Here is a 127,494-nt window from a genome sequence, read left to right on the forward strand (position 1 = left end):
CGTCTACGAAAATATGATGTTTTTAATGCTGGACGGCAAAGAAAGACTTGACCAGTAAAAGGAGACAATAGCGTCATTTTATACTATGTGCAAGCAGAAGAATTATTCGATATATGACACGATACTCCCTTGAAAACTGGACATGAAGGTCGCATACGGATGGAAAAGAAGCTGAAAACTATGTACAAAAATGTTACCAAAGAAATCATTACGTTATATCTTCGGTTAAGTCATTTCAGGCTAATCCTTAAGAGAGGTCTTGTTTCTAAACCTTTGATATTGAAAATAATTTAAATCAAAATGCCAAGTAGATCTTGTAGGCATGCAAAGTAGCTCTGACGGTGAGTACAACTTTATACTCAATCATCAAGATCATTTACCAAGTTTGTATTATTGCGCGCTCTCAAAACCAAAAGCGCAGAAACTGCTTACCAGCTACTTGATATCTTCCCCACCATAGGAGTTCCACGTCTGCTATAATCAGGTAATGCGAAAGAATTTTCGAACCAAGTTATAAATGAACTAAAGAGTATGTGGCCTGTACTGACACTTTTACACGGAAAACCGGGGCACAGCCAAAGCCAAGGTTTCGTCGAACATGCAAACCAAGACATTCAGAATATGAATGACATGAATGCGGACAAACAAATCAACACATTGGGTTCAGAGTCTCCGACTTATCCAATTCATGAAAAACCGTTCTTTTCAACAAGGAATTTGGCAATCACCATATGAGGCCATGTTTGGCTCCAAAGCAAAAGTGGACCTGAGTACCTCAAATCTGCCCAGAGAGGCTATAAATGCAGAGTGTGCCTCCGGAAATGACAAAACTGCTGCCATAGCTGTGGAATCATCTGAAAGTTCGATGGATTGCCTGTGTGTGAAAAAGAGTATAGTTCAGACCGTTCCTGTGAATCCTGCGGCAAAGTACCCATGCAGTTTGTGGAATAAACAATGAAGCAGACACGAAGGGTAGGGAGGAAAGATTACCTGGCTACATTATAATAAACAAAAAATTGAGAAAAAGAGCTCAACCACTCATGTTAGCTTGGAAGGCCAAGCTCCGAAGATGCTTAAATTTTTAGATGCAAAATTCGCACCATCAAAAGTTAGATATAATGTGCGTGTCCGTATACCAGATGTTGACAGAGGTCGAAATGATCCAAGAAGCGTTCTTGCAGTTGTCTTGAAAGTCGAGGACTGCATCTACAAGTTTGGAACAGAACATGGGGGTTCTCAAGAAACTGTTCGAGAAGTGAGTTTTCCATTGCACACGAGAAACTGCTCCCATTGTAATCTGTGGGTACAGAAGAAAAATCACTAGGAGCCATCGCGTCTACACAATCACTGACCGGAGGCCAATGCTCTACTCGATGCAGTTGCTATACTAAGTGCACAACAAATCACTGCAGATGCAGAAAGAATCATCTCTTGTGTAATTCGAAAAGACATACAAGTTCATTCTGTTGTAAAAAGTGATGGAAGTCGTAGGTAATTTACTATACTTTTTATAATCTTAACACTATCATAATTAAGATACAATAACACGCCGAACAAACATTCAGAATGTCAAACAACAAAATCGTAATTGATTTTCATCATTTGTAATAATAAAATGTAAAGCAAACTGCTCTTGACTTTTTTCTTCCGACTTTAGCCGATCGTCTCACGCCATTTCGCAAACTAGCCGGCCAAATCCTGAAATAAAAAAAGAGCGGACATTGGCCGGTAAGCTTGAAGCAACGTTGTCCATTTCCCGATTTGGCCTGACACTTCCCGCTTTGGCTGATTTCGGGCTTTGGCCGTAACATCTATAAGGCGAATTTAAAATGTTAACCTACGAAAAATACCTTAAAAATAAAAAATGATGCTTACTTGACAAATGATGTGTACGTAAATGAATCATTTCTATTCTTTTATAAAATAAGCCTGATCACATCTATTCTTTTATAAAATAAGCAAAATTCTATTCTTTTATAAAATAAGCAAAATTCTATTCTTTTATAAAATAAGCAAAATTCTATTCTTTTATAAAATAAGAAAAAGGAAAAAAGTTCTATCAGAGACGGCTTCGCCCATTACAAGGGATTTTACTTCGTTTTAACATCTGCTAATAGCAGACATTAACCTATTTTATTCGAAACTTACACATAAAAAGATGCCATTGTAACGCTGAAAGGAGATCATCCATTGCTGAAAATTAAATGACTTGTCTAACAGTTATCCGAGAACATGTGCATAGACTCGTAAAAACAGATGCTGCCTGACAGTTCATTGAAAAAGTACAATAAGGCTATTAACAATATCAATGACGAGATTTCCAGAAAGATTATACAGATGCTTCTTTCATAAGCTACAACTTTTTTATTTAGCTATTCACTTAAAGTACTGTCAGCCTCTTGAGTCAGTTTTGAATCTCTCTGCATATCGAGTTTTAGTTACTAATATCCTTTGGAAAGTACACATTCCATAGTTGCAATGCTCAGAAATTATAACAGTGCTGGTGACAAGCATTTCTATAAAATTTTTAACATATTTTTGTAGGTCTTCCCTTTACAAACTGTATAGTTATGAGAAAAGAATTACGAAATTAAAATTACTGGTTATTTTATCAGAAAAGTGTAACTGATTCGGACAGTGTAGCTAAATTGTTTATTATAAAATAATACATAGATTGGCATTCAATCTGGTGAAGACTTAATGAAAACTGTGACTCAATGACATGTTTATTTCAAAACTAGCATACTCTGCCCTAAGAATTAAAAGGAAATTGGTTTTCTTCTCCTTATCAAGTGTCTTAGTAATGTTACTGGAAAGCACGTCTGACTATTAATTGGAAGGCCCAGAGTTCGAGTCCCGGGGAAGATATTCCTCATTTTTCATGTTTCCTGCTTCAACAAAACTTAATGATTGTATCTATGAAACGTCTTGTATAAAAATTTTCTGTAAGTTTATTTCCCCTAACAGAACATATCTGTGAGAAATTATTTCCAGATTATGATTTTACTATAACTTCTGCTTTCCGTAATTTTCACCAAGGTGCAAATTTGATGACAGAGTATTTAAATCGAGGGTTGTGAATGTTTTAGAAGCTTTTAGCAGCAACGCTTGCAGTTTATGTTCTACAGTTATCCGATTACTCTGTAGGCAAATATTCCAGTATTAGCCTTTTCGCTAGTCGACGTTAAAACGCTCCATTAAAATATGAAGCCCGCTTAGGTAGACCACTTTGTGTAGTGTTCGACTAAGATACCTTTAATTTGAGATTTCAGTTTTGTTATTTTGTATACCCGTAAGTGTCGGAGCTTAATTGTAGGCACAATTTGTGATTTGTGTTCATTTACAGATTAATAAAACAGTCATTTACAACCTTCGCTCGACTTTGTCATAATATTCAGACAGAGCAAAATTTCGCTTGGTCAGAAGATGTGATGTGGTGTGGTGTGGTGGTGCATTTAATTATGGCAAAGCACACTAGGGCTATCTGCCCAAGGGGAGGGATGCCTTTGTGAGGACCTTCTAAGGGAAACTGACTCGTATACACGTTACACATGGGGAAAACCACGAAAATGCCCATGCAGCCAGCCCGTTCGCGGGATTCGAACCTCAGACAGAACTACCACTGTTCAGCGACTTTACCGCTCGGCCGCTGGTGGGCCTCGGTCAGAAGGACTAGCTTCATAAGGACTCTGATTTATTTGTATACAATTTTGAATCCTATTAACTATTCAAGATAAAAATACTATGCAGTTTGTATAAAAAGGGTTGCTTTCCTTTAGCAAAACACCAAAATGAAAAAAAGATGTGAAAATGTCTTATATAATAAAATTCGTAAACATTTTTAACACTGAAAATTTTAAAACTGTATTAAAAATTTTTCTTTTGATTGATAATGAAGTATATTTAGCAATACTTCGCAATTTGGCACTCAAACCTTTGTATAGCGACGCAGTTAATGGGGAAAACATTAATTTCATTTAATAATCGTAATTAAAAGTTGATTTTTTGTTGGATAATGTCCGTCGCACAAGTCGCGACAAAAACCTCGCGGAGAAAACGTTGCAGAGAAAACCAAGCGCAATGAAAGTGTCGTCGCACTAAACATCATGGAAGAAAAGAAAACATAAAGAAAATATCGCAGTTCTAAAACATCGTCTTCGAAAATTAACTGGTTAAAAATATTGCAGTTTTAAAACAACTCCGTAAAAAATATCATGATTAAAATTCAAGTAGCTGCAAATAAACCGTATGACGATGACATTACAGGTATGCTTTTTTTAGGCTTTAAATATTCCCACAATGATTTGGGAGAGCAAGAAGGAATGAGGAATATTTTTGCCTCTGTATTTCATATTTTTATACTGATTAATAATTTCCCGCTAAACTAGTAAGAAGGAAACTAAAGTATTCAAAAACTGAAAATGAGTAGAAAGTTAAAGCTACGTGTAGCAATTAAATGAATTTTAAAATTCTGGATATTAAATTAAAATTCAGGATATATTTACCGGTATTTCAAGTAAAATACTTCTGTTTTCAATTATCTTTGGAGACCTTTAGTTTTATTTTTGAAGAGATTATTGAATCCTGCGTTTGTTTTGTTTTCCTTACTATATGTTGTTTATGTTCTTTCAGAGACAATAAATGTTGTTTTCTCAGCGAATGCTATTACTGCTTAATGATCTGATCATTTTAATGATGACATTCTGCTGTACCATTTTCAACACATGAGTACAGCGGGTCACCATGAGAAGGCAAACTATGATTAATAACGTTATTTAATCGGGAAGAAAGAACTGGGACTATGATAATTTATTTACACTATTATTAGTAATAGAATTGCCTAAGGAATTTTAGGGTTCGTTCAAAATGCACAAAAAGAATGCATCGTTCAGCATTTCGAAGGCTCCCCATCCTACAAGAATTTGAACTAGATTGTATAGCTTTGGTATTTCCTGTTATGTACAAAGATTACTTGAGTTTCTTCGAAAATTTTCCTCTGTAGGCAGAAACTGTATCATAAGCCTTAGAGAAGATATTTGACCTAACAAGACGTATTTAATATCTTGATCGGAGCGGCATGGTAACTGCTTGGACCTGAAAGCAGTGGATCAGTGAAAGCATTTACAAATCACACAGCGGCTGAGAACGCCTGATAACTCAAATGTTCTAGAATTAGAAAAACAGAAACGACAACGCATATGGTATTACTATCATCTTTTTGATGACATGCGCAGTTTTACTTGCAGTCTGGTGTGAAACAAAATATCATTTAGAGATCGATTAAGTATCGTTTTGCGATAATCAAGCAGCCACTGATTACTGAGTGCTGAAACATTAGCAGAGCCAATATTTCAGCACTGACATCTAATATTTCAGCACTGACCGTTGCGTAAGTTTGTGGTGGAAAACTTTAGTTTTCGTATCCCGCATAGCTTACTAAGTGACACATGGACATCATATCTTGTGTTACAATCCGGAGAACTGTTTCTTGGAAGCAATCTTCGGTAATTGGATTGCAAGACGATCTGATGGCTCCCATATACTTTATGACATTTCGTAGCTGACTGTACAGTCTGTGCTCTTCAAATCTCTAACAAGCCACCATGACAGCCTTGACAACATACTGCGCGACTTTCTGAACAGTTTATTCAGGATTTAATTCCTTTCGACGATCATTCAGGTGTCTGTATCCATCATCAACAAAACATGTATAATACGGGCTGGGAGATTACAGCCTTCTAGAATGCTACTGAATCAGCTTCCCAACTGCAAACTTTAAGGCACATCTCCTGCAGGAGGAAATAACCAACTTAACTAAACAACCAACCCCTCCGTAATTAGCTAATATCTACCCATTATAAACTAATATCTGTCTCAAATATTAGCTTATATTGCTGTTAAGGAAGATTTACCTCTTAATGCAATACTTTTCTGTTAAACGTTTAAGTATAAATTTCCTTTCAATCATTACATAACGGATAAAACTGATGAGCATAGCTACATTTTCATGAATGCTTTGCAATGGAGTGCATTATGCGAGAATATAACTAATAACTCCTGATTTTGGTTATCAATGTTTTGTAAATGTGTTAGGATTCGTTGCATTTTCAATGTGTGATTTTATGATCTAAAGGGTGAAAGATTATGTTGGGATGATGCTATTTCGGATTCCAAAGAGGGTGCAGTTCTTTTTTCATGTTTTGTACTAATTTTGCCTAACAGGCTGTATAAGTACAGTTTATGTGTATTTCAAACACGCTTATGTATTTCACACAACGCTTATGTATTTTAAGCATATTAAATAATTTCGTTTTCTGTGTGAGTATTAAAAAACTGTTAATTATTTGTAGACCTTTTCTAAGAATTTATTATTTCCCAAAAACATTGAGGGAAGATTCTTCTGCACATACTTGAAAATTCAAGCACAAGTCACTTAAATCTATAGAACTTTGTAGATTTGATGATTAGTTCCTTGTGTTAATAAAGGAATAAACAAAATGATATTATATGTCCACATGCTACACAAGTCTTTGTCTTAAATATGCAGAATGAGAAGTATTCAGTGGTATATAAGCAAGTCTTAAACTATGGTAAATAATTATTTCAGAAAAATTCTGGGAATTATACCAAACATTCAAGACAGAAGCTGTATTTGTTTACTTTTAATGTGCCTAAATCAACTGTTTTCAAACAGCAAGTTATAAAATGTGTCTTATGAAAGAAATAAGCATTTAAACTCCACGTGCATCGTTCAAAATGCCTGTAGTGTGTCACATCTAAGAACACACTTTATAAATGTGATCTTGCGTCGCCATTCTCCTTCATATCCAAAATAAGTACTATGACTCAAAATGTGTTCTAGAATTAGAACTATAACTTCTGAATCTACTTGCAGGAAAATGCACAAACTTGGGCCCAGCAATTTTTATTAAATTTAATCATAGTGAATCTTAAACGGAAAAGAACAGCTCACATCTCTCAGAAAGAAATAAAAAAATCAAACCTAAATCTCTAAGTAATTTTAATCTAATTATTATCTCAAAAGGGATATATAAGTCTCAAAACACGATTTGATAATGTTTCACTTTAATTCCTCATTCCGCTTTTCATTTGTGTCCGTTGCCATTCAGGAAGAAGTAAAATATTATTCTCTGATATTTAATCTCTCTATTATTAATTAACAAATGAAACTATTTAAAAGTAGTAGACGCAGTTCTTAAGAATATTATTTTTTACTTTTTAATCTAACTGAAATAAAAATGAATATAATTCATGATGTAGCTAATTAAAAACATTAAATATTATAATAGAATTACATTACGTACTTTTTCACTTTTTAATTATAGAAGATATGTAATGCTCCATGTTAGTTTAGATGCATATTCATGTGCTATATTATAAAATCTTTCGCTATTCCATATGGACCTTCTCTATCGTAATATTTACTGATAAACCATATTAAACTTTACATGAGCCCTTTTGAGCGATTGTTAAAATCAGCCCTTACAATTTCTTTTCATGCCGAATTATATGTTGGGATTGTGATAAAATGTGAAAGCTATGAAAAAGTTACTTTCAAAAACGAGTTCGGATAGAGGTACGTGTCTTTTTGATTCTCTAAGTTATTAATTATTTGATAATTTCCGATTTTATTTTAAAAAGAAAAACACTGAAGAGAACTGTTTTAAGAGACTAATTCGAAAAATGAAACTACAGTCTGCTTCGTTAAAATTGAACTTGTGAACTCGTACATTACGTCATATGCATTAGAAGTTCATTAACCCTTTCGCCGTTCTCTCCTGTCCGCGAAAATTTCCCCCCAGCGGCCGTTTATTTTTCATAACGTGTAATGTTGTTTTCTCTGTACATCATAACTTTCCATACATGACTTTCGTAGTGGATCTATGAATATTAAGTAAAATTATAAGGAAATAAAGCATAAAGGAAAAATAATAATATCTCTGTTTATTTCTAACAGCAGGATAATTTGATAACTTCTGATCCAGGCGGTCCACTTGAACGCGTCTGAGAACGCTTGAGGCGCGTTACGACCGCCCTACGGAAGTTTCCCTTGAACGCGCTAGACGCGTTACGGACGACGAAGAGCTTAAAATAGGACTGTCTTCTCTTAACTTAAATTGAATGGAAGAGTGTGTAGAAAACTGGATATCTAAGTAAAAATTTAATTCAATAATGTAATCTATACATATAAAGAAGAATGTTTGCTTGTTTGTTTACTCGCGATACACTCAATCACTCTGCAAAAACATAACATATACAGGGTGTCCCTTAAATGTTGCAACAAACTTCTGGGAAAGGTAGGGCATATCATAAGAATTAAGAATTGCATAGGAACCCATGTCCGGAAATGTCAAGAGTAAGTGGTCGAAGATGGAAAAAGAAACAAGAGTGATTAATTTGAAACATTTATTGTACTTGAATACAAATGGTGTAAGATAGCTTGAATGTTACAACAGATGTTAGAAGTTTGCACCATCAGACGCCATACATGCCTGACAACGACGGACCATTTTATTGCCGGACATGTTCAAACACACCGGGAGTCTCTTTGATTGTAGCAGCCAGTCTTGCCATGAGATCCATTTCAGACACAACATGATAGCGATACACATCACTTTTGATAGCTTCTCATAAAAGAAATCAAGGCTCGATAAATCCGGTGAGCGAAGGGGGCCAGGGAACTGGTTCACCAAACCCAATCCATCGATGCGGCAATCATCTGTTCAAATCTCTACGAACATCCAGTCCAAAATGAGTCCATTTCTTAATGACCCCTAATCGCGTAAATTTTGATGCAGACGTGTAAACAAACTGTGGGGTGGTTAATGTCTGTCGAGAAGCATTCTCGATAAATGCATGCAGCGGTTCGTCCATTACCCTCAGCTATTCGGTACACTAAGTGCATGTTTGATAGCTCCCGGTTCGTATAGCTTTCCATGCTCTTCGTATGGTATCTACCTCTCAAATGAGGAGATTCTCACTTTCCACTAGCACATTCTTGTACAGCATCCCCTGGCGGTGTTCAATGACGTTCCTGGCCATGGGTTCCTGTGCAGTTCTTAATCTTATGATGTGCCCAACCCCTCCCAGAAGTTTGTCACAACATTTATGGGATATTCTCTGTGTGTTTCAAATTTAATCAGAATACTCGGCGATATAAAAAAAATTGTGCTGCCCCTCGGGAAAACGCAATCATATTAATTTGTCGCGAATTTAATAAAAAAAACTCCTAACCTATTTAAGAGACATGTGTTGCACTGCCCAAATTAAATTATTTCAAATTGTGTTACTATTCAACAAATATTTAATTTTTTTCGCAATAACACATACGTATCAACATGCGTGTCATTGCTTCACACGCATTTCCTTTGCTTTTGAAAGTGAATTTTTGATAGTCTTCACAAAGCGTTACTTTTGCTGTAAAATCAATTATGCCACTAAAGTGAAAACCGGTTGCTCGATTTTCACCTTAAGCCTTAAGCATAAAAACAGCCTGTTTAAGGGAGCAGAACAGTCTGAGAATTGCTGAGACAGCGGAACAGACAATAATTAGAGAGGGATTACAGCGCCATCGTTCTGTCTGTTGTTAGATACATTACTCTCAAGCTAGCTTAACTGGCATAGGGTACTTCCTTTAGTAAACAATAATGTAAAATGCATAATATACGGTGCTGTACAAAGCCATTAAAGCCTAACACATTTGTACAGGATCAAAATTTTTCCTCAATTTTCTAAATTATTCCTACGGCATCTCGGTGATAGTTTAATCTGACAGGGTTTCTTTCTTTTATCACTTTATAGTCAATATCTATGAAATCTTCAGCTTCGGAGGAATTTCTACTGATATATTGCACCAAGTTTTTAACAGGCACTCTAACTTTTTGTCGAATTCCTCACATTGTGTTCTGCTTTGATTTGAAGGCTTGGATTTCATTTAGTAGTTGTCCATCAGGAGAACAATACTTCTCCTTTTCATTCTCAACTCTCAATCCCATTAGTAAACTTTTTGAAACCCTAACGATATCAGGAAAGCCTTGTTCAGCTGATGACTCACAGGAAGTCACTCGTCGTTTTTTAAAAGTTTAAGGGTTCTCATGTTTCCTGCTGGTCACAATTTCCTGGTCTTTAACCTCCAAGAAATAGGCACATATAAACAGCATTTGTATTTGCAGTTATTCTACCTCCAATACGATATTCCAATGTTTTGGCCGAATTCAACTGTAAATATATCTAGTCTCATCATAGCTTAAAACACCTTCAAATAGTATGCACAAATCCTTGACTATTCTGAAATCAACCATTGTGAAATCATTACTCAATTTATTTGCCGTGGCCATTTCGCCGTCGGGACGTTTCGCCGTCAAGACATACTATTTTTCTTTACACGACTGTACTATATCTTGCCGTATTACATAAATATGATTTAAACTAATAACTCTGCTTAATTTAATAATTTAATTTGATAAGCATTTTGTATAAAATAATATATAAAATGTTTTTGTGTATAAAATATTTTTATGTGATTTCTCTGACCTAGCCGATTAAAATTTCAAGAAATTTTGACGAATCATGTAAATATTGTACCCGCATAATTTTAAAATCGATAATATAACTTCTTTTATATCAAAAGCTTAGCCCCAGTTCTCTTTATACTGCCATAATTTTCCAACTAACTATGCGTAATTTCTTTATATCTCGTACTTGTAAATAACTATATACACTCATTGCCATAAAAATTTGTGCACCAAGAAAGAGTTTTCAGAATGAAACGAAATTTTACATATGTAAGTACTACTTTGATATAAGTAAGTGATTAGAAAATCAAAGAAAAAAAGGATTATTTATCGCAGAAAACGTACACATGAACAGAAATTTTAGTACTCGGTTGGACCACCTCTAGTGCGAATGCACGATGCGATACGAGCGGGCATTGAGGCATACAAGTTCCGTATGGTGTCCTGAGACATCTCTTTCCACAGAGGCTGTAAACGCGCCTCTAGTTCGGCCAATTTTGTAGGATGTCCAAATTGCCGTCCCAAATGATCTCAGATATACTCGATTGTTGACACATCTGGGGATCGAGCAGGCTAGGTAAGGGTGTTAAGGTGTCGGAGGCAGTCTTGTGAGATCCGTGCTGTCTGTGTGGCCAAGCATTGTCTTGTTGAAAACAGGTTCCTGGAAACCCTGCCATGATTGGCAACACATGTGGCTCAAGGATGTCATGGATGTACCGCTGGCCTCTCATTGTGCCATGTATCAATATTAGGGTAACCGTGTATCGTAAGCAATGGCACCCCATACCATCACACCAATTGTGGAAACGGTGTGTCGCTGTAAAGCGAAGGCAGGATTGAAGCGTTCACCACGGGGCCTCCACGCATGAACACGATTGTAATCACTGGTCAAATTGAATCTAGATTCGTCGTTGAAGACGACCTAATTCCATTCCGTTAAAGTCCAATCCTGTCATGAGCGACACCATTCCAAACGGAAGCGTCTGTGGGTGTCATTGGACGCCACGCAATACCAGATGTCCTACAACCATGCGCCTTGTGATAGTTCAGAAAGACACAAGGGCACGTAATGAAGCTGCTGCTTGTGTCTGGATAGCGGCCAATGAGGCAGTTGGCTATACGCGAGCATGTCGTATGATGTGACGATCTTCTCGATTACTGGTCTATCGAGGATGTCCTGAGCCTGGTCGCCCTGAAAATGACGTCTCTTCTGTCCAAGGGTTCCAACACCTCTTCGCAGTAAAATCAGGCCTCTTCGCAGAGGCCTACCTGACGAGCTACTCGCCGAGCTCATCACCCAGCTTCCATCATCCCGATGATTCTTCCCCTCACGAACTCTGACAGCTGCTGATATTGGCTTCGACGGCGGCGTAACGGCATGTTTACCTCAGCATTTCCTTAGCATAAGATTAAGTATAGTCAAACAAGCTCCGCTTACCTATTTTATGCTCCAAGAACCCTTCGAATTTTCATTAGCAGTAAATTGTAAGATTTCAATAGTCAGCAGTATTAGTGGTAATAGCAAGGTTACTATATTAAAAGATTTACTCTTTTGTGACTTCACTGACTCCTAATCTGCTCAAAAGTAATTACTCCCTGCTACCTTTGTGTCTTCGTTTCGACAGCTGCTGGAAGTAGTAAGTGACTTCATCGTTGGGAAGAATCTACTTTTGTATTTCTAGCGACTTTGGGTAATACCATCAAGCGTTGAGAATATAGGAAATTAAGAAAAAAAACGTATATCGGAGTTCAAAAGAGAGCGAGTTGTTCAATGTGTTATCAAGATAGCAGGTCATTTCATGTATAGAAAGCTAAAGTATCCAAAATCACATCTGTGTACGAAATCTTCATCAAACAGAGTAATTGCCGAAATAGAAGGAAGTTATCTTAAAAGGATTTTAAAGTGTTAGAACTTATTATATATACGTATTTGAAACAAAAACTCAACTTCTCAGATCAAGGCAGAGCTCAATATATCACTAAAATGACCCTTTCTACAAAAGTTGTCTGTCGAAACTTCACAGAATCAATATACACAGTTAAGCAGCTGTGATAAAACCCCCTGGGAGCTTCTTTGCAAAAATATACGTATATTATTCGAGAAAGTAATGTATATCATCTTTAATATATGCCAAAAGTAAATGCATATTTTTAATTGAGCAACGTAATAAACGCTGATTTCAGTACTGTGGAAAGATGAAACCTTTACAGAATATAATGCCAAATATGTATCATTCACCAATTAGCCTAGTTTCATTACCCTTTCTCACTTCTGGGACCGTTTATGTGTGAAGAATTTCTTCAGAGACGTACATTTTATCCAGATAATATCATGCCCAAAGTAAGCAGTAAACTGGTTGTGGATGGGCCGCTATATCGTGGAAATCTTTTAGGAACAATGATAGTTCTTCTTCGTTATCATTGCTAAGCACTATTCATAAATAGTAATAGCTAAATCCATCTGTTGTTCAAACATTGTATCCAAAAAAGATTTTGTTTCTCAAGAAAACAAAGCAAAACTTAACTGCGCAAAACTGCGACAGAATGCTTTCAAAAATGTAAAATTCAGTTTGCTTTTTCTTCCACGTTCTGCGGGTGTCTAATACCGCTAAATACTTGCATTTCGAACTCCGTTCGATTCCAAGCTGAATAGTTTCATGGTTGGTTTTCGTGGTTTTTCGCATGTGTAACATGAATAAAAGCCAGTATTCTTTGGAAAGTCCTTCTCGAAGCGTCCCTTCCCTTAGGCAGAGCCCTTGTGTGCTTTACCGTATTCAAACAACCTACTTAATCTAACTTCATTCCACCATCCCTTGATCAATCACTATAACCATGCACTTCAACGTTGTGTACTATTCCTTGAGCTCAACTCCACTGAATTTGTTTAGGATATGTTAGTGGAGAGACATAATACACATTTTCTTCTCCATGAAGTGAAATGGAAGTTGTGTTACATAAAAAACAGCTAAAATGGCCTTTCTAATCATTGTACAAGTTTTGTATCAGTCATTTCCAGGAAGAATTGCTATAATATTTACCTGCAAAGCAGAAATTGTTTTCACAACATATTTCAATCCAGATGTCGATGTTTTAATTTATTGTCCAACCATGTAAACACCAAATCACAAACATTTTGATGATAGCACTCAAGAACTGTAACCTTCAATTTGAATTCTTAAGTAGATCCACATCCTAGATGTATCTATCCAAAGGTGTTTTAATAATATCCTACAGTATGACATCACATATATCAACATAACTTTATGCGATACACGCACGATCATTTTTAATTAAGTACTATTCTCATGCTTCAAATACTATGTATTTTGGAAAAATGGCTGAAGCCGAAATAAACTTCAGCATAGCTGGCGATAGTACGTGACTGCAAGTGAGACTGCCAGGAGCTCTAAAATACTTAAATGCTCGGCTTAAATACACAAGCAACAAACTGGCATTCTGGCGAGGACTGGAGAAAGAAGAAGTTATAGTTTAACTTCTATAGTAATAAAGTAACTATAGTAATAAAGTTTCAAATCATAATAATTAGTTAATTAACATAAAATCCTACAAAGTTAGAAACAAGATAAATATGTTATTAAGACTAATTTAAATTTAAAGAATGCATAGATAAAGATCAATGATTGATAAATATCTATATTTTTGTCGTTTTTAAATTCGGAAAAGATCTGTATGCCTGCATATACGACATCGCCATCTGGTATTACATCGAAACATAAGAAGGCGAAGACGTTTGCCGTGAGAACTATGATACTGCGCATCTATTTCTAACAACAGTAACATGTTTTCCCGTGCTCTAAGCAGGTTTCTTTTCTCATATAAATACACAGATGAATTTAGCAATTTTGAGAGATACTGCTCTTATTGTTTTCCAATTTGCATTAAAAATACTATACACAATAATAGTTTAAACATTTTATTTTGTTTACAGTTGAACAAGGATTTCAGACTTTACTGGTAATGGGTACTACATGCGAACATGTATCATTGTGCCACATTTCACAGCTAAAGTAAGTTACATCAATAAAATCTTTTCAGGAATTTGAATTTATTCACTTGATTTTTCTACCAAACTTCGCACTTGTTTGTTGGATTCATTCTTGTACCTTCTGAGCACTGAAAATCTTGGGCAAATTGCGGTAGATTAGACATGGGTCCTATCACTCTGAAACAAAAGATGCAATTTAAATGATGGCATGCAGAAGATAGTTTAAAACTTTTAAGATGTTTTCTAACCATGCATAAAATCTAGAACTATTAAGGTTTGAAACGCATACTCATATTTGAAACACAGACATATTAACCCCGTAAGCGGTGACTTGTTACGGAAATCTTTTAGGACAAGAAGTTTTGGGCAGCAGAGTAAAGCACGGAGCTTTCAGGGAATCTCCCTCAGATTAAAAGTATAATAATTTCTAACAAAAATTATACTATCAAAGTCGCTCAGTATGTTGCGAAGTTAAATATGTAATCAAGACATAATAATTAAATAAAAAAAATAGTGGCTAACTAACTAATTAATTTTTTGGTTTAATTAGTATCTTTTGATTTTAAATACATATGTAAGATATAACAAAATACGATGGCTGCGCTAAGAAACGACAATTCTAAATTGACAATTCCTGACTAAAACGACAATTCTAAATTGACCTCAAAATTAACAATTCTAAATTTGGTGTTGTTCCCCCAAATTCATCTATTCTCCCAAATCCGAGATCTTTCCATGTTACATAACAACCTAAAATTAACCAATAGCAGCTTAGATATAGTACTTGTGCATTTAGTCGGTATAAATACTGCTTTCCCAAACAACTACGTCATTCTTTTTCCTAACTTCTACCTTGCAAACAACTCTGCGCCGCTTATGTTGTCTTGTCTTACGTATTGTCTAATTTTATAACCACGTTAGTTGTTCTAAACAACTTTATTTATTAACTTAATTAAACTAAAGACAATTTAAGATGTGTACAAATCTTTTGACTGCTTACTTAATCTAAAAACGTTACAATAAATATGTACGAAGAATTTACTTTATACCTAAGTTTAATAAAGTCTAGGCCTTTTTTAAAAAGTAATTTTGCCGTTCTATAAACACATATTTAATAATGCGTTGTTTTTCATTTAGTTTAAAAAAATTATTATAAATTCTTTTATTTAGTTTTTATCATTTTTAATATCATTTATCATTGCTTGTGCGTTTTTCTTTTCGTATTCATGAAAAGTAAAGCAATTTAATTAAAGCAATTAAAGTGTTTTTCAAATATATATATTACACACATAAATTTCTCAGAAATAATTCTTGTTTTTATAAAAGCTTTTCATACTTACTTAAACTGGCCTGGAATACGTGGAAAAGTCAAACTAGAAATCTTCATAGATTCTGGTCTGGATTTCTCGCACAATATCTGGAACCATTTAATATAATCATTATACAAATATACATACCAATATATTTCTAGCAAAATTTTTGCCTCTACCAATATTTTGTTCTGTGTAATGACAGGGTATTGAAGCATGTACTATCTAAAGATTGTCATGCAAATTTAAAGTTGCAAAATACTTTATGTTTATTAACCAATTGCTATGATTTAAGCCTTTACTATTACTTCTTTCCGTATTACTAACTAAAATGCAAATTTTATGTTGTGTATATTTAAACTGAGGGTTTTCAGTGTTTAGATTAAAGTTTCCTGCTATCCAATGTTCTAAAACATGCACATAAATACTATCTGAGTAAGTTTAAGTGGGCTGTTTTATGTATACCCTTCGACTACGTTATCTGATTTGGGTTTACTCCGAAAGATATTAATGGATTAATATAAATTTGGAATTGGTTTTATTATCTATTTCATATTTTGTAAAGCATTTATGAGTTTTTGATTAAGAAACTCAACGATTTCAAAGCGAGCAATGGCAACACTGTACGAAAACAAAAAACATTTTTATCTCCAGCGCGCGAGGTTGTGTATCAGAAATTCTAAAGATATGCTCTTTTTAAATTATTTTGCGATATTTCTGTTGAATTGAATTTTATGGTTTAAGTGCGAAGAATTTTGATAGTTAATAAATAAAGGTAACACACAAAACGTTAAAAAAAGGCCCTTTGGGCGTAATGTAAAATCTGAGAGTTTTCACTTTTTTTTTTTTTTTTTTTTTTTTTTTTTTCCAGTTTTAATTGCATTATTTTTAAACGAATCAGTTTAGGAAAACATTTCTCCTAATGAAGTCCCAAAGCTTAAGAAGATTTTAGGTAAAATGTTTTCATTCTTCTAAAATGCGAAACTCTTAATTTATATAATTAAACCTATCTAAATTGACCACCCACTGTCCCAGTCGAATTAATCTTCTCCGTATGGTTTTTCTTTAAGAGGTGATAATAAATACAGATTTCTTTTACTTTATTATTTTTTATTTATTTATTTTTTATTTTATTTTAAGGAACAAACATTACTTAGATTCAAAATCGGTAGTCTGCGAAACATGATCGCTTAGAGAAGTTTCACTGTATTTTTAGCAGTAACGATAAAAAGGCTCGAAAACATAAAAATAATAGCTTGAACGTTAGAAAATAAATACATTACTACTACATGGTTACAGGCGAAAACATTGCGGCAAAAATATCGTGATCGAGAACGTCGCGGAGGAAGCAACGCTAGGCGAAAACGTTGTGGTACAAAACATCTGGGAGAAAAGCAAAAAACATCGCAATTCAAAAACATGGTTGTACAAAAACATCATTGTCGAAAATAAAGCGATTCATAAACTTCGGAGTTAGCTTTTATTGCTGCAAATGCATATTCGCATGATCTGTGCGCTCAAGAATTTTTTTTAATTGTTTTTATGATGTTAAATTAACTATTACATTCTTGGTGAGGAAATTTAAGCATTCAGAAACTAAATATGAGTAGAAAATTAATGCTATTTATAGCAGTTAACATAATTTGATAATTTTATAATTAACTTAAAAATTTTAAGAAAGGTAACCACATGCAGTTATTCATCTTGTTTTTTAATCTATTTTCGAGGGTATTTTTCATGAAAAATTAGCAACAAAACTTTATAAAAGAGATTAATTAATTAATAACCTTCACCTTCATTAGTTTATTATATGTGTTAACTGCTATACCTAGCATTATTTTTCTACTCATTTCCAGTTTTCGAATGCTTAAATTTCTTTCTTATTTTTTTTTTTAACAAAAATTTAGTATTTAACTCAGAAATATGAAATATAAAATTAAAAATACTTCTCATTCCCTCTGGCGCTCACAAATCATAATGCGAATTTTTAAAGCCTAATAACGTATGTCTGCGATGTTATCGTCATGCGATGATTAGTAGGTTCTTTATTTTTTACCACGATATTTTAGAAAACTGCGAAGATTTTGAACCATTTTATTTTCAAAGACCGATGTTTTGTAATACTTTATCCTTCAGATGTTTTTTCTTTGAGCTCTCTTTTCTCACGATGTTTTGCATGACGATATTTTTGACTTACGTTCTTTTCTCCGCGACGTTTTCGTCTGCAATGTACTTGCCGCGATGTTTTCGGGGAACAATACGTACGTAAAATGATTATAAACATTTTTTTTTTTTTTTTTTTTTTCTGTTGTTGTTTTCTGTTACGGTAATCCGTAACGGCCGCAATTTAGGCATGCAAGAATCTTTTAAAACGATTTGCTAACACCTATTAAGAAGTTATCGCTTAAAATATTTGTTTCTAATTAATTCCAAGAATTACATACTGTCGAAACGTCCTAACTACATAATGATTTGCAAAAAAACCGCATTTTACATTTATAAAACAAAATTGCATTTCTACGAATGTTTCTGAGAAATACTAAATGCTAAACTGATTTCCTGTTAAGTACCTTCCAATATCTGCACAAATTACATAAAAACTTACGTTTGCTGCACCGATCCAAAACAACTGGTTTTGTGTGAAATTTAGTCCTGGGAGCAATGGTTCTGTTCCGTTTACTCTTGTCCATGACTGATAGGCCTATGCAAGAAAAGCAGGGAAATTCAAATAAATATATCTTTAAAACTCAAAAGTAAAGGGGAAAAAATATTTTTATAGCATAAGATCGTCAAAGTATACTACCCAAACGAGACCATTTTATCAAAATAGCAAGAATATTTACAGCCCTCAAGTTAAGTTAAAGTTAATTCAAATATGTTTAGAAGATATTTTTGGTACATCTTTGTTATAGAGGCCTCCCAACAATGTTTGACGATTTTAGATTTGGGCCAAGATCTCCTATAAATTCAACAAGCTCGTAAATCACAAATGTAAAAATAAACAACACAATGTACAGGGTGAAACTGAGAGGCACCCTGTATATTGTGTAATTAGAGGGCAAAACTCCAGGTAATAGAAGGTTCAAAAGACCTTCCGCCAGCTGTAATGCAGGCTTCATACCTGCAAGATAGGGACTGATGCACATTTGCGAAGACACCAGGCATTTCCTGAATATCGCCAGCAACAACGGTGATTCTGGTGACTAGATTCCTATTGATTTCAATCGGGCACTCGTTAATTGGGCTTGTCATACGGCCCCATAAATGCAAAAACGAGAGATCCGGTGATCTTGGTGGCCAAGCTGTGGAACCATTTCTACCAATCCATCGTCCTGAAAATTTTGTGGCTCGCATAACCAGCAATCATCTAGGCAATCCACGGGAGGAAATGCCGTTGGGTATCCGTATCCAATTCATAATTTTTGATATTCGGCGTTAATAAAGGCCTTTACCAAAACAAATATCATTGAGAGGGTTTCTGAATAGTTCATACTTCAATAAAGGAAGGAGAAAAGTAGTGCATCGAAAGTGGCACCATCCTTTGGCCTCGATGAAAGTTCTGCTGAAAAACAAGATTTAGGGTTGGGTCTTCAGCTAGAGAGTCCCCATCTGGTGAGTGCGGGAAGAACTTGATTCTAAATTTAGCTTCTTAGGTTAATTTTCGTCTTCGGCAAATTTTAATGTAATTTTCACTGCTTCGATAGCTATGGCAAGTTTTTCTGTGCTCGATTTTGAGCATCTGATTTTTTTTTTTCTTTTTTTTTTTTTTTTTTTTCTTTTGCGAATTAAAACTTTAGGGTGTTGAAAAATTTGGAAAACGTCGGCAATTTCTTTTTCAGGGATCTTCTGCTGATTAAGGACCGTACTGAACACGGCGTTTTTTGGAAGTTCGTGGTTTTTTGCATTTATTTTAGTTTTTAAGGTAGGAAAATCTGCTTCGGTAGGTATGGGTTGAATCTTTTCTTAAGTTTTAAGAGCTGGAAATCTCTTTTTATATACCGTACATCCATGATAACTGTTGACATGATCACCTCGGCAAAAATAACAGATGGGTTTCTCTTCACGTTTTAATGTGCATTGCAGCAAATATCTTTTTAAAACAATCCGTTTGGGAACGTCCATAAGCTTGACACTTAAAGTATTGTATCGGTCTTCTGGTTTTGGGTGCGTATTTCTCGATGGTAACATTAAAGTTAACAATATTATTAACGTTATGAAAAGATTCTCCTGCTTTATTTCTTTCCAGCTCAGTGAAGTAGATTGGTAGTTTGATAAATTTTTCTTCTATTCATTTAATAAGTTACTTAACTTTAAGTACGGGAAAATTTCTATTTTTAAAATCTTCATAAATGGCTTGTTCAGGTATACTGCTAGGCATATCTTTAAGGATAACTTTTACTGTTGATTGAGAGTTAATTTGATAAGTATGGGATATGTTAGTAACTTTTTGGAGATAATTATTTATAATGCCACCTAGCGGCTCACCGTTTGAGTTCCGACCATGTATTCTATTATAATAAATACTGTTAATATATTACTGCCCAATTGTTGTTGTTGTTGTTAATATATTACTGTTACATAAAATATTGTTCGTTCCATCACTCTCTAAAGTTTTGCCCTCTTGTTCAGATTCACCCTGTATAATAATTATACTCACTAATCAATTGCAGCACAGGAACCGCAGAACTAATTTCCAACTCGGAAGCCCTTCTTCCGTTTTTTAACATTGCTCCTCCCAAATAGTTCCGCCGTTTCATGTTGTTCACAAAGTGTCATGTTGCGGCTATTTCGGCATACTCGTTTGTCAGGTGAAAGACCTCTTTCTCGAAAAGTGATACGGCATTCACCTCATTACTTAGTAAATTAAAAATTGTAAATGTCATAGTCACAAAAAACTAATGAATATACTTTAAAATAAACAATGCGAATTCGAGACAACACTTGATGAAGAATCAGAACACAATTTATTAGCCAGTATCTTATTATCAACTCGTTTCCATTGTTCCAAAAACACGTTTATAGTCGTCGAAAAACTGACAATCTGCAACACAGCCTTTAGGCTAGTAGGCTATAACGGCGAAGACAGTTTCACGACAAAATACTAAATACTGCTTCCGACTCGGTCGATCGCTTTCGGAGCTCAACACACTCAAGATACTCTTCACGATAAAATTCACGAGGCACTCAACGATAGACTCTTGCGGTGCAATTCATGATAAAACTGACTGTATAATGCTACTCCGCGTACAAGCATGATATATATAGCTTTTGACCTGCCTTCGAGAACATTCTGGGGTAAAGCGGTAAGAATTCGTTATATAATGTTCCCCCTTCGTCTATGGCATGTCGCTAAGTGGGTGATTACGCACCAAATCTGGCAGCCATGCCTTTTCTTGCCATTTTCTGGCAGTCCTAAAGCCACGTTGTGGGGAAGCCATCTTACCGCAGCTAAGCATTTCGCAACAACACGATTATGCGGCGAGGTATAAGGACACGCAGCCGGTCTAGTATGAGATCACGTGGAGAGATATAAAAACACGCAGCCAGATTTTGGCGAAATGTCTCAGTTGATTGCCGATTCATTCTCGGAAGTCGCTGTAATAAAGAAGTACCCATTTTTTTACATAATTTCAGACATATTTGCAATAAAAAAGGTTTCAGGAGATTTGAGCTACTTTTCCTACTCGCTGTCTTAGTATCCTCCAAGCTGGTAAATAACATTAAATATCTAAATGAGGTCTGCATTGCAGAAACCGCACATCAAAGAAAAAGTGTACCTTGACCTCCGGAGCCATTATTTGGAAATTTTCTATTTATTTGGATATTTTCTAGTGCAATGGCTGGTTAGTAGCAGAGATGCTTTATTCAATAATGGCATTTTCTTCTTCCATTGTTTCATCACAAGCTATAATTATTAATATTCGTTTAGTACAATTTCTAAGACATTTCAAAAGAAATTTAATTTAAACCTGAATAGAGAAACTATGAATTATTAATTTTATTATAAACTAGCCATACACCAGTTTTTCGGGTGAGGAACGGCAAAATATTTTCAGAAGGTAAATATTGAAAAAATTCACACCACTTAGAAATTGAAATAATCATAACGAAATCATAATGAAATTAATAATAAAGTTAACTGCACTAAAGTTTAGAATTCTTCTTGCATCGAGATGTCAATTCATGACACATTTTTTCCAGAATCTATTGAATTTACACATCCTTTCTTAAAATCTTCTTTTAATTCTTAAATAAAGGGCACAGGATTTGCCTAGCTAGAAGAAACTTCATTGGCAAAGGTCTTTAAACTGGTGATGAAAATGAACACCAGTAAAATTATATGGAAGATTTTAAATTCTGAGAACAATGAATTTAACATTTTAGCACGTTGGAATCATTACTTCCGCTAATTAAACAAGTGATGTTTAGAGTTATTTTGAACTTTCTTCAAGCCGGATAACATGAAGAAATTCATAGTGCCCTCGTTTGGATTTGAACTCTAGATTTTCCGACTAATCAGACCTGCTTTCCAGTTACACCCTGAAGTCACGCCATAAAGAGAGAGAAAAGCTTTTCAATGTCTTGCTGTGACTCTGCTTGCAATCGGAAAGGCACATCATTACTAAACGACGAATCTCCCCGCTACAGAGCTTGAAAATGTAACTTGATAAATTAAGAGTAATGAAAAATATCATGCTAATCAATACTTTCCGATTTGTTATTATTATTGTTACTCATTTAGCATTCCTGTTTTAAAAGTGGGAAAAGATTCGGTTTCATAGTGCGTAAAAGTTTCTGGCAAGAAAAAATTTTAAATTTTTCGATGTCAGAATTTTAAATTGTTGCTCGTATAACAGTTGGAAACAATCGAAATATGTTATTAGAAGTTTGGATTGAAAAAGCATTTGGTATATTTTTTTCTGTTTATCTGCTAGGGCAAAAGATGCAACTTAGCAAAGATTAGTTTGACCGTTAAACGAGAACTTGACTCGAGTCAAAGGTGCTCCAATCACATTACACTCTACATGATTTTAATCGCGCACATTTCGCAACCTAAAGCAACGAGAGACAAATTAATCTTACCCTCACATAAACACCACTTTGTTGAATAATTCGAAGTATCAAGATATTCAGAACTTATAACTCTAGTCAATTCCCTAGTAATATGTGAACTAGTAATATTCCTGCTCCTTTTACAATATTAACTAATAAACAGTTCAAACAAGCAACTGCAACACATTTTCACTTTGGCCTGGACAATAAAATACATCAGTAACGTTTCTGAACCATATGTGCGTTCACGAAAGGAAATATCTCAGTAATTCTTACTTATCTACATATATGTGTATTTTTCTGTCCAACTTCTAATCTCTACACAGCATGATATTTCTGATAGTCAGTAAAGTGCTTTCTAAAAGATATATTTCTTTATTTATATCCAACCTTTAGACGTTACCCCTCATAGAACTCTTTTAATCATAATTTGAGTACTGTTTGACATATTTCGTTACAGAGTATTTAATCATGAATATTTTGCATATTGTTATCTAGCAAGATAGAATCTTTTAAGACTGTTAGATGACATTTGCAATATGATAGCTGTTTACATATTTCAATGCATTTTATCCTTTATCACTAACATTATATTCATTATTCATTTTAATTTTTCTGACAGTGTACTTTCCCATAAAATCTTACTACAGTAAATGACCAGTGAGGCTGCAATATCTGCCAATAGATTTAAATTTTAGATAACTAATGTGAGGCCGATGAGAATCTAATAGTTAAATCACTGCAGTTGTTACACAGAAGAAGAGTAAATGTATCACAAAGAATGAACTACAACCAACAACTTCATTAACAAAAGAAAAATCATTTCAAGGCCTTCGAATAACATTTTTTCTTAGATTAACATGGGTATTTTAACGTATCTTAGCAAGGGCTTTTAAGATGTATGCAGGCATTATTTATAAAAGTATGCTTTGCTAAAATGTTACGCATATGTATGATATTTTAGTACTGAAGTAGTCTATATCATTCATATCATTAATATTATAGAATATGCAAGTGAATATACCAGTTAAGGGAGGAATAACACAAACTGTAAGTAAATTCTAGGGATAGAAAGCAACTGAAGTTATTTGATTCAACATTTCCAGAAGCTATAAGTTAAAGATAAATACAAAATGTTTTTCACAAATAAATGGCATACTTGAACGTACTTAAATTCTGCTAACCTCTGTCGTTATTTCATCGAATACTTAAAATAATTTTTCTTCCTTTCTTTCAAGAAATAACAGAAAATAATACTAATTGAAAAGTGTTATTTTGAAAGCTTATTCATTGCTATCAATATAGTAGTTACGCAGGAAACCTTTGGAAAGTTTGCTTCTGATAATGCAAATCAGGAAATTAACAGTTTTTAAAAAAACATCCCGTACTAATAAGTAGCTTTTTTTAGTTTTTCGTTCTTCTTAATTTGAATGTGATTAACTTCTCAACCAGTATAACCAAAAGCTAAATACCTGACGATGCACAACACTGGTCAATAATCCTGAGTTTAATTTCCTTTAAATAAACAAGGTGATGGCATGACGAAGTTTAACCAAACACTATTGTTAAACTTCTTTTCATCCTATCTTGAAATTATTATACTTATTGAAAAGTTAAATAACTGTCGTCTAAGATTTTAAGCTTCAAATATGTTTCTTACCAGATAAGCTGCTTTCAGACCTCCGTTATCAGCTATATTTTCACTTAACGCTGTTGTTTCAGCATCACTGTTTAGCTGCAAAAAATATTGTTTTCAATAAAAATATGCAAAAATATCTGTTTATTTATTTATTAAAAATAATATATAAGTTTTTATTTTATATGTATTAGGACAATCTCCGTAAATATATTTCTAATTCTATAAATATATATTTATATAAATAGTCATTGTAGATTCCTTGTGTAAGCAGCAAGCGTTTTGAGCATAATTTTGTAGATGAATGCTTTTTTTTGGGGGGGGGGGGGGTTGTTATCAGATATGTAGGTTCATATATGTATATACGATTTTACACATCTCAGAACATTTCTTTTATTTTTAAAAGCTGAAACGTTTTGTCAGCTTCCATTATAAAATTATAATTATCCATAAAATATCATGTAAATTTGCAAGTCTCTACAGAACAGACCACGATTCCGAAAATATAGCTCATTCCTTCATGCGTTCACAAATCTTTATGCGAATATTCATTTACAGTTTTTTAAAGCCTGAAAAACACACGTCTGCGATGTTATAGTCATGGGATGATATGTAGGTGCTTTGTGCTTTATATTTTTGCCACGATATTTTCTATGACGATGTTTAAAACTGTGACATTTTTGGCCTCTTTGTTTTTGACGAAGATGTTTTACACCATAATGTTTCTTAACTGCGATGCTTTCTCCTTACGTTTTCTTCTCCCACGATATTCTGTACAACTACTTTAGCTTTGCATTGTATTCTCTGTAATCTTTTCGCTTATAACCATCCTCGGGGAGGGGATTTTTATTGGCCAGTGTATCTCCAGTAAAATAGTTTTATACTACTTCATTTTTCCCCTTGCAGTTGCAATCTTTGGGCCCAAACTGCATTTGAGTGAATAGCTTCATATCTGCGCTTAGCACTTTTATAACAATAATAGTCTTTGTGGAATATCTTCGACCTCCCTATCCATATCTATTACATTTAGAGAATGAAAGATTAACCATATCTTACCAGATCACAGTTCTCAACAGTGTAGTTACAGTACTGTTCAATAAAACACTGGGCTTTCTGTTCGAAAATCTGATTTGATGCTGGTTCCCACCAGTCCACATTATTACCGTTCTTATCATACTTCCAACCTGTAATTTTATCATCAGCATTATTAAAAATGATACAGAAATGAACATGTTTTATACTACTATATTCGGTAACAGTCTGAAAGAGTGCCCTTTAAATTCTTCACCTTAATAATATTTACAAAATAAATGCAGTTATACTTTAAATATCCAGGAACACGTAACATGTTTTGTGTAATTCAAAAAGAAAATAATAGAAGTGAAAGTGAAGTGAAGAAATGGTCAAATAGAATATTTGGAACATATATACATTGTTCAGAAACCTCGATGTATTTTCTAAAAAATTATTTTTATACTTTTCAGATAATATATTTTTTAATTATAACCATCTGGAAATTTTAAATGCCTTTGAACTAGTTTTAAGCACCTTTCAGAACAGTAACATCTGGCCCTAGAAATCTTAACAGTTACACATCTAACTAAATATCCTTAGCAGTAATAAGCACTATAAACAATAAAAGCTGTTTCATTGCCTTTATCTTTTCCTTCATTGTTTTATCCCTTTCAAGGAAGGTTTTTTTTTTTTCTCTCTAAATGAAAAGTTTTATCAACGATTTTAAAAAACATTTATTTCATTTTGGTATAAAGATTTATTCAGCTACTACAAAGTTTCAAAATATCACAGCGACGTATAAATATTTTCATGAAAAATCGCATCTAAAATGTAGTTTACTTTAGTAATAGTAGACTTTTAAACGGAAAATGTTTAGTTAATAGTAGACCTTTAAACGGAAAATGTTTAGTTAATAGTAGACTTTTAAACGGACGCTAATATATTTCTTTGCGAAAATTTGTAGAGTCATTAGGATTTTTTAAAGCAGAAGATGTGAAAAATGAGCAATGCTTTCGCCGGGACTCGAACCTGGACCTCTCGAATACGCGCCGAGTGTGCTACCGTTGGAGAACGGAGGGAATACTCCTTTTAAAGGGCGACGGGGCATTAGAGGACCCAATCGGCACATCCTAGTGGTGAAGAATGATCATCCACCGCCTTTTAGTTCTGGCACCACCGTAGAGTCATTAGGTTTTCTTAAAACGGATGTGTGAAAAATGAGCAATACCCTCATTGGGACTTGATTCTGGACCTCTCGAATAGGCGCCGAATGTGCTACCGTTACACCACGAAGGCATGCAGAAAGGAGAGAGAAAATACTTTATAAGTTATTGCATGCTGCAGAATATAAGAGCCATATATTCACATTATGCATCTTCATCAGTACTAAAATATCTAGCTTTTAGAAATGGACTTTTAAATAAGTTCGTCTCATTTTTAACAATTTTTAACACTTTTTCAAATCAATCAAATGCTGATAAGCAAGTGTGTCTGTGTAGATAATATAATAGATCCCACCTGCATTAAATAATTTGTAGCGAATGATTGCATTTAGGCCGCTGTAGAAGTTTGACATAGAATGTCCAACAGTTATTGTCTATTCAAAGAAAGTGGGAGAAGTTTTCTTTATCCCCCATGAAATTAGTCAAAATCCGAAATCTTTTTCTGCCATTACACCATTAATGTCTTTACAAAAGGAACTCTCACACTTTATAGTGTTGAAAGGTATGCGGAAAAAATGAAGATTTTAAAGTTAATACTCAAAATGTTATCATTTTCACCAAAAATCAATAATTAAGTTTATCCACATTTTTTCTTGAAAACTTTCTTAGAGTTTTGACGCAAATCATGAGAAAAGTATCTGCTGTACTAAGCCGACTAGGTTGAACGTTTCCTCATCTAAGGAAATAATCTTTGTTCATGTCTTTGAGATTTTGATCGGCTTCATTTTGAACTTACCTTCTTGTGTATCAAATGATAATGATATCAAATGATCTTCATTTAAACAGGTTCACTTACCTTTTTATAATTTTGTAATGTTGGCGAATGTTTTAAGGATACCCTGTTGGCTATAAAGTAAGAAACTTTCAACGTCGACATATTTTTACTGTCGCTAAACGGTAAAATAGGCCCGGTGGCGCAGTGGCTAGTGCATCGCACAACAGCACCACAGGTCCGGGGTTCGATCCCCGGGCTGGGCAAACTAGACTTAGCCTTTCATCCCTTGATTTCCACCTCTTTGGTCGATAAAATGAGTACCAAGTTCGTTTGGGGACTAAACACTGGGGATTCTGCGACAAGCTGACCACTTCTTCAGGGCATATGCTTACGCACTCCGGGGCCCACTGTCAAGAAAGCAGATTTCGGGCACTGCAGGTCTTGGCCCACTAGGGCTGTTGCGCCGCTGAGTTTAGTAAACGGTAAAATATGCTTTTCTCTTTTGATGTGTTTTTATCCAATACTAAGTCATTTCTTAACTAATTTAGAAAACTTCCTTCATCGATATAAAACAAGAACTCTCATTCCTCTTTCTTTTTAAATTCTGTTATCTTTCAAGGCAGCTAACATCTCATACATAGCAACCAGAAATAGTCAACTTTGTCCTTACCGCCTACTAGTGGGTGATTTAAGATTTAATGGTGGGTGGCACATGCTTTTGTCCATCCGATGATGAAAGTACGTTCTCCCGCGTGCAGCTCTCTCTCTCTTTCTCTTCTGTTTCCATATCTTTATAAGGCTTTGCCAATTCTTTTAGGTGTTATTCTGCGACTATAGCGTGCATAATGGGATTATCATATCTTAACAAAATTCGCGGCTAGGAGAAATTTTCTCGAGAATAAAATCTCACCTTTTCCTTCCATTAAATGATTCCGAGACAGTTTCGTTTGACAGAAGAAAGAGTTTCGTTTGAACAGATGTCCTCGCTACCTAACTCGGGTCATAAATTTTCTCCCTCTCACAAATATAAGCAAAATGTAAATAAATGGATAAATTTGACTATGAATACTTTTACTAAGCCTCCACTCAAAAAATTACTTTGCATTGAAGCTAAATTAAGTTACTGCGAAATCCGTGGGCGATAAGCAAATTTTGCTACCTACAAAATGGGCGGTAGGTATAAAAAGCTTGACATAATGAAAGCATACATAATGAAAAAGCAAACCTCTTCTACATAATGAAAAAGTAAACTGTTTTTTATATTATTTTTGAGCTTCTGGAACTGAAATATAAACATTTTATATTCCTCTGTGCTCTTAAAAAACCTTAAATTAATTCAATGTAATTTACCCATTATTTTTCATCAAATGCCTTTAATTTTTAGAATGAAGCTATATTTAAAAATTACTTTTTGAAGTTTTTAATTGTTCAGAGATTGAATGAAATTTTAGTAATATATTTACTATTTCGACAGAGTTTAATATACTAACTTTCTTAATTTATCCGATTTAAGAGTAAAGAAAGGCAGACCTGACATAACTATGTTTTTTCTTAAACGCTTTATTTTGCTGAAAACGTCTAATGCCAGTCAGCAAGTTCTTTCAACATTCAAACATTTACTATGTCGTCGGAAATATTCTTCCAATCCATTTTCTTATTTCAATCTATCTGCGACAAATATTAATGCCACTAACATTGCCTGTGAGCTGATTGTTGTTGTCTGATACAAAAGCATGCACAAAATCTGAAGAAAATTAATTTTGAAGTAGACAAATTCAAAGAGCTTCTTACGAAAGAACGCATTTATCTCCTTTTATGGTTATATAAACACTATTTGACAGCAAACCAGAATGCACACTATTTAATTAGGATTGTTATAAAATGTATAATAACATATTTTTAAAAATTTGAGACAATGGAATTTTAATTGCTGTCTTTTACTTTTCAGAGTAACGTAAATAATAACTTACCAACATTATCGAATCCATGAGTAATTTCTCGCCCAATCTTGGAACCGATTCCTCCAAAATTCAGGTAGCTGAAATAAAAATATATCTTTTTCTGACTTTATTCATGGATTTATGAAATTTCATGAATTTTTCATATGAAATCATGTCAGTTTAGATAAGCGTAATTTAGTTAAACGAACACTAAATTATAAAACATATACCAAGATATTCAAATATGATCCGGAAGAGTGAAATGGTTCAAGAGAAGAAATAATCAAATATTTGCAAACATATTGTTACGAATTTGGTATTTAAAAAGCTAATATTAGTTCAATTATAAATTAATTGGTTTTATTTCTCGCGCAGTGCAGCGCGTGACGTATATTAAAAGAAGAAAGCTAAGCCAGAAAATTAAAAATACAAGAGCGCGTGCATTAAATAAATAAATATCTCTTTTTGATTTCGAGAAAGTACTGGAAAATTCTAGCGCGTGATTTTAAAATGTTATAAAAGGAGGAAAACATCTCAGTTTGTAGTAGTTGCTTAGTTTGTTGTTGTTTAGAAAACTACTGTTGTTGATTGTAGCGAATTCGCGGATTAGCGTTCTTTAGCTGTTTTGAATTACGTTCGATTGGATATTTGAGTAGTTAAAAGATAACTACTGTGAGATATTGTAATACTGCATGATAATTTGAGAAAATTTAAGCATTTTTGTTGTGATAATAATAAATTTTTGTTCATTTTTCATCGGACTTGTGCATTCATTTCGTAACGAACCCGTACGCACGCAACAATTTTTGGTGTCAGAAGTGGGATTTGAATGCCAATAACAAGAGCGATGGAAGAACAATTCAGGCAAATGATGACTGCATTTGCTGCTTTCCAAGAAAAGATGGAAGGAGCCGTCAACTCCGTTAAAGAAGAAATTAAAGGCGAGATGAAATTGGGCCAAGAATCCGTTAAGGAAGAAATGAAGGCCATTCAAACTGGTCAATTAACTTTTAAAGACGAAATAAAAGTTGTTAAGGAATCTGTTAAAGAAGAAATAAAATCTGTTCAAGTCAAGATTGAAGAAAGTCAATGCGAAATGAAAAGAGAAATTGCCTGCATAATAGAAACCAAATTCGATGCTATGGAAGGCAGAATAGATGTGGTTGAGAATAAAGTGGGACAAATTGAGGAAAATGTTTCTTCTGTTAAAGAAGAAATAGAAGAAAGAGTTTGTTCCGTTCAGAAATAAATCGAACAACAAATTGATGACCGGGTTTCTGCGGTTGCCAAAGAACTGGAAACTTTAAAGAAATTCGTAGCGACGGCTGGGAGTAAGACTGATGATTTAAATTCTTACCGATGCCTGCTCGTCCATCTCTGAAGCTATCCACATATGATGGGAAGACATCCTGGCAAGTGTATAAGACCCAGTTTTCTATCGTGGCGGATGCGAATGGATGGGATTCCCAAGCTAAGGCCTGTCATCTCGCCGCTTCTCTGAGAGCAGACGCAGCGGATATCCTGCAGACGCTTCCCGAAAACAAAAGGTTAGATTTCGAAGCTCTGTCCGGCGCCTTGGAGCTGCGCTTTGGCGAGAAATGTTTAAAAGACTACAGCAGGCTTCAATTAAAATCCCGTCAACAGAAGCCCACCGAATCACTTCAGGAGCTCGCCACGGATGTTGAAAGGCTGTCACATCACGCCTTTTCGGAGTGCCCGACAGAAACAAGGGAAATCCTGTCCCTGCAATATTTCATCGATGGGATCCGGGATCCCGAAATACAGAAGGCCCTACGAATGGCAGATGTAAAGGATGTAAAAAGCGCTCTGTTGTACGCCGTGAAATTGGAGGCAGCCCAGCAGGCAACTCTTAGAGATCGCTACCCAGTCAGAGCTGTGCGAGTCCACGACCCAGGGGACCAATTGATGGCTCGTTTAGATGATTTATCCAGACAAGTCGATGCTTTGATACGGAGTAGCAGTGAGAACAAAGTGGCTGTAAGATGTTGGAGATGTGGTTCTGAAGGTCACCTACGACGGCATTGCAGAACACCCCAGGGCACGGATAATAAAACGGATGAGTTGACAAGACCAGTGAATGCTGGAACGGAATAGTGGTAAAACAAAACCGACCCTAAAGTGCTGGAATTGCGGTGTTGAAGGCCACCTACGAAGGAACTGCAGAACTCCCCAGAGCACGGAAAATAAGGCATACGATTTAAACAGACAATTAAATGCCACGGGAAGGAAAAGGACTGACAAGAAACCAAAGTGCTGGAACTGTGGAGCTGAAGGCCACGTACGAAAGAATTGCAGAACACCCCAGGGTACGAAAATTGAGACAATTTCTGAGCAACGACGCAGGAAACAAATTAATGACCATATCAAGGAACGGAGGTTGCCAGATAATGAAAAACCCTGTTTTAAAGCGCTTAAGATCTCTATAATGAGTGGCAACAATAACGGACTGTCCATCAATGGGAATATCGATGGGGTTCCTTGCAATATGATCATTGACACAGGAGCTAATGTTACCATCATTAGGAAAGATTTAGCTGAACAGTTTAAAGATAAACTTATTTGGACGCCATCCTGTGTTACCCTTCAGACTGCGTCTGGTGACAAGATCGACATAACTGGGAGGTTAAACGTAAACATCACGTTTGGAAGTGCCGCCTACCATCACACGGGATATGTGGCGGATATTACAGATCCATGCATACTCGGATTGGACTTTTTAAGGAAATACAATTTTTCCTTAGATTTCAAAAACAATAAGCTGCTTTCAGCATCTGATGGCATGACTATCCATCCTCAAAAGGGATCCTCGCCTGGAAATGTCGACGCCTTGTCCGAAAGATCGAGCTCGGGAAGCTGCCGAAATCATACCAGGGTCGAAAAGAAACTCAAGACTACCAGCTATTCTCCATCCCAGAAGCTCTTCGGTCGAGACCTTCGTCTGCCTTGTGACCGCCTGTTTAGTCGCCCTACGGATGCGCCTTCATCGCCTGAGGAACACATCCAAGATGCCCAGGCCCGGTTTGAGGGGATGCACCGTTCTGCACGAAAGCGAGTCAACTTGGCGACGGAGAAAATGAAGACCAGATGCGACACAAGAGCTACTAGACAGAGATCCAACAAAGGAGACAAGGTGTGGTTGTGGAACCCAATTCAACGAAAAGGACTGAGTCCTAAATTACAGTCACCTTCGGATGGTCCATATACAGTGCTGAACACGAATGACGTCGTGGTTCGGATCCGTGAGTCTTCGAACTCTTACGACAGGTTAGCTTATTACTATGGCCATAGTACGTAATGTAAATAATTGTAAATAGTATCAGACCATGGTCCTTTTTTTGTTTTTAAATGTGTATTTGATTTGATTTGTATTTAGTATTTGATTTGCATTTAGTATTTGATTTGAATTTGATAGCATTTGATTTGTTTTATGTATTGCATTTATTGTTCATGTTGTTTATTATTGTAATGTAATGCTTATTAATACATTTATGCCACAGTTGTAAATTTAGCTTCCTGTCCAGGGATTGTACTGCCCGGGACGTGCAGTCCTTGGGAAGGGGGCAGTGTTACGAATTTGGTATTTAAAAAGCTAATATCAGTTCAATTATAAATTAATTGGTTTTATTTCTCGCGCAGTGCAGCGCGTGACGTATATTAAAAGAAGAAAGCTAAGCCAGAAAATTAAAAATACAAGAGCGCGTGCATTAAATAAATAAATATCTCTTTTTGATTTCGAGAAAGTACTGGAAAATTCTAGCGCGTGATTTTAAAATGTTATAAAAGGAGGAAAACATCTCAGTTTGTAGTAGTTGCTTAGTTTGTTGTTGTTTAGAAAACTACTGTTGTTGATTGTAGCGAATTCGCGGATTAGCGTTCTTTAGCTGTTTTGAATTACGTTCTATTGAATATTTGAGTAGTTAAAAGATAACTACTGTGAGATATTGTAATACTGCATGATAATTTGAGAAAATTTAAGCATTTTTGTTGTGATAATAATAAATTTTTGTTCATTTTTCATCGGACTTGTGCATCGGACCGTACGCACGCAACAATATCGTAATTCAAAATACACGCATTGTCTTACTCGCGTACAATATTTCCCGCGTTCTGTATATTGTTTTATCATCTCTAAGAAGGTGTTCAATTGCAGAACATCCACTCTCGACCTGCTTATTATGACAATGGGGAATCTCTGGATTGAATTTGTAATTTGCAGGATAATTCACATCCCACCTGCCTGTATGGGGCATACATTATTCTCCTTACTGTCTGCGAAGCCTAAACAAAATTTTAGAGCTTCAGCTCTTAAAACTTCAACGGTAATCCTTATTCCACAGATCGTAGCACGTCCTTCTCAGACATCGTACTTATGTATGTCCATGCAACTGTTTTCGGGAATTCATATCCGAAATGAGGTCCTTAAGTATGAAACTAGAAATTTCACTGATAGGAGAAAAAAGATCCGAAAGTTAAATTTCTGTAAAATACGTGTAATTTTATAGCTAATGGATGGGAAAGAAATGACAACAGAAATCTTCTAATCTCCTAAAACAAGACTGTGCCTTTTGATGTGTTGTGATGAGAATTTTTTAACTGCTTGGTTAATAGCGTTGGGCGAAAAGCCGCTGTCAATAGGAACTGCTTTTAAATAATTTAGTTCTTGATCAGCCAGTTTGGAGGAGTAAACTTGAAGTGCACGGAAAACAAAGGAATATAATGAAGCTAATTTCTGTTCAGTCGGATGACATGATTTGAAGTGTGGTGGAAGGTAAACCGATGAAGGTTTACGGTAAACATAGTACTGAGGTTGGATATGTTAGGTATGACCAAATGTCGAGGAACGGAAGAAAATGCGATGTCTCAAGTTCAAAAGTGAACTGAGAAGCAGGATCAATGGAATTCATTATTGAAAGGATTTTATTTAAATCATCTTTATTACCAACAAACATTTGGCGTTTTATTTTAACCTAAATTTTAAGTTCTCATTGGTCAAATGTCGAGCTTACTAAGGTCGATCCTTGTCGAAGTAGGGAAGCTGGAAAACTCCTGCGGGAAAACCTGTAAAAAGAATGATGTTGATCAAGAGTATACGCAGATAATGAAAATTATGTTGATTGAATTTAGAATTATTTCAATGTTTTTAGTGACTAATCTATGAGTAACTAAATAGATCAAGCAACTTGAAAACAGTTATCTCTGCATTTTCTAGACGAATATTTTTGTAATTACATAAAATACATATATAAAAGCAAACTCAATTCATTATCAAACAATGTATTCATAAATAATAAACTGTTAAACAACATTAACATATTTTTAAAATATGTTAAACCTAAGAGACGATTTTTAAGTATCGATGTTCATACATAGATTATAGTGACTAATATTTGCATTTATCAAAACGATTCCTGAAAATTAATATACCACTAAAAATGCGCCTTCGGCAAAGTATTATTTTCATTATTTAAAAATTATCACTGGTAGCCAGTAATGTTAAATTTTTTCCAACCGTTGTCTTCTCAAAGTAAAATTTACCGACTATTACAATTTTTAGTTAACTAAAGTACTAAGTTAATTTTTTATGCATCCGTGCACTTAAACAACAATGTATTTAATTTTTTGTATTTTTGTTTCATGCAAGTTGTTTGATTATGAAGTTTAAATTGCGATTATTTTGATTTGGTAAACCCAGGAGGGCGTTTTGCGTAACAGGAAGAATTTCAAGGTAATCCGGTTCTGATTATAAAACTCGAATTATCTGAAAAATTCCTATAGCTAATCCAGAAAAATTATTTGATATGCAAATTTTAATCGTCAAACAAACATTTTTCCCTGGAAAAGTCGAAATTTCTGAAGGTTGCTGAAACAGTAGTGATTTGAAAAATACACTTAATTTACGTCGCTTTTTTCGGCTAACCTTTTTAACGTTGCGTGCCATTAAATGAGAAAAAGTGTTTTCATACAGTTTTACATATTGATCCATACTATAATATCCTGATTGATGCAAGTAGTTTCAGTGCTTTATCGAAATACCGGCTTCAAAAGTTTCATCAAACTGCAGTCTACAGTGTAGTAATTGCTTGATAATTACCTATATGTAGAATGTCTCAGTACCTAGGTTATAAATTTGTAAAACCGAGTAGGGTGTCCCCAGACGAATTGGAATCATATAGCAATGCACATTTGGAGATGCTTTCCGAATGGGGTAGACAGCGTCAGTCCGAGCGTTCTCACAGGGAAAATTCATTTCACACACAGACGTAGAGGTAGCAGAATAAACGATCATACGAAAGCGAATGCGTTTGGTATAAAGTATACTGCTTACCGTACATTTGGTATACTGCGGAGTGTAATAGATAATCCACACAGTGATTGTACAAGAAATATTTTCTGATGAAACATAATCCCAACAGTAGGCGCTAGGCATAATTTAGTTCAAACAAATCTCTTCCAAAGAGCTGACTTGAACCGAGAACGATCAGCACGAGCTTTGGGCACCGAAGAGATTGTGCTAAGTTATGAACAATACATTTCAAGTTGAAGAAGGCGAACGAGCTGTAGCGCACGAAGTTGGGGTTCCCTGCTACGGTATCTAGAGCATTCTTACGGGAAACGAAATACATCTACAACAGTATGATAAAAGATAGCCTTTTTCCTGATTGCTTGTTTTTCATTAATTAGTCGTGCTTCGTAAGGGAAGGAATCTTCAGCTCACATGATACCTACATGTGGATGATGGCGAACCCTCATTTGATATGAAATCGTAAAGTAAACACAAAGTTGCCCACAGCCGTTTTCCAGTAAATCTTTGGGCCAGTATTATAGGGGATCACTTCTTCAGACTTTGTTGCCTTTTCATCTAGCCAGTAGCAATTACTTAATATATCTGGAGCTACAACACTTCACAGTTTTTGAATGACAACTAAATTTCTGTATCGAAGAAACCTTCACTGTAGTGTGATGGAGTACAGCCATTTCAGCCGCAGCCAATTAAACGTTACATTTCAATAACATCAGAAGTACATTAGATCGCAAGTAGTAATGCGGGGCATTGATCTGCTCTATCCCTAGAATTATCAAGACTTGATTACCTCTTCCGTGGCTTTATAAGAACATTAGTGTTTGTAACTAGTAACTATTCTACCTTGGACCAAACTACCAGTGTTCAACAATTTTACCGTTCAGTACCTGGTGGGCCTTATTCAGCTCGGTATACGTAACTGTTGGAAAATATATTATTGTTTTTATCATTTCTTCAATGTCCCTCATTTGTATGATACATTTAATCCAAAACTCAATTACTAATAATTACATGAACTGCACATTGTTTGCTACATAATCTTCCACCTTCTTCAGAAAAGAAAAGATAAATTACAAAAATTAAATTAAATTCTAATCGAATTTTTGAAACCTTCAATTTCATATTTTGCTTTTTAGCATCAATAAATTAATTTGTTAATAGTAAGTTTAAAAGCTTTATTTTAGCTATTGCAAAAGTACGAACGAACTTTGATTGAAAATATTTGAATAGCTAACCGTAGCTAATAAATTAAATATGTATCATTAGAACTAATGCATGAGTATATACTTCCAAATTAAGATTATCTAGATATCTAATCCCTTATTAATTTATACTCTCGTTCTGAAAAGTGATCATTTGAGGAGTGGGGATCTGGGGTATCTGTGAATTCTTCTAATACGGGAAAATCGCCAAATAGCCATGCATTTCAAAATATCGTTATAACTCACGTATTTTCACTTTCTTAACTGCAGTATTCTATCAAGTAGTTTTTTCTCATTGTTTAATTTGAGCAGCATAATCAAGCATATGTTCTTTCAAAAAATGTTCAGAATTCAAGGTTGGTAGTCTTTTATTAAAATCTTCAAATCCGCAAAATATTGCTCTAATATGCTCAATAAAATCCCATTTGAACCTTGAGATTACTCGTAATTTAACCTTTCATAAAATAAAGCTATCGGATGCGCCAATCCCTTTTGATTAAGAGAAACTAGCTTATGACCAGTTTAATGCTGATAATTGCTGACGAAATAAAAATTTAAAAGCAGTTTGTAATTAAAAGTTCTTATATTCTTCAAATATTTTAAAAGAAAGCAAAATTGCATTAAATAAATTTATGAATTTATTTTACTAAATTCTTTAATTTACAAATTTATTTTAATAAATTTATGACTTTATTTTAATAAATTCATTAATTTATAAATTTATTTATCTAAATTTATAAATTTATTTTTAAAATAAATGTATTTAAACTTATGAAATTATTTAGAAGAATAAATTTATGAATTTATTTTAAAGAAAATATATTGTAAATAATATTACTGATTGAAAATGAGAATTATTTCCATTTTTTATTACTTGTCACTTAAATTTATAAAAAAATAATATTTTCAAGAAACAATATTATCAGATATTGTTAATAGAATCTTAAATAATAAAACAAATTTCAATGTGGTCCCTGAATTTTCACATAATATATAACGGCTGTTTTTTTTTTTTTTTTTTTTTTTTTTTTCTCCCTGTAACATTAACTTTGGCAAAGAAAACTGCTTCTTGAATTAATTATTTCTATTATTCTTCTGCCATTAATATTAAATGTATTAATTTCTTAGAATTTCGCTTCTTATTAATGAAATTAATATAATAAAACCACTAAGGGAAATCAATTTACCTATGCTATTCTCCATTATGTTATACCAGGAATAAATATCAGCTGCACCTGAGTGACTCGTCCAACTGTAAATAAGCAAATGCCAAGAATTATACATTTCTTTTTTTTTATCTAATGTGCAGTAGATTTCCTACCGACATAGAAACATTATGATGATATATAGGTAAATTTAAATAAAATTTCTGTCTATTTAAACATTGGTTTCTCATAGGACAAAATATACTTGAAAAAGGAAAAAATGCTGGCGAGTAAAAGCTCTGAAGATGATTCAGGCAAGAAAAATAATACATAATATTTTGGCCAAGTTTATAAAAGATATTTAGAACCAAATCCACAAAGACCCGAAAGAAATGAAATTCAAACCAGTAAAATCCAAAATTTCTTATAAAATATAAATAATCAACTAATAGTCAGAAGCATAACAAATATGGGGAATACAAAAATTACAAAAAAAATATACAAAAAGCGGAATGCAATTAAAATCTGATTCAACGTTATCAAAAGAAGGTAAATCATATAAATGCACGCACACATACAGAGTTCGATTTGAGGTTCTTCTTCATTTAACTTTTAAGTATTTTATACAGTGTACTGATTAGGCAACGAAATTCTATTTTTTAAAAATCTGTTGAGAAACTGTAGAACTTGTGTGATCGAGAAGTATCAAGAATGACGCATTTGAAATACACACTTACAAGGAATTTCTTGATCTCCTGCAAAGTTTTTCAAAATCTGTCACGACTTTTATTAATATCTAGTAATATTAAGTATTTAATTCATTTTTATTGCTTGCAAATAAATTATTTTTTGTTAGTAAAGAATTTTTACTCTGGCGAAGTCTCTAAAATGGGAACTACAGTTGAAAAGAAGATAGACATTACCGCTTAGTAAACTCAATGCTTAATAAACTCAGCTTCAAATTGCGTTCAGATTTCCAGAAACCAAAACAAATACACACTAATCAACAGAAAATCCGTTGTTTAAAATTCAGCTGCTTAAAAAACTCAAATTTTCAAAAGGCTGATTCTTCAGTGTCAGAATATCCTACATAATACTCATCAAAGCTCTTGGTAACTCATCCATTTTCGTAATCCATCCAACATTAATGTCCCTTCCTGCAAAAGACAGCTTTTAACATTCTGTCTTTAAACCAAGTATTGTGAAAGCTCATTACAGAAATATGTTCAGAAAATGATGAACAGAATTAAATTTGAGGAAAATGCAATCTTTGCGAAAGAGATAAGTAAGTCGATATTTCTGCTTAAAGCTGTGTACATTATAGTCATTGAACGGGGTTAATCTTTTAAAATTGGTTAACAACTGTTTTCCAAAATATGGCTTTTACGTAGAAGACGCCGCAGAGAAATTGAAACATACAGTTAATTTCAGGCAGCAGTCGAAGTAAGTTATGGAGACTCATTTTTACAATAAGTATTAATTTCGTAAAACTGCTAATAGCTTTTTTGATCAACCCTCTTCAGTTCAAGTATTTTTTAGAAATTGCAAGGCTTTTCTAGATTCGACTGCTGATGGCGTGTCATATTTTATTTTTTGCATCACAACAATATTGAGACAAAAAGTTCTATTCACAACAATGTGTATTTATGTAATAAGATGACTTGGAGAAAGTTACAATAGATTCGTGATGGTTCGCTGCGATATAACCTGGACAGGCTTTGCTGTGTAGTTAGAAAGATGACACTCGAAGACAGACGTAGCCGAAATTCCACACATAATTTCATTCCTTGATAACTAATTCTTAGGCCCCATATTCTGTTTCTTTGCAAATCGTCATTGTGGATGCGCTATACACCCACTATTTTATACAGATAAAATTTTTAGAAGCATGGACAACAGCTAGCAGAGGTTAAGCGACACTTCAGCAAACAAAGTAGCGTCTTATGCGCAAGAGCACTGAAGTGCACAGTATTCACTATGAAAGTTCACCAAGTCAAGAAGTTTTTGCTTAGGTTAGAAAGGTTTTAGTTCTCAAAACTTTTTTTAAACGCGTACGCTAATTCAGAACGAGTTTACGTTCTGAATTAGCGTGCGCTTAAAGATAAGATAAGATAAGATGAGAAAGATAAGATGAAGAGAAGATAAGATGAAAGAAAAAATAAGATGAGATAAGAATTGCTGTACAGGAGTCAAGGAGTTAAGCTACTAGCCCCCATCTAATGATGAAGTAATAAAACTAAAACATAATTTCCTTAAAAGCTGAAGGTAAAGTTGGATTGGAATTAGGTTCGTTAACTAGAACAGAAAAATTTCTTGAATATGAAACGCCTCTAGAAAATCTAATTCACCAATGGAAGATGTTTTTTGAATAATTGTAGCTGCAAAAATTTTCACGGGACTAGTTTCGATCCTCAGCCGCCAAAGGGCAAATGAACGAGATCCACTGCGGCTGCTCCATTGCGCGAAATGCCTGTCGTTTTTCAAAATGTTCGTCAATCTCTCCTGCGACGTTACCAAGCATGTATTACTGCTGGTGGTCGTGAATACTGTATTGCTACAAAGAAGCACTTTGCATTGATTTTGTACATAAACACATTTTCCTCTCGTGTCGTTTTTTGGTTCTCGTGTCTTAACCCGTCACATTAGACCCTACATTCCTATAAAAAAATGCATGTTTTAGTACGCTCTACCACCCCTCCAAGTTTTTCCCATGATTTATGAAACACCCTGTATAACAACATTGTATTTAGGCATTTATCTAATTCTAAATTTTTCATTTTTATTTATTGTATCTATTTATGTATTTATATATTTATTTCTTGATATTTAATTTTTATTATGTAATTATCAAAATTCTAAAACTTTATTGTATTTTATATATATAAAAACACAGTTGGTAGATGATTCCATCAGTTGAGCATAAAAGCTGAATGTCTTAAAGGCGGTGCAGCTGCTCATCTGATGGTAAATAAATAAATAAATATTACGCAGGCTGTGTACCTGTTAGACTAACTAACTAATAGAATGGTTTAAACCTTCTTCTCTGTTAGAGTTAATTTACTAAGAGATAAAGATGGGGCGATAAACTGTTTGACTGTCTTCAGCAATCCATACATTAACATTTAAAACAGTTAGGATTCGTGCATATCCATTTCAACTAATCAACAACATTAATTTAGAAGTTAAACAAAAAAATTCAACGTTATATTTGCAAATTTTCACAGGACTAGTTTCGACCCTCAGCTGCCAAAGTGCGAATGAACAGGATAAGATATGGTGAAAAGATAAGATGAGATAAGATTGGCTGGACAGGAGTTAAGGAGTTAAGCTACTAGTCCCATCTATTGATGAAGTAATAAAACTAAAACATAATTTCCTTGAAAGCTGAAGGTAAAGTTGGATTGGAATTAGGGTCGTTAACTAGAACAGAAAAATTTGTTGAATGTTAAACGCCTCTAGAAAATCTAATTCACCAATGAAAGATGTTTTTTGAATAATTGTAGCTGAAAAAAATTGAAATTTTCACAAGACAAGTTTCGATCATCAGCCGCCAAAGTGCAAATGAACGAGATAAGATATGGTGAAAAGATAAGAATGGCTGGACAGGAGTTATGCTAGTGGCACCAATCATTGTTCAAGTAATAAAACTAAAACATAATTTCCTTAAAAACTGAAGGTAAAGTTGGATTGGAATTAGGGTCGTTAACTAGAACAGAAAAATTTCTTGAATGTGAAACGCCTCCAGAAAATCTAATTCACCAATGGAAGGTGTTTCTTGAATAATTGTAGCTGCAGAAAAATTGAAAGGGTAATTTTCGTACCAACAAAGGACTTCTGTGTTTCCTTTTTCGTAACATCTGTCTCGTGTTCTTTAATGCCAACTTTTAAGGCTCTCTTAGTTTGAACAATGTACATTAATGTGTGTTATTTCAACCTAATAGACAACATGTCGTTCAAATCGCAGATTTACTATTTAGCGATAACGCTTCTACTCAGAGTGCTCTAGTTGTTCGTGAAATTTTGGCAAACATTTCAAAAATTAAGGTTTCATTTTCACTATGTTCAGATAAGGAAAGAGATTTCCTTTAGGTCTGTAAGTTTTAAAAGCGAATATTACAGTTTTTCGAATCTCGTTATTCTGCAGAAATAGGATCTAGTAAAACGAAAATGACTATACCATTCTCCATGCAGGAAGCCCACTAGTAATGAACTAATATTTCAGTTACATAACTCAAAGGGAATGAAAGAAAGAATTAGAAAGAAGGAAGGGAAAAAATCCTTTACAATGATGAATGCATATGTATGAAGAACACGTTATGAAATTTCATATTTGTTTCTAAATTTCTGACAAAAGAAATGCAAGAAAATGCTGAGAGAATAAGAATTCCATGACAGCTTTCCAGTATAAAGAATTCCACGGCATCTTTCCAGTATAAAGAATTCCATCTTAAATCTCCAGAAGCAACAAAACAATATATTTTAAGATGTATGTCTTAAGCTCATTAAGCAGCACAAAATTATCAAACACAATTGGTTTGAACTCGCTCATAATATTAAAATTTTGATATTCCCAGCTAAATTTTCTGCCCCAAATAAACTAGAATACTCTTCCATAAACTACGTAGAATGAAATAGTGTCCAGCTAGTTAAAAGTGAGACGATAAACTATCTTCGTCCTTTTAATTTTCGAACATGTAAAATAAAATTCTAGGATATCCGTATTGCTTGTTACGGATGCATCATTTCACTGCCAGTTTTTTTGAAAGACGCTGTAACATTTGCATCTCATTCGCAGTACTCTAAATATACTTCCTTTAGGCAGATAATGCAGATTTTTTAAAGTCATCAACAATCGTAAGAATTATAGTTGACCTATCCATATCCCATGACAAATAATCCTATAAATATTAAACAGTGAAAATACTTAGTGCAACAATTAGCACAAAGAAACAAGAAATTATTGCTGACTGCAGTTTCTTTGGTACTCACTCTAACTATTTAGCAAAGAATTGCAGTTACTGTAAACACAGAAGTTAAAGTCCTTCACGTGGAGGTTGACATGCTCGGCGGAATGAACAGATGAGGCGTTCAAAACAGACTTTTCTGTCTTTCTTTTTCCAACAAGAAAACTGAAAACCACATCGCTTACGAGATTGCAATGCGAAAAAATGTTCGAAGCATTTAAGAATTCCAAATTGAGTTGAGAGCTAATACAAGTAATATACAGTATTTACTCGAGTATTTTCTCCTAATGTTGTGGCACAATGTTCTCGAAGTTTTTTAGATACTCACGTAATTTTTCCCCTTCCCCTAGGCGTTCAGAAAGAAAGATAGCCTAAATTTAAACGGAGTTTCTTCCGCGCAATTCCTTGTTTTCATCTTAATAGCTGATTTGCTAGTGGATTATGGGTGAACTTTCTTTGACTGACGATGCAAATTTAATGAAGAAATGGGTAATGTCTAATGCTCTTGGTGTTCTGTAAATCATTACACGTGGGAAGAGGAGCTTAACAGTGGCTAAGATCAGGGTGGACGATGGAGATGATTTATAAGCTGTAAAGACGACAGAGGCAGGCAGGTACAGGTACAGTTAGAAGCTAGACCATCACCTCCGTAGTACCACAGGTAACTGAGATATGCTGAACCTAGCTAACTGTAAAACAACCTAGCTAAATGAACAAACTTTCCACCCCAATTTTGAGGGAGAACACCCCGGGGGTGGTCCGAGGATCTCCCGCCCCTCTTTTTTTACCATTAACCCCTTGAGGGGACTTTCTGAGATCAATGATTTCTGGTATGAATAGTGTACACAAATCATACTGAGAAAAGACTGTCCTTGAAATGTTCAACAACTGATGCTTCGAAAAGTCTAAATGTATGAACAAATGTCCTTTCTAAGGCGGAAGGCATAATAAGCAAGTCTTTTGAGCTCCTGTCCATCAGCATTGCGTAGAAAAATGAAATTGTTGGAACATTAAATTAAAAAATTCAAATAAATATATATTAGTAATATATGGAGATGCATAAGCATTAGATATGACAAATATCCAGTCCGAGTCTTTGGATATGTATAAGAAAATCTCTGACTTTGGCTCTAAGGTGTCTGTTCTTTATTACGTATTTCTTAAATGGTATGAGATTGTTGTTCGGCTTGATCAGATGTTTGCCATCTGTTAGATTACAGTCAAAAATGTAATGATCAGGGTCACCCCTTTCGCCACATATGCAGAGATCCGTGGGGCACATGCCTCTGTCATGGAAGTAGGTGGAAAGAATGCAAGATGCAGAAAAGGAGAAATAGAACTATTTTGTACATTTTTGTGCACATACTATTATATGAGCACAAAAATGTATAACAAGTTACCTACTGGAGTGAAGGTTTCATTTAATTATATAATATTGAAATAGTTGCCGGTAATTTATTCATGAATACTTTTAATTTATTCATGAATGCTTTTCATTTACTATAGGCTCATTGTTACCGCTTCCTTGGGAAATTAAATTATTCGTATAATTTTCCCCTGCCAATTCTCGTCCATTAAAATTAGTAAAAAAAGGAAGGGGATAGTGAAGTAAAGAACGATGTATATATATGTATTTGTATAATTATGTATACCAATTTCTATCAAGTACATTATATATTTACTTGATAAGTACATTATATATTTACTTGATAAAGTAGGGTTCTTAATAAAAATTCACATTTCAAAAACCTTTGTAGGAAAAAACCTAGTTTAGTAGCAAAAAACCTAGTTTGAATACATACTTCTCAGCAGCTTTTTTTCAGTGCAGCAGGTTGATGTTTTCAAAATATGCGAGTAATGCCTACGCTTCTAAAAAACACTACTAAAACTATAGATGCATTTCACGCTTCAAAGAAGATAAAAAATCGTATTTTTAAATTTATCTGCCACCAAAATATTTTTTTCTAAAATTATTTTTTGAGAAAAATAACTGTAATCAACAGTTCTGTGGAAACTCATAATATTAAAGTGCTTAGAACCCTACTGTTTGCACACCGTTTACACAAAGTGATCTTAAAATTTGAACAGACATCTTAAGACGCTAAGCTAAATTGGTATTAAGGGGGAAGAAATGGTGGAACTATTAATTATTAAAGCATTCCTTACCCCGGTTTTGCGTTAGCTTTGTAAAGTCTTGAAGTCTCCTTGTTATGTGATCTTCTGTTCAACTCCATTGTGTTGTCATAATAACTCCCGTTGCTCATGTGTAACTGAAAAAATAAGGAAATTATTATATTAAACTAGCTATAAAAATCCTTAACTCTTCAATGATAAGGTTATTTGTGAGGTAATTTTCCTAAATTTTGGCAAAAGTTGCTAAGCAACTAGCTGAGACAGAATATTAAAGCATCATGTGTGCACTTTTAAGAGGTTCTAAACACAGAAAGATCAGCTTACTGAAGTACAAAAATGCGTTATTAAACATCAAAATGGGTCCGGGACTTTATAAACACCCTGTATTAAGACATTCGCCAAGTGAACCATTCTTGGCTGAACTGAAAAAAGTGCCAATATAAATGTTTGAATTTCTCCGCAAATTTCGCGCTAAATTTTACAGAATTTAATATTTAGGCATAATTTGAGCCGTAGAATCGAAATATGTGAAAACATTGGCAAGTTATTTCAGAAAAGGTCTGATTTCGTGTCAAAATCAAAATTAGAATAGTGCTATATGTAAATCTGATATATATCCTAAGTCGCGCTTTCGAGTCATGAAGAACGCAATTTGAATTTCGTCAATCGGCCCATTAGAACGGAAGATATAGAACTGTCTTCTTCTTTTTTTTTTTTTTTTTTTTTTTTTTTTTTTTTCTGCACAGTATGCATTGGACATCTAAGCTAAAGATGAAAGGAGCGTTAGTCCAGAAGGGCTAATCTCAAAGCAGCACTTTGTGGAGTCGCTATAAGCAAGAAATCTGTTTTTAAAATGTTCCCACCAAACATTATCGCCCTTTATTATATTTAAAGAAATTAAATAATGAAGAATAAACATGAATGTATGTATTTTTCTCGCATTGTCAAAAAACAGAGGTATCTAGAGCCATCAGATTGTAGAAACATTAGGCACTTTTTGGAAGCAGGAAAGATGAAAAATTAGCAACACCTTCGTCAGGAATCAAACCACAGACCTCTGCAATACGCGCCCAGCGTGCAGACCACCACATCACGAAAGCATGCCAAGAAAGCCGGAGAAATACCTTATAAAATTTTGAATAACGTAGTTCTCCACCCAGATATGAGCACCTGGAAGCCCGAATCTGGAATTTCAAAACAACACTGTAGCGATGCTTTATTTTGCAATGAATCATAAAAGTTTAAATTTTTACTAAAGTCCTTTATATTTTTTGAAAACATTCAAAAGATGAAAGAATATCCTTAAAACAATACACTTACAATACATTTAAATTTGTCAAAATATGAAATAATGCATTATGTAAAGAAAGCCTTTCCGAGCATATTCTGTTTATATTTCATGCTTACGTTAGTGTTTTATAAGGCAAAAGAGGATTGATATATCATAGATACACTGCATCTAAAAATGACTCAAGCGCTAAAGCTTATATAAGCTCTAAAGCGCCAAGAAGGTGGGAGCGCTAAAGCTCCCACCTTCTTGGCGTGACTTCGTGGTGTGGTGGTCTGCACACTGGGTCGGTATTCCAGAGGTCCGCGGTTCGATTCCCGACGAAGGCGTTGTTAATTTTTCATCTTTCCTGCTTCTAAAATACCTAATGTCTCTAGTGGCGCCCGAACTAAAAGGATGGTGGATAGTGATTTTTCCCCACCCAGAATTTGGCGATTAGGTCCCCTAAAAACCCCAGTCGCCCTTTAAAAGGGGGAATATATAAGGTATTTCTCCCACCTTCTTGGCGTACCTTCGTGTTGTGGTGGTCTGCACACTGGGCCGATATTCCAGAGGTCCGCGGTTCGATTCCCGGCTAAAGCGTTGTTAATTCTTCTTCTTTCCTGCTTCCAAAATACCTAATGTCTCTAGAAGCTTACAAAATATTTTAAAAAATAAGACAATAAGTTTTACCGTAACATACTTACGTCTGTATATAAAGCAGAGAGTAGAGTATCGTTCAAAAGTTCTTTTGGATATCCAATATATGCTGCCATGGCTGCTGCCTATAAAATATAAACAAATGAGGTTTTATATTTTATTTTTATAATAACAATACAGTATAACTAATTCTTAAATATGTTTTGGAAGGTATGTATTGAAAATATAGAAAAGTACTAAAGTCAAACTTTTCTTTAGTTGGCTGACATTACTTAAAGCAAATCATGCAGATGTCGTCTATCAAAGAAGGAATGCTTCGTGATTTGCTTGGTCTGTTTTGTTTACGGTAGAAAACATGAAAGTTATCTACCTAAGGAAGGGGAGGAACATTTATTGTGGTGTTATTTATTACGAAAATTTATTATTAAAATTCATTCTAAGTGGAATTTCCTCCTCTACTTAATTACACATAAGGAGACCATGAAAAGCTCCAAGCAGCCAGAATTTGTAACAGTTTAAAACTTCATTCATTCAGGTCATTCCCAAGAATTTGTAATAATTTGAAAACGTTTATCAAATTCCTCAGCTTTCCTATGTCCTTGATTCTATCAGATTGTTTTTCCGATTTTAGCCTTTACCTCGAATTTTAAGAGAAAAGAAAAAATATTGGTATTCTTCCAACTGGCGACTGACCGAATTTCGTTAATTACTTAATCAGTTTCATACTAGATGGCGCCACCTCTTTTCCAGACTTGTTTGTAAAAGCAATGTTTATGCTTATCGTTTGTTTCACATGCAATTTTTCAAATGAATTTGCGAAAAGTTTTTAAAATGCTGTCTTCGAATCTTTTTTATCAATTTACTCTCAGCTAAAAATTAATTTTTTTCACCTTTACATGAGAAAGAGCTGAAATAAGAAGCAAATGAAATAACTGTTATCTTAAGCGGTCACAGTGTTTAATTTATCTCTCTTAAATTCATTCTCTCTCGTTTTTGATACACTACTTACAATAAATTATTTGTAAATATATTTTAAAACAATTAAGTATAGCAGTACAAAATTGGCTGTATTTTGTCTTATCGCTTATCTATTTCATTCTGTTTCATTTCATGTGCGAAATTCTTGATATAGTCTATATCCATAACATTTAGGAGCTCACTTTGTTTATATTAATATCGAGTAATTCATTGAATATTTAAACCACCTAATCTAATTTTTTTTTAAAGTATTTCACCCTTTTATTCGCACACTGAAAGTTTTTTTATACGTAGCATAAAACACAACAAAAGAGATAAATATTTTGCAAATCGTAAACTATTATTAATATTAAATAATAACAAATCTGATCATGCAAATTTGAATAAAATGGCGGAAGAAACAAATGTGTAAAAGCAACAATTTTATTGGCGCAACCAAGCGATCCGTAAAGTAACTATATAGATAAGTAAGGTAGATCGCCTATTGGGAGAATACTGAAATATTGCTTATTTAATTTAAAATTAGCAATGCATTTATTTCAGCTTAAACAATAATAGCATAATATGTTTTGAAACCTTTTGAAATTTTTTTTAATCCTGAGCAGGTGGTTATCTGATGATTCTGATGCCTTCCATACTCACAGTGAGAAGAATTTGTAAAGAAATATATAAATCAGTGAGACACTTTTTTATAAGTCTATGGTGACCAATATGCAGCGAATTTTATAGTGGTTCACAGTCGATCGCAATTTCACTATAAACAAATGGAAATGTGCTGAGTCGAACAAATTACTCTTATTACACATTTAAGTAATATGACAGCTGCTTATGCATGACTTCCACCATCATAGATGATTGCGATCTCAACCATACATAACTCTTGTGAAATTAATTCGGTCAAGCATTAAGAGATCTGGCAATTTACCTGAACAAATGTTTGACTTATTAGTTGCTCATTTTAGCCCCCCCCCCGGAGGTCGACGCAAAGAACTCTGCGAAGTACTGGCTAGGATCTGTACTTAGGCAGTCTCGGCCACGGGGTCACATAACCGTTGAATTTGGCGGTTCCACATTCCTCAGCAGGAGATACTTGATTCATTTCTCTGCTCGACTAAAGCCGATCGGCGTCAGTCTAGGAACAACTGGTCTGTAGCTCGGTGTGGGACGGCACCGAGTTTGCTAGATAATGTCTTCCTGTGATAAGCAGCCCGCGTAGTACTGGCAGGTAGCATTTTAGAAGGTCGGTCATATCTCCAGTTCGATATCTTTCCCGGCCATTGGCCAAACCTGAGAACCGGGAGTGGTAACCAGGCGCAGCCATGGTTAATGAGGAACAAATTAAAAGTCTGCCAACTCGGATTGGGGCTTTGGAGTGGTAGCAGTGAGACCTATTGATCCATCAGGGAAAAACTTTTGACTGTGATCCTGCCCCCTCCTAATATGAGGGTCTCCAGTTGGGTCCAAGTCCACGTAGTGCCATCTGGTAGGTGAAGCACGTATAAACTATGTTATGTTATCCGTTGCTCTAAAATATAAATGATTGTCGAAATACTGCTTTATAGAAACTAGTGTAATGCTTTCCTCGAGTAATATAAGGCACCACAGTTTAAAGAAATTGGCCGTCGGTTTATTAAAAATGCAGAATTTTGCATAAATGTCTATTTTGTGAAGCTTGGCAAGATAGTTTTGAAATCACATAACACGAATTCGAAAGTTTTGGTGTCAAGTGATTTTGGTTGAAGATTAAATTAAAAGTCCAAGTTTTCATGAAGGAAATGATATGATATTTTTGACAGAACTTACGACCTTTTATATTTCAGTTTCTAAAATAGGATCATCATTTTGTAAAGCGGTTTGTAGCCATGTCTCTTGCAATCTTTTCATTTTCTACTTTAAATATATTACTATTCTCTTAATTTTCTTTACGGATGTAGAAATTTCTCACGATCTGAATGCTATGAAAACAAACAATAAAATAAATCATTGTATAAATCAAAGTAGTAAAAGTTATCTAAATACAGAAATCTCAGTACTTAAAAGGTTCTCAAACAAATCAGCTTGAATGGTATGGAATGGAGTTCAATTTGTCTGAAAAAGTATTTATCTAATGAGTTAGAAAGAAGAAATTAGAAGAATTTGAGCATGACTGAAAATTTTCACATGGTTAATAGAATGGTAGAGGCAATTAAGATTAACATGTTGCCTCTTTTGATTCCAAAATAATTATAACGATACTTAAAAATTATAAAAAATTTTAAATGAATTCATTAAGTTAAATGAGAGTATAACAAAAGCTATCAATATAGGAACATTCTGAAAATGTCTTTTTAATATTACAAACACAGAAATAGTATTTCTAATCTAGATATTTAAATCTGAGTTGGAAAGAGCTTTAGAGTAGCAAAGTGTTTAAGTTTATGCTTTGTTTTAGGAAATTTGTGATTTTAAATACTATAAAAAATAAAGAGGCAAATGCATCAAAACCTTTTCCACTGCCTTTTCCTTAGTCGTTGCATCCATCCACTCATTACTTTCTAACATATTCTTGAATTCACGACGAACGTACTCAACTAACTCTGAGGCCTGAAAAAGGAAAGTACAATCCCATTATTATTATATAATTATAATTAAAAATTTATAAAGTCATATAAAAGGTATGCCTCCAGCCCGTAGGGAACTCTCATCATTCAAAGCTCTTCCGAGACTGGTAGCTTTAAAAGACCGTATGTCCTTAGTGGTGTCATCATTCAAGGTTAGTTTTGCCAATGTAAGACGTCCTGGTCTTTAACAAAGGACTCAGTTTCAAGTCTCGTGACACCCGGATTTTTAAATACCGTGAGATGTCCCTGAACATGTAGGTGTTTAATGTTTTCCATTCAATTCTATTTGTTTATTTGTGGTTATTTGTGTACATATATTTATATTTATATTTTTCTATCAACTGTAATATATGGTATTGTATTGTAATGTCATTGTCATCAGCAACTGTATTCCCGGCCATGCTCTACCACAAGTTCTGTATGCCCTAATGATAATTTTTCAATTAACACTGATGTGGGGCGTACGTGCGCCCTGTGGAGGTGGTGTTCTCAAGACGGTTAGTGTGAAGGAGCGACACCAGTTCTGCCAAAGGCGATGTGTTGGTGCTTCCCACACTTAGTCCTGTCCTGTTCTGAACATCTAGGTGATGATTCCAAATATGGGCGTTTTAAAAACTGAAAATAGGATGAAAGAAATAGAAAAGCTTTTTTAGCGTTTAATATCCTGATCCGCAATGCTTGAACATTTTTCATTTGTTAAACAACATGTACTTTTTTTAATTCATCGATAATTTCTCGAACTTAATCCACTAATTGTTGTGAATCCAATTTCTTGATGGGCTGAAGCTCCAGTGCTTGGGCGTATTTAGTTGCAGCCCTTTTTGCATTGTGGATCATAGTTGAGAGCCTGTTCTGTTGGCATGTGTGTCGTCATTAAGTTGTTGGGTGGAGCATGAGGACTTTGGCGTATCCCCAGTGGACGGAGTTCAATTTGTCATTTATCCCCAGTGGACGGAAGTGCGTAGCTCTCCAGGTTACCACTGTAGCAATCACGTAGTGATATGCTTGCCTGATGCTAATCTGTGATTTGTGGCTTTCTCGTGATGCTATCTATTAGCACCGATGAGAAGTGTAGCAGCGTACTACTTTCGCGTATTCTTGAGAATGGTAAAAAACTTTATAACTCGATAATGGATCTATTGTGTGGCAGTCAAATACCGTACTGCTATTGCAAAAGAGTTTCCGTTCGGTAGATCCTGATAGTTTAACTACGCGGTGCCAGATTTTGACAGTCTGTACTCCTTTTTTTTTTTTTTTTTTGACAATGCTCCAATTTATTAATCCGATATCATGAGAAATGTGGCTTGCCCAGGTTATTTCTCTAATCTCGAAAAGTTCATTGTTCTTTTAATGCCATTTCCATTTAGGAACTCGTATAAGGACAAATTTAATCCCCTGTAGTAAGTAACAAGTAGTGCTTTTCGAGCAGGCTAAACCCCACTAGAATACAGACATTACAGATAAACTGTGTAGACTGATTCAAAAACGATAAGAAAATTTTTAAACATTAGTAGTGTATACCGAAATAGTAACTTTTGTTACAGAATGCATGGTCGAAAATAAAACGTGAAAGCGCTACAGAGAGTTTGATTATGACAAGAAGGTGAAACGCGAACATGAGAATGACACAAAAGATAAAATTAGTTTAGAACACAACGCACATGCCCACCGAAATTCTAGCAACAAGTTCCCCATCACATTCAAGGGAAGTTTGTATAAGATGCTCTTACAAAAAGAAGTTGATGCACGGTAAATCGGGACATTCTGGGGCCTAGGTGTGGGACTACTTCGCGAAGTTTTATGACTGAGAAAGATAATATCCTTGTGTTTTGTCGAAAATGGGCTGGTGCTCCATCATGCTGGAACATATGCTGCTCGTTGGCTGCTGGAACATAACCCCCAACAAATCTGGCAATACCTCCTATGATAAAATATTGTACCTCCCACCCACCCTGGTCGAGTCGGGTGTTTTCTTGCAAATCGAATCGTAATCTTTTGCTTCAGAAGCTGAAATAGAAGCAAAATTTATCCTTGCGGCGCTGCTGCTTGCTCGGAAGCATGCGCTGTCTGGAGCTTTAAATTTAATTTTTTTACCATTGAATCTGTTGGGGAAAAATTATTGTTTCAATGCGTTCGACTTCTTAAAGTTTATCCCATTTTTTTTCTGAAACACTCTATGTACCATGTACACTCATAGATAAAAAGGTTTGGGACTTACAATATCCTTGCTTTCTTCTTTGAAGTAATTTCGCACATAGTAGGAATTGAGGGCCAGTCCCATTTCGCTAAATAGGGTAGAAATGCAACTTTTCCAGAGTGGCTTGTCTTTCACTTGCCCTGTGATCGCTGAGACGTATTCTTGAGGCAGAGACTTCCAAACACATGATAAATAGGGAAAAGATTTTAGAACAACTCTCCACATCATATAGTTAGCCACCACTCTGAAACCAGAAGTAATGTAATCACTAAATTTTCGAAATCGTTACATTTTAATTCTTCTCTCTCAATCACTACCCATTACTCACTACTGACACATTAACTTGCAAGCGTCCGAGGAGTTTTTTGAATGAATTAGTTAAAATAGTGATATCTACGAGTGAAAATACATATTTAAAAGGCATGCAACAAGAATTTACAGGAAAAGAAAAAATTATGTCAGTCCTGAAACGTTCATTTCTTTTGTAACGTTATTATTTTTTTAAACTTTTGATTTTACAAATTAGTTCTGGAGCTCATATAAATTAATGAAAGCTAGAGTTCTAGCTCGTGCAACTGTGCATATCAGACAAATTCCACGACGTCAATGACAATTTAAGCTAGCAAAATACTTTTATCCTATTGCTCAACAATACACTATCCCACCTCAAAGCGACATTTATGCACACATATTACACAACGTACCGACATGTAGCGGCTTAAACGAAGCAAGTACTAAAAGAAAATAAATTCCACGTTTTGAGCAGCTGCTCTATTTCTGCCTGTAACGTTAGTATTTTATGGTCATTTCATATTTTTATGTGTCACCTGAAATAAAATAATTTCTTGGTTATTTGACTATGCCAAAGCTCACGAGGGATTAGTGTTTAAAAGAAAAAGTGCCTTTGAATTTGTGGAGAACTTTCTAAGAGAAAAGAGCTTGTATATCCATTACGCATGGAGAAATCCACGATAGCCAACTGTGTAGCCAGCTAGTTTCCCTGGAATCAAACCCAAGACGCATTACCAGCATTCAGCAGACTTTTACCACGCGGTTGCTGGTGAGTAAGTAAAATATTGACTTTTTTATTACATTAAATAGAATGGGGTACATACATTTCTGCCGTTTGAAACTAACTATAGGGATTTTTATTCGCCGTTATTTAATATGCATTGTATTAATCAAATCAGTTTCAATAGCGGCTAAATTTAAATAAAATTTGAAGATATCATTTCGAAACTTGCTTTGTTAATAAATTTACATTTTAGCCTTTAAAAAAATAAAAAAACTGTATTTATGTTGTTAACTGCAGGTTGGCCAAAGATACATCGAACCCAAAGCAAGTGAACAAAGCATGTGAACTGTAAGGCGATACTATACATGTAGATAACAGACAAAAGCCTATTTAACGTAGGTCCCTCCATTTCTACTGGTACTGCTGGAAATGTTGGCCTTCATGGTCCAGGTACAGTTTAGCTCGATGAATCACATTTAGTGCGACTTACTGTGTAACTTATCCTGTTGGATATTGATGATGCAATGTTCCTTCTGTATCAGTGCGTCAAATGTTCGTAGATTGTTCTGGTGACTGTTGCCCTTCAAACTGCCCCGTAAACCAAAATAACATAGATAGGTGACTGGATTAGGTGACTGGAGGCCACAGATCGAGACAATCCTGTCAAGTGTGAACTGAGTGCATTGCTTACATGGAGGTGTGTACTGTGAGCTCTGTCTCGCCGTCCACCAGTCGAATACAGTCATTGAAAGAAGTCGAATACAACCACCATATTATTATTATTATTATTCTAAGGGCACACCCCGATCCTTTTAGCTGGCACAAGCCGGCCGTATGATAATAAAAACCGGACAGGCCAGAACCACCACCAGCTTCCGCTTTGAGATATCCTGTTTTGTTTATCTCCAGCATCGCATTACAATTTATGTGTTCTTCATTTTTTTTTTTTTTTTTTTTTTTTTTTTCAGTTCTGTTTATCTTAGACCACCGTGTATAAAGGTGGGAGAGCTTCATTCTTCTCCATAAATTATATCTCTCTCTGAGTGTCGCATTTCAGGAACTTAAAGAATGATTTAAAATTAGCTGTTTTAAATTTATAATGTATGTAATATCGAATCGAATAATTATATAATCGAATGATTGAATCTCAGTCATACTGCTCTTGAATCGATCAAAAGACATCTAAAACTTTTTTTAATTATTATCTCATATTTTACCGCTAGTTATAGATCGTAACTCGCTGGTAGGAAGAAAAGCATTCCCAAAAGCTTCATCAAATCATTAAAGAAATAGAAGCTTCCATGAAATCTGTCTTACCTTTTGTTTACCGTTGTGATGTAATCAGCAAACTTGATGGTATATTCTGGAGCATAATTCATCAAGGTAGCATTTTCACTGATTCCGTTATCTAGTAGTCCATTGAAAAACCGAAGCCAGTCAATCTATCGGAAAATAAAAGTGAAATATTACAATCTTAAATCACTAGCAGAAATCTTTCATTGGACATAAATCTCGAAATAAAATAAAAAGAACAAAATTGTTAAAATTTTTTTCAGCGAGTAAAATTTAATATCGGGACACGAATGGAATATGTGACATTTTACATAAATCTTATACATATTTTTTTTCTTTTATTCTGCAAGCTTTATATTACGCACTTATGTGTTAACTTCTATTTCCCTTTTTTTCCTTCTCAAAACTAGTGTTTTATAATGATTTGGATTTGTAAAGTATGTTTTATTTGTAATAGATGACATTTTCTCGGTAATTATAGAAATAAATTAATTTCGTGAAAGAGCAATTTTTCTCTTTTTCAATTTAGAAGAACTGCTTATTAGTCTTTAATGGTGGTACTTCGAAAAGAAATGTTTGAAGTTCCAAGCAAAGCATGTGTAACACGTAACGTTATATATTTAGCATGCAAAAATATCAAGTAATTCAGAAACAATCTTCCGGTTTCAGGTTTTACATCTTTAAAGTTAACAAAACAGAATAACAAGTATTACACGAACATGTTATCTGAATGATAGTAAAACAGGTATGAATGGAATGAACAAAATAGTGTAATATGTATTACATGAACAAACTTTTATATACACAGAAAAGTTTTTCCTTTTGATGTGTGTAAGTGTATGTAATTAATGATAATTTTAATTCGATGCGCAATTAAACACTAGAGCATCTAGTTTTTAGAAAAATAATTAATTTTCTAAATATCGCAACCTATGGGTGTTTCCTTTTCTAATCCAATTTTTTTTATATTTGGAGAGATGTCCTTCTCTGTAAAGAAAACTTCTTTTTTTTATTCAAATGAAACCTTCGTTGACTTTCGGGTATATCTAGAAAATTTCAAATTCCGGATGAATACTTTTCTATATGGGATGGATATTTCTTTTTCTAATCAAAACTTTTTTTATATTTGGAGAGATTTCATTCCCTGTTAAAAAAAACTGGCTTCCTTGTCTTTTTCAAATGAAACTTCCGTTGACTTTTGGACATTTCTGGAAAACTATCGGCGATTTAACAGATTCTTTTATAGAACCTGCCATTTCATGAATTCGTCGACTCACTTTACCATTTGATAACGGAATTTTATTAAGTTCATTAGCTGCTTTTTTGTTGAATAATGTTAAAACTATATTTTTCACTGCTGGTAATATAAGGTTTTCTCATAGTGTGAGCCTGCCCCAGTCTTAGTAATTCTCAGGCTTACCAGGTAACTAGCTTCCAAAGCTTTTTCACTTGAAGTAATAAAACATTTTATTACTTGTTTACTATTTCTTAACTCCTATAATTTCCTCTTAAAGTATTCTTCAGATTTAGCCTTTAAATTAACATGCTTAGATTCAAGATGTCTTTCAGAAACGATGGCTTCACACTTTAATTGGATAATACTTCACCACAAACAACACATTGAGGTTGAGGGTCCATTTCAAGTAAATCTAAATGATAAGTAATTTTCATTGTATTTTCTAGACGCAATTTTTCTTTTCTCTTCAATAGTCTTAGTGCTAGTACATTGTCCTGGACCCGTCACCTGTGAATCTTCACTTTTCCGCTTAGTTAATCCTAGCCATTTTTCCATTTTGAAAATATAGGTTTGTTTTATTATTTTTTCACAAATATTTAAATACACAATATATTACGAGTACTTCAAAAACAGACGACGATATTCTCAAATTATGTAGAAAAGTAAGAAATACAAAGCAACAAAAAGACAAAATACCTGCTGTTAGAGACAGCAAACCGACGCAAAAAATTATTCTCATTGAAAATTGTACAATATGATCCCAGAAATGGCGACATAAAGTGCTGACATGCTAATAAATCTATAAACTCTAAGAGCATTAATAATATACTATTATCTCTTTTATAGGAACATATTTTTATTTCATATTAAATACAGCATCCATTTCTATCACTCCTTTTAAAAACATCATTTATGGCAAATTTTGTTATGTCTACGGCTAAGAGAATACTTGCGAAACGTACAGCATAGAAGAACCACCGAAAACTGCCATGCAGACAGATTGTTCATCTCTTGCTGAAGTCTGTAAATGCCTATTTACCTTAAGCAAAGCTCAGATCGCAAAAAATTACGCGTGTTATAGAAAAAAACTCAATCAGAATGGTGAAGTTTAAATTTTTGAATTTAATAGTTAAAAATACTTTGCTTCTTTGCGTACCACCTATATTTCTCTTGCGTACCACCGGTTGAGAACCCCTGCTATAGACTATAGTGCTGGTATTATAGTTATCTTTTCTTTTGGAATGTATGAACATTGAATAGTGGCTAATAATCTTTCTTTCGTACTGTCGTGATGATGGCCATGCAGAGTCATCTTCAGAAGAATCTTTAACGAATCTTGCATCCAAGATCCCTCTCAAGGTAATTACTGTTGTATTTTCAAAGCCAGAGTTAAGTGTTATTTCTTGTAGATAACTCATGAGATGTGCATCATGCGTAAGGGAAAATCTTATATAAGCGTTTTTATTATTTTAACAATACTTTTGCCAGCTTTATAATTTATCCTCTTTGATGCATCTTTTGTATTTTGCCTGCTGCTCTTTGTGATTTAACAAAAATTGTGTTATATTCTTATTTAATGCAGATTTCAGTTTACGTCAAAAGACTTTTCTTTCGTTTCTTTCTTAACACAATTCGCTTGTCCACAAACTGACTCTCGTTAGGTTTTTTTTTTTTTTTTTTTTTTTTTTTTTTTTTTTTTTCCCGGTTTACATTTGAATGTGGTTTGAGCAGTTGAAGTTTTAACTCTTCTGTTATATAGAGTCATTAAGATATTTTACATGCAGGATAAGTGGAAAAGGAGTAACACCCTCCCCGAGATTCAAACCCTAGACCTCTCGAAGATGCTTCTAATTACACAACGAACGCATGCTGAAAGGTAAGTTAAATTGTCCTCCATCGCATTTTTACTGTCATTATAAAAATAAATTTTAATTTTTGAAAATCAAAATTAACTCGCAAAATTAGTTTCTGGAATTTTTGCATGACAATTTCTAGAATAATGAGCTTCCGCATAAAATTGTGCTGTAGACGCAGCAAAAAACATGTTCCAAGATCTACATATCTTTTTTTCGACACTACGCACTCTATCTTCCTTGTATGGAACTACAAAATTCGTTATCTTCGCTGTAACAGCAAGACGTTGATAATGTTGAAATGCGTTACTGATGCTGCAGTCAGAAATAATTTCATGCTTATTTATGCTAATTTTTAGGCTGAATTTCTTCATTTATTTATTATTAAATTGGACAAAATTATTTTTCTGTCATTTTAAATGTGGATATCTCGTATAATAACAGTTAACTAGAAATTCAACTAAAAATTCCCTTTAGTCAATAGCAGATTTCTATATTCTTAGTACCATTAAAATTCTAAAGGTGTTTATTTTTATTTACAATTCAAGCAAAACATTTTACAGAATAATAAATTTACCTGTGGTGCATCAGTCATCAATTGCTCAACGGTGGTGTACATATCACTGCGGTTCCGCATTGGTTCCTGTACACTGAACTGTAAAGTAAAAACCCTGATGAATTTTAAAACACAGAAATGAATTCACAGAAAAGAAATGAAGGAAAGAAAAACATTTTAAGCTAGAAACATTTATAGACTTTTAAAAATCTTTTCGACGCAGATATTTTTCAGGTATGTTTTTTTTTTTTTTTTTTCTTTCTCAATCTTTTCTTTCTTTTCGTTTCTCTAACAAAAGCAAAGACATATTTTTAAGATGTAATTCTTATGATTGGATTTTTGAATTAGTACCATAGCTACCATTGGTTTCCCATGCTGAGAGATATTTGTTGATATTGCCACAAGATGGAGTTTCAAGTTCATCTGTACGATTTCTTAATACGTTCCTCTTGGACACGTGATCATACAAAAAATTGACAATTCCTTTTTTTTACCCTTTTAGAATTCGAACTGCTCTCACAGTATAATTTAAATATTAGAAAACTTGAATATTCGAAATATTGAGTTCCGGATATTTAAGTTTTGTAATTGGATTTAGGTCTTTAGCCTATCTTATGTATGTAGGGTGATTGCAAATTCGACCGATACATTCAAAGGGAAAGCATCAAGTGGATACAAAATTGCCATGAGGTCGCAAACAACGTTTAGAGGGAGAAAATCGAAAAAAAAAAAAATAATTATGAAGGGTGTGACGTCGAATGGGACAAAAGGGGCCAATTAATAAGTTGAAAAACATTTATTTGACGTAAATCTGGATTACCATGTATCACAGTTCAACGTCAGAAAGGAGACAAGAGCTAGTTTTATGGGGATCGTTCGAAGTTGTGGCCGCGAATGTCATTGCACAGCCGACATCAACGGACGAAAGGACTGGCAAGCACGTTCAAACATCCCGACGTACTGGCGATGTCTACTGAAGCGACGATGATCCATGCTGTCAGATCCTCCAGTGTATCAACAGGTGTCTAATATTAAAGGTTTCTTCTCAACCGTAGTGCTCATACTCTCTTCTGTTTGGTCACCCTCTTCATCAAGTTCACTGTTCTCTCGGGGTACAGGATGTTTCAGAAAAAGTACAACAACATTACAGGGCGTATTTGAGAGATCAGAAGAAATAAAATATCATGAATATGGTCCCCCACTTTGTGCAGAACGTGTACGGTTTCGATGTCTTGCGATGTCATTTTTGATGAAGCGAATCAGGTGACAGACTGGTATAATTAAACGTCTGCAAAGACCTGCATGATATATCTTACAGAAAAAGACTTAAATCAGAGACCATTGAGATCAGTTAGAGAGGTGTTGCATCTAGATTATGAACTGTGTGATACATAATATGTTTAATATCTTCAGAATGTTGTCAAGGGTCATAGAATGCTCACTATAAATTCCTTTCCAGTTTTCAAAACCTCCTGGTACAAAATTGGTACATCTTCCACGAAGGCATCCCTCCCTTTAGGCAGATAGCCTTAGTGTGCTTTGCAGTAATTTCAATAAACCATTCATTTATAATCATCCTGAGAATCTGTAAATTTAGATATCTTCTGCAGTAATTTATTTTTAAGGTCACAAACAGATACGCAAAATTAAAATATAACTTAGGGTATATTATACTTCTGTGCTTATAGAGTTCGCAAAACGTAACGACTGAAATCTGCAATATTCTAATTTAGCTCTTGCAGATGTTAGCGCAGTCTTTAAGATAGAATGACACATTCAAAACATTTTGGAAGTACAATTCTGCAGAACAATTTCTCTGCTTTGTCACACTATATGAAATGGCAAATCACCGTGGTTCGTTTTGAGGTTGCCATGTAAAGGGGAGTCTAGTTCTCCATTATGAATGATGGTTGATGACGGAAGATTCGATGTTGGTAACTGATTGGTTGTTGTTAAAAGAGAATATAAAATTTACAATATTTTGCGAAAGAAAGGGGAAAATCGTACGTCTTTCTTTCAGTGACAAAGCAAGTAGAAAAACTGTTTAAAACAGTTGTTCATCTGGAATAAATAAATGGATGTGTGATACCAGCCTTATAGAAGAAGTAGTGAGTTCCTGAACTGTATAAATCAAATTGTATTATAAATAGAGACAAAAAATCTTTCAACCATTCAGCACGATTTCGTATTTCTATCAAAATAGTTTGATTTTTTCATTGGATATAAATCCCTGTCATGTCAGAAAAATCTTATTTGACAAATTTCTCAGGATTTGACTATGCTTTCTTATCCAGATGGTTCCTCAGAGTCAAAATTTTCAAACAATCAAAACTATTCAAAACGATGAGACGGCCATTTTATGAGAAATATCAAAACAGGCATTTTGATAATGCTTCCGGAAAAGTTAAGAGCCCCACAGAAAGTGTGTGTGTCCCGTTGGCTGTTATTTTGAAGATGGAATAGTAATATATTTTCTTTTACATTCTAAACCTTTACCTTGAAAATTTCAAATGTACGAGTAGAATAGGTAAGTACTATCATGAAAAACAAATGATTTGTGTTTCAAATGGAGAAATCTCTGTACTTACGTTAGCAAGCATGATTTGAAAATTGAAAGCCTCCCGAAGTTCTTGTTCCGAGGTACTTTGGTTTGCACCCATCCAGTTAGCTGCTGCAACCATCAATCTGAAGTAAATATCTGCGATGTTATCATTTGTTAAACCTAGCAGATATTCATTAGCTGGTATACCTAAATCGGGCTGGAGCAACTTAGGAGAGAAAAGAATATATTAGAAAAATGTTTTAATAACCTTTTGAAGCAGGAAAAATACTAATAACTTTTTAACTAAAAATAATTTTTACGAAATGTAGGAGTAATTCTTTTTTGCCCTCTTGTACACACACACACACACACACACATATATATATATATATATAAATTGTAGTAAGCTCGCCTAAAAGTTACCAAGAGCTGCTGCTCCAAAAGGTTCAACACGTTTTAAAAAAATTAATACACATGAAAATCAAATCAATTAGACATGTAAAACATTAAAAAATATTAAAAAACAGAAAAAGTTAAAAAGTAAGCGGAAAATGGTAAATTAGCCCAATTCAACTTCCAAACAGGATTTTGATTTTAATTTTAATTTTAGTCTAGATTTAGGAAGTTTAGGTTTTGTTTAACATATTTTAACACCTTAATGTGTCATTCTGTGCGGACGCGTCGGGAAATTGGAACAGAGAATTGAGACTATTAAAATTTCCAAGACACTTTGTCTAAATTTTAAAAACTTTTTAGCGAAAAAGTTTCAATTGTCTGTTTCGGCGAAACGCGTAATGGGGTTAGCTTGATTCGACGTTCAAATAAATGAAATTTCCCTTGAAAAGCCTGTTTGGAAGTCGAATTGGGCTAATTTACCATTTTCCGCTTACTTTTTATCTTTTTCTGTTTTTTAATATTTTTTTTAATGTTTTACATGTCTAATTGATTTGATTTTCATGTGTATTAATTTTTTTAAAACGTGTTTAACCTTTTGGAGCAGCAGCTCTTGGTAACTTTTAGGCGAGTTTACTACAATTTTTATATTTTACTTATTTTGCAGCATATTGCGCAAGATGTTTTCTAGAACAAAATTGGTTTTTTAAAAATTATAATTACTGCTTTGCTTGATAAATTATATATATATATATAATTTATATATATATAATTTATATATATATAATTTATCAAGCAAAGCAGTAATTATAATTATATTATTTAAATTATATATTTGTGATATACATATATATATATATATATATATATCACAAGAAGGTTTTATTAAAAACTATTTATTTTTTATTTGTCAAATGCCAGTTCCATTGGCCGTTAGGCCATTAAACTCCTTGCCTGCCAATAGCGCTGAAATCTACAGGAAAAATGTGTCAGTGCTTCACACTCGTCCAAATGTTCCGCCGTCATTGTCCGTCCACTATTACATAAAACACACAACGGCGAATCAGCTAGTCCAATGCGAAATAAATGATTCTGTAGACAGTCATGTCCCGTCAATAGTCTAAAAGATGCAACCGCAACTGTCATTTCCTTCTTATAAACTTTTTCCAGGTCCAACGCACATCAAGGAAGCTATAATCCAACGGATTTAGCAAAAACAGCAGTGTCGGTTTCAGTTTTCTGATATGATTGTATTGTTCTAGGCGAGAGACACACTGCAGAAAGCCATTTTGTGTCTTCAGATTCCGTTGTTTATTATAACCATAATTCCTCCAATGAGGGTTACTTGGTAGATGAATAAGTCTCTGGAAAAGGATGAAAGCATTTTTCTGAATTACGTTTGTCATTGGTTGGTTTGCCGATACCAACTGCATTGCCAGAATGGGAGTCGTTTCAACAGGCCCGGTTATAACGTGCAGTGCCTGATTTTGAAATACCTCCAGACGTTGTATCACATCTCGCGTAGCCGAGATCAATATCTCACAGCAATAATGTAGTATTGGTCGAATATACATTTTGAGTTGAGAGTCTCTCTACTACAACCCCATTTAACACCAGCTAAGCGTTTAAGGATAGGTAATGTACGCTCCGCCTTAGCAACTACATGCTCTGCATGCTTTCTCCAGGTTAGGCGCTTGTCAAAAATACAGCCAAGACAGGTGGCACCATCCGTCTGCTGCAAAACCGACTTCTCATACATTAGTCTAGGAGTAAAGTATTGTCTGTTGAGACAGAAAACTGACAAGTACTCTTCTCCTGATTAACTCTCATATTATTAGCAGAACACCACTCCTCAAGTCTCTGGAGCGCAGAGTTTAAGATTCGGTTTAAACCATCTTGATCTTATTTGTTAGCTCTGGCTTAAGAATGCAACTTGTTGACTTGTAAAATGGTAATTTCTAAATCCTGCTTGTTTGGAAGATATTAAGCCATTGGTTTCGAAGTACCACTTAAGAAGGGAGACAATCATTTTTAAAGCAATTGGTCTATAGCTGTCCAACTCCTGCTGTGGTTTGTTCTTTTTAAGAATTGGGATCAAGATGGCCTTTGTCCAGGCATCAGGAACAGTCGAGTTCCAACTCTTATTATAGAACTTCAAGAGAACATTCAGGATGTTTTCGCCAAAATTCTTTAAATATTCAATATGGATATTGTTTGGGCCAGGACTTTTTTTACATTTCATTTGTCCAATAGCTTCCCGCTATTCAGAAATAGTAAAATCTCTATTAAAAACCGAAGGTTTATTCAAAACCTAATTATTCAAAGTATTTTGGGGCAATATGCTGCTAATAACTGATCAGTATAGACAAAAAATAAGGCATTTTAATTAACAGTATTTTAATGATTAATTTTTATGCATTACATGCAATACTAAAATGTAAAGTGCAGGAATACAAAAAACACGTTCATGATATATCTAAAAAAAAGCCATAAAAATTTTTGTGAATTACATTATATACTTATTTCACTTTTTAAATATACTGTAGATATACATAAATTTTCCAGGATAGTATAAATGCATATTCATCTAATATCCTATAAAACGCTTCGCTATTCCACCTGGGCCATCTCTATCGGTAATCTTTGCTGATAAACTATTTTAAGCTTTACAAAAGTCCTTTTGGACAATTATTAAAATTTAAACTATATCAGTTCCCCTCTCAGAGAAGGAGTTAGCTTCCTCTTAGTTGCCTCGCTAGACAAGGAAAAACCTTTGCACCGTCTTACCACTACAAAATTAAGATCAACAACAAAACAAAACAAAACAAAAAAATTAACAAACACACACACACACACACACACACAAAAAAAAAAAAAAAAAAAAAGAGAGAGAGAGAGAGAGAGGAAGGAAATCTGAAATGTTTGAGATTTTAAATTACGTCCAAAGGGGCGTTTTTTTAACATTTTGTGTGTTACCTTTATTTATTAAATATCATGTTCCTCGCACTTAAACCATAAGATCCAGTGCAACAGCAATATCGCAAAATAGTTTTAAAACGAGCGTATCTTTAGAATTTCCGATACAGAGACTCACGCGCTGGAGATAAAAATGTTTTTTCTATACATCGTCGCCATTGCTCGCTTTGAAATCGTTGAATTTGTTAATCAAAAATTCGTTGAAGTTTCACAAAATATGAAACAGATAATAAACCAGATTCCAAATTTGGGCTTCTAGATGCCCATATTCGGGTTGAGATGTACGTTGTTCAAAATTTGATGGTTCTAGGTACCGTTGTTTTATCACAATGCGAGAAACATATATACATTTATGCAAATTCTTCATTATTTAATTTCTTTAAATATAAAACAGGGCGATGATATTTGGTGGCAACAATTTGAAAAGTGAAACGCCGCTTATAGTGAAATACCACAAAATGCCAAAACGAAATTAAACGTTATAATTAATTTAAATAAATAATAACGTACCAAAACGAAATTCTGGGCTAACGCCCGTTGGGCTAAAAAAAATACACAAGTGACGGAGATCGGAGACTCCTGGCGGCTACCAGCACACAGTACAAAAGTACTCAGTACACAAAACAAAAGTTCATAGTAGAGAAAATATCAGCGATCACAGAACAGCGATATATTCATATTCGCAGTAGTTGTAGACTTTTCTATACAAACTTGCGCATAATTATGAGAATGTTGAGTCCATTTTAATACTTCCACTTCGAAATTTCGATATTTAAGTTTATGAGATGCTCAGAAATCAACGAACCGATCAACGAAAGAAAAGAAAATGCCGATGATATTCTCAAAAATATTTAATGCTTGGCTTTATTTCGCAGCTGAAAATCGCAGCATTGCTTTTATGTGTCGTTTACGAAATTGCGTTTTAAGAGCAATGCAATGAAACCACAGAGCAGTGCAGCAATACAATGCAATGAAAAATGAAAGATCGTATAAGAAGCATACATGCAAATAAAAAAGAAAACAATCTGCAGTACTTTAAATTTCTCAAAGACAAACTTAATGCGTTCGAATACAGGCATTAAATCATCTTTCACCCATCGACTTGTACGATTTATGAAGGAGAACTTGAAACTCGATATAATATTATCTATTTGACTGCAAAAGAGGATTCTACTTACAATTGGCGAAACTTTATTATTATCAGCATTTCGAGAAGTAAAAAATACAGTTATGCAAGTGAATCCATGTTTACAAAATCTGCTATACAGTAACAATACAGTTCAACGTCGTAAAGATGAAATAGTGAACGGCTTCATTTAGAAATGAGCAACAACTCATTTCTGAATTAAAGATTAATAAATTTTCCGTACGGCTGGATAAATTAACTTTTGAAACGAACGTCACTTTAAAGGGATATTAGTCTCTACAGGGCATTTTGTGTTGGCATATAACTTTCCAAACTGTTGCCACCAAATATTATCGCTCTGAATAATATTTAAAGAAATTAAATAATGAAGAATCTGTATGAATGTATGTATGTTTGCCGCATTGTGAAAAACAACGCTTCCTAAAGCCATCAAATTTTGAATAACATAGTCTCGAGCCGAACATGTGTAGAGGTATTAGGTATATTTTTGGAAGAAGGAAAGATGAAAAATTAGCAACGCCTTCGCCGGGAATCGAACCGAGGACCTCTGGAATACGCGCCCAGCGTGCAGATCACCACGCCACGAAGGCATGCCAAGAAGGCGGGAAAAATACCTTAGATACTCCTCCTTTTAAAGGGCGACTGGGGTTTTAGGGAACCCAATCGCCAAGTCCTGGATGTGGAGAATCATCATCCAACACCCTTTTAGTTCGGGCGCCACTGTAGAGACATTAGGTATATTTTTGGAAGAAGGAAAGATGAAAAATTAGGAACGCCTATCGCCGGGAATTGAACAGTGGAGCTCTGGAATACGCGCCCAGCGTACAGACATGCACACCACGAAGGCATACCAAGAAGGCGGGAGAAATACCATAAACATGGGCACATGGAAGCTCGAATTTGGAATTTGTTTTATTACCTCTTTCATGAATTGTAAAACTTTAAGGAATTTCTGATTAACAATCTCAACGATTTCAAAGCGAGCAGCGGCAACACTGTACAAAATAAAGCACGTTTATCTCCAACGGGCGAAACTGTCTATCGGAAACTCTAAATACATGCTGTTTTTAAATATTTTGTGTTTTGCTGTTGAATGGAATTTTATGTGGCGTAAGCACCGAGAACGTGATATTTAATAACTAAATTAAACACAAAAAACGTTAATAATTAAAAGACAAAAAAAAAAGTTTTGCAAAGTCATCTTAGTAAGAAAAATCGAACATTGATATGATAAAACTGAAACACAAAATCAGAATACTGTATGTCAACATTTGATGTCGCATCGGGAATTCTAAACATATACTGCTACGTTGCTTTTAAATCTTTTGTAAGTTTTATCTTGAATTGTGCATGATCTAAGTGCAAAGAAAATGATGCTTAATAATAAAGTGAAAAATCAAAAAAAAAAAAAAAAAAAAGATTAGGAGTGTGACAGCAGACTTGTAGACTGCGAGGTCAGCGAGAGCTTGAAAAACCTTAATAAACCCTTTTGGGTGACCATTAAAATCTAAAACCTTTGCAGTTTTTTTTTTTCTCTCTCTCTCTCTCTCTCTCTCTAATCAATAGTTCTAGAAGTAATAAATACATTTATGAAAATGAATCCAGTTCCATATTTACAAAATCTTCTACTCAGTAACAATGCAGTGCAGCATCGTAAAGATAACTTGACTAATAATAGTAGTCCTCAAATTACCAAAGAAGTTTACCTAGTTTCTCCAAGTAATGTATATACTCACTGCTATGATGTTAACCGTGTTGTTCCTGAAGTCCTCGTTAACATACATGGTTACAAGAGTGTCGTCATTTTGGCCCATCTCGCGCAGACGAAATGTAGTATTCATCCAGTCAAAGGAGGTTTCATCCCAGTTTCCTCCTTCCACAACCGGCCAACCTCCTAGTTTCTTCAGAGCTTTCTTCAGAGGTTCGATACCCTCCACTTCCCTCCTTTCTTCTCAGAAAAAAAATATATTAAATGAACAATAAAACAAATCGATCAAAACAAAACAAATCAATAAATAAATGCAATTTGTGTTTTAATAGTCATACTTTAACGAGTTTTGTATTTAGTTAGCTATTTTTAGTAGAACTGTAATTAAAATTGTTTTATATCCCCGTGCAATGCAGCACGGCACTTATTTTAAGGGAAAGCTAAGCCGGAAAATTAAAAATGCAGGAGCACGCGCATTTAACATTTAATATACAGATATCGCGCAATTCTACTCTTTTGATTTCCAGAAATTGCTACAGCCGTCCAGCGCGGTGATTTAAGAAGCTTTGAAAGCCGGACAGAAACATCTGAGTTCAATTGTGTTATTAAGTTGTTGTTGCTTACTTGGCTGCTGTAATTCTGAGATCGGATTAGCTTTCTCTGCGCTTTCAATTGTGTTCTATTTAACGTTTTAGTAGTTTAAAATATAACTACTGTGTGATACTGTATGAATATCTGTGAGGAAAAATTTCAGCATTTGTTTTATTTCTTGTGATACGAATAAATTATATTAACTTTTCATCAGACTAGTGAGTTCAATCTGGTACGCACGCAACAATATTATTGAGAAGGTAACAAAGTAATGTGAAACAAGGCTTAATGAGTTAAAATGCAAAAAGAAAATTTAAATAAAATTGTTCATAAAAAATTCACTATTTAGCACAAATATCAAAATAGCAAATAATTCACTATTTAGCACCAGTATCACATATGTTCATAAAAAATTCACTATTTATCAAAAGAAAATAACTAAAAGATTTCAGTGTGGAAACTTCATATTACAATTCGTTTACATCTCAGTTCAGTTGGCATTCGTTTTGGCATTTTGCGTCGATTCACTGTAAATATCCTTATCACTTTTCAAAGGCCCACCAGCGGCGGAGTGGTAAAGTCACTGAACACTGGTAGTTCGGTCCGAAGTTCGAATTGCGAACGGGCTGGCTGCATAGGCGTTTTCGTGGTTTTTCCCCATGTGTAACGTGTATACGAGCTAGTTTCCCTTACAAAGTTACTTTCCTCCATGAAGGCATCCCTTCCCTTAAGCAGATAGCCCTAGTGTGCTTTGCCGTAATCTCAATAAACCAAACTATTACTTTTCAAACTGTCGTCACTAAATGCTATCGCCCTGTTTTATATTTAAAGAAATTAAATAATGAGGAATCTACATAAATGTATGCATGTTTCTCGCATTGTAATAAACAACGACACCTAGAGCCATCCAATTTTGAATAATGTAATCCTCCTCCAAATATGGGCCTCTAGAAGCCCAAATTTGGAATTTGTTTTGTTATCGACTAGCTGTTACGCGGCCAACCTTTGTCTCGCTTTTAAATGTACCGAAAAAATCCTTAAAGCGAATACAAAACATTAAATTTTAAAACTGCACAGAATTTTACTCTGCAGTATAACTTTATCAAAAAAAAACAAATTCAACAAAAACGTTTTACATACAAAAAAATTACAATGAAATAAGCAATATCCCTTAATAGTACAAATATTAATTATCCTAATAAGTCAATTAATCAACTTTCCGTTGCCTTGTCTAAACAAACGTTCAGTACCCAAGAGAAACATTAAATTTAAAAACTGCACAGAGTTATCGCGTTCATTTTCCAGTGGCAACAGTGCTGATATCAGCTACAATGGCAATAGTGGGATATATCAGTAACAATGGCTGCGTGCCATTGTTACTGACATAATGAGAGATAATTACCGATTTAATGCGATTTCATCAAAACACATAAAATGAAAAAAAAAAAAAGAATCTCATCCGCTTCGAGGTGCACTTTCTCTTGTCTAGATGCACCCCCTATGTACAAAATTTCGTAGCCCTGGGTGTATTAGCTTACGCTCAGCACGAACGAAAGACACATACACATAAAGACAGTTCCTCTTATATATATATATATATTTAATATATTATAACATTTTGTAGAGACATTAGGTATATTTTTGGAAGCAGGAAAGATGAAAAATAGCAACCGCCTTCCCCGGGAATCGAACCACAGACCTTTGGAATACCGGTCCAGCGTGCAAGAACCACTACACTACACCACGAAGGTACATTGGGAAAGGGGGATAAATGCCTTATATATACTCCCCTTTTTAAAGGGCGACTGGGGTTTTTAGGGGACCTAATCGCCAATTCCTGGGTGTGTAGAATCCTCATCCAACAACCCTTTTTTTTAGTTCGGGCGCCACTGTAGAGACAGTAGGATTTTTGAAAGCAGGCAAGATGAAAAATGATCAATCGCCTTCGCCGGTAATCGAACCACGGACCTCTGGAATACCGGCCCAGCATGCAGAACCACTACACCATGAAAGCACATTAGGAAAGTGGAAGAAATACCTTATAACTTTAACGAAATTTTGATTAAGAAACTCATCGATTTCAAAGCGAGTAATAGCAACGCTGTGAGGAAAAAAAATCATTTTTATCTCCAGCACGCGAGACTGTGTATCAGAAATTCTAAAGATATGCTCATTTTAAAACTATTTTGCAATATTCGTGTTGAAATTAATTTTATGGTTTTTATGGTTTAAGTGCGAAGAACATGATATTTAATAAATAAATCCCCCCCCAATTGCAGATTGTGAACAATTGCAAATGTAACCCAGTCCATTAATCTATACAAGGTCGAATGTGGTGGTCTTTTTATTATGGAGGCACATAATAGGTGGGCCACCATCGACTTTCCTATGAAGGGACGGGCAGTTACAATCATGCCTTCTTCGGGATTCGAATCCACGTCCTTCGGCATCGCAATCAGCTTTCCTGTTTACTATACCGACTGGGCGGCTGTTTGAGAAGTATTAATGCAGTGTATAAGGTATTTCTCCCGCTTTCCTAGAGTGCCTTCGTGGTGTAGTGGGACGGTATTCCAGAGGTCCGTGGTTCGATTCCCGGCGAAGAATTTTCGATTCGGCGAAGAATTCCCGGCGAAGAATTCGAATTTTTCGATTCTCCTCCTTCCAAAAATATAGCTAATGTCTCTACAAGTGAAACAGGAAATGATCTGGATCCCCCACTTCTCAGCAGCTGCAGTTATCCGAGGTACGGAGATTAAATCTTTTAAGATAGCTTGGAAAAGGGCCGTGCCCTGTTAGAAATTGAGTTACATAGCAGTTTGAAGTTTGAAGTTTACTTTGAGGTAAAATTTAAATGTTCTGCGTCCTCTTATGGCCTCAGCCCATCTGTTCTGCCATATTCTTTTGAGCTTTGCTAAAGTGATTTTTTTTTAGATATGACACTGGTAATTTTATCGGGTATTTTTGTTGTGAGATAGTGTTCGTAGTTTGTTTCGCTAATTCGTGTGCTTGCTCATTGCTCTGAATGCCAATGTGTGCTGGCACCCAGCATAGAGCATATGTCTTTGGTGCAGTGGACAGTCTGTTAGCAGGCATTTTATGCTGTTCATAAGCTCGCTTTTATTATTTTGCCTTGTATCTTAAAAATTTGGCCTTGCATCTTGGGGCTGGAGGCTGAATCGCTAAATATGACTGCACTGTCGTTTCGCAGATTAGTAGCTAGTTTGATAGCTGCTTTCAGTGCTGTCAGTTCAGCTTGAAAGACCGTGTTGTTGTTATTCAGTCGTGTAGTCCAACTATTTAGTAGCTGATTGTTTTGTACGGCACACTTCCGGTCCCTAATTCTGTGCTTGAGCCGTACGTATATATCACAGTTTTGTCGTGTGAGACAGGTTTATAAGTCATAGAAATATACTTTGTCAGATCTGTGTGTGCTGGATGTCCCAGTATGGCATGGCTATGTAGCTCAAAATCGGCACTGAAAAACATGCCATCCCAAAGCTTCGCGTTACATTGTAGCCTTGTGATTCTTGCTTTCCTTTCTACTGTAAGATCCAAAGGGGAAATTTCAGCCAATACTTGAATAGCTGAAGTTGGTGAAGTTCGATATGATCTACATATTAAAAGAAGTAGATGGAGAGCACCCCAAGAAACTGGTCCGACGGTCTCTCACCCCTCTTCCCCTACCACCAACCCCTGAAGAGGACTTTCGGCTCGCCTCATATTTAGAGTACCCCCATGCCGCACGGATGCCATATATTTACAAACATCGATGCCTTCTCCGGGATTCCAACCTGGGCCCTTCACGGCATTCAGCGGCGCTAACCACTGTACCGGCTGGGCGGCTTTCTCAGAACTGGTACAAATGGAATTCTCGATCCGTTAAACCAATTATCAGATCGAATGCCTGTTTTACGTTTGCAGTTTTTTACATTGCACCGCCATATATTTGCATTGATGTAGAGTTTCATTTTTTGTCCATTTTCATAGGTTCGATTACGAGGCAAAACATCTCTTTCTTGAAAGAAACCTATAGAATCCTCTTCGCTCCTTGGTAAATTTAAAATATTAAATACTTTGGAACAGAAAATATTAATTAATGTAATTCGATAAGCAATTCAGAATTCACGATAAATAACACGTGACTCAATCCGCAGCAATTCAGAATTTACGATAAATAACAATTATCATTGGCGATTTATCACGGGGGGCGTAATCTTCCGTAAGTTTCACGTTTAGAGATTATAAGACAGTGCGTGTTCTGTCTCTCGTTACCACGTTACTAGGTTGCTTTTCTAGATTAAGAGTTCTTGTCTTCGGCCTTGCATCATAATTGCCAATGGTTGAATTTCAGCCCGTAAAGTTCTGAGCCAACTTCGCGTTAAATTGATTGTGTAACCTTCGGCTACTAGTTATTCAAATTTAGACTTACATTTGGCTTACTATCTTGAGTTTCTCGCCATTTTGGCAGAGCTGTAGGCACCTTGAGAGCCTTCGGTTTATCTTATTTAGTTTTAAATAAAAGGTCTTTTACACCCTTACCAAATTTCAGTTGTCACTTTTAAAATTCAGCGAAAAGTCGCTTAACATCTACCAATAATTTTAAACGCTTTGAACAGCACCTAAATATGTTAAATTCTAATTGGATAATTTAAATATATTTCAATTTTTATTAATTATGTATATGAAAGAAATGGTAAAGATTTTAACTATTAACAAGCGCTTTTATTGCTTTTCAGTCGTTAAATCTGTGAACATTAAAATTCGATGCAGGTTATATAATTAAGTTTTATTGTGATCGTACAATTCTTTCATAATGTTGTTCTAATGTCCAGAATTACCATATTATATTTAGAGTGCAATCACACATATTTCTTAATTTAGACGTCTGTAAAGTCGATCCGTATATCATATTGATTATGATATAAGCATATTGATTATTTTTTCCATCATATTTCAGATTTATTTAAATGGTGATATAGTTAAATGATGAGCTATATACTATATACATATTGAAAATATATTTCAAAATGAGGCTTACCGCTATCCGTGCATGAGTCGTACAATGCTTTCAGCTTGACAATGAAATCTGGTTCCGTTCCTGTCAACTCTTTTTCTAATAGAACTAGAAAAAAAAAATTAATAATATTTATGCTCATGAAATTTCATTATACCGCTTCCCTTATTAAGTGTCTCTGGCACCAATAATTAGGCATCTATAAATTTCTGTGGTTCTCATATAATTTGTACCGAATGGCCAGTTAGATCAAATTTAAACATTTTATAATCATAAAAACAGTTTTCTAATCTTTACTTGGAAAAATTTCATAAAAATTACAAACGCAACAAGAGATACTTTGCATTAATTTAAACAAACTAAGGTAAATTAAAAGAAAGGATTTAGCAAATGCATTAATCATATGGTTGAACAATGTTTTACTGCAGCATAAATATAACATTTCTAAGCTTATCTTTTGAAACGATTCAGATATCTGCGCTTAAATTTGACTCTTGAAGAGCGAAACAAGTGATATATATATATGAAATTTCAAAGAAGAAGGGAAAAGCCAGACTGTAAGTTTGCATCTTGTCCAAGACTCCTGCATAAAAAGGTGTCTTCCGAAAACGACGCAAATCACCTGGCATATATTTTGATGCCAACGCTTTACTGAATACTGCAGTGAGTCCGTAATACTTTTGGACTAACTCCAAAGACATAAATCACAACACTGCTTTTTTACCGCATATAACTCATGCACCAGCTGTACATGTCCCAACTCATTTCATACAGTCTAAAGCTTTGGATTTTACAAGTGTCGAGTTTCTTGATTATTTCTTCGCTAGTTACTCGAATAACTGGTTGGCAAAATAACATATCGTCATGAGATTCGTTGTTTCATACGTGACGTATAAAAACAAGCAATTGAGACAAACCTTCAGTAAATCAGTAAATTCGCCCAGTTGGTGGCGACAAAAGTTTACTTTCAGCAACTTCTTGGACCAGTTAATTTATGCCCATTGGTACATTTCATCAATTCTGCAAACTGTTGTGTTATATGAAAGCGATTTTGTTTCGACTTCCTTTAAGCTTTTTACTAAACATAGCTTCAACTGCATCCTTTATCGCTGGGAGCACTAACGTTTCTCCACTTGTGTGAGGCTTACCAATTTTCGCAATCTAATAGCTAATCAGCAATAAAGCGTGCTAAAAGTTTTTGTTGATCTTGGTGAAAAGCAAAAATATTCTTCTTGATATTTTCGACACGTTCAGCCTTCTTTTGAAAAATTGTCCCGGTGTGTAATTTACTCGGGTGCATGCTTTCGTTCACAAATATTTCACTGCAGATAGTGCACTCAGGTTTGGGATTATCTTCATCCTCATTCCAAGAAAAGCCTCATGCTAAGTAGTCCGAATCAAACTTCTTTACAATTTTTGTTCTTTTCGGTCTCCTTGAATTTGAGTTGGAAAGTTCACTTTCGTCTACAGTCGGCGTCTTCTTTATAGGCGTCTTCTTATCCAATATATAGATGCAATCAAATAGGCGATAAAAAAGCAAATAAACATTGAGAGTAACGCAAAAGATAATGAACCGCTTCGAAATAAATGCATACGCAGGCTGAATTGAGCGTTCATTGGAAAAAGAGTTTTTTGATTAAGTGCTCGGATTTTGAGGTATTATATGGAAACGTAACCTTTTAGCGAAGCCGCTGATTGGAGTAAAGACGACATGACAGGTATCGTGCGTAAAAAGACAATCCTTTCCATATGTATCCACACACTGAAAAGATACTCTTCATTTCTTGTCATTCGATACGTCATTCGAGTCGCTTGTTTGCGTACAGCGTTACTTCTTTTTTGTCGTGTTGTTACTATGTGGGCTGATGAGCCTTTTAAAGCCCACATAACATTTTTGCAAATTGCGAAAAAATAGATACACATTCCAGGTTTTATCTCAACCCACCAAACATTGATTCGTGGCTCATTTGTGGATCTTGATCCACAATATGGGAAACGCTGTCCTAGATACTATGATACTTTGATTACTTGGTCGGTTATGCTGGCCTGCAGCAGGTGATTCTCGATTATTGAAAGAGTCCTATTAGGGACTTACTTGTGATACAATCGTAAACAACACTCTCCAAAAGAGATAAGTACCTGACCGGGAGAAAACAGATTGAAGTGTCGATGTTGGTAGTCTCTCAGAATTGACGCATTTGCAAAGACACAATATCAAACTGAATCGTAAAACCATTGGGAAATTCTGGTTTCTCATTGGTCATCCTGATTATTCAGTGTAGTACGCAGCGAATGAACAGCGTAGGGCCTAAAAAATCTATCTTCCTTAAGAATGTCATACTTCAGTATTTCTGTGAATTATTCGCTCATAAAATCTTCAATTAATCCGTGCAGTGAAATCTTTGGTTGATTCTATTTTTAGATCCGAGTGCAGGCTTCTGTTCCTTAAAAAGTACGGGGCACCTGTGATAATTCTAAGAGCCTTATTTTGCAACACCTGAAGTTTTTTGTAGTCTTTCTCACTGGCAGTAGTCCAGGCAAGACACGCATACGTAATAATAGGCCTAAATAGATGTGATATAGATTCTTTCTTCAAACTGATGGAAAGCTGATCATTTTTAAGCTGTGGGAAAAGTTTGAGTATTGTTGCATATACTTTTCCACACACTTTGGCCACGTGGGTGGACCAGGTGAATGACCTATTAAAGGTAACCCCAAGATAACTGGCGCTGTCAACTCTAGGAACCAGGATACCGAAGAGCCTTACAGCTCTCCTGCAGTATTGCTTAGACCGTTTAAATGCATCACTTTTTATAAAAATGCAGAAAGCTGTCTGGAATATCCTGTCTCTAATTACTTGACGAGCGGCAAATTGCTTTCGTAGTTATTCCAACACGAAGAAATATTAGTATCAACCACAGATTTAGCCCAGTTCTGGGGTTCTTGTTTTGTGTCTGCCTAAATATTTACTTCGTTACCATTTTTATGCTGAAAAGATAGTCTTTTCCAAAAATATCCATCCACATAGGATCAGCTCCATGGGAATAGTTTTGTTGGAATAATTAATTATAAAGGTTAACCTTTATGATTAGTTCTACGGACAGCTCTTCCGGCATAACTAATCCATCCATTATTAAAATAAATAAAATTAAGAATTAATTATATAGGTTAACCTTTATGATTAGTTCTATGGACAGCTCTTCAGGCATAACTAATTCATCCATTATTAAAATTAATAAAATTAATATTTTTTTATTTTAATAATTATACATAGCTGTGATTGTAAAGTTTTCACATCAACTTGTTTTTCGTGGAGCCTTTTATTTTATTTATTTTCTTTTCACGTAGTTGTAGCATAATAAATAACCAACCAAAAGTCCTTCTTACATTACAAATCATTACTGTGATTCGCGATTTTTATACAATATACCTATCTATTTTTGTCAGTTACGCATTTTATCGCTTTCGTCAAAATAAGGCCAATTTTTTTCTGACAAAAATGATTATTTATATCATGAATATAGTTCTCGGCTTTAGATAGCACAATAACACAAGGTTATCTATAACGTCTGCAATTAAATGGTTTGTCAAAACTTTAAATATCTTTACTTACCTCTAATAGTGTCGTCACGTTCAGCTTCGATTTTAGAATCAACGGAAACGAATTCTTCGTCCTCAGAAATTTCATTTCTTTTCAACCAATTACCACAGGTGAACTGGTAGAAGTCCTCGCAAGGATCCGAAGTCTTATCCATATTAGACACAATGGCAGTAGCTATAACATAAAGGAAAAATTATCAATTACAAAAACAAAAATTCATTTTGTATTGTAACTACAATTTCAAATTCTGTAATGAAATGGTCTCAACACTGTAAATTTGAGCGTCGCTAAAAGATAAGGAAAAGATTGCAAAATCCTCAACATCAAACTTCATAATGCAATGTAAGTTACTTGTATCAGAAATATTCTAATAAATTTCGTTAAATCTTTTCTTATATTTAAGTAAAATTTTATTATGGTATACATCGCTGGTAAATGCTTTCATTCTATTATTTAACTGCATTCAAATTGCAATACGGCGTTCTGACAGATTCATGAATTTTCATAAATTTTGCTCAGTCTTTTTCATGGGCTTAAACATTCAAAATATTCTGCAAGTTTAAAAGCATTTTATTAAAACGAAACCTTCAAAATATCGAACTGTACTTTGGACTATTCTATTATACTGTACTATACTACTATTCTACTTTTCAGTTTGCAAGGCGCAGTGTCTGCATGATTTAGCTTTGTGATGAAAATGTCGCTGTGAAAAGTTTCAAATGAAAGAGTCTCCGCAAATTTGGAAAGGCAAGATACTTTGCGTTATATAGAAGCGTTATATAGAAGTTATATAGAAGCATTTATTACAGAAAATAGAGTACGCGCGCAAAAAAAGTGATGCGCGCTCAAAATTTAATAATAAATTTAATAACTTGTTTGCTGAGAAGGTCTGAAAATTTTAGCTTGAAAAAGCCTGGATTTTATACCAGAATCCTCGAAACGACAGGTGTCACTAGGAGGAAGAGGCACCCAGGCCTGGCTGGCTCGAAGGTCACCTTAACACTTTTAAACACCCCTAAAGGCTATCCAAGGCATCCACCGAAAAAAGCTTAGAACTGAGTTCGACATGGAACGTCTCCCAGTGTTGACCAAGAGAGCCAGCCCCCATCGACCATGTAACGTCCCCACAACTAAGAGGCAGACAAGACAATAATATATGGACCTTGCCGAACCTGAAACTACCACCAAATAAACCATGGTTCTAGTCACTGTGAAGACTCTTAACTTTTCCCAGAAGTCGAGTTTTTCTAGATATTGACCTAGTCAGACCTCGAAATGACAGAAAATTTGTGTTTAACATTTCCTGAAAGAAGATCTAACTCTAGTTCTCGATGAAGAGTTAGTGTTAGAATCCATAATGACAGAGCGCTGGACCAAGGACCCCCGTCCCAGGGGTGTCCGCCGATAACATCGCGGGCGAAAACGTCGCGGAGAAAACAACGCAAGGCGAAAACGTCGTGCTACAGAACATCGTGGGAGAAAACATCGCAGTTCTAAAACATCGTGGAACAAAATATCGTCGTCGAAAATAAAGCGGTTCAAAAACTTCGCAGTTTAAAAACATCGTCGTCGAAAATATCGCGGTAAAAAATAAAGTATCGACAAATCATCGCAGGACGATAACATCGCAGACCTGCTTTTTTCAGACTTTAATAATTGTAAATCGATATTCCCATAATGATTTGTGAGCGCGAGATGGAAAGAAAGATAATTTTTACTTTCATATTTTTTATTAATTAATAATTTTTCTGAAAAATTAAGAAGGAAACTTAATACTTAAGAATAAACTGAAGCAGAACAAGAAATAATTTTCATTATAAGAGCATTAGATTGACAAAAGTGAAGAAAATAATCCATAATTAGCAATTTTTTGTAGATAAGGTCATGTACGAGGTTACGTAGCTTCCTTTTTCTAAACATTTTTAGATTATACTTTTAATGAAAAATTACCAGTAAAAACTTTATAAAAAATTATTTATTAATGACCTTTGTTAGTTAACTGTGTCAGTTTAAAATTCTATTAAGTGCTATAAGTTGCCTTAATTTTCTATGCTAAAATTTCCTTCTTACGTTTTCAGCAAAAATTTATTAGTTAATAAAAAATATGAAAGTAAAGATTATCCTTCTTTCCATTTTGCGCTCACAAATCATTATGGAAATATCGATTTACAATTATTAAAGCCTGAAAAAAGCAGGTCTGCGATATTATCATCTTGCGATGATTTGCCGATACTTTTTTTTTTACCACGATATTTTCGACGACGATGGACGATGTTTTTAAACTGCAAAATTTTTGATCCGCTTTATTTTGGACGACGATATTTTGTATCACGATGTTTTAGAAATGCGATGTTTTCTCCCACGATGTTTTGTATCACGACGTTTTCGCCTTGCGTAGTTTTCTCCGCGTTGTTTTCGTCTGCGATGTTTTTGCCGCGATGTTTTCGGCTGTAACCGTCCCAGGATAGTCATACCAGCACTCCATTCGGGGTTGTCATTATCCAGGATCCAAAGACCCCGGTCAAAGGCGGCGCAGACCCCGCAGACCCTGCCCGGCTTTATACATAGCAAAGGACAGTTTGTAACGCTTACCAAAAATGTCTACTGAGATTCCTTAGCCATTCGGGCAGCATATTTCACAAGTGCACATCAGCGTAGCCACTGAGGGAGGGGCTTCGAAAATGGACCAATGAACTTCTATTGCTCTTGTGACGCTAAATCTTCGTGCATGCGAGCGTATGTTGTTTATGTTTTAATTTGCATTTGTTTCGTAGTTATAAATGTACGGCGTAATAGTAGAAAATCTCGTAGTGCTTTCGTTTCATGAGTTTAATTAATCGCTGACATTTGACTTTCGCGATTTTTATCACGCATTAATATTTGGATTGATGTTAACGACGTATTATCGCTCTTCACATCGAGAAAATGACTCAAGCTACAGTTAGCCTCGAATATTATGCATTTACTAACACCTGTGGATTAAGAGAATTAAAGTGTATAGTTTTTTTAATTAAGCTGAGGATGACTGGAAGTATTCAAATGAATCTAGTGTTTCTTATTTCAGTGCTTGCATTCTTTTGATGTCTAAAGTGTAAGATTCAAAATACACATTGTGCATGATCTGATTATATCCAATGTTAACAATAAAAGTTATATGTGAATAAATTGAATGTATTCATTGTGAATAAAATAAATTTATTCTGTTTGATGAGTATTTCTTGTGTATATAGTACATTTAAGAGTGAGCAGTTATTAAATGTGAAATTTAACACAGTAAGTGTATACGAATGCAAATTAGTAAAGTTCACTTTGAATAAAATTCTGTGTTGGCTGTTATTATAGGACATCTTTTTCATATAGACTGCAAAAAAAGATGCTGATTCTATTTATATACATAATTGGTGTAAATATTTTTCTCACATATTTCTTTCTTCATCTTATTTACCACTTAATTAATATTTCACATGGATATTTTTGCGGCGTATCCAACACGTGTTTATATTTAATTCAAATTCTTTCAGCCAGGTAGTGAAATTTTCCCAGTTTGCTTATATTCGATCTAACTTTGCAATGCAAATTTTCAGAAGAACTCGACGATACTTTAATTATTTTGTACAGAAAATTGCGTAGCAGAATATTTTCAACCATCTTGCTTAAATCTTAAAGCACGCGAAAGGTCAGGTGACATCACAGATATATTACTGGATGCCCATTGGTCCATCCTAGAAACCACTCCCTCGGTGGCTACACAGATGTGCACTTGTGAAATATGCATTCGGGCACCACTCCATCGGCTGCGTAGTTTCATATGAATGCTCCATCCGATCTGTCACTCCCTGTCACAGGATTTGAGGGGATGAAACCCCCGAGGTCTCGATCTCCAATCTAGCTCCACTACAGCCGGAGGAACGGACGCCACAGCACCAGTACGGTTCTTGCCAAGCCCGAACCTGCCTTAGAATAATCTGGGGCTCTAGTCCTATGAAGACAACTTATATAACCCCGTGACCGAGACTGCCTAGGTACAGATCCGAATCAGTAGCCTCACAGAATTCTCTGCGTTGCCGGGGTGGGACAATTCATGACGACAAATGTTTGAGCTGATCTTCTGGTGTAATACATTACAAACAAATCACAGATTCATGTCGATGTCAAAGAAAGCAGCACTCAAGCTCGCCACAAATAGCGGGAGATACAAGATAAACCGAAGTGAAAGCAAGTGAAATCTCCCATGTCCGATTCGGTTTATCTTGAACCATCCGATAAAAGATGCTGTGGGTCAAAACGCTTATATGAAGGTTAAAAAAAGATATTAAGCTGTACATTTTTGTTCTAAACGTAATGCATTTTGATAAGTATAGTTTTCCGTTGGGAATGAAACAAACTTGGGGGGCGCAGAAGTTGCGCATTGGTTGCAACGCCTCTTTTCGTAATTTTTTTAACATCAATCATCCTCACTGAAAGGGCCTACCGTCGGCACTTCAATGTGCGCAACTGTCCTCATCAGACTATGATTCTCCGTCTGGTAGCACGCTTTCAGTAACGTCATACAGTCTGCGATTGCCAAAGAACTCGGTTCGAAGTCTCGAAAATATTCAACGAATGAGCGACAGCATTGATGAAAACTCTGTTCTTGGGCTTACCCGTTCTCTAACCTTTCTTTCGGCGATCGCAGACTGAATAATGTTCGTGCTACCAGACTGAGAATCGTAGTTTGATGAGAACAGAAACAAATTATGAAAAACATTATTAAGCATTGTAAGCCATGTGCAGCTTCTGTGCCACCGTGTATATGTATTCATGCACTTTGAGGAAACATCATTTCAGAAATTATGAACGTCACCTGCTTGGAAGCATTTGGGTGTCTGGCAGACATCAGAGCTGGGGGACGCAGAAACGGCTAGTATTAGATTTGCTTCTTCTAACAGCCAGATATATAGCAAAAGACCTGAAAAAGAATTTAATTTATTTTCTGGAATATAGCAAATTATAATTATACAAATTATAAATGATTAGAAACTTAGAATAAACTGAGCAATTTCATTACAAACGACTCTTTCAGAAATGTATTTTTTTTGGGGGGGGCCACTGGAGGAGTTAAAATAATTTTAAACATACAAGTATTAAACGAAATGTTTTAGATAATTGTTTCGATATTTGACATCTACGCTACAGACCTCAGTTCGATCCGCAACATGTCTATTAATCTCAAGAATACTGCGGTTGAAGTGGCGTCCTACTTCTCACCTTTGTTAACAGATGGCGCCACGAGGCATCTGCAGCAATAAGACCTTGCGCCGCGCAAGGGGACAAGACAGCTAAAAACTATGAAATTAAAAAACGAAATATGGTAAATATATTTTGTTGTTGTAATACTTCTATAGTTAACACATTGAAACATAAGAAAAACAATGTTCTTAATTCCATTGCTTTTCTCATACGTTAAACAGGAACGGCTGTTCTAGTGACTGTTGAAAGGAAAGTCTTAGTTGATGCTTTTATAAGGTAACTTCTGAACTCAATTAATGTTCTTTTTATTTTGATTTAATTTAATTCTTTCTCGCAGCGATTGTAAAATAAGATATGCATATTTTAAAACATGTTTAATATTTTGTAAAATATAGAAAACTTTTGAATAATAAGTCTTATCCTGAAAAATGAGGAAAAAATGGAAAGACTTTTACCAGTTTCATTCTAAGTCCGATTGGATACTTTTATTCCCATGGTAATAATCTCAGGTTATTCTAGAGATAAATGTTTTGGGATTTTTATAATTTTGTGCTGAAAAGAAATGTTTTATTGAAAAATGCGACGTAAAAGAAAAGAATATATGTTTAACAGCATGTATGTTTCAATGCTTATGTATTTTATTGCATAATTTAATGTTACGCTAACAAGATATAAAATTTTTAGATTAAATTAACACCCCGAAGAATCAGTTTGACTTCTAAATTTGTTGTTTGACTTAAATTAAGATATAAATGACCAAAAAAAATTAACTTGCATCTTAAGAAGATTCAGTCCGAATAAACATAAAAGATAATTGTTTTTTTAACAAAACATGTGAGAAAACTAGCTGATTTCTCTGGTATGCAACTAAAAAATAACTCATGTTTCTTCGTTTTTTAATTCAAATCTAGGTGCTTAAGTATAGGAAGAACAGAAGAATATGTTTTGAAAACAAAAACAGTGCAGTTAGCGGTAAATTAAATTTCTTTAAACGGCACGTGTCTTTAAAAAATAGTATTAATGTATCCCAACACGTTCGGAATACTTATTTAAAAGCATAATATACGAACAACTTTAATCACATTTTAATAAAAATTAAAGATTTATAAATTTGGGAAATAAATTATTACAACGTAAAGATGAACGCTAGCTTATTTTGAAAAGTTAAAAGTATGGTCTATCCCAGGTATGGGCAGCCTATGACACATGGGCCACCGAGTGACCCATAAAATATTTTCAATTAACTACTTTAGCTTCGAAAATAAAGTATAATATATATAAAAAAAGAAACTCTGAGAGGTTTCAATTTTAAATTACGGCCAAAAGGGCGTTTTTTTAACATTTTGTGTGTTACCTTTATTTATTAAATATCATGTTCTTCGCACTTAAACCATAAAATTCAGTTCACGAGCAATATCTCAAAATAATTTTAAATTGAGCATATTTTTGTAAATTCCGATACACAATCTCGCGCTCTGGAGACAAAACTGATTTTTCTGTACAACGTTGCCATTGTTCGCTTTCAAATCCTTGAGTTTGTTAATCAAAAATTCGTTAAGGTTTTACAAAATATAAACTCGATAATAAAAAACATTCCAAATTTCAAATTTCGCCTTCCAGATACCCATATTCGCAGTAGGATGACGTCATTCAAAACTGGATGGCTCTGGGTACCTTTGTTTTATCACAATGCGAGAAACATATATACATATATGCAGATACTTCCTTATTTAATTTCTTCAAATATAATACAGGGCGATAATATTTGGTGGCAACACTTTGGAAAGTGAAACGGACATTCAGAGTGATTCGAAAATCACCAAATGAAAAAAATAGTCCCTCAGAGACAAAGCCTCTTTGGATTAAAAATAAATTATGCAACATAAACATTAAAACGAATACTTTAAGAATATATAAAAACAATAAATAATGGCTTCCCAGACGGGAAAATGGTTAGGAATTTTGACTGCCTTACCGAAGGTCCCGGGCTCGAAATCCGGAGATCGCATGGATGTAAATTATATGTCCCTTCATAGGAGGCAACGGTGGCCGCCTGTAAATTCTTCCATAAGAAAAACATAGAGGTATAAGATCAAGCCTTGAACCTCCTTAATTTCGAACAGCCTCCAAACCCTTACCTAAGATACCCTGCAGTACATGCAAAACTCAAAATATCTACAAAAGAAGACACCCTCAGTGTATCTACAGTTTCAATAGTGTACACAGATTGGTCAAAGAATAAACGACGAAGTAGGATGCGCGTTCTCTCTTAGCACGCCTCTTCGAGCAAGAAACAATAGAATGGAAGGGACACCTAAGAAACAATAAACAGCGCTTTCCAAGCTGAGCTTTCAGCCATAAAACACTCTACTCTATGGACTTCTCAAAGACGTTTAAGCGGACGGTGGACTTTAAAAATTAGTTAAGTTTTTATGTTTTCAACATGAAATTTTATACATATATATATTATAACATCAGTTTGTAAAATATATGTTCAAAATTTCAATTTATTTTAAATTAAAAATTTTCAAAACAAATAATTAATTATTTTAATGAAAGGTTTAAAATGCTCATTGCGCTCTAATTTTCAATAATTTTTCCGTTAAGTTAGATATAAAGACTTGGCAAAAGTTTTTGTGTATCCATTATTGAGTATACTGGATCAGAAATTTTTAAAAAGGATTTTTGTGAACTTAAACCCAGTTTTCCGAAAAAAATGTCACCCTTTGTTAAACATTATCACAAGTTTAAATTTCTTAATAACCTCGGATCCAAAAATGCATACACAGATCTACCGTAACATAGAACAAGATAGTTTCTTCCAAACATCATTCATTTTTAACTCAAAATGAGACGCATGGAGCATTTTCGAGACAATCGAACTGCGAAAAAAATTTTTTGAGGAAAGCGAATTTAAAGTTTTTCTTCAAACTTATCTTTAATACATGCTCATGAGAAACAGCAAATTAACTTTAAATATGATATGTAAAAGACTAGGTAACATTTTAGTATCATTTAACTATTTTTAATCTCATAATATCAGTAAGTATAAGAAAAATAAACATATCGCAAATTGGTATGCGATTCGAAGTTAGAGGTAGAAACAATTTATACATTATATACAATGAAACTTTTAAAATTCGCCCGCATCATATATTTTACTTTCATTTGTTACATTTACATTATCTTTTAATGCTTTGAATGCAATATTTTTTACTATTCTTGTCTTTTTTTCAAGCAGGTAAACTTCTTTTCAAAGGTTCAAGCGACGTTGATCACACTTTTTTGCAACGAGTAGGGAAAGCGAGTTTGTTTCTTCCGGTTCTACGCCATTGATATTGCAGAAAAAAATAAAAGTTTTCATTTTGTTCGTTTTTATGATAATCAGAATTATACTTTTAATTTTTATATATAAAGCTTAGAGTCTATTGTAATTCTTTCCGCAATACATTTTATCTCATTATTCTTCAAAAAGACTGCTCTGAAATGAAAATGTCACTAACCCAAAACGTCTTCTTAATACGCACATTTTGGTTGGTTTTGACCAGCATCCAAAAACGATTTCTGACGCCTGGTCTATCTATTAAAGCAATAAAATAAGAATATGATATTATTTTCACAAAATTGGCCATTTGAACGTATTTGGGAAACATTTTAAAGTCTCACCTTCTTGGGAAGCATATATTAAGTCTCTGAAGAATCAAGCGAATAATCACTACGTCCTATTAATCAAAAAGAGAACGCAAAAACGTTGTAAAAGATCCATTTATTAAGAACTCAAATAGTTCAACAGAATGCACTTCTTATTCTTACAATACAAGCCAACATTTATGGCGTAACTCACACGTAAGAATTTCAACTTGCTTAAATTAAATCTAAAATGAGCCCAAAGGCTACACAGAAAGGATTAACGTAAAAGTTATCTCAAACGGCGAGACAAGCAGTACTGGTAGGAATAGAACAAAGCCGAAGAGAAACTGCTAGCACAGAATTTCAATTAGTAACGTGGCCTTCAGCAGTCGGAACACGCTCTGGCCAAGATTAACATTCTAGCAGGAAAGCGGAAAGGAAGAAATGACAATAAAGATACTGAACATGAAATAACTAGTTAGATAATATAAATAAATGCCTTACGACAATAAGATCGTGTTTGGAAGCCTCTTGGTCCACTGTACGGCCCCGAGTTCAGCAATTTACGTAAAATCCTATTATATCAGGAGCAAAATTTTGGGATATGGTGTTTGACAAAAGGACACCTTCAGTTTTTATATTTTGTTGTCGAGGAAAAGATATCGTAAGATTTTAAACATTTAAAAAATTTCTGTCTAACATCTTTTCGAGAGTAGATTGTAACTCATCTTGCATATTTATACTTCACTTATTCGCTCTAAACTGGATTTGGTGAGTGGTTCATAGATCCGTGAGTCGTTCTGTGTAATTAGAAAATGTCTACCATCAAATCCTACGGATTTGACAGATTTAGACGGATTTTTATATTAAAATGAAAAGGAAATATATCATGTGAATGTTAAACTATCAACCGGCCAATAGAGTGGATTTAGGTGAATTCTTAAGAGTAAAATTAAACCGAGGGATATCGTTAGCCGTCAAAGCTGTTGGTCACTTGTGACCTGTGAATACTGCAACCAAGCCATAAGCTCACTGGTATGGGGCACTGCAGTAAATTTCGGTTATCAAGGCTACTGTTCCTTCTAATCTGCTTGGCGAACATGACGTGCCCTGATTAGACAGTGAGTTTAACTACAAACTATGTCTTATGGAGTGTAGCAAGGATAACAAGATGAGAAGGGTTAAATTACCCTTTATTTTCCACGATATCACAGGCGCTCCCGCACTTAGACAAACATACAAAGACTTGTGGTCCGAACGTAAAAAATATAAGAACTACTGACTAACTAAAATTTAAATAAAAGCTAACTTTGAATACTTTATACGAATGATTAACACTAAGACTGGCCTTTTAAAATATTACGTACGTAGTATGCAAACTGTGGAAAACTACAATACATCTTTAGCTTTCGAGAGGAATAAAATCTCTGACCATAAAGGCAGACAGCAACTGATGGCAAGCTCGCGTGAAATGCAGTGGCCAGACGGCTCACTTTCTCTCCATCTAACTCTGCTCTTGCAAAAAGCCACAACTTAAATACTTAAGCGTTAGCAAGTACAATTTGCATAAAAAAGTTACGCGTTTATTCTGGGCGGAAGTGGAAAATAAGAGAGGATAGTAGAGTTTTTAAATAAAATACACGTTAGTAAAACTTAAGATCCTTAGAAGGTAAAGTATTAAAATCAAATGAAACTATAGGAATGTGCGCCCATCAAACACATGGTCACTAGTCACTAGTGTCACATGGCCATTGGTCACGAATGATGTATACATCTTCAGTCATCATAGGAAAGTGCAATGTTATAGCAGTAGCAACACTTTTCAAAACAAGCAGATGATACATTCATAGAAACTTCAAAAAACGTAAAGCAAAGTTAAGCGAATTCCTCTAAGATTTTTTCTGACATCAAAAAGGTAACATTAAGTAATTGCTGACTCTAATAATATATATATACATAACAAAACACGATAACTGCTTTAAAAATAATTGGCGACCTCAAAATTAACATTCTAGATTTGTTGATCTCCCCCTAAATTCATCTGTTCTCCCAAATTCGAGATCTTTCTACGTTATGTAACGCTACTGTAAAATGGCAACTAAAACTATTATTAACCAATCATGGCTTGTCTCTAGAATCGCATCTACTTTGGTATAAATACCTCTAGCGAGCTAATTACGTCATTATTCTGCTAGCTTCTACATTGCTATATCTTCTCGCTTCGTTTCTTTAAAATGCCTGCGTCATTTCTTTCAGAAAACCAAAATGTGTATAAGAAATGATCGTAATTGTATGATTAAAGAGTATGTTGTCCACGAGGAATTATTCTAGTGTGCCTGAAAATCTGGAAATAAAGATGACAATTGGATGAACTTAGTTTAGTATGAACTTCTTCCTCTCGCCCTACCACTCAGCCGTCGCAACTGTGCTTCGAAATTATGACATATATATTTCTCATTAAAAGTCGTGACCCTAAAGGAATACTCGAAAAATTAAACTTCAAATACGTGTACAAAACTGAAAATAATACAAAGTTGAACAATGAAAAATTATGTATTAACCTCCTTTGCTTAACGCTTCAAACAGAACTTATCAAGGGAAAAGTGCTTCGACGCCTTAAACCAAGTTGATTAATGGGTTCCGAATACATGTTTCGTTCCTCTGAATCATTTGAAATACATATATTTAGTAAAATCATTATTTAGCATTGACAAATATCTAATTGACTTAAATTTTGTTGCAAAAGAAAACTCGAAATTAGTGCGCGGAACTAAGTTAACAATACATAAGAAAGTGACTAATAAAAATTTTAAATATTTTCCATTTTATCTCGTAGTAATTATATACCTTTACAAATAAGCATCCGGAATATTTTAACGTGAAGATATATGCCGGTAATATTATTATCACGTGATGTTCTGTAGATGCTTTCTTTTTACCACAATGCTTTGTGCAGCGATGTTGTTTTACAATTATCCATCTACAACGACATTTTTAAGGTAAATATTTTAACAGAATTCTTTTGCCTCTGTATTATTTTCTCTCCACTTTGTTTCGTAGGCAATAATTAAGCATTCAGTATTCTTATGGGCATTTTCTGTTATCTACTCAACTTCTCGAAGATTAATTCTTATGATTAAAATATTCCAGCTTAAATTATATCACTAAACGTACGTATCGTTTCTTCCTGTGATTTCCCATGCAGAGTTAAAATATGCGGCATGCCATCACTAAACAGACTTGGAAATCAATGTATAGAATTATATAACTCATTAAATATATAACTGCTATTAAAAATAATGTCTTATAGTTCTATGAAGAAATTTTATACTTACAAATGGACACCAACGGCTGGTAAAGAAAACTTATTTTCGCGACCATTCCTCTCCTCTTGAAAGCAGACGATTCTATTCACAGCAAGTTAGAGAATTTACAATATGCTTTCCTGACAGCTTAAGGATGTTGAAGAGATTTTAACACTTAGAGAGCAAAGGGATTTTTATACACGAAGACTACATAAAAACTGACGACATGGATGAAAAGCTATGCAATTACGTAAGACCCGGGATTTTACCCTTGAGTTGCATGTATGCCGCGAACTCATTTATTCAATCATTGAAGGACCGAATTTGATTAACAATTCTGATGCGTCATTTTGCGGTTGGCAGAATGCTTCTGCAGAGAGATGAACAATGCTCGTAAACTCCAGCTGTGTGTCATATCCTTTGAAAAGTTGACATTCAAAACACATATCATCTGGACCGCTAAAAACAAGGCAATACCGATGGGCGCGTGTAAGATTTTGTTTCGGAAAAAAAAATAGAGATAACACGAGACTAAGACACGTAACGTTCAGTAAAACTTGGTAAATATGTGTTTATTCAATATTTATACATAACTGACTCGCCGTTACAAACGACTCCGCAGAGCAGTGAAAAGGAAAGTAAAATTGTCATTGTTTGGAATACTGCTTGAAAATTAGAAAAAAAAGTGATTTACCTGTAAGATGTATCATTCATTTTAAATAACTCATTAATTAAATCATTGAATTTTAAACGCTCTGACATCATTTAAATACATTAATTGTCAGAAAAGAAACCAAATTGGCCAAAGTTCGGTTATCCGACACTGGGTTTATCCAACTCTAATTCTTTCCCCCCTTCACCTCCACACCGAAATTACTTGTAGAACTATTCACGGCATGTTGTATCATTTTTTTTTTTTTTTTTTACTGTACATTACAATACATTAGTTTTCTTTTTAAGATTTCGATCCGGTGTAGAGTAAACTAATGGATTTATCTTTCTTTTATGGAAAATTAATTTTACTATTGCATGCAAGTAAAAATTCGCATACTTGTTTAAATATTTTATAATTAAGCCTACCTGTCGTTCCACGGAATTTGTAGTAAATCATTGGTCTTTGTTCAACATGCCCATTTTAATTACTGACCATCACAGATGGTCCGGTAAACGCACAGTCATTCAATTCATTTACGTCGAATTGTCGGAAAAATAATGCAACTAAAATTTGGTTAGCAGAAATTTCATGTTTACACACTATTTAAATTTTATTAGTCTGTAAAACAATTGCAACAAATAAAAATAACCTAATTTGCATTCTGTTAAGGAAACGGAAAGGGGAAGTGGCAAAGATCTAAATCATAATGACTGATTCAGAAGTCAAACAACAAAAATCAACGTTATATTTTCAAATTTTCACAGGACTAGTTTCGATGGTTTTGCCGAACCACCATCCTCAGCTGCAAAAGCGCAAATGAACGAGATAGGATATAATTATTAGATAAGATAAGAAAGCCTGGACAGAAAATAAGTCAGTGACGCCATCTGTTGATGAAACCAGAACTAAAACATAATTTCTTTAGAGGCCGAAGGCAAAGATGGATTGGAATTAGGATCGTTAACTAGAACAGAAAGATTTTTATTGTTTCACTTCTGAATTAGTATTTGTTCGGCGTGTTATTGTATCTTAATTCATAATAACTGGTTAAATTAACGTAAACGAACCTTATAGTATAAATAAATAAATGCACACAAATAAATAAAGTTAAACACAGTATAATAAAGCAGTTAATCACAAACGATGATCAACATATTATTTTAGACAACTCTCAAGTAATTTTCTGACTTCTCAAGTCTGTGCTGTTTGAATGCATTTAAAGTAAAGAGGAAAAAATAACGGAACAACTCTACAGCATGATTTATGTCCATCCATCCTATTTAGTGAATAAATCAGCTCGAATGGAGCATGCGTTTTTGTGTTCATGGTCGCGGTTAAACTATACTATTTTCATTTTAGCTGCTATCACACCTACAAAGAAAAAAAATATTGGCGATGGTAAGAGAGGCTAATTGCAGCTTATCCATGATACAAAAAAAAAAATTTTTAGCCCAAAAGGAGAAGTAGCCCAGAAGGGCTATGAGTCTCAAAACGACATTTTGTGGCGTTTCACTATAAACGGCGAATTAATTTTAAAATTGTTTCCACCAAATGTTATCTCCCTGTATTACATTTAAAGGAATTTAATAGTTAAGAATCTGTATGAATATATGTGTTTCTCGCATTGTGAGAAAACGACGCTACCTAGAAACAAATTTGAATAACGTAATCCTTCATCCGAATTTTGAATTTTAAACTTGTTTTATTATCTATTTCATATTTTAGTTAACGAATTTTTGTTTAATAAACTTAAAGATTTCAAAGCGAGCAACCGAACACTGTACGGATAAAAGCATTTTTATCTCCAGCGCGCAAGACTTTCCATCGGAAATTCTAAAGATAGGCTGTTTTTAAAATATATTTAGCCCAAAGGAGCATTAGCCAAAATGCTCTCGAACGTGTATGTGAATGTAAATGAAAAAACGCCCCTTTGGGTGTAATATAAAATCTGAAAGCTTTCAGACTTTTTATTTATTTTTTTAATTCGAGATAAAAAGTAAGAGTACGGCTTATACATGCAAGAATGCGATACAATTATTACATAATGTTGCTTAATAAATAAATGAAGCGATACATACCGATACAATAATACTTAAAATCAAAATTACAAGTAAACGAACAGAAATATTAAGAAAAATGTTTAATAATGTGTATTTTCACAGAGTGAAACTAAATTTCAGTTTTCATTGTAAATTGATGAATATATTATTTGCTTGTATCGGATTTGGTTTAGAAAATTTTCGTTTAATTCTATAGTATAAGAGATTTTTTTTTTTTTTTTTTTTTTTAAATTTTAATTTTATTCGAAATATAAAAAATAGAAGTCCAGTTACCTAAATTTCAGTGTATCGTTGTTCCAATTTAGGATTTTCTTCTTACAAGTAAAATTAAGATTGTAGTTAATTTATAGAAGCGTTATTAAAGTTTTTGTTAATATAAATATTACATGAAGATGATGATGCTCATATTTTTAAAAAGCTGGTAAACTGATTTGGATGTTAAGTTCATTATTTACTTGACTGTAATTTATGCTAATTCATCTTGAAAAGTAATGCCGTTATTCACTGAGACCTTTAACAGGTTTTCTAATGCACAAAATAGAAACGATATGCATTACAGTGGGGACTAGACTTGAATAATTAGCATTTCTTTCAGAGAGTATCATTTAGAATGGAAAATGCTTTCCGGGCGTTTTGATTAAATGTGTTTGATTTTTCAGTTTCGAAACTACGTTTGTTTATTAATAAAAACTTAATTTACAATTTACATTTAAGCTTGTTTATTAATAAAAATTTAATTTACAGTTTCTATAAGTGCACTATAAATGCATACTTTTCAAAACAATAGGATTACAAAAATTACGATGTTTGAAAAATTTTGCTATTATTTTTAGATTAGATTGTTCATTGTTTAACTTTTCTTAACCACGGCCTGGAGGTTCTGCTTAATTTCTGATATTTCAAAAAGTTGTTGGTGTTGCCATCTTGTGTTAACTATAGACATTAAAAATAAATAGACATGTGCATTGAAACTGAGCGAAAATTTACTCTTCTGTTACTGGGATCAGATTCAGAAATTAATGGATGTATGGCGTTTATGAATGAATGTATTATATGTGCGTACGTATGTATATGTGTACATACATACGCACGTGCATGCATACGTAATTTCTTAATATCGGTTTGTGATTCTTCTTCCCCTATTTTCCATAAATTAATTAATCTGTTTTCTTAAGCAAATGCGTTCTAAGTAACTTCTGTGCCCGCCTTATGTTTAGATTTACTTTCCAAAATGATAAATACAAGTAATTAAACATTTTATTTGAATTAAAAAAAGAAAGAAGCTAAATGTTTCAAAAAATTTACATTTAATATATTGTACCAAACTTGAACCAAAAATAAATTTCGATAATGAAATTTACATTTCTTAAGTAGACATTCCTAGTGAACTTCACACTTGAGTTTTGATTTATTGAGCAGTGATGTTCCTCAGAATACTGTGGAAAACTCCTTTTGTCAAACTGAAATGAAAACATATTTTTTTAAAAATAGACAGTTTCGTACCAATTCAATTTCGATTTAAAATTTAAACTTAATGTTTCATTAAGAAGCAGAAATAATAAATCGCAATAACAAGTATGGTGGATATGTATATTACTTTTTTTTTTTTTTTTTTTTCGTAAATAGTTTTGTAAAATAGTTTCCCTAAATAGTTGTGTTATTCAGATACAATGTCTCGCATTTACCTATAATGTTTTTAAGTACTAGTTAGTTTGTTGTTGCTGCTGTTACTGAGTAGACACGAAATTCCTTCTGGCAAGGAGCATAAAACCTCAATCACATTATGTTTCGGCTACGCGGGACTTGACGTCGAAAGGGACAATTCTCAGAACCCGCACAACTCCAGGAAACCCACGTAACTAGGTTACCCTTTTCACTTACTGCAAAGACTTGAACGCCAAACATTAATCGATTATCTCACAGATTGGGTTCACGTGATACTTCAGAAGCAGAACTTTCCTTTGATTGGTTGTCTCTACCCGGGACAGAGGTTCAGCCGAGACATTTTCGGTGAGGTATGAAAAAAATCCTGCGTAGTCGCAACATCGTTTCCTTAGCTAGGCGGGACTTCGCTTCAGGGGGGCTCTTTTTTCTAGGAACAATGACAGTGCGATTTAGCTTAATTCCGCCCCCAATCAGGAGGGAGAGCAACCCGGGGGACCGGGTTCGAGGTTCTCTCACCCCTTTCCCCTTCCACCAAGACACACGAGAGGATTTTCGGCTCGCTGCATATTTAGAGTACTGCCATCGACCGCACAAACACTATATATTTACAAACATGCGTGCCTTCTCCGGGATTTGAAAGCGGGCCCTTCGGCACGGCAGTCAGCAACGCTAACCACTTTACCGGTTGGGCGGCAGTTAATTCGTTCTAGTACAGATAATTATATTATAAATGAAATACACATCATCTAAGAAGCATTAAAGTTGCAAAGCACATATAACAGATAAAACGTGAAAATCTCATGCGATTAAAACAGGGATGGTTAACCTTTTCAGTAAGAGTGTCACTATCTAAAAAAAACTGCTATGTGTGCATCTTCCAGCGTTTCCAACATACCAAAAAGTGAAAAAGTGTTATTTACAGGCTGATTATGAGATCTTTACGCAAATAGCGCACACTTTTTTTATATAAGTCTGACTAGTGGAAATTAAAAAAAAAATAATATATAATAAATAAAACAGATGTATAAGCTATGGTTTTATTGTTAATAAACATTTTTTTTAAATTTCAGTCAATTCGGTCATGTATAAAATAAAAATGAATAATTTGAAACATTTAATTTTAAATAATTATGAAACATTAATTTGGAAGTCAAACAATAATAATCAGCGTTATATTTTCAAATTGTCGCAGGACTAGTTTCGATGGTTTTGCCGAACCATAATCCTCAGCTGTAAAAAGGCAAATGAATTTGCGTTTTTGCTGCAACGCCAAACAAGTATGCAACCGATTGCATTTTAACTATTAAACAGTCAAATACGTAGCTTTTTTACGAAGTCATATTAGGATTAGTTCTTGAAGATACTATCAAAATTAGGTGTTTTAGGTGCATATCAGAATCAAAAAGTACTGACTTTCAGAAAGTATTAATATATTAATAGATTCATCTGCTACAGCATGTATTTGCGAAGCAGTTTCCGTAATTGCAACAGAAAATGAGATGGGTATATCCAGTTTGATAATTTAATTGCAATATTTCAAAAGTGATAAAAAAAGATGTCCTTTTTCCTACTAATCACGATTCACTTATTCAGTGAAATAATTATTTACGATATGTACTTGTTTAATATATTTTAAATAATTTCTTCTGAATTAGAAATGGGTGTTTTATTTATGTTTTAATTTATTCAAAGTAATCATATTAACTGTACATAATAGCTGTTAGGTAAACTCATGTTCTGATCTTGGGCCCGTGAAAAAAATTTTGATGTACAATAAGAAAATCGAGCCAGATATACGTTTGAACTTCTGAACTAAACTAAGAAGTGACAGAGATTTTTCAAGGAATTATTTGGAACATTTAATAACGATGCAATCATCGCATCATTGTCACAAATGAATCTGAGAGTATGAGTATCCTTTTTACATGTTGCGCCTCACTTAAACCATAAAGTTCAGTTCAAGAGCAATATCGCAAAAGAATTTTAAATTAAGCATATCTTTAGAATTTCAGATATACAGTCTCCCGCGCTGGAGATAAAAGTGTTTTTTCTGTGCAACGTTGCCATTGATCGCTTTGGAATTCTTGAGTATGTTAGTAACAAATTCGTTAAATTTTTCCAAAATTTGAAATCGATAATAAAACAAATTCCGAATTTCAAATTTGGGCTTCCAGAAGCCCATATTCACAGTAGAATTAAGTCATTTAAAATTGGATGGCTCTAGGTACCGTTGTTTTATCCCAATGCGAGAAATATAAATATATTTATGCAGATTTTTTTATTATTTAATTTCTTCAAATATAATGCAGGACTCTAACATTTGGTGGCAATAGTTTGAAAAGTGAAACGGACATTTATTGTGATTCAACGCAAAATTGCAAAACGAAAAGAATAGTCCTTCAGGAACAAAGCCCCTTTTAACTAAGAAAAAAAAAAGAATTCGCCGGTGTGTGCTTTAAAGAAGAGGTGTGGCAAATAGTTTACTAAAGTGATGCACCTAAAGTACATAATATTTCATTATTTTCTGGTATTCATCAGTGAGGATGTAGAACAGTAATTAAACTAAAAAAGAAGGTAAATAAATGGCTCTGCCGATTTCCGAAACGAAAAACGAAACAGCAAATTGGAAAAATATGCTATCTGAAGTAAGTGAAACTTTGAGTTACGACAGAAGTAATTTGGCAAGAAGTCTGTTTTGATGAATTTGGAGTTTTACATTTTATGTTAAAATAACGAAAAAAACAATTCAGAACTTTTAACTAGAGTTTTTAGACATATCATATTTATTTCAGACGAATAATTATTTTGTCAGTATTATCAGCTATTAACATATTCTGGGGATAATTGCGTTCTAATTTATAAATAAATTACTTGTTCTCCGTCTTGTCAGCAAAATTATAAAAAAAAAATATTTAAATAAAAAATAATAAAGAATAAATGTAAAAAGTGTATTCTGTTTACCTTGTTTAGTTCATAACAATTTCTACACTCAATTGTTCTTTGTGATATACTGAAGACCTTTACTTTTTCAGAAGTAGACCAGACCACATATGCGAGAAAAAAACAAGATAAAGCCAGCCAATCAGTTTGACAGCTGACTGAGAACGATATTATTTCTCTGGTGTTCAAAGCTATTCTGAGATGAAACTAAAATATAATGGAAAGAGGAGGCAATCTTCCTGTTTGTAAGCCTGAACTCAAATGAGAATGTCATTGGGCTAAGAACAAGAAATAAACAACAATAAAAAAGCCAACAGCTTCGAGTTCAATGGTTAACTTAAAAATAAATCCATCAGTACTTCAAATTTCATAAAACAGACTGAAATACTCGTATTTCATAGCATTAAAGTTGTGTTTCTCTTTCAGTTCAGCATTTGATACTGTACGGTGAAATATGACTTTTCGTTTTAAGACAAGAATGACTTTTTTACGAAGCTCCTGAGTAATCCGAGGAAGGAATTGCTTGAGCCAGATCAGCGAATGTCTTTTTAAGTGAGTTTCACTATTACGCAATTTCAGCTGCTGGCATGAAATAAGTTACGCTTGCTGCATTCGCCAGAATAAGCCTTTTGTTGTGTTCTTCAGTTCTGGGAGCATTGTCCGCGCACATAATTTCTTACCCACCAGTGATAGGTCCGTAGAAAAATAAGATGAGAAAAAATATTGCATGAAGGACTGTCCTTCAAATGAAAATCCATAAAGCAGTTTTAATTTCGTACCTAACAATCCTTGAAATACATTATCCAAACAGTCTTTTAAGTGACACCTATAAGAAAATTTACCTCAAAGATTGTTTAAATTTAATTTAATTTAAAAGGTTATTTATCTTTATTTCGTTAAAATTAATTATGACTACTCTAAATGAAGTATAAAATTAAGATTTAAATGAACTTGTAAATTTTCATAATAGTATTATATACCTGATACTTACTATTCTCGCTTCGACTTCTAACTTACTTCATGAATGGCTGTCTAGGGGACAATAATAAACTAATCTAATAGACATTTTGAACTAAACATTTAATTGAAATATTAAAGAGTTCTACACACTATTAAAATGGATAGCAAGAATATAAATAATTACAAGAAAACTGTCACAGGAGAGAAAAATAGAAAATAAGTCCCATTGTAAAGCGATTAGGATTCTTTTTTATGCTGGAGAAGGGAAAAATAAGCAATGCCCTTGCCGGGACTCGAACCTGGACTTCCCGAATACGCACCGAGTGTGCTACCGTTACACAACGAAGACATGCAGAAAAGACGAAGAAAATACCTTATATAATCTCCCTTTTAAAGAGGGACTGGAGATTAGGAGACCCAATCGCAAAATCCTGGTGGTGAAGAATCATCATCCACCACCTTTTAGTTCTGGCGCCACTGTAAAGAAATTAGGTTATTTTGAAACAGAAGTACTTGAAAAATGAGCAGTGCCCTCACCGGGACTCGAGCCTGGACCTCTCGAATACGCGCCCAGTGTGCTACCGTTACACCACGAAGACATGCAGAAAGGAGGAAGAAAATACCTTATACCATCATCTACTTAACGCGCACTCATGTTTTTATCATGGCGGTCTCGTCTGCGTTTTCTTTCACAAAACCAGTTCTATCAGACAACTTGCAGCGCCTTCTGCCGCACAATACGCTAATCTGAGATTTAAATTCCCTATTCACATTATGATTACCAAGAAGATTTATGCACACTTTTCGAAACATTATCTCATCAGTCTATTTTTTTTTTTTTTTTTCAAAGAGCAAGAAGACAAATTCGCGTCAGCAGCATAGATATTTTATGAAATCTCAATTTTAGTAACACCACCGTAAACTGAAGAGGCGGCAACCATTTTTCCCGCGCTTTCCACCAGTTTCGTACTCGCAGAATAGGCAAATGTCGGATAAAGCTGATTTTCACTAGTAGCGACATCTGATGGCCAACAAACTGAAGCTAAAGTCCCAATCACATTATGTTTCGGTTACGCGGGACGTCGAAAGGGACAATTCTCAGAACCCGCACAATTCCAGGAAACCCACGTAGTTAGGTTACCATTTTCACTTACTACAAAGACTTGAACGCCAAACACTAATCGATTATCACTCAGATTGGGATCACGTGAGGCTTCAGAAGCAGAACTTTTGTCTGATTGGTTGTCTCTACCCGGGACTGAGGTCCAGCCGAGACATTTTCGGTGAGGTTTGAAAAAATCCCGCTTAGCCGGAACATTGTTTCCGCAGCTAGGCGGGTCTTCGCTTCAGGCGGGACTCTTTTTGTCTAGGAATCCTCCCAGTTAAACCAGTGCTACCAGAACCTCGTTTCTTAGAAAGGTCCTGTCTAGCAGGGACTGTAGCCATGTGTGATAACCTCTTAACTCTCGAGGCGAGCGAGAACTTAATAAGAATAATCTTATCCCGCTTTCAGAATATGAGATAAGATTAGGGATGTTTAAATACGTATATTTCCTTCCTATCACTAATTTCTCTTAAATAATTAATAAATTTTTTTTTACATCTTTTTTAATGATTTATAGTTTAGGAAACAAAATTTGCATTATTCAGTACACAGATTAATTATTGTTAGGAATATTTTTTCAAAAAATCCATTTAAACTAAGCTTTTATGCATTTAACAAGAGGTATTATATGAACAACATTTACTAAAATTATTAATATATCCATAAAGTTATCACATCATTAATAAGTTGTTATTATTATGTCTATTAATAATTATTTTTTTCGTGATATTCCGTTTTTTTATAATTTGTTCAGGAATCAGAAATGACACTTTTTAACCTTATTTGTCGAAGTAAGAACTCTGGAGCAAAAATTTAATATTCGTCTCACTTGAAGTTTTATATTCTACTAGCCACTACGCAGCCAGCCTTCATCTGGCTTTTAAATGTACCGTAAAAGTACCAAAAGGGAACAAACACCAAACATCAAATTTAAAAACTACACAGAATTTTACTCTGCAAAAAACTTTATCAAAAAAAATCAATAAAAATGTGTTACATAGAAAAAATTACAATGAAATAAGCAATATCTCATAATACAAATATTTATTCCTCTAATACATGAAGAATTAACCAACTTCCCGTTGCCTTCTCTCGACAAACGTCCAGTATCCAAGAGAAACCTTAAATTAAAAACCTGCACAGAATTATCGCCCTTATTTTTCCAAGTGGCAACAGTGCTGATATTAGCAATAATGGCAACAGTGATATATCAGGAACAATGGCTGATATAATGAGAGAGAGTTATCGATTTGATGCAATTTCATTAAAACACATGAAATAAAAAAAAATCACTCGAATTTTTAAAAAAAACCGCTTTGAGGTGCACTGGCTCTTGTCTAGATGCACCTGCTATGTACCAAATTTCATAGCCTTGGGTCTATTAGCTTACACGCAGCACGAAAGAAAGATACACAGGCAGACAAATTCTTCCTCAGACAGATTCTTCCTTATATATATAGAGAGAGAGAGAAAGAGAGAGAGAGATTATATTTACATTTGATGTGCATCTAATCATTTTGTTCTCCTAACCAAGAACCCATTTTTGATCTTGCTCTCTATTAAAATAATTTAGCATACCTATCAAATCCACCTATAGCAAAGGGACTGAAGTTGTGAAACACTCAGGTTGTTGTCTTAAAGCATTTGATGAATGCTGTACGTATGACTATAAATTTAAAATTTTGAAAGGGGAATTATTAATTTTGAAAGCATAGCAAAATTATTATTCATTATTTTTAAAATGCAATGAATTATGGGTTTTATTTAGAATCAGAAATTTAAAACGCACTCCACGTTTTCTCTGCCCCTAAGAAACTATGCACGTTATCGAGTTAAAATTCGGTTGACAAAGTTTATTTACACGGACAAAAGAAATTTCTCCATTTTTCTCCTTTCCTCTCCCAATGTGGCAGACTGGACGCATTTCTCGCAGTTACATGCGGTCGCTTTCTTGCATTTTTTAGGTGAAGAAAAGGCAGTTTTCCTGCTTTGAGGTTTTCATTGTATTTAGGCTTAACTCTAAGCCTTTAAACATAGTTAAATATGGTAGCCGCAGTATTAATATGGTTAAATATGGCTGGCTTAACCACACTTTAAATATCATTAAAAATGGTTTTAATCACAGTTTAAATATGTTTTAAACACTATTTAAATGTGATTAACTATGGCTTTTAACCGTTGTTTAAATATGATTAAATATGGCTTTTAACCACTGTGTTGTGAAATGAACTGAAGTAATAACCGGCGCGAGGCGCTGCTGCTTGTGACGTCAGCCTGCGTGCTGGGTGTCTCCGAATGTTTTGCTTGTAGACGAACGAAAGCTGAGCTCGGAAGAGTGATACTGTTTTGATGGAAATAAAGAATGATTTATTAAGAATTTTTTTGTCTTTATTCATAATGCACCCAGCCTCGGGTAGAGGCAGGCCCGCAACTGAACGAACTGTTTTAAATATATTTGATTTATATATTTTCTGTGTTCTTCGTAACATAGTGGTACCCTCGGTGGGACCGGGTGCTTTGAATTAGAATTTTCCGATTGAACTTTTGATATTGAATTTCGATTTTGAATATACTTTGAAGATGGATTTGATCGCTTTAAAGGCTCAAAGAAAAGGACTTAGAATTGCGTTTTCGCAAACCTCAAGGAAAACCGAAAGTGAATTAACTAAAGAAGTAAGAGATTTGAAAATACTTTCGATTTTGAAGTGTCAACTTTGTGATAAATTCCAGAGACTTGACGTATGCCAGAGTGCTATATCGCAGCAAATTCTGCAGACTGAAGATGGAGAAAAATTATTTAGTGATGATTTTCAAGAAGCGGAGAATTATCGAGATAAGTTTCTAGAACAGTGTGCTCAAATAGATGCGGAAATACAAGCCTCTTCTCCTTCAAATAATTCCGAATCTAGGAAATTTAAATTGCCTAAAATTGAGCTTAAAAAATTCAGTGGTGAAGCTAAAGATTACCTGACTTTTTGGAGTCAGTTCCAGAAAATCCACGATGACAAAAGTATCGCCGATGAAGATAAAATGCAGTATTTATTGCAGGCCATGGAACCCAAATCGAAAGCAGAACGCCTAGTCCTTAGCTTCCCGGCAACGGCAGCTAATTATCCTAAAGCCATCGAACAACTAAAAGAGCGCTTTGGACGCGAAGATTTACTTGTGCAAATCTATGTGAGAGACTTGTTAAGCCTAGTGATGAAGAACGCTGTAACCGGAAGAGCAAAAACGGATCTACCCTCCCTGTATGATGAACTAGAAGGAAAATTGCGAGCGTTGGAAAGTTTGGGAAGAACCCAAGAAAAATATGGGGATTTTTTGACCCCCTTAGTGGAAAGTTGCTTACCAGAAGAAGTACTGATGGCATGGGAAAGAAGCAGAAATCACGACTCCATTGAAACTAAAGGGAATCGATCTTTGAAATATTTAATGAATTTCTTAAAACAGGAAGTTAAGGGGGAAGAGATGGTTCTCCTCGCAAGAACTGGTTTCGCTTCCCAACAGAACCATCGAAAGAAAGATTATAACCACGAACAGGTAAAGCAAAATGATCCCGTAACAGCATCAGCTCTAGTAAGTCTTGAGAATTCAGGTAAGAGTGTTCCGAACTGTAATTTTTGTGAAAAGAAACATTTTAGTGAAAAATGTTACTCTGCAAAAAAAATGACTTTAGCTGAAAAACAACAATTGTTGTTGAAAAAAGGTGCTTGTTTTTCTTGTCTGAAAAGAGCGAGTCATATTAGTAAATTTTGTCCTTTCAAAGGTAAGTTAAGTTGTTCTATTTGCAAAAGTTGTAATCATTTTGATGTAATGTGTAATCAAAAGCTGAAAAATAATGATCAGATAAATGTTTCAAAAGAGAGTTCTCTTTCTAACTGTAGCAGAAGCGAAACTGTATTTTTGCAAACGCTTTGCGTTCGAATTCGGTGTCAAGGTCGCGAGAAAATTATTCGCTGCATAATTGATAGTGGAAGCCAAAGTAGCTACGTTAGTGAAAATATGATGAGTCAGCTTAAAGCATCTCCACTTCGGGAGGAGACAGTTATACATGCACTGTTTGGGGGGGACGAAACGAAACCTAAACAACATGAAGTGTTTTCGGTCGAGGTCAGCAATTTAAAAGGAACATTCGCATGTAGTTTTGAGGCATTATCGGAAAAAAAGATTTGCGGTTTTATTCCTAAGGTTAAGGATAAAGAGATTTTGAATGAATTAAAAGAAAAAGAAATCGAATTTTCGGATCCATTGCGAAAGGAAATTGAAATTAACCTTTTAATCGGAGCAGATGTTATAGGAAAGTTATTGACGGGAAATTCTATTGAATTACAGTCCGGGGTAACGGCTGTCGAAACGAAACTTGGGTGGACGGTATTTGGCAAACGAAATTCGGGTGAAAAGGATAATATTTTGAAAACATTTTCAATGCATGTCAGGAGAATTCCTCTGAATGAGTTATGGGAACTTGAAAAAATAGGAATATGCGCTCCAAACGAAACTGTTAAAATGAATGAAAGTTTTAATTTATCTGAATTTGAGAACAAAATGAAAATTCTTCCAAATGGAAGATATGAAGTAGAACTTCCGTGGAAATGTGATACGACACATTTAACCGATAATAAAGAATTATCCTGGAAAAGGTATCAAAAGATGATCTATAAACTCAGATGTAGTAAATTTTTCGATGATTATCAAAATGTGTTCAAAGAATGGGAAAGGTTGAATATTATTGAACGCGTACCAGAAAACGAATTGAATAATGAATGTCATTATTTGCCGCATAGGCCTGTAATCAAATTAGGAAGTGAAACCACGAAAATTCGTCCTGTTTTTGACGCTTCTGCATCTGAGAAAGGGAGACTCTCTTTGAACGAATGTTTGTGTAAAGGAATAAATCTTATTGAATTAATACCTGATATTATAGATCGTTTTAGAATGTATCCGATTGGTATTAGTGCCGATATTGAAAAGGCTTTTTTAATGTTATCCGTCGCATCTAAAGATAGAGATTTTCTCAGATTTTTTTTCCCATGCAATGAAGAGAAATTAATTTATAGGCATTGCAGAGTTGTGTTTGGAGTTTCTTCGAGCCCCTACTTGTTGAACGCATCTATAATGCATCTATTAGAAAACTGTCCACGTCAATATAGTGAAGTTGCTCAAAAATTGAAATCGTCATTTTATGTGGATAATTGTTTATCTAGTGTTTTTAGTATTGATGAACAGTTTACGTTTATTGAACATTCCAAATTAATCATGTCAAATGGATGTTTTAACTTGCGCGGTTTTGAAAGCAATGTGGCTGGTACAAATGTTGACAAACATTCAGGGGATACTTCCGTTTTGGGGGTAATTTGGAATTTGGATAATGATACGCTGAGGTGCTGCACAGACACAGATACATTGACCTGTGATACAAAAATCACAAAGAGGACAATTTTGGCAATTGTGCAGACAATTTTTGATCCTATTGGTTTAATAACGCCAACTACATTGCTTCCAAAACTGTTGTTGCAAAAATTGTGGAAAGTGAAAATTGCATGGGATGATGAATTGTCTCCGAATGATGTAAATATATTTTTGAACTGGTTTAAAGAACTTAATGTTTTGAAAGATGTTACTTTGCCTCGATACTTGTTTATCAATGACACGTCTGAACTACATGTATTTGTGGATGCTTGCAAGGGGGCGTATGCAGCGTGCGTCTTTGTTCGATCAATATTTAATTCTGAAGTAAAAATAAATCTCGTACGGGCGAAGTCTAGAGTATCGCCTTTGAAATCTTTAAGCATTCCTCGCTTAGAATTAATGGCCTGTTGTATAGGTTCTAGACTTGCAAATTCTATTATCAAAGCTCTCAGTTTGCCCGATTTAAAAGTTACCTTCTGGTCTGATTCAACCACTGCCCTTTGGTGGATAACAGAGCAAGGAAATTGGTCCGTTTTCGTCGAAAATAGGGTTAAAGAGATTCGAGAGTTGACGCGAGGTCATTCATGGAGACATATCCCAGGGAAACTAAATATTGCCGACTTGTTGTCGCGCGGATGTTTTGCGAAGCAAATGCTTCGGTCTAGATGGTGGGAAGGCCCCTTGTGGTTACGAGAAAGCCCTGAAAACTGGCCCACTGGTGAGATTATTTATTTGCATGAAGAAGTAGAATTGGAGAGGAAAAAGATAAAAAGAGTGAATATTGATCTATCAAAAGACGCACCCCCTTGGCATCGAATCAGTGTATCCAATTATGATAAAATGATTAGAGTATTTGCATGGATATTTAGATTTGTAAATAATTGTAAAGGTGGTTCTGAAAAGAATGGAAAGATTGAACTTTCACAGTATGAAATTGAAAATTCTGAGAAAAAATTTAATTCGTTTGGTTCAAAATTATTATCTGACTGATAAGAAATCTTATAATTTTATTGAAACGCTCATTGATGATGATGGTATTCTAAGAGTTAAAACGAGAATACTAAATAGAGATGACTATGAATCTTTTCTGTATCCAATACTGTTACCAGAAAAATGTGATTTTACTAAGTTATTAATCAGAAATGTGCATAATAAGAACTGTCATGCTGGTCTTCAGATGATGCAATGCATATTACGAGAAAGATTTTGGATAGTCAGAGCTAGAAAGGCCATTAAAAATGTCCTCTTTAACTGTATCGTTTGTAAAAGATTTAAAACTAAGGCCATGTCAAGCGAACCGACACCTCTGCCGCCAGACCGAGTTACGGATTGTGCGCCATTTGAAATCATAGGGATTGATTTGGCCGGACCGCTGTTTTTAAAAAATGGAGGAAAGGTGTGGATCGCGCTGTTCACCTGCGCTGTGTACCGTGCCATTCACCTTGAACTCGTAAATTCTCTTTCTACTGATGCGTTTCTCCTGGCGCTTCGACGATTTGTTGCTAGGCGCGGACGCCCTAGAATAATCTATAGTGATAACGGGACAAATTTTCGGGGTGCGTCTAATGATTTATCAAAACTAAATTGGACTAAAGTAGTAAAGGAAACGGGAACTGAAAGTATAATCTGGAAATTTATTCCACCTACTGCAGCTTGGTGGGGTGGCTGGTGGGAGAGGTTGGTTCGTACAGTAAAAGAATTGTTAAAACGTACTTTAGGTAAAACAGTGTTATCATCTGAAGAACTTTGTACTATTATTTGTGATTGTGAAACTATAATTAATTCTAGACCCTTAACTTATGTTTCTGAAGATCCGCAAGAATTAGTACCTCTGACACCCGCCATGTTTCTTATCGAGAACAGAAATTCCAATGTTGAAGATCTTGATGAATTAAATTCGTCAAGTCTTAATAAGAGATTAAAGTATAGATCTAAATTGTTAAATGATCTGAGACAACGATTTAGAAAAGAATACCTTAGTCAACTGGTTCAAAAGCATAATGAAAAGCGATCTCGGGAACCTGTTGTAGGAGAAATAGTACTGATGGGGGATGATAACAGAAAACGTTTATTTTGGCCTTTAGCCCGAATTACAGAATTGATCCCTGGACGTGATGGAAAGATTCGTACGGTTAAACTTAAGACCCGGCATGGAATAGTTATACGACCAATACAACGCATCTTTCCTCTGGAGATACAGTCCAATGATAGAAACATAATTCCTGATAAGAAACTGGGTGCAGAGGAATCTAATTCTAGTGCTGGGTGTACGTTAAAAAAGAGTATTGCACCTGATAAAATGGTGATGCAACAATATTCCTCCTCTGGACGACTTGTAAAAGTTCCAAAAAGACTTGATCTTTTAAATAATGTTTGTTATGAGTTTGAGACTCAACCTGAGTCTCAAGGGGGGGGAGGATGTTGTGAAATGAACTGAAGTAATAACCGGCGCGAGGCGCTGCTGCTTGTGACGTCAGCCTGCGTGCTGGGTGTCTCCGAATGTTTTGCTTGTAGACGAACGAAAGCTGAGCTCGGAAGAGTGATACTGTTTTGATGGAAATAAAGAATGATTTATTAAGAATTTTTTTGTCTTTATTCATAATGCACCCAGCCTCGGGTAGAGGCAGGCCCGCAACTGAACGAACTGTTTTAAATATATTTGATTTATATATTTTCTGTGTTCTTCGTAACACACTGTTTAAATAATATGGTAAAATGTGGCTTTTAACCACAGTTTAAATATGGTTAAATATGGTTTTTAACCACAGTTCAAATATGGTTAAATATGGCTTTTAACCACAGTTTACATATGGTTAAATATTCCTGAGTTAGTTCTAGTCCTTTAAATATGGTTAAATATAGTAACCACAGTATGAATATGGTTAAGTATGGCTGTCTTAACCACACTTTAACTATCGTTAAAAATGGTTTTAACCAAAGTTTAAATATAGTTAAATATGGCTTTTAACCGCTGTTTAAATAATATGGTAAAATGTGGTTTTTAACCACAATTTAAGTATGGTTAAATATGGCTTTCATTCGCAGTTTAAATATGGTTAAATAGGGTAGCTACAGTTCACCGGGACTCCATTATAAGACGAGCTCTTGTACTCCATTAGGCAAAGAAATTGGAATATTAACAGAATATTCAGTTGTTTAATTTAACATGTATTTAGCAGTTAGTAAGAGTGATACTGGTGCAAGATGCTGAAGGAAGGTTTATTTCCGTCAGAATAATGCTCAGATGTTCTTACAATCAATATGCCATAATAAACGAGTGGCACTGTTGTCCCCCTGTTTTGTTAGAATTTCAGTGGTGGCGCCCTCTGTTGATGAATATTTCTATTATTTGTTGTAAGTTTTTTAGTTATGGAATTTTCGCATTTATGACTTCTCAAATATGCCTTTTTTTTTCCTGTGACTTTTCGTATTCTCCAGAAACTTTGCGAGTACTTCAAATCCAAGGAATAGATAAAGACACGCATATACTGAGAAAAATTTATTTTGTTCTCATCTTAAAAATTTAAATAACGCTTTTTACGTATAATATCTTTTATATCACTTCATGACTTCCCTTCCTCAAACGGAGCAAAACGAAACAAAGAAAAAAAGGTCAGAAAATTATGCTCTTATAATTTTAGTTAAAACTAAATTGTTAAATATTAATGAAAATTAACTATGTGAAATAGACTGCAATCGCTATTTCGATATTCAAAATATTTTTTAATCATAATTCATAAAAAGAGTAAAATGATAATATTTTTATCGCTAATGTTAATTCTCAGTTTTTAAAGACTACCATTATATGAAAAATATGATCTTTTTCCCAGAAATAGTTGGAATAGATGTTATAGAATCTATTAGGAGCACAACGTTGAAATCTGTATACCCATTATTGTTCTCTTCAAAATCATACATAAAATAGATTTCTAATTCTGATGGAAAAGAAAGTTTTAATTTTTAGAAACGTTTCCCGAGCATTATTTCTAAACAATTTCTCAATGTCATTGGACGCGAAGATAGCACAAGTGGTTATCATCCTCATTTGCTTAAAACGTTGAAAGATGAATAAAATTTTGCCTGCGAGTTCCAGAAGCCAATAATTTTTTTTATTATTATTATTTTAGTGGGGTTGGTAACTATACTATGTAGTAACTATACTATGCATCTACCCCCCCTTTTTTTTTTCAAGCGGCTGCACCAAACGTATATATACAGATAGATAGACAGCCCCTCCCTCTTACTCGGCTCAGTAAGCTCTGTGTATTGTGCATTTTTTGCTTTAAAAGGTGATTGAATTATGTTATTATGTTCCGATTAAGAATTTTACACTTTTAGCCAATCTGCATGCAATAGTTGTAGAATTATCCCAATTTATAAGTGTAACTGACGGCTAGGACTAACTTGGAAGCTGTTTGTTTACATTTGAAATTCTTAGTAGTATAATGATTTTTCAGTTTAAGACAGTTGATGCACCAACTTCAATTTCTTTTTGCCCAGGGGGAACAAAGTTAAATTTAAATGTTCGTGCACTGGAAATTGTCTTTCTGCCCGTTGGCTGAATTGCTTTCCCCCTCCAACTTTAATTGTTATTGTCATTTTCTTAAGTGTCTTTAACTGTATTTGGTATTTTAGATTTTTCTGTATTTTTCAATTTCTAATCAAGAAATGTACCTCTAAATAAATTCAAGGAAGGAAATTTAAATAAAGGGTAGCAAAAATTGTCTATAACTTAATAGGCTGTACAAGGAAAGTCACAAGTACTTTTAACCTCATTTGGATTCTACATCAGATTTTTACTTCATCGTTTCGTCTTTTAATTTGCTCAGTTATTTTATGGGCTCAGATGTTACATTTACGAAACAGATGGATCTTCATTTCACTGTGTGTTTTAAGAAATGCTTTTTCAAAAGTGACTTGAGAGGTTTGAAAGTCAAAAAGATAAATTGAGAGATACTAAAGGCTTGAACTGTCTTGACCAAAACTCGATTATGGAGGCTACTGTATCAATGCAATTATAACAGGGAAATAAAAGAATTATGCTGAAACTGTCTGTCTTCTGGTATAGCTAACAAAGAAATATGTATTGATAAAGATATCTGTTTTAATCACAAGAGGAAAATTTCTCAAATCTTAAAAAAGAACTCTTTTCAGTGTTCCAAAGTTGAAAACATCTATTTCAAGGCACACACACACACACAAAAAAAAAAAAAAAAAAAGTGCGATCCAAAGATATGCGACTGTTTGACAAGTCAGAAATCGACCAAAAAAAATTTAACAAATACTTTTCACTACGAATCTCAAAACGAAGTATGGTTTACTTATGGTTTACACATTACGAAGCTCAAAAATGTTTGAAACATAGATTTTATTTCTTCAATTGAAATTATAATCAATCATAATCTACCAGCCAACATATTCAAGGGTATTGTTAATTCTTCAAAAGTACGTCGATGGCAAAAGCATATCACATTATCTAAGTGTACATTTTAAAAAAAAAAATGTAGAGGGATTATTTAGACTTGTTCCTGAACAATGTAATTCCGTAAAAGGTTTCTTCAAGGGCTACAGTTGATTAAAACGTTTTGAAATTGATTTCGCTAATTCATATTCAAATCTAAGGGCTCTGTATTTATTTATTTATTTCTTAAATTCACCTTCGCATTGAATTACACTTTTCACCACGTTTTACACACGATTCAAGGACTTGAAATGGACCTGCTTCGTGACATCCTCTTTAGCACCGCAGGGCGGGGCGTTTTCCACTTCCTCGTTAAAGGGAAACTCTTCACGCTTAAATGGCCTTTCAGTGTTGAGAACGCCCAGAAATTGCATATAACTAAGTCCAGTGACTTCTTATTTTTTAACGAAGTTGCTAATCTGAGTCCAGATTACGTGTTAAGAATGTTACATCGGACTTACAGTTCACATATTAGCAATATTACATCAATTTTGCAGATTTTTAAAATTGTTAGCATCAGTTTTACGGAGGAAGGACGGGCAAAGCGTGCTTTTGCTTCAATAAAAGAAGCCACTTTTTATTTAAAGGCCGAAAATGGCCAGCAAGTGGTTACAAATATTGATCAGATTAAATATTATTATAGTCGTAATGATATTCAAATTTTACAGGATTTATTACAGGATCCTGAAAGTGAACAAAGAATTCCGCCAAGACAGAAGCCTAGCTGGAGTCCCCCAACAGCAAAAGGGAAGCAGACTGAGAGACCGAAACAATGACCAGCCACGCACATTCAACCAGGAAAGGGTCTAAGCTCGACGAAACGAAGGAACATAAGCCTACAGATGAACATGCCGAAACAGAAGATTCAAAGGAAACACCAGTACCGGTGGCGAAGAGGACGACGCCTGCTGAGGAGGTTCTAGCGAAACAGCGAATTCAATGACGTACGGAATCAACAAAACGCAAGCTACGTTTTCCCGCTGCAACGACCACTAGGGAGGCCCAAGGAGATCCAGATTGGAGGAGGACAAGAAATAAAAGACCAGCCGATACAGCCGTGCCAGACCGAAGTCTCGGTGGTGTCGGCCAGACCAACAAGTTAGAATGTCAAAGCGCAAGTGGGAAAGACCCAAAAGGACGAATGGCCCCGCCAGAACCTCAAGAGGAAACTTCAGTTTCAAAACCCGCAGCCGTCCCGTAAAAACCCAAGGTTCATCGATAAAAGACAGAAGAGGAAAAGGGATGATGGAAACGGATCATATCATCGACTTTATTGGAATAATAAAGGGTAATTTCAACCTTCTTACGTGTTGTTCTCTATCTCACGAACTCAAGCAATTATTCGCTGCTCAGTTCTTAAGATTCTTCGACTTCAACTGTAACTTAAAAGTACACAGCACATAATCTTACAGCACTAAGGCCATTTGTTTAAATGCCTGAGCATGGCGTTAGTGTGGCCGTGAAGGTTCACTTCCATAGATGGTTAGTGTAGTTGGGCGATACCACTTTTGCACATGGTGACGTCATTTTGGTGCTCCCTGTATTTGTTCCTGTCTGTTTGCCTCAAGTAATATAATAAGTCCATAATGAGAGGTTTAATAGAAGACTTAAACACACCAAAATCAGAAAAAAAAAGAGAAACCATTTCTTAAAATCAGGAGGAAGACAAAAAAAATCAAAACAGCATGACATGAGCTTAGTAACACTGCAGCAATTCAGGACAGCGTATACACTTGTAAATGGGGGGGAAAATGAAGAAAAAGTGTGAACAATTAAAAAACTACATATTTACAAAGTTGAAGATGAATAATTTGCGACGAATAATAGCACTAAAAATAGAGGAAACGCATGCCCCTATATCTGCTATAATAGTGAGAAATTTATGCTAACAAAGCTTGCGAGTCAGCATATAAAGCAAATTAGATGTAGCTTGATATGGTTGAGTAAGCATAGTGTGAAATGATCGAACCAATTTGGTTACTGGCAATTCTCTATTGCTGGTTATACCAGACTACGTTTATCACTTTGGTTAAGCTCGATATTTAAGGTAATAAATATTTATATTCAAAATGAACTTCCTATAATATCTGAAGCATAGTCAACTAGGTAGTTTTGCATACCTGCAAATAATTATTGATTTTTAACTGGTAATTTACAAGAAATAATACTTATAAAAAACGCCCAGCCGGAACAGTGGTTCAGAAGGCCGGTCCAGAAGGGCCCGGGAGAGAAGGCATGGATGTTTGTAAATGTATAGTGTCTGTGCGGCAAAGGGGCACTCTAGATATGAGGCGATCTGAAAGTCCTCTCGAGAGGTTGCTAGGAGACCCTCGGACCCGTTCTCCCGAGGTGCTTTCCAACAAAATTGGGGATTGGGGGAGGAACTGAAGAAAGTCGTACTGTCACCTGTATGGTGCTGAAGGCTGTTGCCAACGGCAAGCGTAATCTTGCACTCCTTGCCACGACGAATTTCGTTGGCTTGTTCTGAGGTTGCTGTGAAAAGGATGTGCAGTGAATACTGCTGTGAAAAGGATGTAGTAAAATAATATGGATAAGATAAATTTAACATTCAAGTACAGGATGAATAACAACGAGAGTTGTTTTTTTATAGTAAAAGAAGATACGAAAATTACAGTTTTTAACTTTCCCTGCTCTGTTTCTAAGGAATCTGATAATGTGCCCTAATGTGTGTGTTCTAAGCAGCGTTTAGAAAGCTAGAGCATTTTCTCTGAAAAACCAAAAATAATTGAGGGAACTGTGTTGAACTTTCCATGAAAAACTTAAAAGTATATAGTCACTCTTCTTTTCTTCGTGTATATGCAGTGCATTTATATTAGGCAATTATATAACTATTTAAATGTCAAAAGGATTAGGATTACTTAAATATGGCAAAGCACACGAGGGCTATCTGCCTAAGGGCCCACCAGCGGCCGAGCGGTAAAGTCGCTGAACACTGGTAGTTCGGTCCGAGATTTCGAATCCCGCGAACGGGCTGGCTGCATGGGCGCTTTTGTGGTTTTACCCATGTGTAACATGTATACGAGCCAGTTCCCTTAGAAAGTCCTCCACGAAGGCATCCCTCCCCTTAGGCAAATAGCCCTCGAGGCTTTGCCATAATCACATACACACGCACGCGCTATCTGTGGAGACAACTTTTTAATGACCTACATTTCTCGGAAATGCGGAGTATCACTAATCAAAATAAGCAAAATTTACTAAGCAAAATATCTTCATTCACAGGCTTGTGAAGGAATACTTAACTATATAAAATAATTATGAATACTAATAGTAGTTAAAAAAAGTTTTACATATCATATATTTTAAACTAAAGATATTCGACGCATCGAGTAATTTTAATATTAATTTTTAGTATATTTTGTGTTTAAGGGTTGGTTTGATTTCTCAGATAATAGAAAAGCCCGAAAGGACTATCTGTCCAAGGAAATGGTTGCCTTCATAAAAGACTTTATAAGGGAAACTTGTATCCATATATTAAAAAATCTCAAAAATGCTCGTGCAGCCAGCTTGCTGGCAAGATTCAATCTCGAGTTGACATACAGTCGGTTTATCATAAGAAAAGCTCTCACCAGTTAGTCTGCAGTTGTCTGTTGCCATAGAAACGAGTCGACCCATTTTCCGTAAGACGAATGATAAACTCTTTTCCCCTCAATCAACAGTAGCCAAAGAGAAAATAACAATAAAGCAACTCTTGGTTCGTCCCTATTTGAAATATACTAGCCCTGTTGCTATAGCAACCGTCATCCACCAGACACTGTGGCGGGAGCTTTTCTTCTCGTAGGCAGACAGTACCAAGCTTATCCATTCAGCTATGGGGGGTTGACTTTAGGGTGCAGAAAAACATTAGTCCAGCATACCCAAAATTTCGAACCGTCATCATTTTAGTTGCAAGTATTTCAACCATGAACTGTGACCACGATAGCTCGCACTAGGGAATGTAATAATTCCTCATATTCTTCTCCTCTTAAAGGCTGACAGAGGAAAGTGAAATGAGGTCCAATCGGCAAGTTCACGTGGTGACTATTTGTTGTCCCCCACGCTTTCGTCAATTGTAGGCTAGTATCAGATTTTCTTAAGGAGATTCGTTTATTTAATTATGTCAAAGCACTCGAGGGATACCTTCCTAAGGAAAGGGAAGCCTTCTTGGAGGATTTTCTAAAAGAAACTGTCTCGTATGCTCGTTACACATGAAGAATTAATGTATTAAAATATTATTTTAATCTAATTAAAATCAACATAATGAATAAATATCTTATAGTATGGGTATATGCTGCTTACCAGTGTTCAGAGACATTATTGCACAGTTGCTGATGAGCTCTCAGAGGATGAAATATGAAGAATTATGTATGTCTTCCTCAAGATCTTCCAATTGCTAGCCGCACGTTCTACCACATACATTAGGAAAAAGGCACGAAGGCAATGGGATGATTTTTTTATGCATTTATAAAGCGCCGAAGAGAAAATGTTTAGGAATAGCTAACCAATAATGCATAAATAAAATGCAATTTTTGAGCCAATTTTATGTACTTAGGCAACAAAATAATCATTTGCTTATATAAACAGCGCGTGCATGAAAGGAAAAAAACAATTTCCTTTTACTTAATAAATAAAATTTATTAAAGATATAGCGCCAGAATGACGAATCAAAAAGTTTTGGTAATTATTTCCGAATACTTTGATTTATCCGAACATATTTTACAGTGGAACAAAACAAAAATGTGTTTAGATTCTTTCCTCAGTGGCAGTTTTAATAAGTTAAAAACGCTTACAAGCAAAAATAAATAAGTTCTTCTTCATTATCAAAAAAATTCGTGCTCATTAAATTTTGTGCACAAGTCTATAAAACCTCTGTCTCACAAATATCAGATTCGAATTGTCCCAAGAAGATGAAATTTTGAATTTATTAGTGTCTAGTGGTATTGATCAGTAACTTTTTTAACAATAAAAGCAAATTAACTTACTTTTATATACTTTTCCCTGCTGATTTCGATTTCATTCAGAATTCTTCTTAAGATTTCGATTCAGATATTGGTAACTGAACTTTTCCCTGATACTGTTATTTTATTAATTCTATGGTAAAATTTTTCGGAACCAGGAAAAAGGAATTATTCAAATTCTCAATCTTCTGATTGTCAACCGAACGTGATAACAACTACCCCACGAAAGCAAGAAGACTAAATTTCCTTGCACTTTTATGACATAAGTCATATTAGCTGCTTTTTCTCGATCCTAATATGCATTGATGCTGATCGCGACCCTAATATGCTCTTCATTCATCGTGTTTATGATTTTAATGTGGTTTTAATTTATCAAAAATTTGAATTCCGGTTGCAGAGACTTTAGGTTAATTCAAAGGAGAGATGAAAAATGAGCAACGCCTTCACCGAGACTCGAACCATGGACCTCTCGAATACGCGCCGAGCGGGCTGGCCACTACACTACGAAGGCATGCCAAGAAGGCGGGAAAACTACCTTATATACTCCCCGTTTTAAAGAGCGACTGGGTTTTAGAGGACCCAATCGCCAAATCCTGCTGGTGAAGAGTCATCATTGATCACCTTTTTTTAAGTTCGGGCTCCACTGTAGAGACATTAGAGAGATAAAAAAAGGAGCAAAGTCTTCGCCGGAACTCAAACCACGGACCTCTCGAATACGCTCCGAGCGTGCTGACCACTACACTACGAAGGCATGCTAAGAAGTCGTGAGTCTATTTAATTATGACCACCACTCATAATTAAATAAAGCCCACCAGCGGCCAAGCGGTAAAGTCGCTGAACACTGGTAGTTCGGTCCGAGGTTCGAATCCCGCGAACGGGCTGGCTGCATGGGCGTTTTCGTGGTTTTCCCCATGTGTAACGTGTATACGAGCCAGTTTCCCTTAGAAAGTCCTCCACGAAAGGCATCCCTCCCCTTAGGCAGATAGCCCTAGTGTGCTTTGCCATAACTAAATACACCACATAATTAAATAAACTCCCCGCCTTTTTAGCATGCCTTCTTAGCATTTACATTAGGCACGGAGGCATACCTTATATAAGGTATTGCCATCAAGATTAAAGGAGGAATCTCTTTGAATAAAGCACGGAATTGTGTAATTTTGTCAGAGAGAGCGAGATTTCGGAAACGTCTGATTTTATACTCTGCAGTACGAGGCTGATTCATTACCTGAAGCTTTTTGGCAGCAGCACAATTCTGAGCAAAGAAGATTATTCATAGACTCCTTAAAAGCAAACTTAAAGATAGACCATACTTCATAAATGAAATGACGGTCTGTAAGAATACCACTTGCTTGTACTATGCATAATAAATGAAGCATATCGTTGGGTTCGTAATAGATTAAATATACACAGGTTTGATGATAGGTTGTAGAGTCATTAGGTTAATTGGAAGCAGAAAAGATGAAAATTATGCAACCCTCTTCGCTGGGAATCGAACCACGGACCTCTGGAACCGGCCCAGCGTGCTACCGTTACACCACGAAGGCACGCTAGGGAAGTGGGAGAAATACTTTATAAGGTTAATAAAATTTATTTTACCAAAAGAAGCACTTCAAAGTTCTGGAATTTTCCACAGAAATGCTCGTACAAGTGTTCACAGTATCACAGAGTATAATCAGTTGTTACGCTTCAAACTATTAAGAACGTTAAACACAGCGCAATACAAAGTGCATCTAAAGAGAAAGCTAACCGCGAGATATCTCAATACTCTTATATCACGCTAAAGTAACAACTCACAACAATAGCAACAACTGAGAAAAGATACTCTTTCCGGCCTTACATAGTTTTCACGTGGTCACCGAGATATTTCTAGTAATTTCTGCTTCTCGAAATTACTGTAAGGCATATGAAAGTCGCTTTACCGTTACAGCTGATATTGTGATCAATCACATTTATTCAGTTGCAACATCTATTACGGTGATACAGGGACTGGACCATAATGTTATCAAATGGTCGCCAAATTTGGCGACTGCTAACGATTTCTCGCCAAATTACCCAGATACACAACTACTCAATGTTAAATGGACTTGCGCCTGTATTCTTTTTTTCCCGCATATCTTGTCTCTTTAAATTTTTTTCGCGTTACATTGCACAGAAAAATACAGCAATTTCACATATAATTACACTAAAATTATCTATCTATGCACAAATTCGTAACAATATGAAACTGCTCCTTCAGCAGTGTTAATTGTTAGAAACGGAATGAAAAATGGTAACTTTACTTCTTAGGATACATCACAAAGACACGAAATGTTCCTGTTCTTTGTGCGAGTGGCGTAGTAAGAATATAACTCGATCCCGTAATCGATGCGGTCTAATCACGTAACAATCTCTGTGAGGCACTTTCTAAATGCCAACGAAACGTTGCCCTAACAGCAATCAACTTACGCAAGCATCGATTAAAACCAACGAACTTTTATTTCATCATTCCTGTTGCGTTACAACTAAAGAGAGGATTACCAACTAAAGGTTAGATTACCTATCGACAATAACCTATAACAATCGGGCGACCTATCTCTTTACAGGTGTATCAATAACGAAAGTTAAAACCCCTAAATAAGACTCTTACCTGACTTGATTCTTATCTAGCCAATTATACGAGTAAAAGGGATTCACTTACCATTTAGGTTGATACAGGAACTTAATGTGGCATGGCATGACCGCAAAGCTGCTTCCTTTCCAAACATATGAAACTGAATAGGCGCGAAGAATCCCCGAGAGCTAAACATTATGAATTACAATTAACTAAACTTCTTACGCATGCTTTTCATATATATATAACCGCCCGGTCTCTGTTAAAATTTGTCTGAAGTGTGATCTGTTGGAAAGAAAACGAGGAATATGATAAAATTTGAGGCTTAAAAGCGAGACAACTAAACAAATTAATTTCATGAATTAAAAATGCAGTTTTTGAGTCTTCAGCCTACATTCTCAGAAAGGGCACTTTTACCTCAACACATTAAACTGAGATTAATGAAACTCTATACAAAAGCATGAATAGAGAGGAAAAGGTTTTCGTTTTCCAAAAAACCCAGTTCCATAATTAATGAAAATAACATGAAAGGGAAAGCAAAGTCTTTAGAACAAAATTAAAGTTTAATTTCAACCCTTTCCGGCACGCTACCTTTTAAAGTCGGAGTTTTGATTTAAAAAAAAAAAAAAAAAAAGTAGGCAGTCTAATTAGGCCTAGAGGAGTACACAAGTAAAATTTTGTGAAGATAGCACTTATCGTTTTCTGTGGGTGTGCCCAAAGTGGGCACACTGATTGAATAGAGCTTCTAAAAGAGTGCTGAAACGAGCATTGTTGTCAATGAACTGACCGATGAGATGCGGAGAAACAAAGAATGCAGACTCTCAGTTGTTCTAGATTATCGGTGAGCCCGATCTGGGCACACCTAGGGTTCGCCGTTTGATTTTAGGCAAGATTTCAAGCTAAAAATTTGAAACTAATATAGAATAAAGAGATTAGCATACAGCCAAAAAAATAACATAGAAATTTATTTTCAAACAATTCCTTTTATACCCTAAAAAATCTGGAAGATTTCATTGAAAAATGGGGGTCTTAAAAAACTAGCTAAAATATATGGACTGGTTTGTGTTGAGCAACCATAAATAAAGAAGGTTCAGAGCAGCCTATAGTAACCTATAAATCCTTTCTCATTCAATTTTTCTGTGCGTACATAAGGAAATTTTAGGTGTATCCAAAGCGGACAAACTGTGCCGCAAAGGGTTAAGCAAGTTAAATTAAAAAGTTAACTTTAAACAAACTAAAAAACAAAGTTGTTTTTTTTTTTTTTTTTTTTTTTTTTTTTTTTTTTTTTATAATAGTCCAAAGGAGCTTTGTCCTTGAGGGACTATTGTTTTCGTTTTGCGATTTTGCGTCGAAACATTATAAATGGCTCTATCACTTTTCAAACTGTTCGCACCCAACACCCAATATTATCCCCCTGTATTATATTTGAAGAAATTAAATAATGAAGAATCTGCATAAATGTATGTATGTTTCTCGCATTGTGATAAAATAACGGTACCTAGAGCGATCGAATTGTGAATGACGTAAGCCTCCAACGAATATGGGCATGTGGAAGACCAAATTTGAAATTTGGAATTTTTTTTATTATCGATTTCATATTTTGTAAAACTTTAGCGAATTTCTGATACACAAACTGAAGGATTTCAAAGCGAGCAATGGTGGTGGAGACAAAAAACATTTTTGTCTGTGCGTGTGACTGTGTATCGAAAATTCTAAAGATATATTTCTAAAGATATTCTAAGATAAAGATTCTAAAGATATAAAATAATTGTAAAATTATTTTGCGATATTGCTCTTGAACTGAATTTTATGGTTTAAGTGCGAAGAACATGATATTTAATAAATAAAGGTAACACACAAAATGTTAAAAAAACGCCTCTTTGGACGTAATTTAAAATCTGAAACCTTCCATTTTTTTTTTTTTTTTTTTTTTTTTTTTTTTTTTTTTTTAGCTCAACGGGGGCCGTTAGTGTTCAGAAGGACTATTATTCACGAGAGGGCATTCTTGCGTAGAATCTCTAAAAGCGTTGTATCACTTTTCAAATTGTTTCCACCAAATATAATTGCTTTGTATTATATTTAAAGAAATTAATTAATGAAGAATCCGCATGAATGATTATTTAATGAAGAATCCGCATGAATGTATCTATGTGGTTAGTGAATCTGACTGCCATACGGAAGGTCCCCAATTCGAATCTGGTAGATTGCATTACATGGATGCTTGTAAATGTACAAATTCCGTACTGTATGCGGATCCGAAATTTCTTCCGAGAGGTTGTGTGGTAGGGAATAAGGGGCAGCAGACCCTTGGACAAGTCTCCCTGGGGTTCTTTCTCAAATTTGGGGCGGAACTGAACTAATGGTAGGCTGTCCTGTATATGGTGCTCAAGGTTCTTGCCAACGACAGAAGCATCTGACTGCTTGCCACGATGAATGTCGCGGGCGTGTGTTGACTATTGTCAGACGACAACAACAAGGTTCTCTGTTCGAGTAACGAATAATGCTGCAATTGGATAATTACATTTTTTTAAACTCGTGCTCTTAACTCATACTCGTTCATCTGAAAGAAGTGTGACGGGATAGTCAAGACTGAGAAAAAAATGCAATCGCAGTACAAAATTAATTTTTTAAATAATCTGTTAGCTTATTAATATTCTTGGGTAAAGATTCGCTGCACGAAAACTATTTTTAAAATAATCGGCTTACCAAAAAGCTTACCAAAGTTCTTGAGTAAAGATTAGTAACTTAGTTTTTCACATTCTACTCACCTGAGAATCGACATACAAACATCGAACCAAGCGTTAAATCACTTAACTAGTTCGTTACATACAATCTGAATAGTGAGATAGCATTTTTATCAAGTGCAAACTGCAACTATTACATACTTAATATGTCTCTCAGTAAGCTTCGAGGTATATCGCTCATATAGCGAGTTTCTAATGTATTCTATTCCAACTTGTACCCTCCCCCCCCAAAAAAAAAATAAAATCCCGAGGAAAGTAAGTCACAGAAACGGAAATCTTTGCTTTCCATTTCCTTACTTTGAGGACACGCTACACATTTGGAAATATTTGCTCGCTTAATATAAATTAAAATATTGTTACGTGAGTTTTCGAAAAGGAACACTTTATAGTTCTGGAAATTTTCACAAAAGTACTCGTACAGCTCTTCTCATTGTGACAGAACGCAATCAGTAGTTACCACTTCAAACTATTAATGAAGTTAATCAGAATCCAAAGCACATCAAAACACCAAAGCTCGCACGGAGATCTCTCCATACTGTGAATTCAATTCTGAACTAAAAATTGAGAGCTGATGCTCTCTCCGATTTTACATAGTTTTCCCCCGGCCACCGAGAAATCTCTAGTACCTTCCATTTCTCGAAATTACTGGAAGGCATATATAGTAAAAGTACACATAAAGGCCGGATACGATTACAATTACATACAGTGATCAGTTGCAAATATTCAATTACAGTAGCAGTTATAGTTATATAGGGAGCGGACCCGGTTGTCGCCAATGGTAGCCAAGTTTGCCGACTTCTGACGATTTCTCACCAAATTTGGCTATAAAAATTAGTCTCCAAAGCCATCATCAGCTTGGCGATATAGTCATTTACTTCAGTGTTAAACAGACTTGCTTCTATAACCTTATTTTTCTGGCAGAGCTTCGCCTTTTTCAAGCATTTCATGTTGCATTATACAAAAGATACTGTTGCGCGCTTACAGGTTCGTAATAGATTGAATGCACAAGTCAACTAAGAGGTTAATAAAATTTATTTTTTTATCAAAAGAAATATTTCAGAACTCTACAATTGTTCGCAAATATTTGTACAAGTGTACAGTATCACACAGTATAATCAGTAGTTTCACTAATAACGTTAAACACAACTAAAACTACTAAGAACGTTAAACACAACGCAATGCAAAGGCATCTAAAGAGAAAGCTAATCCGATCTCGTGCTGAACTCGTAACAATAACCACAGCAGCTAACTAAACAAATGAAAGCAGATGTTCTCTCTTAAAAAGTTTTTACCCGGCCACGAGATATTTCTAGTACTTTCTGCTTCTCGAAATAACTGGTAATACGAAGGTGGAATAACGGTTACAGCTGTCAATTACATTTATTGTAATTACATAGTTGTCAATTACATTTATTACAATACTTATTACGGTGATACAGGTGACAGGTGACGGAGGACGGGGACGCCTGAAGTTTAACAGAGATTAACAGGCATATGTCCCGCATCCTCCCCTGGAGTTTATTTAATAGTTATAAGTGTATTACGGTGATACAGAGAGCTGTCAAAAATATTAAAAACGGTCGCCAAATTTGGCGATTTTCACCAAATTTTGCGTTAAAATAATTCGTTAAATAAGGCTCCAAAAAGTCGCCAAATTACTGAGACCCATTCAATGTTATATGCACTTTCCCCTGTATTCTTACTTTTCTGGCATTGTTTTTTTTTTTTTTTTTTTTTTTTTTTTCCCTAGCGCTAAATTACACAGAAAAATACAACAATTTTAAATTACCTATCTATGTACAAAATTCGTAACACTACTACAGTTTCACATATAATTTCACTAAAAGTATTTACATATGTACAAAATTCGTAGCATCATTAAATTACTGCTTTTTAAAGAGAGTGTCGAACCTCGATAATGTCTACTTCAAAGTTTTTATTTTAAAAAAAAAACTGTTGTTTTTGCTGTGAACTGAGTCAAAGAGTAGCAGTTCGGCTGCACTTGGTATTACATTTTATGCATTTAAACATAAATAGCTGATAGTGACAATTCAATAAATGACATGAAGGAAACAGAAGGAGAAACAGGTGAGTATAACATGAGACAAATGCATGGAAAAGAATTCAGAGCAAGTTCGGTTTTTCCAGTTTGCTAGAGAATGAGACATTTCGCATTATATATAATGTCTGCTACACACACCTCATTTTGTGCCCTTAGTTACTTACATTTTTATGTTAAAATATTTTTTATTAACTACCGGAGAACATATTAATCTAATTTTTGCAGTTTTAAAGTTTTCATTTTATCTCCTTACGTGATATATCTGATTTTCTCTGTCATTAGGCAGTGTGAGAGTTCATGATAGATCAGACACATCCGCCTGATTCTCAGTTATACCTTCTTTGGTAGGATTTTTATTTGTAGGGAGAGTCTTGGCATTTCTTCATATTTTCTAATGAAATCAATCCAAATTTTCTAAATATCGATTAATGGGATAATATTGGCAGATTTTCCTTGTTGCTATTTAATTTTTGAGTAGTTCTGTGACGTATAATATATTAGAGTATCAAAGGAATGGTATTTCTAATTTCAGGGATACCCAAAGTTGGTTTAAGAGTTTCAAAGATTACATATGTGAAATTTCACATAAGGTAATGTTTTTACTTCGTAGAGTCGTCTTTAAAGTTCTGTTTACTTTTAGCATATGCAGAATATTATATAATCTGACCATCTATCAGTTTCGAAAAACAAAAATTCTAAATACTTCTACAGGGCAGCCTTAGCCCAACTTTAAATCAAAGTGTATAATAATTTGGATGAAACAAATTTAATTCGTCCACTTAATTCAAATTACAAAGCAGTTATTAATTTTAATTTAATTTTCACTTAATTCAAAATTACAAAGCATTTATTAATTTCAATATGTACAACATTTAAACACAAAATCTTCCAAATTAGTGTCATTCCAGCGCTATTTTCAGTGTTTTCTAATTTTCGCCACACTGTACGGTAAATCTTTACTTTGCTGATCTAGTGGGCGTAGCGATTATTGTTGCTGGTTGCCGTATTCGGCCTGGGCTCGAATCTGGGATACGGTTTGTATATATATATATGAACGTACTGTGTTTCTGTGGCATCTAGGCTCTTAAAATACAAGGCCAGCCGAAAGACTTTTCGAGTTGGTGGTGGTAGGGGAAGAGGAGTGGAATACCATTGGATCCCTTAGTAAATGTAGCATACTACAGATATGTGTTCCATTACCTACACTGGTGTGCAAAAATTAAGGACGAAGTCGAAAAGTTAGCATATCAGCTGAACGAAGAGGCAAAGCGGACAGAAAGACCAGTCAGGAGATTAAGTAAGGTGATGTACGGTAGCACATGCACAGATATGCAGGTAGACGTAATGGGGGAGTGTCTGAGTAGTATAAAGCATGTTGTTGGTGTAAGATCAGTATTTCTGGCAAAGAGATTGCACGCCGTATAGCAGTTAAAATCACACCGAGTTGCTGCCTCAGCGAGAAATGGCGAATAATCAATCTGTTAGACGACATATGGATGCTTTTACCCGAGGTCGAATCATTGGGAAGTTGGAGGAAGGCCGCAGTGTGACAAGTGTGGCTGCAGAGTTCGGAATTGCTCACAGCATCGTTTCACGACTTTGGAGACAATTTCAAACTACAGGAACAGCTATCCGGGGGTTAGTACTGGTCGTCCACGAGGAACCACACCCGCAGATGACCGGTATATTGCCTTACAGGAAAGAAGAAACAGGCGGCAGACAGCGGGAGAAATCGCTAGACATACGACACAGGCGACTGGACGACCGATATCGCGTTTTACCGTGGCCAGAAGACTGCACGGTGGTGGTCTGTTTGCACGACGCCCTGTACGGTGTGTACCTCTAACGCCTGCCCATCGGAGAAGGCGTTCTCTGTGGTGCCGGGAACACCGGAATTGGAGAGACAATGAATGGAGACAAGTACTCTTTACAGATGAGAGCAGATTCAGTCTGAGTAGCAAATCTCATCGCATACTCATCTGGATATGTGCGTCTTTTTAGAGGCGCTATGGGTCCGCAGTTCCTTTTCATGGACGACAATGCACCATGTCATCGCACAGTAGCTGCCGAACAGATCTTAGAGAGTGAGGATATTGAACGTATGGATTGGCCGGCACGATCTCCGGATCTCAATCTCATCGAGCATGTATGGGATTTTCTAGGCAGACGCTTGGCAGCTCGTACCTTACCACCAGTAACGATTCCGGAGCTTCGATTGGCGCTGCAAGACTAATGGGCAGCAATGCCTCAACAACTCATTGACACCCTCATTCTCAGCACGGGCAGACGCTGTGAAACCTGCCTAGCAGTCAGGGGAGATCATATCCCCTATTAAAGACCGGATGTTTCTTGCTGGACACCCATCACAGGGATGTTTCAGCCTTCAGTCGCATTGCGCTCCATGCTACTTTTTCAATAAAGCTTCTTTTTATCCCTCTGATTTCTCTTTTAGTAAGTGTTGCTTACATTAGTCATGTCCTTACGTATTGGAGATCTTACGGTATTAAATGTGTTGATTTGGAAAGCTTTTGTACAAAGTTATATTGAAAAAACCGTCTCGTCCTTAATTTTTGCACACCAGTGTATATTGTATAGCTACGGTGTCAACTTACTTGTATGCACATGTATAACTTTCCTGGAAACAAAAAAATGACCCTGGCAGTGACTCGACTTCCTCTAGATGACACCAAATTCTGTTAGGTTCACATCCATTGTCAGAAGTCATTCTGACGGAAATAAACAAATTAATTAGAAGACTTAAATTGAGACTGAAAATTAAAGTTAGATTTTATTTGCATATTTTTTTTTTTTTTTTTTTTTTTAGTCCAAAGGGACTTGAGTCCCGAAGGACTATTACTTTCGTTTTGGCATTTTGCGTCGGACGGATAAATGTCGGTTCACTTTTCAAACTGTTGCCATAAAATGTTAGAGTCCTGCATTATATTTGAAGAAATTAAATAATGAAAATCTGCGTAAATGTATGTATATTTCTCACATTGTCATAAAATAACGGTACATAGAGTCATCGAATTTTGAATAACGTAATCCTCCAACGAATATGAGCATGTGGAAGACCAAATTTGAAATTTGAAACTTGTTTTATGATCGATTTCCTATTTTTTAAAACTTTGACGAATTTTTGATTAACAAACTCAAGGATTTCAAAGCGAGCAATGGCAACGTTGTGCAGAAAAAATATTTTTATCTCCAGCGCGTGAGTCTCTGTATCGGAAATTCTAAAGATATGCTCGTTTTAAAACTATTTTGCGATATTGCTGTTGCACTGGACCTTATGGTTTAAGTGCGAGGAACATGATATTTAATAAAGAAAGGTAACACACAAAATGTTAAAAAACGCCCCTTTGGACGTAATTTAAAATCTGAAACATTTCAGATTTTGTTTTTTCTGTTTTTTTTTTTTTTTTTTTTTTTTTTTTAAATTTTATTTTCAGTATGTATACAAGAGGTATTCAAAGAAAAAAGCTTGCAGACAGAAAAGCTAATAAAAAAAGAGCTATTAAAGCATTAGAAAGTGAAGAAGAATATTTCTAAACAAAATATAACTTAAAATATTCAATGTAATTTTTAAAAATATAAAAATTATGAATTAGAAAAATTTTTATCAAGGGCTAGTTCAAATAATAATCTGCTGAGTATGAATTTATAGGCTCAGTTTGAAGATCTTAAGAATTCAAATTCTTTCTTGAATATCATAAATCTGACCTAAATAGTTCAAGTTCATTATCAAATTTTCCTGCAAATTGTAGGCTAATTTTTTAAATATTTGGATTGAATATTGTTACATAATCTCCTCTGCGATGTTTTTCTTATAATTCTTTCATCAAATTCTCATATTCAGTAATGAAACATAAAAACTCTCATGTACCTGACTTTTTTTTTTCCCCTCAATGATGGTCGGAGGAGCTGGTTAGATTTCGTATGAAACTGGACACAATGCAGAGAGTTTGGTTATTAATGTTTACGAGATGTTTCAAAATGACCTCTACTGAGCTTGTTTGTATCCTGCCCGGTGTACCCCCTCTCTCCAAATTATTTTTTTTTATTATGATCAATTTCGTTTAAGAACAGGAAATATTGATTTTAAATTACATGGAGATTATATTGCAATACGGTATGCTTTTGAAAAAAATAATTTAAATTTGATTCACCATACTGAAAGAACTTTTATTCCGTATTATTTGACGCTCCAAAAATAGGAGAAAGTGACATTTATACAGACGGGACAGGTCTGGAAGACGCCATTGCTTTCGCATATGTTATGTATTTTTATGGAACAGAGCTAGAGAATAATAAATTTTAAACTCAATATTTATAGCTCAGTTTATCAAGAGGAAGCTATGGCTATTTTTTATTCACTGAAATGGATTAAGAAGAATCCTAAAGGGAAATATGATATACATATTTATTTCTGACAGCCTGTCAGTTCTTCAAACTCTCTTTCATCAAGACAATCCTTTAATAGTAGATATTAAAGAATTGTATAAAGAATTGAGAGAAGGTGAAAATATTGTGTTTAATTGGGTGAAGGCACACGTTGGACATTTTGGAAATGAGAGGGCAGTCGCACTGGCCAAGGAGGCAACTGCCGATGTTAATGCTCCTGACATTGATGTACAGAGATCAACAAGGAAAGCTGCGACTATTATGAAAAATTATATTTATGATAAATGGAAGGGAGAGTGAGAAAGATCTGATCGAAATAAAGGTTATATGAAATTTGTTAAACTTAAAAAAGATTTATGTTATTCAGACATTGACGTTAACCAAATCATTACAGGTCATGGCCGTTTTCCTTTCTATTTTAAAAGGTTTAAATTACAAGAATCTGACCTCCGTGATATTTGTAAAGAACCGGGCACTGTGGAACATTATGTGGAAACATGTAAATGTTTTACTGATATCAGGGATGAGTTTAAGAAAAATGATGGTTTTAATATATATGATATTTTAAATGATTTTAAAAGACTGAAAAAATTTGGCTGGAAAATGATGGAGAAGATTAATCATGATAGGGTTGCAAATGAGATTTTAATTTTAATTTTGTTTTTATGTTTCTTTTTGTGTATATGGCGGTGTGTTGCATAATTGTAATTTTATGTAACTTCTCTCTCACTCTCTCTCTCTTTTTTTTTTTTTTTTTAAGTTGGTTATAATTAACTTAGTTATTTTTAATCTTGGTTCTTTTTATTTTCTCTTCTTTTTCCTGTTGCCCTGTTAATTCGGCAAATAAGAAATGATTATCATAGTATATATTGTCGAATGTATTTGTATTACTTTCCTTGGTTGCCTTTTATTAACCATCTTCATGTCTTTTGTTTTATTGGAGGTGTTGTTTCTGGCTTGCTCTGGCACAGCCCCCAAAAAGCCCACGGGGCGACGTGAAGTCTGCCAGGAGGGTCGGGCTGCGACCCTCATATCTCATCTCTCCAATGGTGGGCACTTGCCTATAACGGCATTGGCCACTACTAAGGCCAGAAGTGGTGGTCATTTTATTGTGGAGATAACCTAACAGGCCGCCACCGCTACTTTCTATGAAGGGACAAACAATTTTTCATCCATGCCTTACCCGGAATTCGAACCCAGGATCTTCGGTATTGCAATCAGGTTAACCACTATACCGTCTGGGCGGCTATGGTACTTGAATTAGATCCTGAAACCTCCATACTTCTCTAAAAACAAACATTCAAATATGAAAGTGGTCATGTCCAATTACTTCCCTGTACAAAGTAAAGGAAGTATTGTATTGTAATCAAGAAAAATTTCAGGCATCATATTTCAACAAAAATATCCATTTTGACCGCTCTCGAATCCATTTGAACTACGTTTTTGCCTGATATGTGTACGAACGGACAGAATAAAGGACTTTTTTTTTTTTTT

At 34.7% G+C, this 127,494-nt stretch overlaps 1 protein-coding gene across 2 annotated transcripts; it reads right to left on the reverse strand.

The window, feature by feature from the left end:
• Positions 1 to 14,453: 14,453 nt before the first annotated feature.
• LOC118198713 (neprilysin-2-like) lies at positions 14,454 to 89,328 on the reverse strand. 2 transcript variants are annotated; one of them, XM_035370463.2, is made up of 20 exons: positions 89,021 to 89,328; positions 81,670 to 81,774; positions 76,839 to 77,000; positions 73,250 to 73,333; positions 67,649 to 67,860; positions 61,443 to 61,622; positions 58,876 to 58,953; positions 55,233 to 55,357; positions 52,922 to 53,144; positions 50,588 to 50,686; positions 47,173 to 47,250; positions 45,232 to 45,335; positions 38,144 to 38,208; positions 34,460 to 34,511; positions 29,463 to 29,530; positions 25,597 to 25,724; positions 24,565 to 24,639; positions 18,457 to 18,552; positions 15,882 to 15,958; positions 14,454 to 14,718 (listed from the first exon to the last, which is right to left on the reverse strand). In XM_035370463.2, exons 1-20 carry the CDS (start codon positions 89,064 to 89,066, stop codon positions 14,619 to 14,621), a joined length of 2,157 nt encoding a protein of 718 aa, XP_035226354.1. In that variant the 5' UTR covers positions 89,067 to 89,328; the 3' UTR covers positions 14,454 to 14,618. The 2 variants fall into 2 exon arrangements, with proteins under 2 accessions (XP_035226354.1, XP_085670212.1); XM_085814086.1 differs by lacking the exon at positions 89,021 to 89,328 and adding an exon at positions 84,031 to 84,079.
• Between the last annotated feature and the right edge of the window lie 38,166 nt (positions 89,329 to 127,494).

This window comes from Stegodyphus dumicola, chromosome 3 (genome assembly GCF_044657685.1).
Source record: "Stegodyphus dumicola isolate Sdum_Otavi_A_Nest chromosome 3, ASM4465768v1".
Lineage (NCBI taxonomy): Eukaryota > Metazoa > Arthropoda > Arachnida > Araneae > Eresidae > Stegodyphus > Stegodyphus dumicola.

Bases quoted from the DNA above. Each gene is read 5' to 3' on its own strand.
- LOC118198713 (XM_035370463.2), bottom strand. From the start codon at position 89,066: ATGGTCGCGAAAATAAGTTTTCTTTACCAGCCGTTGGTGTCCATTT. The intron at 29,531-34,459 runs GTAAGCTCGACA...TTTTTATTTCAG, and splicing joins TTCGACAAGGATCGACCTTA to CTACCTGAATTTTGGAGGAA. The intron at 18,553-24,564 runs GTAAGAAACATA...TTTCTTGCATAG, and splicing joins GTCTGAAAGCAGCTTATCTG to GCCTATCAGTCATGGACAAG.